General features: G+C 45.7%; 1 protein-coding gene across 1 annotated transcript; it reads right to left on the bottom strand.

Annotated features, from left to right (window-relative positions):
- Positions 1 to 50,956: 50,956 nt before the first annotated feature.
- Positions 50,957 to 113,455, bottom strand: DCTN3 (dynactin subunit 3). The gene is made up of 7 exons (XM_078674697.1): positions 113,299 to 113,455; positions 89,186 to 89,270; positions 83,193 to 83,279; positions 67,571 to 67,654; positions 66,617 to 66,675; positions 66,192 to 66,251; positions 50,957 to 51,570 (listed from the first exon to the last, which is right to left on the bottom strand). Exons 1-7 carry the CDS (start codon positions 113,401 to 113,403, stop codon positions 51,481 to 51,483), a joined length of 570 nt encoding a protein of 189 aa, XP_078530823.1. The 5' UTR covers positions 113,404 to 113,455; the 3' UTR covers positions 50,957 to 51,480.
- Positions 113,456 to 144,179: the final 30,724 nt, after the last annotated feature.

The raw sequence follows: 144,179 nt of genomic DNA, 5'->3' as shown, positions 1-144,179 counted from the left end.
CATAAAATATCTCAAAATCTCGATAGGCTATGGTTGTTGTGATTGACCTACCGGATCTGATCAGTGGGGTTCTGACTTGCCACTTTGTTTCAATATGCTCGTTCTTCTTTTATGTGGAGGTTTGTGTTTCTGAAACAGGAAAGAGAATGAACATCACGCTGTTGCCTCATGTATGAATGTCCGATATAAGCTTTAGTTGTTTGCTTTGTTTTGTTTACGGCTGCTGCTGTGATCTCCCGGTGTGAAGTGAGTACAATTGATTTTTATCTCTCCGAGTGAACCATTAGTCTATGGTGGTGCATTTGGGTTGTACTCATCGTTCCCTGAGGAAGACCTTATACAAAATAAGAGGTCCATAATCACATAGGACTTTATGGTCTTGCAACCTTATGTGGAAAACAATTAGCAAATTAACAGGCTTACGTAGTGGACTTGCAGCTTGTTACAGCAACTTTTTGAGATAAAGTTTGCATTGCAAATAAGCCAAAGGTAACACAATTTGAATTAGTAACGGTAAGATTCGCAATGAACTAGCAACAAGTTGAAAAAGCACCCCAGAATTGTACCAAGGAAACAGAATAATAAGTTGTGGAGGACTCGGATTCTGGTGAAATCAGAATTTTTAAGAGTCAATTTTTCATTAAACCTTTTTTTAAAACAGCTCTTTTGAACACACCAGTGTATACTGCCATGCGAGTGCCTCTGCCCTGTTCCTAAGACACAACCACTGTGAAACAAACCGATTAGAATAACTGTATGCTGCTTAAAACTAAGTGGGGCACGAATGCAGTTTAGTATTATGGTTATTGCTTGAAGGAAGGATAAGAAACCTGGTTACCTTTGTCTGTGCTACTGATATCTATGTGGATCGGAGAAAATGCATGGAGTGATATGGTTTACAGGAGACATGCAGGCTGCTTAAATATTGTAGAGATTGGATTGTCAAGCACTAGGAAACAAGTGTGAATGCTGAATAAAACTAGAAACGCAAACACTTTCACGGCGAACGCGGCCGTGAAAGCGAATCTGAACACAATCGCGTGCAAGTGTAACTGATTGCGATCACGCTACCTGGCTGAGAGGAGGCTGATAGGCAGTGAGTGGGTGGGGGGTGGGGTGTGTGTGTGTGGTTGTGTGTGGTAGGGTGTGTGATTGTGGTTGTGTGTTTGGTTGTGGTTGTGTGTGTGGTTGTGTGTGGTTTTGGGTGTGGTTGTGTGTGGTTGTGGTTTTGTGTGGTTGTGGTTGTGTGTGTGTGGTTGTGTGTGTGGTTGTGTTTGTGGTTGTGTGTGTGGTTGTGTGTGTGGTTGTGTGTGTGGTTGTGGTTGTGTGTGTGTGGCTGTGGGTGTGGTTGTGTGGATGGGTGTGGTTGTGTGTGTGTGCTTGTGTGTATGCTTGTGTGGTTGTGAGTGGTTGTGAGTGGTTGTGTGTGTGGTTGTGGTTGTATGTGTGGCTGTGATTGTGTGTGTGGTTGAGGGTGTGTGTGGTTGGGTGGTTAGGTGTGGTTGTGTGTGTGTTGTGTGTGCGTGGTTGTGTGTGTGCTTGTGTGTGTGTTGGGTTTTTGTGGTTGTGTGTATGTTATTGTTTGTTTGGTTGTGGTTGTGTGTGTGTGTGGTTGTGTGTGGGTGTGTGTGGTTGTGTGTGTGTGGCTGTGTGTGGTTGTATGTGTGGTTGTGTGTGTGGTTGTGTGTGTGGTTGTGTGTGTGGTTGTGTGTGTGTGGTTGTGTGTGTGGTTGTGTGTGTGTGGTTGTGGTTGTGTGTGGCTGTGGGTGTGGTTGTGTGCTTGGGTGTGGCTGTGTGTGTGTTGTGTGTGTGGTTGTTTGCATGGCTGTGTGTGTGGTTGTGTGTGTGGTTGTGTGTATGGTTGTGTGTGTGGTTGTGTGTGTGTGGTTATGTGTGTGTAGTTGTGTGTGGCTGTGTGTGCTTGTGTGTGCTTGTGGTTGTGTGTGTGGTTGTGTGTGGTTGGTGTGTGTGTGGTTGTGTGCATGTGTGTGGTTGTGTGTGTTGTGTGTGTGTTGTGTTTGTGGTTGTGTGTGTAGTTGTGTGGTTGTGTGCTTGGTTGTATATGTGTGTGTGGTTGGGTGGTTGTGTGTGGTTGTGTGTGTGGTTGTGTGTGCGGTTGTGTGTGTATGGTTGTATGTGTGGTTGTATGTGTGGTTGTATGTGTGGTTGTATGTGTGGTTGTATGTGTGGTTGTGTGTGTGGTTGTGGTTGTGTGTGTGGCTGTGGGTGCGGTTGTGTGGTTGGGTGTGGCTGTGTGTGTTGTGTGTGTGGTTGTTTGCATAGTTGTGTGTGTGGTTGTGTGTGTGGTTGTGTATGTGTGGTTGTGTGTGTGGTTGTGAGTGTGTGGTTGTGTGTGGTTGTGTGTGTGTGGTTGTGTGCGTGTGTGTGGTTGTGTGTGTCTTGTGTGTGTGGTTGTGTGTTATATTTGTGGTTGTGTGGTTGTGTGTTTGGTTGTGGTTGTATATGTGTGTGTGGTTGTGTGTGTGTGTGGTTGTGTGTGGTTGTGTGTGTGGTTGTGTGTGTGGTTGTGTGTGTGGTTGTATGTGTGGTTGTGTGGTTGTTTGTGGTTGTGTGTGGTTGTGTGTGTGTGATTGTGTGTGTGGTTGAGGGTGTGTGTGGTTGTTTGTGTGTACGTGGTTGTGTGTGTGTGGTTGTGTGTGGGGCTGTGTGTGTGGTTGTGTGTGTTTTGTTTGTGGTTGTGTGTGTGGTTGTGTATGTGTGGTTGTGTGTTGTTGTGGTTGTGTGTGTGTGGGATTGTGTGTGGTTGTGTGTGTGGTTGTGTATGTGTGTGTGGTTGTGTGTGTGTGGTTGCATGTGTGGTTTTGTGGTTGTGGGTGTGTGGTTGTGTGTGTGTGGTTGTGAGTGTGGTTGTGTGTGGTTGTGTGTGTGTGGTTGGGTGTGGTTGTATGTGTGGTTGTGTGTGTGGTTGTGTGTGTGGTTGTGGTTGTGTGTGTGGCTGTGGGTGCGGTTGTGTGGTTGGGTGTGGCTGTGTGTGTTGTTGTGTGTGTGGTTGTTTGCATGGTTGTGTGTGTGGTTGTGTGTGTGGTTGAGTGTGGTTGTGTGTGTGGTTGTGTGTGGTTGTGTGTGCTTGTGGTTGTGTGTGTGGTTGTGTGTGGTTGTGTGCGTGTGTGTTGTTGTGTGTGTGGTTGTGTGTTGTATTTGTGGTTGTGTGGTTGTGTGTTTGGTTGTGGTTGTATATGTGTGTGTGGTTGTGTGTGTGTGTGGTTGTGTGTGGTTGTGTGTGTGGTTGTGTGTGTGGTTGTGTGTGTGGTTGTATGTGTGGTTGTGTGGTTGGTTGTGGTTGTGTGTGGTTGTGTGTGTGTGATTGTGTGTGTGGTTGAGGGTGTGTGTGGTTGTTTGTGTGTACGTGGTTGTGTGTGTGTGGTTGTGTGTGGGGCTGTGTGTGTGGTTGTGTGTGTTGTGTTTGTGGTTGTGTGTGTGGTTGTGTATGTGTGGTTGTGTGTTGTTGTGGTTGTGTGTGTGTGGGATTGTGTGTGGTTGTGTGTGTGGTTGTGTATGTGTGTGTGGTTGTGTGTGTGTGGTTGCATGTGTGGTTTTGTGGTTGTGGGTGTGTGGTTGTGTGTGTGTGGTTGTGTGTGTGTGGTTGTGAGTGTGGTTGTGTGTGGTTGGGTGTGGTTGTATGTGTGGTTGTGTGTGTGGTTGTGTGTGTGGTTGTGGTTGTGTGTGTGGCTGTGGGTGCGGTTGTGTGGTTGGGTGTGGCTGTGTGTGTTGTTGTGTGTGTGGTTGTTTGCATGGTTGTGTGTGTGGTTGTGTGTGTGGTTGAGTGTGGTTGTGTGTGTGGTTGTGTGTGGTTGTGTGTGCTTGTGGTTGTGTGTGTGGTTGTGTGTGGTTGTGTGCGTGTGTGTTGTTGTGTGTGTGGTTGTGTGTGTTGTATTTGTGGTTGTCTGGTTGTGTGTTTGGTTGTGGTTGTATATGTGTGTGTGGTTGTGTGGTTGTGTGTGGTTGTGTGTGTGTGTGTGTGTGGGATTGTGTGTGGTTGTGTGTGTGGTTGTATATGTGTGTGTGGTTGTGTGTGTGGTTGTGTGTGGTTGTATGTGCGGTTGTGTGGGTGTGTGGTTGTGGGTGTGTGGTTGTGTGTGTGGTTGTGTGGTTCATTGTGGTTGTGTGTGGTTGTGTGTGTGTGGTGTTGTGTGTCTAGTTGTGGTTGTGTGTGTTGTGTGTACGTGGTTGTGTGTGTGGTTGTGTGTGCGGTTGTGTGTGCGGTTGTGTGTGCGGTTGTGTGTGTGGTTGTGTGTGTTGTTGTGTTTGTGGTTGTGTGTGTGGTTGTGTATGTGTGGTTGTGTGTTGTTGTGGTTGTGTGTGTGGGATTGTGTGTGTGGTTGTGTATGTGTGTGTGGTTGTGTGTGTGTGTGGTTGTATGTGTGGGTGTGTGGTTGTGGGTGTGTTGTTGTGTGTGTGCGGTTGTGAGTGTGGTTGTGTGTGGTTGTGTGTGTGTGTGTGTGTGGTTGGGTGTGGTTGTGGTTGTGTGTATGTGTATGTGTGGTTGTGTGTGTGGTTGTGGGTGTGGTTGTGTGTGTGTGGTTTTGTGGGTGTGTGGGGTTGTGTGTGTGTGGTTGTGTGTGTGGTTGTGTATGTTTGTGTGTGGTTTTGTGTGTGGGGTTGTGTGTGTGGTTTTCTGTGGTTGTGTGTGGTTGTGTGGGTGTGGGTGTGGTTGTGTGTGTGGTTGTTTGTGTGTGTGTGGTTGTGTGTGTTTTGTGGTTGGGTGTCGTTGTGTGTGGTTTTGTGTGTGGTTGTGTGTGTGTTGTGTGTGTAGTGTGTGGTTGTGTGTGTGTGGTTGTGTGTGTGTGATTGGGTGTGTGTGGTTGGGTGTGTGTGGTTGGGTTTAGTTGTGGTTGTGTATGTGTTTGTATGTGTATGTGTTTGTATGTGTGCGTGGTTGTGTGTGTGTGTGTGTGGTTGTGTGTGTGGTTGTGTGTGGTTGTGTGTGGTTGTGTGTGTGTGGTTGTGTGTGTGGTTGTGTGTGTGCGTGTGGTTGTGTGCGCGTGTGGTTGTGTGTGTGTGGTTATGTGAGGGCAGTTGTGGGTGTGGTTGTGTGTGTGGGTGTGGGTGTGGTTGTGTGCGGTTTTGTGTGGTTGTCTGTGGTTGTGTGTGTGTCGTTGTGTGTGTGTGTGTAGTTGTGTGTGTGGGTGTACTATAATCCATGCAAGTGTTGGGATCAATTAAATTCGGCCCGTTACCAATATGTATAGTTGGTAGGCATTGACGAGCAGAGTAAATATGTGGTCGTGCACAGAAGAGACTACAAAGTTTGAGACCAATAAGTTTATTCATAAGACTAATAATAATAAGACTATTTTGATGAAACTCGAAAAAGTTTGCAACCATGGTAATTTACATTTGGATTCAAACGAAAGTGAAAGTGATCGGACGGAGACAGAGGGGAAAGCACGGGAAATAAAAACAAGCAAATGACCCGTGCCGAAGGAGGCAGATGGCGGCTGCACGCGTGAACGCAAGCATGTAGCACTCCAGTAGCACTTTGAAAACTCACCTACTAAATGTTTCGGCCAGGGCAGCGCATGCGCTGGATCAGGCGAGACCTAAAAACGGCTTGCCTTCAAAGCCCTTTGTTTTTGCTACAGAACCTTTAGAAAGACAGGTGCGGCTTATTTACGTTCTCTTATTACACCCTACGCCCCTCGGAGACGTCTAAGGTCTTCCGAGGCTTTGTTGGCGCAGGTTCCCAGAGTGAAGAAAGTTTATATTGGCTGGAGCTCTTTTAGCTTTCTTGCATGTAAAGTAAAACTCTCTGCCGCTTCAGTTAAGGCTATCTAGGTCAGAACTTCTGTTTCGAAATTGTTTTTTAAACCAGGTTATTTATATAGGCTGTCTCCTTGAGCATTGTGACTTTTCTCAGTAGTTTCGACCTGTTAGCGCTGGGACACTACTGTGGGAGTAGCTATGCGCTTTACTAGACACTTTCATTCATTCATCAGCATTGCTATCATTTATGGCCATTCAGCTGAATCAAAAGCCTTGGCTGCGTCAAGCACCAAAACTGTCTTCAGCTCGCACACTTGTCACCTGTATTCCATGCACCCATTTCACCGCCAAAATTGTATCTCTTACTCCTATGTTACATGACACTGGATTGATTAGGGTGGACCAGTGCTTCTAACACTCTGAACAGTCAGTTCACTGAGACCATAGCTAGCATTTTAGTTTCAAAGATTGACAAGGAGATGAGCCTCTAGGACTGACAGATCTTGTTTTCCCTACTTGTGGGTAAGTACAGTTGTCTGCAGCGCATAACAAGCAACTCACTCTTTTGGCTTCCTTGACTTTGGGAGGAGAGGTGTAGCTAATTTACTAGGTAACCTCTTACAAAATTCCATCAGGAGATTGCCAGTCTAGGACATTTCTGCCTCTCATCTGTGTGATCACTTTTGTTATTTCCTGTTGATATTGATGTTTCCAAAGTGTCAAATTGTGTCTAGGATGTGGGAGGACCTATAGTTCTCTCATAAAACCAGCTATATCCAAGTCCTTCCTGTCTAAGTGGGTCGCATATGCCCATGCCATAGCTATCTGCAGGACCCCCCAGGTCCTATTCATCTTTGGTCTCTCTTTCTTTTGCTGAGTCATGAAATCAGTGTCACCAGCTTCATTTTTCACCTCATTTGTAAACTTTTAAGTTTCAGTTGCTCAAGCACGTGAGAGTTCCCACCCTAGCAGTAGCGTAGGAGACAGTAAATTTCTTGGGGGTCAAGGACAACCTTGTGGATTTTCCAAAGACCCTATGCAAATCGCCCATTGTGTGAGACCGTCCCACCGTTAAACGTATACAATTGCATAGTTATGAAGAGAAATATTGAGAAAGGTAGGCATGTAGTCACAGTTTGCAAGTATGCTTTATTGCCATTTAGACCAAATTGTAAAAAAATATGTATATGAATCTTGCATCTTCATGCACCAAGCAAACAAAGGTGGGCCGAAAAAAGGAAGAGTAAACTAAATGCTCTTAGCGACATGCCAACATCTCAAAATGCAATTGAACTAATTAGAAATTGTTTTTCTTGCTGCAGGAATCTATAATAAAATGATGAACTTAGTTTTGAAAAGCCAAATCACTTATTTGCACCGTTCAGTGAGGAGGACAAATTCTTTCACTATTGTCTCTAGGTCAACTAAGTCCATCATCTCTTAATGTATGTTGCATTTGGCATCATGATTCAATCTTTTCTGAGACATAGTTGATATTAACCAAGTTTTCAGTCGTCGGAGACCACTGAAACTTCTCAGCCTCACAAGAAGATACTGGTATAGCTAAAAGATTCTGTAGTATCTTCTCAACCTGTGAAAAGAAAGCTCTCTCTCTTGGAAATATTTTTCAGAGTATGTCTGCCAGTTCCCGGACTGAAGAGTACTTGAACATAGTTGATAACATAGTCAATTAAGTAGAGAGCAGCAAAGGGTCAGTTTCTTTGTAGTGTAGTTCCTATATTCCCAATAGGCTCTGCGCATTGCAATAATATAAACAGCAGTGTAGACGTAGGACTGAGGTCGACTAGGTCTCTACTGATTATATTAGACTTAAGGTTTGCCAGCTAGCTCAGAGGTCACTAGAAACTTTCTCGAATAAACAAGGAGGAGTTTAACTTCCCTGGATAGACAAGAAGGGATTAGCTTCTGACAACCATATAACATGACAACTTTGCTCCCTCAGAATAAGAGTGTATCTCTAGAGTCGTGTGAAAACAATAGACAGCTATTTCACTCAGTCAAGTGTGCATACTTAGTTTCACCAGAGTGCAGAGAAAAGAGAGATGGGCGTTTTCAATAAAAGGTGTTATTTATTGAGCAGTCTTCTTTCTCATGCAAGAGAAATGAATTGCCACAATTGAAATACTTAGCATACAGTAAAGTGCGTACAGTAAAAGGAGTATTATGAAATAATACTGTAAAAGCATTCATATGGTTTCTTAGCCATATGATACTTTAAAATAGATAAAATATATACATACAAATATACATTGACTAACGTACTCAACTGGTGCTTCTAACTACGCCTACCCCAGTGTACCTGACCTAAGCCTAATACGTGGGAAGGAATAAGTAAGTAGCAGTTTAAGTTAAGTTGGTTTTGCCAAGAATCTGAGTCAAGAATTCTCTTTAAGGGTTTAGTCAGCTCCGTACCTGGGTATTAGAAAGCAGGAGGTCTGGTATCTCTCTTTCAGGACTCGATATCCCAGTAACCCGCGAGGGTATCTGGAAACACCGGAGCTGGATTTCTCGGCAGGAGAAAAGACAGCGTCTCTCTCAGTGCGTCAAAGGGGAGGGGCGGCGTCCGTGGGCTCTCGCATCAGCTGGGCTCTCGGGCAAGTAGATAGCCGCTCTGCTCCAAAACCACCGTGTGTTTGCTTAAGGCAACGTTGGTATATTTATAACTGAAAGGTGCTGGGTTTGACGTAAGGTTGGACATAAGACGTGAATAAAGATGTCACTAAGAACTGGCCGTTCTTACAGTGCTCACAGGAGTTCTAGGACGAAATCAAAACAAAAGCATTGGGGAATTCCCAGGTTGCTGGAGGTTTGGTTTATTTACAGCACGTTGTACTTTCTAGGAGCCTGTGGAAGTAGCCTTGCTTAATTTGTACAGCATGGGCTATGACTAAATATGGATATGATTCTTATGCCTTTATAAGGATATTATTTATTATAACCACATAAGGGCATGAATCAGGAATATTGAATTAAGGTCCTAGATAGAATTAGAACACCCACTCCACGATCTAATGTCCCTCATTACTTAAAACTAAGCAATAGTAAACATATAATGATGCGTGTGTTTTCCAACCCACCCCAAAATACATAAATTTGCATTTGAAATGGTATATGGTAAATACACGAAAATGAGTATTGGTACTGTACGTTTTTCAAGCAGTGGTATCATTCAGTTAAAAATGCATATATATATCAGCTGAATGAATTGCGAAAATTTACACATGAAATGGCTCTTAATACAGAAAAGAAGGTCGAGACCATTTCATCACATAATAATACAAATTCTGTACATATGCTAGAGGCTGAGGTAAAATATTGTCTCTAGAGTTCCTAAAATAGAAGCTCTGTTCTCTAAGAATAGTTCTACTTTAAGCAGAGTACATGTGCCAGAAAAAGGTAAATATTTTGTATTTGGAAAGAAAAATAATTTCGCTTTCAGGGGGGGAAAAAATAGTTCCAAATGTTTTTAGTAGCTTTTGTTTATCAAAGCTGAAGGCCGAATTCAGAGTTCAGGGAACGCTGTGTGCTTGCTGCTTAAAAAGGTTATTCTTTCTGTTCAGGGGAGAACATCATTTCAGACAGACTCTCAAAAAATTGGTCTACGGCTTCAGGTGAAAGTTCGACCAAGTTTGAAAATGCCGCAACAGTACAGTCGTGAGAATGATTGCTATCATCGATGTCAGGATCAGCAATGCTCACAGAAGGTCGTACCTGGGTGATGCTGCTCTCACCTCGTACTTCACTGCCACCTAATCGTAGTGGTGAAGTCTCAACGAATGCCGTCATCAGAATGGGTAGCCGCTGGGGACAACACGATGCATGAGCCGTTACAGGACTTAGCAAAGTATCTGTATCCAATGGTACTGCTGATGGTAGTGTAAGACAGACGTCCAACACGCATTCTTCTCCGCATAGCATACATCGAAGCACAGGTAAGATGTAATTCTGCCAGATGGGTCTGAATGAAAGAAACCAGGTCATATTCAGATATCTTAGCCGGGCTAATCTAAGGACTTTAGTTATGCGGTCCCGATAGCGTATAGCTAGGATCGTTTCTTCCATCGTTGCTGGAGTCTTGTCTGTGACTTGGCTTGCCATATCGGAGCAGAAGGATCAAAAATAAAATTCCTGCTACGAGTCCCAACAGAAGTGATAGGCCGCCAAAGACAGAATGGACAAAATTAGGTAAAATGCCCAGAACTGTTTCGAACGGTGTTAAGAGTACCGAAAAAATTGTCTTAAATACATGTAGGATACCACTGGTATCTGACATATTTAGGATTTGGCTTAGCATTTCTACGAAATGCACGGGGCAATTTGTTGATAAAAGGGTATGTATCTCTGCCGTTGTCCTAGCGACTTGCAGATCAAACGTTTCTTTTGATGATGTTAAGGGCACAGTTGTCTGTAAAAGAACAGACTTTATTCTGCTTAAAGTATCAATTCGAATAGAAGAGATATTCAAAGGCCAAATTGTTGCCTCCATATCTGGGGTGCTGTTTGGATACAATACTTGCATACAGCAAGTGACCATGGAACTCACACTGACGAGATAGGCTTTTCCTGGCACCATGCCACAACAGCTGTGGTCATTTATTAGAATATAACTCCCGTTAGAAAGTTGTCTAAAGAATGGCTCTATCTGTGTTGCAGGAGTGCCGTGCAGGTGACATGAAAGGTTATTTGAATACCCATCGCAGGCTCCGTGCAAATTAATGCCTTCACAAAGAAGTTTACCGCTCAGTGATCTTTTACATTTGTTACCACTAAGAAATACATTCTTTTTCTTTTCACTGTAACATGTGTATGTATAAGGTAATTTCCATGTTGACTTGATGTACCCTTTACCCAACCTTTCATACTGGCCCGCTGGTATATACTCTTGGCAGTATTTAAATTGGAAAGTTGTTATCGGAATTGTAATTATTCCGTGTATTATCCATTCAATGACAGGTCTTTCTGACATTGTCAATGGTAATCTCTCAAGTTTTTCAATGCTCAGAATCGTATAGTCTGCTCCTTTTTGTGCCAAACTGATTTGTTTATCAGTAAGGTTAAAATAGAGAATAAAGACGTTGTGTTGATGAAACGCCCTGGTACGTAGCCTGAACGCAGATTTTGCAACGTCCAGCCAAGCTGTACAATAGAACGCAATTGGGACTGACCGTGTTGTAACATTAGTAAGTCCTGCTCTATTATATCAATAGCAGATGATACAATACTGTCCAGTGAATATATTCTGGAGGACAGAGTCATTAACCCATTGTCCACAAAAGAAAGTGATTTTTCCAAATTAATACGATCAATTTCTCGTATTTTTTCTGCTGTTTCAATTTGCATTACTTTCCAAGCTTCGTTGTACGCAGCGTATATACCGGCCGCTACGAAACGTTTTGACGCTGTTTGCGTGGTCCCATTATGAAATCACGCAAGTCAGCACCGTCTTTAAGTAAAGTCAAGTGTTGCTTAATTTCAGCCAGTGTGGATTTTTGTAGCCACTCAAGGCATAGTTTGCCTACACTGTATGTTGTAACTATCCCTGGATGTTGTCTCTGGGAGTATCTTGGGTCTGGCCTGGTCATTTTTAACCTCTGTATTTTGTTCAGGAATCTATCTTGACAGTTATTTGTGTCTGTGGGCCAGATCAACCATTTTTTCCAATCAGGATGTGTTCTGTTTTGGTTAAAAATATGGGATACGTCTATCTCAACATCTGTAGTGCTATTACTGTCAGGTGTAGGCTTTGGAATAGACGGTTTGTTTAAATCTTTTATCTTGGCTAGGCCAAGACAAGTAGTCTGTTGAATGGTATAATTCAAGAATATTATTTGTTCTGGGATCATGCAGGCTCTAAATAATGCTTCTAAACCTTGGACCTGTCAATCTTTTGTTTCAATGTTGTTTTTCCAGAAATCAAAACCAAACGTATTCATTTTTTCATAAAATGTTTCCGAATAGATCAATTTAGTATTTGTCAGCATTGTTTTCATTCCTGTCTTATTTAACATTTTAAAATAAAACGTTTCTGCATCACTTGTGTTAAAACCTGAGAAGTATGGGAATTTCTCGTAAAATGTTTTCGAGCTGCTTTTAGGTGGAGTTGCACAATGTTCCCATTGATTATAATTAAAAACATTTCTAGGTTGAGCAGATTTATGCAAATAGTGATGTGCAAAGTGATTATAACAATACATTTCTTCATAATTTGATGAACCCTGTAAGTAATCATGCTCTGTAAATTTTGCTAACATTACTAAATCTGACATCATATCATTAATACTTTCAAAGTCCCAATCATCCGAGAATGTACTCTGTTTTACAAAGTCACTTAATGAAACCTTGAACTGATGTGGATATTTCAAGAGCTCAACCGGGCCATAGATTTCATAATCCGTTTTGTCCCATGCTACCCCACCGGGTATTGGATTGGCTGTGACGTTCACTGATGATAGTTCTCTTTTCTCGATGTGAGATGACCTGTGTGGCTTTAGGACCAAGCTGATGTTCTGACTTGCTCTGTCCATTGTACTGTATTTTCCTTCAATGATTTTTCCCAAACAAAGAATCATGATGAGCCAAAGCAGGAGGAAAAGTACACCTAACACAATCCAAAATTCAATCCATGGAGAAGTCAGGTAGGTTTCTTTGAGTTGATGAAAGAGTTCTGTTACTTTGTCTTTAAAAGTTTTTATTGCTGGCGTTTCTTCAGGTTCGCTTGGATCTTCAGAAAAGTTATCGAAATTGTTGAAGTAGCCAGATGCAGTTCTGTCAATTGTTGGAATTGCTTCCGAATTTTCATTTGCTTTTGGATTTTTCTTTGTTTCACTAGCATAGTCTGAGGCTACATCGTTGTAGACTGGTGTTTCTTGACGAACTGTTGCAATTTGGGTTTCAAGAGGCACAAGTTCCATGGCATTGTTGCATAGTCCTTTTTTATTCACTGCAGGTTTATCGAATGTGATTAGTCTCTCAGTTTGAACTTCTTGTATTGTAGCAAATTTTGGTGTTCTGCTATTTCTCGGGAGTCCACTGGGCCTACTACTTATTATTGGCCACATGATTGTGGTTTTACCAGGTCGATGGATACAACTCGGTTCTCCTTTTTACCAGCAAGGGGCAGTAGTACAACTGATCTTGTTCCGCTGACAGCTAAGACAGGTACTGTTTTTCTGTAAGAAGGCCCAAATTCCTTCTTCACCGCGATCTTCTCTCTGACCAGATCCCAATCTTTGGAATCCAGACAGGTCTTGCTGGAATAGGTGGTTTTTCTTCAGTGGCTGTTGGCTGTTGTTTTAACTTTACGTTGCTCAGGCCTTTTCTTGTTTCATTTAAGTCCTGTAAAATAGCCAAACGATCTTTGATATCAAAGCATTTTTCTTCTACCACTGAAGTCTGACTATCAAAGTCCTAAATATGCATTCTACTCCGAACAATAGTTCGTACGGACTGAAACCTTTCAGAGAATTTCTTGGCAGATTATTAAGACTACGTTGGACACTTGTTAAATGTTGGACCCACCCATCACCCGAACCTAATACCCTCGCCGTTATAGATTGCTTTATGTCCAGTTTTTTTCTTTCCACTGCCGCATTTCCCTCAGGATGGAAGGGACAAGAGTACTGCAATGCAATGCCCATGCTGGTCACGGCCTCCTTATAAGCCCGAGAGCTAAAAGCAGGACCCAGGTCAGAATGTAGCATGCCAATTGCGTATGTGCCGATATGGACTCGCAAATCTTTTATTACCGTTCTGGCGTCAGCCGAGCGCTGGTGTCTACTTTTTAAGTGAATCTAGTCTTCAACATAAATGGGACGCATTTTTGTGTATAGATAGCCTTATGCTTTCTAAAAGAAGGGTCCTGGCAATACTCCGGTCAGTTCACCACTGCGATCTCTGTTGCAGTTTGGACAGCTCATTGCAAATTTGTAGTTATGCAGGCTCATCCCCGGCCACCAGTATTCTGATTGTAATTCTTTCAGAGATTCCTTGATCTCTTGGTGCCTTAGACCCAATCCCATGTGTGCATCTTGAATCAAGAAGACTCTCCATTTCGTGTTTGGAATTACTCTCTCCCCCACTCCAGGGATTCGAGCAAAAGGAACGGAGTTTGCATCAATTATGTATGTATAATTGAGTGGATAGTTCACGGGTAATGCTGCATAGTCGGCTTTTAAAGACGCTTTTACCGCCAGCATGGTTTCCCCGTCTATGTATTTTTCTGAACGCTTTTTTGTGGCTACGGAAGCCGGTTGAGTTGCTTCCGCTGTGGCTCTGTGAGCCAATGAATTCCCTGCAACGTGAACGCCATCACGTTGATGACTCAGTGTATGTATCACGTGAGTCTTTTGTAGTTCTTTCTGTAAAAGAAATACTTGTTCCCAAAGCCTTTTATGCTTTATTGTGGCACCTGTGTCATCTTTGTAATCATTTTGAACCCAGTTCTGCAAGTCGTTGTTGTAAGATTTGACACAGTAATGCGAATCGCACACTATTAGTGTGGGGAATTCGCGATCGGCATTTTCAAGCGCCATCTTTAAAGATCTTATTTTAGCTCGCTGAGTTGAACAGTTTCTGAGTGATTCAGTTTTGGTAATTAACGGTCTGAATTTACCCAAGCGCCAGCGACATTTAACAATCGCGCACGCTGCACTATAAGCTTGTTTACCCCCAACTGCGGGTTGTGCTGATCCGTCTGTATATATTATACAGCCGTAATGTTCCAGAGGCAGGATTTCGGTTGGCAGAGGACATTCATATTCATATTGTAGAAATTCTTGTGTTTTTAAATTAGGATCAAATTTGTATACTACGTCTGTTGCAGCAAGACAATTAACCCATTGTATCCATCTTGGATGTAGTGCTTTGGCATTTGGAATGCTTGCTTTTGTTACTGCTTCTAGGGCTGGTACTGGTGTAACGATTATTATTTGTTTACCGCGTGCTAGGGCTCTTTCTTTTGCTACAGCAGTTTGAACCGCAGTTAGAATTTTTTCAGTAGAACTGAATTTCATTTCAGCTTGTGTGTACAAGTGTGATTTGTAAGCTATTGGTACCGTTTCTCCCTCATTAGAGGTTAGGTACGTGAATCCGCATCTTCCTGGTATGACTCGGATTCTAAGGTTGCGTATATTTTCGCGAGTTTGTAATTTTGTTTTAGCTAACATGTCTGTTTGCAATGATCTTAAAATTTCTGTGTGTTTCTGAGTCCAATTGATTGGTTTGAAATCAGGTTTTATTAATTCATAGAGAGGTTTAACCCTCTCTGCATAATTTAGAATGTACGTTCTTCCGAAATTCAGGAAACCTAGTATTGATTGTAAGTTCTTCAGCGTTTTTGGTGCTTGGAGTACAGCACATTTCTCTAAGAAGTTGTCTGCTAGGCTTTTGCCTTCACTTGATAATTCATATCCTAAAAACAGGACAGTTAGATGGGCAATTCGTGACTTTTTAAAGTTGAATTTGTAACCCTCAGCTGCAAACCCAAGTATTATGGTGTTCACTCTTTTCAAGTGAGTATCCAGGTCATCATCTGTGAGATAGATGTCATCGACATACGATAATGCTTCATCATCATATATTTGTAGTAACTCTGTTACCCTTGCTGAGAATAATCCTGGGCTATTCTTGAATCCCTGTGGGAGTCGACAGAAATTTTCTGTGACCCCATTATTGAGAAAGCGGTCAAATACCTGCTTTCAGGTGCAATGTTTTGACAAAAGAATCCATTAGAGATGTCTAATGTCATTTTGTATTTTTTGCGCACGATGTTATTCATTAGTGCTGCACTGTGTGAGTTTTGTACTGCAAATGTTTTGCAACATGAGTTAAGGTGTCTGTAGTCCAAAACTAGACGATATGAATCGTCTGGCTTGGAGACAGGAAACAAAGGATTGTTCATTTGAGAGGTGCATGTTTCAATCACCCCTTGGTATTCAAGTTGATCTAAGATCTCCCTGACTTGCTTTTTAGCTTCTTGTTTAATTGGGTACTGCCTTTGTGCAGTGGGTTGACATTTTAACTGGATTTTGTGCGGAGGGGAGACCTCATCCCATCCTACATGATTTTTGTATAATGCAGGAGCTTGGGCAACTGCCCATTTTCTTGCATATAAGGATTTTTTATTAATTGAAATATGATTTGAGAAGGCAGGCATAATCATTTCTTCGCCATGAGGGCACTCCCTGACAACTCTGTTGGCCAGTCTTTTTTGGAAATTGTAATTTTTTACTTTGATGAGCAGGTTCCTTGTCTTTGGACTTGATGTGCTCTTCCTTCCTTATGACCGTCCTCTTCTTTCCGATTTCTGCGAGGAAGTCTAAAAAGATCGAGAGGGACGTGTATCAATAGCTTGATATCTATCAGGCTTTTTAAATTTATCCCTATCTCTAAGGTTGTATCTTTTCTCAGAGGGCTCCCTCTGGGGAGACTTGTCACCTCGGTCAGGAGTTCTTTCTATCCGTTGAGGAGACCTTCCTCTGGACTGGAAACGTTTTTCTTTGGGAGTGGATTGTTTGTTTCCATCCCAGCTCTTTTTTGGAGTATTTAGATTATTTTTAATAAATATTTTTTCAGGATTTTCAGTTAGTTGGGGTTTTACTGGTTACCCACCCAAACTATCTCTACCTAGTTCTTCAAAGGATTTTTCTATGATTCTGGCAAGTTCAAATGGTTGTTCTGCTATATCTGTTTCTTTAAATTTTTGGCGGATCGCCACAGATGCTGCTTCTCCTTTTATGTTGGCTAATAATATAGCCGAGACCTGCTTGAAGTCTTTCAGTAATTTCATACCCCGAGTTAAAGAAGGTTCTGGACCGTATTCATTTTGAATCTGTCTTAGCACATCTGGTATAACCGCCATAGACGGAACACCATGTGTTTTTGTGTAGATGGAAGCAAAGACTGTGCCCCAAGTGTCACAGTCCGCCACATGTGGTGCGATCCCCATTGGAAGACAGATAGTCAGAATTCTGTGTTTCTCATGAGGTGTAGTATCAGGAAATTCTGCCTCTATTTGAGTTATTTTTTGTGCTAACCAGAATGGAATTTGTTCCCGTTTTGCGGGTGTTTTACCAAGACATGATTGTATGTTCTGTGGTGTGATTTTGTTTGTGTTCCCCTGATGAGGGGTCAGCTGTGGAATGTTAATTGCTGGTTGGACTGTTGAAGTCCGCATTACATATTGGACTAATTGTCTATGTATTTTAATTAGTATTTTTAGCTGGGCTAAAAGTTACTGGTTTGACATTTTTTCAATGTCTGGATGTGGTGTGTAGCTGGCTAGAACCAGCCACGTTGCTCCTGGTCTACCTAGTGGACCGAGCCTGGTGATGTGATTTTTATGTTTTAGGGCGCCTTTAAACCAGAGCAGGTGCTCTTGGTAATTTAATGGGATTTCAACCTCCTCGAAAGGAGTGTATACATCCGGAGGTTCCTCTATTTTGTAATAGTGGAAGTCGTGTGTCACAGCATTTGCTGCTGGAAAGTGTATCCATGAATAGAATACCTCTGTCTGCCGATATTCATGGGCCTCTACCACGAATATGACTGTACCACCTCGTGATGTCAGTCCATTTTCTATAAGTTTAATAGTTATAGTTTTTCTTACATTTACCGGAATGAGTATAACATCCGGGTCATTTTCTTGGAGACTCGTGTCATCCGCTAGGAGTTGAGCTGCTATTCTAGCTGCCTCCCTTTCGTCATCACTTTCCGTCATTTTTACTAACAGAAAACTTTTAGTTGCAGATCAAGTTTCAAGGAAACAAAGATTAGGTGCACAATATTTTGGAACACTGTATCCTTCAACGTTGACTAAACCAAAAACTATACATAGGATTCTCATCCTACTAAGTTCCGGCGGATTTTAACCTTTTACCCACTCCAGACGTCTTTTGGAGTATTCACGGGAAAAAGTGGTTCTGTGTGAAAAAGCACGACCGAGTTACTCTAACGTGTTGCGTTAGATTTATCGCCTTACCAAACGTTGGGCGCCATGTAGTGTAGTTCCTATATTCCCAATAGGCTCTGCGCATTGGAATAATATAAACAGCAGTGTAGACATAGGACTGAGGTCGACTAGGTCTCTACTGATTATATTAGACTTAAGGTTTGCCAGCTAGCTCAGAGGTCACTAGAAACTTTCTCGAATAAACAAGGAGGAGTTTAACTTCCCTGGATAGACAAGAAGGGATTAGCTTCTGACAACCATATAACATGACAACTTTTCTCCCTCAGAATAAGAGTGTATCTCTAGAGTCGTGTGAAAACAATAGACAGCTATTTCACTCAGTCAAGTGTGCATACTTAGTTTCACCAGAGTGCAGAGAAAAGAGAGACGGGAGTTTTCAATAAAAGGTGTTATTTATTGAGCAGTCTTCTTTCTCATACAAGAGAAATGAATTGCCACAATTGCAATACTTAGCATAAAGTAAAGTGCGTACAGTAAAAGGAGTATTATGAAATAATACTGTAAAAGCATTGATATGGTTTCTTAGCCATATGATACTTTAAAATAGATAAAATATATACATACAAATATACATTGACTAACGTACTCAACTGGTGCTTCTAACTACGCCTACCCCAGTGTACCTGACCTAAGCCTAATACGTGGGAAGGAATAAGTAAGTAGCAGTTTAAGTTAAGTTGGTTTTGCCAAGAATCTGAGACAAGAATTCTCTTTAAGGGTTTAGTCAGCTCCGTACCTGGGTATTAGAAAGCAGGAGGTCTGGTATCTCTCTTTCAGGACTGGATATCCCAGTAACCCGCGAGGGTATCTGGAAACACCGGAGCTGGATTTCTCGGCAGGAGAAAAGACAGCGTATCTCTCAGTGCGTCAAAGGGGAGGGGCGGCGTCCGTGGGCTCTCGCATCAGCTGGGCTCTCGGGCAAGTAGATAGCCGCTCTGCTCCAAAACCACCGTGTGTTTGCTTAAGGCAACATTGGTATATTTATACCTGAAAAGTGCCGGGTTTGACGTAAGGTTGGACATAAGACGTGAATAAAGATGTCACTAAGAACTGGCCGTTCTTACAGTGCTCACAGGAGTTCTAGGACGAAATCAAAACAAAAGCAATGGGGAATTCCCAGGTTGCTGGAGGTTTGGTTTGTTTACAGAACTCGTTGTACTTTCTAGGAGCCTGGGGAAGTAGCCTTGCTTAATTTGTACAGCATGGGCTATGACTAAATATGGATATGATTCTTATGCCTTTATAAGGATATTATTTATTATAACCACATAAGGGCATGAATCAGGAATATTGAATTAGGGTCCTAGATAGAATTACAACATCTTTGTACTGAGCAAGAGAGTCAATGCTATTGCCTGTTAAAAGCACCTGTTCATGTTTTTCAAATGTTTGGATGCCTTCGTGGTCAAAACGCTGAGTGAGATGAAGAGAAACAGTATCTAAAGTGCAAAATACTGAGCGCGATAGTAGTCCCTAATGGTTGCAGAATGAAAAGTGTCTGCTGCTCCATCATCTATTCGTTTAGGGATTCTGCGCAGTCGTGGCACTTCAATGGCATTAAGATGGTGCTTAGCAGTCATGTGGTTATTGGCATTGAGCAGATCGTCAAATGACTCATCACTACGGAGCTTTAGTACTGCACTTTCTGCTACATTCACAGCAGCTGGTAGCCCTGATATAGTTTGCTGGCGTCCTTGCAAGGCAATATTCAAAAATTTCAGAAGCTGCAGTACTTGGAGAATAATCTGAAGACCTAGGATAGTTGTGCCTCTATGAAACTGTGCCAGCATACTATGAGCACAAGCAGACACATCACCACTGGACTTGGATGTTGATAATTGTTCTAGGGTTTCCAGAATAGGTTCATAATTATCCATTACTTTTTTTTACAGCCTTTACACAGACTGTCCAGTGTTTTGGACACGGAGGCTTTATTTTTAACACATTCGCAGGGCCTTCTACACTGTGTTGGATGAGGTCTGAGAATATTGTACGTTATGTCATAGATTGCCCAAACAGATTACAATGTTCTAGGACATAAAGTAGTGCATCTTCCATTATGGAATATTTATGTGCTGCAGCCTGCATCACCAGATTTGTACAATGTGCTCCACAATGGACATAAAGAGCAAGTGGTTGTTCTTGGTATTATAATGCTTGTCCACCATGGGATTTCCCTGCTATATTTGCTGCACCCTCATATGTTTGTGCTCTCAACTTTGACAGAGAAAGACCATGACAGCATAAAACATCTTTCACAATTGTAGCAAATGCAGTACCAGTGGTATTATCTGCCTGATACAGTCCAATAAAATCCTCATGAGGATACAGATCTTGGTCAATGTAACAAGTACAAAATCGTCCTTGTTCTTGACCAGATATGTCCTGTGTGCCATCAACAATTACTGCGTATGGATTGTCACCAATATTTTTATGGATTTGATGCAAAATTGCATGGGATAATAACTGAAGAACTTCATATTTGGATGTCTGGGCTGAGATATTCTGTGCGATTTGCTGGAATCCACTGTTTCAAAGAAAGTACATCCTCTGTTCGTGCACTAAGAAATTGATGGAAATTCTCATTGCTGTCATCATGACCTCGGAGTGGAAGGCCTTGTTTTGCCAGAAGAGCTATGGTATGAATGATTTTGTTAAGACAAAGCCAGGCTTCTTTCTGTTGTTGTTGAACTTGTTGTGATAGCTGTTGATTGATTGGCCTCCTCTATGCTGTACTAGTTGACTCTGTGCATATGAATGACCATAACTGTTCTGCTGCTTTTTTAACATTTTTATTGCCTACTTCCAGATGGTGTAACCATTACTGCAAAACTCTTCCTCTGTGTTCTTGGAAAGCTCAGTTAATTTCAGTGACTTAGCGTTTACTCAGTGAAAGCATAGCACTCCTGCACTCTACTGCTGTAATGCAGCCAGGGGAAATCCTGGAACCATCTTCCTTGAAAATGCAGAATGCGCTTTTACTTAATTTGTAACTGTGTTACAATAATTCGAATGGGCAATGTGCTCTCGTGCAGTTGGTTTGGTGCCACTGTGCTTACATGTGTTTCCTCTGTATCCTGAAGACTAGTTGTTGATGCGTAAGAACTGTGCTTGATTCGCCTGAGGCATTGACAACTCCACAAAATGTTCCTGGGACCAGGGTGCAATCACTTGATATTTCTATATCAGTGGCCCCAACTCCATATTGAATTGCAGACTGCAGTTCCTACATATCATCGCAATGAATCGTGTTAATTTCTGAGTTGTCTGAATGTAGGTTCACTTCACTTGGCTGTTTTTTTGCAAAGAATTTCCGGATGACCATTCTAAGAAAAAAGGAACAAATAAGTTTGTAGCAGTTGCAATTTGGGAACATACAGAATATTTAACTGCAGTTTAAAAGTTGCAAACAGCCTTTTGTGTGCACTCTCCCATGTAATCAGCACAGGGAGCGTTAGAGGCAAAACCTGGATTTTCTTCCAATGTAGTGCGACAGTATAGGGAAGTAAGGCATGTGCAAAGGCTTCCTAGAAGGTCTATCCAGCTGTTTTATAACACCTTTAGTTTTCCACAGCATGAAGAGCATTCTAGTCAGCCACTTACCTGACTAAATTGTTTCAGCAATACATAAGAAACTGCAGTATATATGTTTTTGGTGGCAAAGGAACCTACCTGAAAAATCTCTTTTAGCTGAAGATGACAGGCAATGTGGTCGAGCAGGTTTCCAAATGAATGAATGAATGAATAAAGTCTTATAACGCGCAACTTAGCCCAAGGGCATCAAGGCGCCTAAAGGATGGTACAACTTGTAATATGAACTGGTGCAGGATTACAGGTAGGCCTCTGCAAAAAGCCAGGTTTTTAAGGCTTTACGGAAGGGCAGAATAGATGGTTGCCCTTTTAATTCGGGGGGAAGATTGTTCCACAACCTCGGGGCAAGAAAGGAAAAGGGCCGCCCTCCCCACCTGGCTTTAAAAACCCGGGGAACAGACAGAAGGTTTTTGTTGGAGGAGCGAAGAGCTCTACTAGGAGATTAAGGAGATAGGAGGGACTTTATGCCTTCTGAGCTTGATCCATACAAGGCCTCATGAGTAAGGCATAGGATCTTGAAAGAGATCCTAGACTGGATGGGTAGCCAGTGCAGGTTCCTCCTGGCGAGAGAGGCAGAGGAAAGGCTGGGTGCACCAAGAACAAGCCTGGCCGATGCATTTTGCACTATCTGGAGGCGCTGGATAAAATTTTTGTTGATACCAGAATAGAGCGCATTACAGTAATCCAGTCTCGAAGAGACAAGGGACACAACGACCTGCTTTCGGGCATCTGGAGAAAGGTAGTGTGCAATCTTTCTCAGAATCCTGATGACACCACAGCAGGTGGAAACAGTCCTACTGACCTGACGGTCAAAGGAGAGCGAGGTGTCTATCAGCACCCCCAAATTCCGGGCAGATTGAGAGGGCAGGGGGCACACTACGAGGGACGGAGGCACCAGTCGCTCGATCAGATGTCCTGTTTGCCCTAAAGATCAGAACCTCGGTTTTCTCTCCGTTTAGCTTCAGGGAGTTCAGGATCATCCACTGAGAGACTGCCTCCATACAGTTCCTGAAGTCAAGAGCGGAGATACTCACCGAATGGGAGAGGGAAACTATGATTTGGGTGTTGTAAGCATATGACAACAGCTCCAACCCGAAAGATCTTACTAAACTGGCAAGTGGGGCCACATAGATGTTAAAAGCGTGGGGCTCAGGGACGATCCCTGAGGGACCCCACACTGCACAGGTTTGGCGGGGGAGAGGCACTCACCCAGCTTGACCCTCTGTTCTCTTTGATGAAGAAAAGAGGTCAAGAGACTCAGTGCTGGGCCCCCAACTCCCATCTCCCTAAGGCGTGTTACCAAGACAGAGGGAGACAGGGTATCGAAGGCAGCTGTCAGGTCGAGCAGGACCAGAAGGGTGGTCTGGCCCTTGTCGACCTTCGAGCGGATATTATTGATGACCACAGTAAGGGCAGACTCGGTACTGTGGGCCCTTCGAAAACCATGCTGAGATGGGTCCAGCAAACTAGAGGCGTCCAGAAAGGCGCTCAGATGTTGATTGAGATGCACCTCAAGCATTTTTGCTAGGGCGGGCAGCAGTGATATAGGACGGAAGTTCTTCAAAACCCCAGGATTTAAGGTGGGCTTTTTCAGGAGGGGCTTGATGACCGCTATTTTCCAGGAGGATGGAAAAGTACCTTCAGTGATTGCAAGATTCATCACCTCTAGAAGGGGAGGCAGCACTACGTCCCTGCAATCCTTGAGGATCTTAAGAGGACAGGGATCCAAAGGGGATCCAGATTTTATTTTGTCAAGGAGCAGATTTAGCTGATCTGATGTTCGGTGGAGGGAGAGAGAGGGGGGATAGAGCAGCAAGATCGCGGTGGAAAGCTCCAAGAGCAGTACAAATATCCACTATTATTGTGTGAAAGAAAGTCGAAATCTTATCACAGAGCTCCTGAGAGCTCACTATGGGGTCTGGCATTTGAAGGGTGGAAAGGGAATCTATGATCTTAAACAGTTCCCTGGGGGAATTGAGAGATGCCGTCAAGTTAGAGCAAAGCGGAGTATTTTTGTACTTGTAGCAAAAAGGAATCTGTTGGGGAAAATAATAATACATTTGTTAGAAGCGGGGTCTCTAGTTGGCAGGGGTATGCACCCTAGTCCAAGTAGGGACCACCGCTTCCGACCTGGTAGCTTGGCGCAGAGCAGCAAAGGCGTAACTTCAGAGGCAATGTGTAAAGTATTTGTGCAACACACAACGGCGATGACGCAGTAAAAACACTCACAAAAGGAACACCACACCAGTTTTGTATAAGAATAAGAATTTCTTTATCTAAAAATTATGCGAGAACCAAAAGCAGGTAAATCCAGCTCCAGGCAAGATCAATAATGAAAAGGATTCCAGTTTCCAAGCAAGATCAATAATCAATAAGAATGAATCCGGTTCCCAGGCCTGATCAATAATAAAAAGGATTCCAGTTTCCAAGCAAGATCAATAAGAATGAATCCAGTTCCCAGGCCTGATCAAATCACCAAAAGCTCATGTGTGCCAAGGGCTCCTACTGGTAATGGCTTTCTCACAGTGTCCTTGGATGGCAAAAGTTCACTTAAAGTAGGTTCTTATGGTCAAAATTCACTGGGGGAAGGTTCTTAGGCCACAGTTCCCTTGTAGCGTAATAAGTGCGCCTCTCATAGAAATGATGCTCCCAGCGTAGGAAGTGCGGCTGCCCAGGCGCTGCTGGTAATGCTAAAAAATGCCCAGTGTCAATTACCAAGTGATTATGCCCCCGTAGGCCGGTCAGTGAAGAACGGTTCCCAGCCAAGCACAAAGCTCACACTCCAGGTACCCGGCCAACCCGCACCCCGCCCCCTCGCAGCAGCCTGGTTGCACTGAGGCGTTACCTGGGGTGGTGGTTGCGGGCACGGGTGCGAGGCTCCTCTCCCCTTGGGGCCTCGGGCTCAGCAGGCGCTGCACGGGTGGGGGTCACAGCCACACAGCGCTCCTTTAGCCCAGCGCTTAATAGTGCTTCCAAGTCCGGGGCAATGACGGAGCCTCCTGCCACGCAGCGCTTCGCTTCTCAGCGCTACACAGCGCGCTCCGGTCCCAGTGGCGGTGACCTCAGGGCCAGTTTCAGTCGGCTTGCGCCAGAAGCAGAGGCAATCACAGAGCCCTGGGGAGGATCACGGGGCAAGCAGTGCTGAGGGCAGGCACAGCGTTGCAGGGCAAATCTTGAGAGTGTTGTTGCTGTTCCAAAGGGCAGTCTTTAAAACGCTGTGGTCCAAGGACAGGTAGTTTCCTTTAGCTTAAAAAGGGTGCAGTCCCAAAAAGGCAATCTTTAAAAGGTTGAAGATTCTTTAAAATGTGGTTCAAAGAAAAGTAGTTCCTTTGGGATGTTGTGGAGACACTCTGGTGGTGATGATGCAGTCTCCCATGCAGGGCAGGATCAGCAGACAGTAGGGCAGCTCAGCAGGTTGTGGGGCAGCAGTTCCTTGGAGCAGTCAGCCTCCTTCCCAGTGGCAATCCTCTTGCGCAGCAGTCCTCACTCCAGCAGGGATTCTTCCAGGTCCAGCAGTGTAACAAGAATGTGAGGCCAGGACCCTCCCTTATATATCTTTTTAGTCTAGGGGCTAGAAAGTGGTGGAAGTCTCTGGAAGGGTCTGGGGGCAGGGGCTTCTGGAAGAGTCCAGGGAGTTCTGGTATGTTCCCTGCCTTCCCTGACCTAGCTGTCACAGTGACGAGAGACAGGCCGTTAAGGCTACAGTGGGCAGCCCATCACAGCTCATCCCAGGGAAGAAGGTGTGAATCACCACTCCCACCTCCCAACCCAGGCAGGCTATCAGTATACAGAGGGGAGGGGGGAGTCTGCAGCCTAATCTAAGTGTAGGCAGGAAAAGGTCCCCTTTATAAAAGTGGGATCCCTAGCGTAGTAATGCCCAAACCCTATATATCATTGGAAAGGGTTCCCCGCCCCGAGTCCAACAAGACCAAACATGATAGACTTATTAGGCCCCTGTCAGAAGTTAGTCCATAAGGGGAGGTTCCCAATGTTAGCCTATAGAGGATTAAGCCTTACTGCGTTAGCAGTGGCTTGGGGCAGATATGCCAGCCTCACAAGGTTTTAGGGGAGAGCACCTGCACCTCAGCACTGTTTAGCAGTGGTGAGGCGCCCAGAGTCCTAAGTACAACAAAATATAGGATAAAAATGGGAGGCAAAAAGGGCAAAAATGTAGGGGAGACCACCCTAAGGCTGACAGGTCTAACAACATTGTACAGCTTTTGATTTTGGTCTGGTTAATACAAGTATTGTACTACAGAAATGTTAAGTACATAGCATAGAAAGAGAAAATGCACAAATGATGTGATGCTGAGAAAGGGAGTGCATTAACACAATTTGACAAAAAGTATCCAAACTGATTGGCCAAGAAATATATATATATATATATATATATATATATATATATATATATATATATATATATATATATTTACGCTAGACACAATACAATAGTACACTTACCTATTAGCAGTAGTCGTGGTAGCCATAGCCCTCTTTTGCGATTTTCTTGATCCCCTCACTGGCTGTAAGTTGCTGGTCGGACTGACTACTGAATTCCTATGGCTGGTGGTGCTGTGTTTCCTTCTGCTCAGGGACTCTGGATACTTACCACCAGGTAATGGTTCAGGTGAGCCAGAGCACAGTCTGTGGACTTGGAGTTAGAAGAGGTGCTGGCTACTCAAATGCGCTACTAAGGTGGTCCTGCTCAGTTGCTAAATGGTAACACATGTGCACAAGTGCTCCACTCGGCCAGCCTCGCCCTCGCCACTGTCCCCTGCATACGGATAGTGAACGCCGGCGGCAGATCCTTCTCCCACCACGCCGCCGAGACCTGGAACACCCTCCCCACCAACCTACTGCAGACCCAAGACCTACCGCCTTCAGAAGACTCCTCAAGACCTGGCTCTTCGACCACTAGCAGCACTCCCCCTCCAGCGCCTTGAGACCCTCAAGGGTATGTAGCGCGCTCTACAAATGTCTTGATTGATTGATATGAAACAGAGAGACTTCAGACAAAATCTTTATTAGTAGAACCCTGAACCAAGCTACCATCAGTTTTAAGAGGAATAGGGAATTGTGAAACACAGACCTAGGAGAGTGAGTGTGTGTGTGTGTGAGATGCATGGAGGCTTAAACATGGTGCAGGGAAACTCTATCCTCTATTCAACCATTACTCTGCCAGAGCCTTGCTCCTAAAATATGTAAGGGAGTGAGTACCAAATTGCCAGTTCCCAGACATAAAAATCTAATAAAAAATAGTGCAAATACCATATTCATTTTTTTGTCCGATAGGTGGAACCCCTGCAGGTGAAAACTTTACACATTGAAGAAACACCCCTCTAAAGAACACTACTTCACAAAGCATTAATAGCCCAGAAACCAGCTAACTCTACCACCACTGGTCGACTTTCAGTTGCACTTTGTAAGACTAGATTTCAAAGTTGATGCCTATAGTAGAAAATGCAAAACTACAAGTACCAGAATGCAAAGGGCTGCTGGCTAAAGAGCCAAAACTGGCTGATGACCTCATCTATGGTTCTTGTCCACTTAGAGCTTTAACATTCACTATGCTGAAAATCTAATTTGTACAGTCTTCAAAAGCATTGTTTTTACTTGAAATCCCACTTGCGTGTCCTTAATTCAAGAGGACACACAGCTGTCACATACAAACACAAAGAGGCAGCTCAGATGGCATGTGGTGCCAAAGCACTTGGCACACCTTTTATCAAGAAGGTGCCCTAGCAAGCCTGGGATTTCTAAAGGTGGACAGGACGCCAACTGGTGCATTGGGGTCATAAGGGCTCCTCACATTTCAAATGCTGGTGCAATACAGTGAGTAAATCTCTTGCACTTTTTGTGAATCACAAACACAAGCAGAAGCAGAAGAGGCCTAAGTGGGAAAATCAATGTTTAATTTGGGAACATTGTCAGGCCATTAATGGTACAGACTTGATAATGGGGCAACTCGGTTTACACTCGGCACGATTGCAAAAAGGGCCCTCATATTTCTATCCGGGGCCAGGGTGGTACAGCCTGAATAAATGTGGCTTACCACTAATGTTTATAAATCAATGTGGAAAGGATCACTGGTCCTGCATAACCAAGGTCTGCAGGTGGATCGGTAGGTGTCTCCCAAATAAAAGACCCTCATACACGTGTTTTTTCAGAGTCGTGTAGCGGTATATGATGTGTCCCCGCTTCTTGTAACACGTGTCCGTGCGTAATCCTTGGGTCAGTTTTTGTTTGCACCCTCCGCCAGGAGGTTGTACAATTGGTTAAAACAGTAGTGATGGTGAAAAGGTGAAATAGTGCTATAAAGGTGTTCTAAAATACCCGGACAGCCAGAGGTTCAACTTTAATATTTCTGGATTCGGGTAGAAGATTAAGGCGTGTCGCTATGGAATTATTTAGGAATTCTAGCGCACTAAACTTGTGAGGTTAAAAGTGGTCGACATGTTTCAGCCTTATCTGCCTGTTGGTCAGTCGGCTTTCCTCAGGACCATAAAGTGATTAAGTGAGAAAAAGGTAAATTTGTAACCTGATTCGTTTTCTGGTAGTAGGTCACATTGTACCTATAATAAGAGAAAAGGGAGATAGTGCAACCACATTTGTAGCGAATAAGTGGGAAAAGACACTTCAGCAATGTACAATGACATAGAGACACAGTTGAGAATTATGAAGCATATTATTAAAAAAACATAATTAAAAGCGAGTTGTGCAATACTAGGCTCAGAGTTACATTCATATTAAGCGTCAACTTACTCATTCTCAAAATTCTATGCGGGATTACCACTAATGTTACCAGAGTACTCATTTGTGTTTCCCTAATGGCACTTTTTCGCCCACGGAATGTCAGTTTTTGACATTCCGGTGGCGCAATGTGCCATCGCATATTCATAAGGCCACGTAAAGCACTTTATGTGGCGTTTCATTGCCTTATAAATTTGTGCCACTTTCACACAGAAAACTGCGTGAAAGGGATGTTCCATGGGTGTTGCTGTGGGTGTTCCCATGCAACACCCATGGAACCTGACGCATTCCTAGATGTACGAGGCATTGTAAACCTGGAAATGCGTCAGAACCTAACGCCACCCCAGGGGTGGAGTTAGGGAGGCGCAACGAAGAGAAATGAAAACATTTCTACTCGTGCTTTCATTTTTCTATGTGTGTGGAAAATGACCAAAATTAGGTATATATAAGCAGCGTTCATTTATGTTTACCACAGCCATTGTTGAAAGTAAAGTGAAAATCGTGAAACAGTGGCCACGCCATATTGTCCCTTTTAGGCCCCATCATGCACGTAAGTGGCAGCCATTTTGTGTGTCGTGGCCTCTCTGCCCACTGCCAATAGCCTGCGCGTCTCTCCCCCTCACTCCCCGGCCTCGCAAGCATTCCCCCGCGCCCCGACAGCCCCCGGTCTCTCCTGCTTGGGCCATAAACGCACCTCTAACGCGACCCTGTCTCCGAGCCACATCCCGTGCTGAACCCCCTCGCTCTTTCATCTCATTCAAAGATCAGGCCCTATTGATAACCTCTTCCTCCCTGCCCAATTGTCCGGCCTGACCCCAGGCCATCACCTAGCCCAACAGATGCAGTTTATTGCCCCCTACAGTAGGACCTCGCCTCACATCAAAGGAGCGGGGATTAATCAATGCTTTCGCACCCCGAAGATCCGACTGATCACACGCATCCCCGTTCCCAGCGGAATGTCCAGCTGCGCGATAACCACCACATGCTGAGATCGGGGTGGGAACTCTACTGTAGATGTGTGTGGGAACGGGCCTGGACCGGGGATTCCGAGGATGTCTTTTCTGTCCTTCAAAGAAACATTACGGATGCAGTGTATGTAATAAAGCCATACACCTGTGTATAAGAGGCCAGGCCTCAGAGATGCGGTTAGAGCACCTCGAGAAGATACCCTGTTGTCTGATTTGACGTGTTCTGCTCCGTCGGAATAAACTCCTGTTTCCTGCCTTCCTGTCTCCAGCGCCTGCCTCTTTGTTTGGTAATATCGGATGGTATGAGAGGCGGCTAACGCCGGGCAAACACTGAAGGTTCTTGGTCGACATTGGCTCTACCTTTTCACAATTGGCGTCCCAAACGTGGGGCCCATCAGCGACACGTGGATCCAGTGGGAGAGGTCCCAACGACAGAGTGAACGACTGCAACGATCGGGAAGTGCACCTGCCCGATAGACCCTCGTCTGGCAGCCGATCATCCGAACTTCACTGGTTCCGAGCAGACCTCTCTCGAGTGATCTACGGTCCTGACTGGGAACCATCAGGAGTGCCACAGCAATTACGGAGAATAGAGGACGATCAGGTGCTGGAAGCGGAAGACGAGAAACTGTCCATGCGGTCCGGGTAAGGTCGTGTAACACGACAAATTGCGAATTGATTGTTTGATTGTTTGAAAATACTAGTATTACTCATTTGATTGTTTCTGAGAGATTCTCTGTCTGCAAACAGGGAAGAATAGGAGTATTCTCTCTTTGCAGATAGTGAAGGGTAGGTAACGCAGGCCTTTGCCCCCGTTGTAATCCGTCGTGCCTGCTTCCCTCTCCATTTGATTGATTGTTATCCAAGCATTTACTGTTTTGGAATTGGTTCTCTTTGGATCATTCTCTATTTGCAAACAAGCACAGAGTCGCAATACTCTGTTTAGTCTTTGCAGATAGTGAAGGATAGGTAACGCAGGCTTTTGCCCCCGTTGTAATCCGTCGTGCCTATTTTTATCCCTCATTTGATTGATTGTCCGAACATTGACTGTTTGGAATTAGTTCTCTCTTTGGGTATTCCCTATTTGCGAATACTGTAGAATGGAAATATTCTGCCTAGTCTCCGCAAAGTAGTGAAGGATAGGTAGTGCAGACTTTTGTCCCCATTGTAACCCGTCATGCCTATCTTCTCCCCATTGTTCAGTAGTTGGTTCAGCCCGGACCGTTATTAGAGGTAGATCATCCGGCTCCACCAGAGGACACCCCTAATAAAAATATGAATATAAAAATACGGATTAGCCGCTGTATCGTGCTAGCAAACTATAACATAAAAATCGTTAGGAAAAACAAAAGGAATCGAGCAAAATCAGTAGGCCACTGATGGGATCTTTTTGACCCCGCTAAAATAGAAACATTAGGAACAACCCCTCATGAGAAATATGAAACTAGTGAGAAGAGCCGAGCTCGACGCCATGATGACCGCAAGACAGCTCGGCTCCGCCGCCCACCCCGCCCAAATAACGACAAACCCTATGCAAATAATATAAAAATATACAACACTCCAGCAAAGTAATATGTTAAAACGTTTTATTATACAAATATTTACATGGCAGCCGGCTGCAACATCAATCCCAATGCATTCGCCATCTGCTTGACGCTGTTCCTGTCCCTCCTTCCTTAAAGTAGCAATGTTGGGCTACTTTGGGCTACTTTTTAGTTGGCTTTGGGCTATAGAAAGTCTACAAAAGCCATCAGCCGGCGAGGTAGCGTCGGTGGCGGCCTGGGGTGGAGGACCATTGTGCGAATAGGCCGGAGGCAACACCACGCGCCGAGGCCCGTCCCCAGATCGTCCAGAGGTGGTGTCCAGCAAGTTGTGTGCGGGGGATGCCCTGCTGATGGCTCCCCCCTTTGTTGCCTGGTTCAGCCATTTTGTATATCTACGCCAGGAGATGGCGTGGGGCGCCCGCGGAGAGGCGGCGCGGACGGACCCCTCTCCCCCCCCCAGGTGGAGGTTCCTCTCCCGCACTAAGATTGCCATTAGTGTTCCTCTCAACGAGCCCCCGCTGTTGACTGGCCGGGGGACCCGCTCCGGTGGCTGTGGTGAAGGACAGCTGCGGGAGGGGGGGGGGGACTCTCAAGATGGCGGCTGGCTCCCCGGATTTGGGCCTGGTCCACTAGGATGGCTCTGGGCTACCATGGTACTCGGATGCTTGCCTGCTCGGGCATGAGCCCCACTCTTGAAGACGTCCTCTCAGCTTTAAAGATTCTACGAGAGTCGTTGGCCCTCGACTCCCGCGGGCTTCCGGTGGGGGCAACCGCCACTGTTGCTCGACTATCCCCCATAGATATGGCGCTGCCCCGGGCGACCGCCGCCTTATCCACATCTGGTGCCGTAGGAAAGACTGATTCAACGCATCGGTGGAGGGATACGCCTGCTGTCCCGCTCTCCGGAGTGGCCACAACGTTGTCACAAGATGGTGATGCTCTCATGCTGACACCAGCTTTTGTCCGAATTACTAAGAGACACTGTAGACTGCCAACTCGATCAGTTCCGGTGGGACCCCAGCGTGACCCGGTAGGGAAGATTTTGCCTTCCTCGCCTTTAAGTCGCGGTTCATGCCGCCTGTCTCTTCTGCTGGCGTTAACGGAATTTTTTGAACTGCCGAAAAGGATTCTGGTCCGGCCGCTAGTTATTGGAGGCATTTGAATTATACTCTGGACCGGCCTGGCCTAGACCAAAATGGTGCCAGTATGGGCGGGACTTGCAACTCCTTATGACGATTCTAGTTACTTAGCCTTGATGTTATGGGGGATGTACGCGGTCTTTGTGCACATGGCGGGCGGGGAAGCGCACTGACTGGGCATACGGACAACCCTATTGATGTCGTTTTTTTTTACTATTGATTATTGTATTATTAAAACTCCGAAGTAATGTTACTCATGATACTCGCCCATGGTGTGCGTATGGACGATTTTATTGTAACTGATCCTGTTATACTTTCAATTATAAAATCAACCTTCACTGATCCTGCAACCGTTTGTCACGTTTAGTTTTTTCCAATTAAATGGCTCGCTCGTTACGTACTCCTATACTACAGTGTAATCTCTCCTTACCTCATGCGTTTCCCGTCTGCCCCGTGGCCGGCCTGTATGGTTGGAGGCCCGTATTTGAATGCTGAAATTTTTACAATCAAGGTTTTAAAAGAAAAATATATATGGAACTAGCATCATAACAGTCATTTAGATTGATAGGGTTGTTTTTTTAAATACCATGCTCTGCGACCAGGAACGACCCTATACCACCGTAAACCTTTTCTTTTCCTCGAATGAAAACATGAATCCGTCACCACCCCACCTTATACTGAATACCCCTGGCCTTTGACCCTCTCCTACACGCGGTCTGTACTACTGCCCTCGGGCGATCTATGTAATGAACAGACTACCATTGGTTATCTTTGCCGCACTACCAGTTCCTCTGGGCTTCAATGCCGAGACATAAGGGACTGCATCCCAGAGAGATAAGTCAAGTACGTGGTAGGTAAAAACATTTCGTGTTTATGCGCGCTGATGTGCTTTGAACGCTGCCCCCCCCCCTCTTTTTCTTTTTTGCAGGTTACATCGGAATTTCAGCTGAAGTATGGAGAAGACCTAAAACCGCATCGTGTTCCGCGGGAGGAAAATAGGCTAGCTCTGTGAGACGGTACATTATATGTAGGAGCTATCTCTGGGAGCGTGAAAGATTGTATGGTATGAATGTGCTCATGGGCCCTGATTTGTACGGTATGAATGCGTATGTGTGGCGCACGTCTGGGTCAATAAAAGAATGCTTTTGTATGATTGAGGCGTTGATCGAACGGTTAATGGGATAGGAAAATTAAGCCCGAACATGGTACCTGCATGTGAAAGACGAATAAAAACATAGCACTTTCCTTACTTAGGAACGACTCTCTCTGGAGCTAGCGAATGGGAGAGTGGCCTACACCAGAAACTCGAAGGCTTATTTCAGTACGACGAACCCAACCCCAACCGATATCCCAAATGTACACCCAAAATAATGCGCACCAGTGAGTCAATTTATGTGCTGACTAAATAAGAAAAGTTAAGAGTACCCCGGGTTGGGGTTCATCCAAAATCCCCCTCAGCCCAGATATTAGGGATATTGTTATTTTTTTAGATTTACCCCTTCTTCTTCCACCCTCATAGAAAAGTCAGAATTGTACCACCGCACGTCCGACTGACACCCCTCCTTTACCTCAGCTTGGATCATCATTTGCTAGATGTTGGAAGACCCCACCGTGAGTATAAGCGCGACTGGACTAGTGTCCGACCAATTAAAAAGAAGTAAGTATTTTTGAAGCGAGGTTACCAACAAAAATTGTCTACTATTAGGAAGGAAGGAGAACAAAGAGCTCGACCCCCAGAATGAATTAAAGGGAATACTGAGAATACGCAACATGCATGACAAAGTCCTTTTGCCCAAAATAGCTCTGTGTTCTGTCTTAGGTTTCCGTACTTGATGTATGTACTGTTGCACCCTATCTGGTATTTGTGTGTACGTAAACTATGAATTTATGTTTTCCCTCAGCTTGTGTTTTATATGTGAAACCGACCCGTACTGTTCTATATGTGTGTGCACTGAATAACCTATTATTATACACGTTTCTCTCTCTCTTTATGTTGTACGTGTACTAATAGCCTATTTGGTGCACACGACGCTCTCTCCCTCTGAGGGCTCCCTTGCTCCCTTTTGAATAAATGACGACACTGTACCTCGCCGGCACAGGTATAATTGGCTTTAGACACGACAGTGTTTGAACAAATTGACAGAAACAAAACAATTGTATTTTGCCATATTACTACCTCTCCTTTCTGTAAAATGATGGAACTTGATTGGCTGAGAAAGAAAGGACAGGTAAGACGACTAATGTCCCCTAATCTGACCCTTAAAAGGGAACTATATGTCAGTGGCTTTTTGTTTTAGTGCTTTAGTAACACCACCCTCATCATTTGGGTTACCACCGCCCATTGCACAAAAGTAGAATGTCCGAAACGTCCCCGTTTTTCCAGAATGGTCCCAGTTCTGTAACCAGCCGTCCCAGAAAATCTTAAAGACTGTAGCTGATGACCTTGTTTTTAAAGATAAATCGTCCAAAAACTGATAAAAGTTAGCCGTTGTTGTCAAAAAAAAAAAAAAACAATGCTTAACGTATGTCCTTCTCTGGAAAAAGTAGCTGTAAGCCCATGATAAAATATAGCTCAACAGGATTTGTTTTAGAAAAACACAAGTCTCTACTGGAGGATCCGGTTTGAATTCGATGAACCATGTAATTGTTGGATATCAGACTTCTTGCCACGCTCGCGAATATAACAGGAATAAACACCAGACAGACATGATGTTTGAAAATAGAAAGATACTTGCAGACCTGCACCACAGCAATGATGCATGAGTTAACAGCGTACACCGATGTAAGGATTACTAAGCATCCACCCTATCGTGACCAATAAACGTTTCCCCAACTACTTGGGGTTGGGAGAGAAATTAAAGTGTGTAAACATCTTCCCCTGCCAGTTCTCTAAGACTTGTTTTTTTGTACTCATTTAAAGATAACGTGCGGTCGTCGGAGGAGAGGGACCGGACGTGACGTGCAGCCTGGCTGCAGATCGGGGAATATCTATGACCTCGACCAAGGTGGAGCCACAGAGCAAAGAGTTGTGGGACAAGGCATCATTCTCAACGTGGAAAGTGAAGAAAAGAAGGGCTGTCCAGAAGCACCTACATGTTGATGAGCTCACGCCGAAAGTCCCAGCCCATTGTGCCCGATTGATGGGCCCACTTGCTTGAAATTTCTGCCCTCCTTGGTCCGTTTCAGACCTGATCCCACTCCACCCTCTTTTCCCTCGGCCTCCCAAAGCACGCCCCCATCACCCCTTTTTCCATATAGAGTTTTTTTGAACTTGACTTAAAGAAAAAAAAAAACACAGCACAAAAGATAGAATAGGGTTGTCCCGAAAGAAGAACGGAATACGGGTACCCCGACTAAAGTACCTATGGTAGATTAGTTAGGTAACAGGACAAACAGGACTGTGGTCCGAGAGCAAAGAGTGGCCACACCCTGCAACGCGAAATCTGAATCCGAGCTGGACGCATAGCTCCACCGCCGGTGCTCAACAGTGCCAACGAAAGAAGAAAAACAATGAGAGCCTACCAGTGATGGCTCGCTGTAATAAGACACTGGAAAGACGAACCCCTTTTTTTAACATTGCCACCCCTTGACTGTCCCTTGTATTAAGTTGAATTCCTCTCCCAACCGCTTTGTATTGATTACCACCCAATTGAGCTTTCGAAACCTTACATCGGTCACTTTCAACTGTACATGGATAACTAAGAAGGCGTTAACTCTGTATCTTGATGATTGTAGAATACCAGTCATGCACATGAACATGCTGTCTAGTTTTGACCCCCATGGAGTCCAGACCTCAAGTGATAATAGCCCTTATCCTGCCAGAACATTTTTTGTATGACATCATGTTTGTATTCAGACGAATCTCCTACATCGTCTAAAGTAATGTCCCCGCCTCCAAGGTCTAATGTATGACGCAGCTAATGTAATTTTGTATGCACTGTCTCCCCGCCCATCACATTGACTACATATGGTTATGTACGATTCTGTCTGCATTGATAGCAGAATTATTTCCATCTGCCTGTAATGCATATGGGCTACCAAAGCGAATTGTATAACTAATGTCAGCTTGTACATCCTCACCTGTGACATGAACAGGAATGAACTAACTTATGATAAAAACTGGGGACTGTGGAAAATGACCAAAATTAGGTATATAAAAGCGGCGTTCATTTATGTTCACCACAGCCACTGTTGAAATTAAAGTGAAAATCGTGAAACAGTGGCCACGCCAACTTGTCCCTTTTAGGCCCCATCATGCACGTAAGTGGCAGCCATTTTGTGTGTCGTGGCCTGCGCGTCTCTCCCCCTCACTCCCCGGCCTCGCAAGCATTCCCCCGCGCCCCGACAGTCCCCGGTCTCTACTGCTTGGGCCATAAACGCACCTCTAACGCGACCCTGTCTCCGAGCCACATCCCGTGCTGAACCCCCTCGCTCTTTCATCTCATTCAAAGATCAGGCCCTATTGATAACCTCTTCCTCCCTGCCCGATTGTCCGGCCTGACCCCAGGCCATCACCTAGCCCAACAGATGCAGTTTATTGCCCCCTACAGTAGGACCTCGCCTCACATCAAAGGAGCGGGGATTAATCAATGCTTTCGCACCCCGAAGATCCGACTGATCACACGCATCCCCGTTCCCAGCGGAATGTCCAGCTGCGCGATAACCACCACATGCTGAGATCGGGGTGGGAACTCTACTGTAGATGTGTGTGGGAACGGGCCTGGACCGGGGATTCCGAGGATGTCTTTTCTGTCCTTCAAAGAAACATTACGGATGCAGTGTATGTAATAAAGCCATAAACCTGTGTATAATAGGCCAGGCCTCAGAGATGCGGTTAGAGCACCTCGAGAAGATACCCTGTTGTCTGATTTGACGTGTTCTGCTCCGTCGGAATAAACTCCTGTTTCCTGCCTTCCTGTCTCCAGCGCCTGCCTCTTTGTTTGGTAATATCGGATGGTATGAGAGGCGGCTAACGCCGGGCAAACACTGAAGGTTCTTGGTCGACATTGGCTCTACCTTTTCACATGTGTGCTGCATTTTGCAGCACACATAGAAAAGGAATGCGCCTGAATGGACTGATTTTGTGCAGGAAGGCTCCCTTCCTGCACAAAATCAATCATCTCCGCAACGCCATGGTGCAAAGGTGCCTACGTTGGCACACGGCAGCTCATGGTGTGCTGGCGTAGGGGAAAGCACAGGAATGCGCCGTATCTAATAGATAAAGCGCATTCCTGCCCTTTCCTTTTGCCATCGGGCAGCGCAGCAGGGAGCCCTGCCCTATGACAAAAGCCCATGAATAAGGACCACAGTGGCAAGTCATGGGTCTTCCCTTTTCCTGGCATTGCTCTCAGGTATATTAGTCCACTTGGTTAAGCTGATGTAATGCAAGACTACATATCTCAGGATGCATTATTGTGCTAAAGGAAAGTCAGGGACTACAAAATAGCGTTTTTCCTGATACAGTGTTTTCTGGTACTTTTATTAGGCTTAATTAGTAAAGAGGCAGGACACAGGGAGAGTGCCCTATGCAGCCCGCGATTCCTAATTTCAAGCCCCAGCTCCCACCTCAGCCAACTGTGATCTGCGACTGCCGCGCTTAACCCCAGAGTCAGACTCCAATAATACTCCAGTTTGTGGGGCCTCAACATGCAAAACATAATAAGCTGGAAGCAGTGGTCAGAGTGGGGGAAAAAAAGTAGGGGAAAAAAAAGTAGGAGAACTGTGGGCGGAGAATCAGAGGGCAGGAATAACCCGTGGATTGGATCAGTGGGTGGAGTCAGAGGTGTGGCCAGAAAGAGTAAAACTCCCCTATTTTTAGTATTTGTTTGGCATTTCCCTGACCAGTTACAAACGACTACGCTCTCTTATTCAACTAAAAGACACATATACTTATTTAAGGTTTTATATGAGTTAAAATACATTCACAAAGTGGGATATGTTTTCAATCACAGAATGTGCCAAATACACTTAAAAGTGGAATCACAAGCCATTTGTCTCCGAGCCATGCAGTTTCTGCCATCAGTTCTTTTCCCTTTTTTAGCAGTTCAAATATGAACAGCAAAATATCCTAGTTTGCAAATGTTTTGCACATAATTTTGGCTGTACAATATTTGCCACAAAATTCATCATCTGCTGCATAATCGGACGATTTTAACAAAAAAATGGTTTGTAGCTCACACGGATCAAAAATTAGTAATAAAATGGGACTTATTTTGCTGCAAAGTGGAAGGCCCTTTGCAAAGGTTGACTGGTCACCTTTCTCACTGCCGCATTTGTGTGTTACACAGGTACTAACGAGGCAAAATCTTTGCACAGACTGTAGGTTTGTGTAAACATTTCAAAATATTAAAGTTTCATAAAATGTATCACATTACATTGCAGCCTTTTTTTTGCTACACAATTTAGTCAAGTGGAGAAGCGTGGCTCAGTGGTTAGAGGCGGCAGACCCGGAAGCTGAGATCGGCTGTGGACCAGGGTTCGATTCCCCGCCTCGGCGGGTCCCGGGCTAAAATTCCACGGACTCGACAATTCTCGCTCTGGTGCCTACTCGACTCACGGGGTCACACTCTGCGACTCTGGGCAATAGCTTGCTTAATCTCCACTACGGCCCCTCGCGGCGGGATGCCTGACTTTCACCTTGTGGATACCCTGCCGGGGTATCTCACTGGGGAATACCAGGACGGGTTCCCTAAGCAAGCGCCTTGATACCTTCGGGTGATACGTGCGCTATATAAGTCGCAATACAACACTGCGACGTAATTTTGTCCTCCATTGCTGCATAATTCCAGTGGCCCGAAAACAGGCGGCACATGTTAAAAGTGCTTGTGCGTGAAGCAGAGAGATCATAAAGTTTGCGAACTTAGTTTGGTGTGCATGAAAATCCTGCATTGCCAATCCCTGGTGAGTTGCACTACTACTACTGAAACAAGGCCAATGGAGGTACCAATGGGTGGGGTGGACTGCCGCAACGGTCTTGTGACCTCAGTGACAGAGTCACTGTCACTCTAGGGTGCGCTGCTTCGTAGACTTGCCCGCAAGACTGGAGGTGAACTTCAGTATGGATTGTGGTAGACAGGCCTTCAATCACCCACATTTGCCATTGCTAGGGTCCACCTGATGGTGTTGAGACCCCAGGGGCCACGTTATAGAGGCCGCTCATTTCCCTTCATTGTGCTGGGCGCACCTTTTGAAAGGTGCGCCCAGCGCAATGAAGGGAAATGCACCGTATTTTGATGAATACGGTGCAAATGAGGGAACGCTCTCTGGAGGTACCGCTGGCGCTTTAACTGCTCCAGCGCTATTGGTATTACAGAAGGGGCCGCACAAGTGTCTGCGGCCTCTGCGGCCCCTTCTGTAATACCAAAGTGCCCCGTGGGCAGGCAAATCGGGCGCGAAAGCCCATGGGATCCCCGGTACACTTTCTGTAATACGCCCATTGAGCTTTTGGGGTCTTCTAAGGAGTAGCATGGGAATGTGCTCCCTCAGGAAAGTGGACTGGTCATAAAGGCTGAACCTGGTTCCCCAGTTCTAAATTCGACAGCTCTAGCCAGAGTGCCACATCCTCTCTACACTGAACACCATACTGCCCCATTGAGAGAAACTCGCCCTGCCTTCAACTACAACCCAATTGTGCCCCGCTATAAACACCTGGATGTGACTAGACAAAAGTAATATGCTGCTTGAAAAAACAAGGTAGCAACATCCTGGAAAAAGCAAACTCTCCTAGGGAATGCAAGTTTAAGTAAAGCATGTGAATGTAAGCAGGAACATAGTAACCTTAATGCTTTCACATTCATTATTAAGAAACCAGTTAGTGATTTTTCCTGGAAAGTTAGGGACATGACTACAGAGCCCAGAAGGGACCTGTTTCAATGTGCATTGCTTATATCCTTACAAAACCTAAGCAGTTTGGTTTAAAAAGACCACATTCCTGAACACAGAGATGCAGTACAAATTTTTAAAGCTAAAATAAGGAAAATCCCTTAAAAGGATCACATTAAATGTTTTCCACTCCACACATCAACGAGGTATTGCAGTCCCTCCAGGAATGGTGCGCGTCCCCAACCGGGGCAAATAATGTAGTGCAAAGAAAGAAGATAAAAAGAGAGTAGCGCTTCACTGGTAAGTTTTGTAAAGTGGAGCTAATTTTGTTATTTTTCATATTTTAATCCTTTTTAGGTCTCGCCTAAACAGCGCCCATGCGCTGCATAGGCAAAAAGACCTTTAGCCATTGATGCGCCTTTTCAGGCAAAAAAACGTGCACGCGTTCCATTGCCTTCAATGGCAACGCGGGCACGTGTGGCGATTCACTTGCGGGAGCGAGCGGCACCATATGGTAGCAATTATTGCTCCCGCAAGTGAATCGCGCAGGCCCCCCTCCTTGCCCCTGCTGCTGCGCGAGATGCGCTTGTGCTTGTTTGAAGCGACATTGGGAAGGCCGACGCGCTGCGACATGAGGAGTGAGCAAAGCCGGTCAGGAGACGCTGGTGAGCGATAGCATAGCGCAAAGAAATACAAACGTGCTGCAGTGATTTGGAGAATGCAGTATTTAGCAGGGTTTTTAACCTTAGGTCCTTTTGTAAGCTGTCATGAACGCTTTCGATGAAGTAGATACGCTCTGTTTACAAAGTATCTGTACTTCGATATTTTCACAGCTGGCCTAAACACTAGACCGCACAGGGGCAATTAAATTTGGTGGCACAGATAGGAGTCATGCTGTAACGCAGAGTTCATTTTTCATTCGTTGGTATATTTTCGTTGTTTTATTGTGATATTTTGAGCCCCTAAATGTGATAGTTAAATGCAGTCCTGGAATCAGAAACATTTTACTCCGGGTGGCATCAACAAAAGGGGGGTGGGGTCACGAGGCTTGGAGGCCTGCACTGTGCCATATAGAGCGAGAGGGTGGGGGGGTGCCGGACACTGTCTGTGACTGTTTTTCTTTCCCAGCGGCATTGTCACTGGCCTTTTGTTCTCTTCCTCCCGCTGCCCTACATCGCATTGTTTTCACCACAGTCGGTGTTTTCTTATATTTCTCTTGCTTTTCAATTTTTTACTTTTCATCAAAACACAATTTTCTCTACTGTCAGAGAGCAGAAAAGTAGAAGCAAAGGACTTTATTCAGCTGGGTGTTTCTTTTTTTGCACGCTTACTTTGGACCCTATTCAAGGATTTCATTTTGTGTGGTCTTCTATATAAACGCATTTGACCCTTCAGAATATATATATTTCGCAAAGGACTCAAGGCTGATTTTTCCCGGGCATGCACTGGTTCTAGGCCGGGCCTGGAAGGATGAAGCTGCGGGTGGGCCCCGTGGCCCTCTGGTGCGGTTTGCTACTGCTGCCCTGGCTGGACCAGGCCATCTCTCAGGCCGGTAAGGGACGTCCCTTCCCTCGTAACTCAACTTTTCTGCAGAATTGTGTATTCATGTGTGTGGTGGGGAGGGGTGAGGAGGTAGAGGGGGTATTATATAGCAGAAAGCAGGCATGGGGAATTCCGTAAATGAAATGCCTACTATTCGTATGCACGTGCACAGGTGCTCAGCTGAGCGTGCGTTTGTAGTTCAGATTTCAGAGCACTGCCCCAGGTGCAGGTGGCCACCTGAGAGTGACTCTAATGGGGTTTCAGAAGGGGTGGAATCACTGGGACGCGGCAAACTGCGATTTGCCAAACAAATGAAGCTGCAAATTGAAGATGAGAGAAGTGTGACTGTCAGGTAGCCTGTCAGTCCCGTGTGCCTGTCTGCCTGTCAGCCTGCTTACCTGTCTATCTATGTCTATTCTTCCATCCATCGGTCAGACGTCCCCTATCAGTTTATGTCTGCCTCCCTATTTAGTTGTAACTTAATCAGTAAGTGCAAATCATCATTTCATAACATGGATTCGAGTAGGACCTGCTGGTTTCCACGGCTGCTGCAAACACTACACGTTCTCCGTGTTTTTCAGCTCTGCCAGTGCCTCTGCTGTGCGTTGCTTGTGTAGCATCTCATCCTTGGGACCTGCCTCGAGACGCTTTGTGAGGGGGCCTTGAATGCTGCTGCTCATCTACTAAATGCCTGGGTAAAGGGAGGTGTGGGTGCAAACCTCCCTTCCAGGAGGGTCGTTGTTCACGGTGTCCCTTTGACAGCTGTCAGTCACTGGGGGCGTATGATGAAAGGCCCATCCCGGCCCCGTCCAGCCAGCGCCTCGCGAATCCACTGAAGGAGCCGTGGAACCAGTTTGGAGGTGTTTCCACACTTAAGTGATTGTTTTCACATTTGGTACAGGGTTTAACAGCCGCTGATGTCAGCTCATTGTGTACATGTGTTGTGCAGCTTCGGGAAGGTGTGTCCTGAGAGCTGCAGTTGTTGCTCGGGGCACAGACCGAGCGTTTTGCGTTGACAATGAGACTGTTTTTTAGCCCTATGTTTGTGAGGTTGTGTAGGTCTCATGTGTGCCTGTGTTCAAATGTGTTTGAGGGAGTGCCTGTGTGTTATGTGTGCAATTGCCATGCTCAATATATTGACACACTGCATCCGCTAAGCAAAATACCACTGCACACCTAACAAGCATTGGCATAGCCAATAGGTCTTGCCTTTGGGACCTTATAAGTATTTAGTTATGCAGCATTATATCCTTGGTGCAAAAACATCAAGTGTTGCATGGCTAAACACGTATACGGTCCCAAAGGCGAGACCTATTGGCTATGCCAATGATTGTTCTTTCTTGCTTGAGGGTGCACTTTGGAATAGAAAAAACTCGGAAAATGACATTTCCAGCCGAAGTGTTTCTGTTTTTTGGATCTATTTCACAGTGGAACAAATAAAGGAAAAGTGAGGAAAGAGCATCACGCAAGTGAGGAGGAGCAAGACAGAAAGAGAGGGAAGAAGAAAGAGCGAGAACAGAGAAGAGAGCAGCTGCCAGCATCAGAGAAGGAGAAGAGGGCACTGTCCTTGCCTTCTCTGAGCAGGAAGGGAAGGAAAAGAGACAAGAGTCATTTTCCGTCTCTGCTCACCCCACCTGTCCCAAAACGGCCGAGCCTTGGCTATTTCTGCCGTTCTGAGACTCATAAAAAAAGAGTAGGGCAACAGATGTGACTCAAAACGATGATGGGGAGCAGATAGTTTGTCTTTACTTCCTTAAACCCTGTGCTAGGTGTGTACATGCTTGCCAGCACCATTCAATAGAACCACTTCCCACACAATGAACCTTGCCCGGTGTATCTGATTTCCTGAGCCCGTTAAACATAAAAGATGGCTGTGTTCCTGACCCCTGCGAGAAGACATGGCCTTGACCATGGCCAAACGTCAGTCCGTGGCGAGATGGCCCTGGCTCTACTGCACTTCAGTGGAGTCTCACCCATCTACGATCTACTGCACTACAATGGAGTCTCACCCATTAATAGTCTACTGAGTTTAAATTGAGTGTCGCCCATTCATAATTTTTCCAATTCGCAGGAGTCTCACCCATGCCTCATCGGTACATTACTACATTCCAGTGCAGTCTCATCCATCTCTCATCAGTAAGTTACTAAATTTTGTTGGAGTCTCACCCACCCCTCATCAGAAATCTAGTGAACTTCCCTTGTTTCATTCTTTCAGTGAGATCTCACACACCTCCTATCTCTGCCCTTCACAGTTCTATAGACCTCCTCCTGTTCTATGGCACTGCATTCATACTCTTGTTTCTCACTCCTGGCCATCAGGCCCATGCAGCAGTCATGGACTCACACCAAGGTGCGCCATCAATCCCCACTCACACCCAATGGAGCCCCACTTACTGCCCTAGAGGGCCTCACATAATTCAATAGGGTTCAAACTTACCCCATACTCTCTGCATGCACTATACCGGAGTGTAAGGGAATGACATTACTGGCCTCATGCGTCAGATAAGACTCTACGCTCATGTGTCAGTGGCCCTCATTCATTCCTCATTCACTCATCGTCGCTCATTCTCCTTTCACTCCTCCTAAGTACTTAAGCGAAACTCACTCCCCGCCATCAGCCTTTTACAAGCTAACCGCACATTACTCCAATGGATGGGCACTCATTGCGCATTTGTGGGACCTCACACTTTGCGGAAGTTCATTCTTCCCCCTTTAATGGCCCTCTGTGTTTCCCCTGAGCCGCAGTCATTCCTTGGACCCTGCCACCTATTTCTCACTTTAGAATGGGGCCTCGCTCGCCAACTTCAAATGAGCTGATAACTAACCCAGTGCGTAGTGTGCGCAGCGGGGCTACGTGGATTTCCACGGAGTTGCAGACAAACTTTGTGGAACTTTGCACCACTCCCCGCCTCCACCCCCCTATTAAGAAGTAAGTTAACATTAATTAAAAAGAAACTTAAAACCACTTACCTCTGTACTGCAGCGTCCCCGGGCTGCCCTCCTCCTATTCCTTGTCGTACCGGGAATGCTTGAGAAAACTGAATGCACGCGCTCTCAAGCATATGCATTTCTCATAAGAAATGCAACTTAATCAGATATCACGAAGATTGCTATTCTAGGATAATAAAGTACTGCTGCATGTCAGACTTACCAGAGAAGACAGGCACTAACAATATGGTGGGTAAGCAATTTCGATATATACTAGACTCATATGACTGTTAGTAGAATAATATTTAGTGATGAAGGGAATACCCTATATTGATACAATAGTTAGTGATCGAGGGCAAAAAAACCATGTTCTATTATAGCACTCAAATGTACCAGTTTGATAGAACTTGATTTGTATTATTACATACAATTTTGTCTTCTGATTTCAGGAGAGAAAAGTGTTCTCACAAAAAGCGGACAGAATAAATCTGGCTTATATAGAGATATCAGGGGACATTGTTCCACCTGACCTGGGGTATCCTCAGTAAAGGGATCCCATGCACTATTGGTCCTGAGGAAAGCCAACGACCCAGAGAGGGCGCAGGTGGACTGAAACATGTAGACCATTTTTTAAAGATGTTGAGTTTTCATTACGTGATGTGAGGATCACATCGTACTTCACATATCACATCCACTTCCTATTAAACCTTACCCTTATCTAAATTTTTCATTAAAGCACCGTTTCTAGATAAGAGGTAATCTTAAGTCATGATTCCATATCTGGATCTCAAATAATCACTCGACCAGAGAGATTACACAGGCTGCAATGGCAGTGTGCATGTTTGTGGTGAGAGGTCTCTGAGGGTCGCATAATACATGCTGCAGCCCTCAGAGGTCTCACCTGACTACCATGCCCGTAGTACCTTAGGTACCCCTTACAAGGGGCTTACAGGTAGGCCAGAGTTGTACCAATTGCGGAAACACTGGTACAGGTGAGGGAAAGAACACCAGGCCTGATGGTCTGATTGGCATGGACCCAATGCACACTCAGTCAAATTGCATCAGGTATCTGGCAAAATGTTAGGGGGCAACCATGCAGAAAGGGCACTTTCCTACACTTGTCCTTCAACTCCCTTACGTTTAGCCATCTGCTCAGGGTGTGCCTTAATTCCCTCATGTAAATTCCATCCACAGTGATGTGCTACCCCATGGGCCAAACACTGAACACTCCGGAGCATACCTGGGGTCACTCCCATTGTTAAGAATGAATCAATCCTTGAAAAGGAATTGTGGGCCGCGGGGTAATAAAAATAATAATACTGAAGTTTATATCGCACAACAGCTACCTCCCACTGAGGTGTCCCGGCGCTTAGTGAGCAAGTGGTGCCGGGGACCGTGAATCAGGTGCCACAAAAGAAGTTTAGTGATTAAAAAGCCAGGTTTTTAACTGTTTCCTGAAACACACTTCTGAGCTTGGTAATAACACTACTTGTGTAGTGTGGGGTGTTCCTCTCTTCATACACCTGTCACATTTGGTAACAAACCTCTGTATGGCTGGTTTCTGTTGCCCCCCATTTCTATCTAGCCTTATCGCCCACAACATTTATGTACCTCCTCAGAATCAGTACTGCCTCTCTAGAGCTGCAATATGTTGAAGCTCAGTCTATCGGGGCTATTTGCCTGTAGCCTGAGTGTAATGTACACCAACATCAGTGTGAAATGTCCCCTATTCCATGTACCAGTTGCTGCCATCTTACATTCACTCTCCTCAAGCTGTGTCAATCCTTCTCCAATAAGTGAGTTGCATCTCCCTCTGCTAATAACGCAACTGCTTGTGGATACTAAGTACATTTCTTCTAGAAATACTATGCCCGAACCATGCATATGGAGCATATTGAATGCGGTTCTTTTAATTTCCCAACCCATTGACACTTCAAGAGACACATTTGAGTAGGGGTAACCTGCTTCCATTTACATCCTCTGCCAATGGCAAGTTTGTTGATAGGTGTTAAAATAAGAAATATAGTCATACCAGTCTGCAGTTTCATCCCCATCTCTGGTGTGCGGCAACTTTTCTCACATTCATTAACTCTCTCCACACACATCATCTGAACAGTAAAGCAGAAATCCTGCAAACCCACAACCCATCTACGAATACGTGATGAAATTGAATCTAGACCCTTCTTGTTGAATACTTCAACTAATGGTTTGTGATCAGTCTGAACTTTGAATCTGATACCCAAATTGTTTAAATCTCGTTACAGAACAATACAAAGCTAAAGACTCTCTCAATAACAGTAGTTACCTTCAGCACCTCTGAGAGTTCTTGAAATGCACACAATTAAATTTTCCTTGCCCTCTTTCATTTGAATTAGAAGAGCTCCCAACCCTTTCTCACTGGCATCACAAACAATCTTAGTTTCACACCAAGACCGAAGAGAAGGAGAATTGTTCCTGTTTGACATTTACAAACTCCTGAGAACATTCATGTCCCCCAGAAAAATGCAGATTTTTTTAAAACAGAATTCTCATATTAAATCTTTTATTTGCAAAGTCTTTGATGAAACAACTATCATTTTCAACCATCCCCAGAAAAGAAGAAAGCTCCTCTTTGGTTTTAGGTTCCTGAAGGGTTTTGATTGTCTCAACCAGTTCTTTCTTCGGTCTGATGCCTGTTGAAGTAACTTTGAACCCTAAATAACTGACTTCACCAACTCCAAACTTGCACTTGTCACTTTTCAGTGTTAGACCAGCCATCTGAGTTTGTGTAACACTTCACAAACTTGCTGATCATGCTCCACATTGTTGAATCCGAAAATAATTATGTTGTCCTGAGAGTACTTTACACCAGATTGATTTTTTAGAATGTTTGACATGATCCGTTGAAAAACTGCTGCAGCAGAAATTCAGCCAAATGGCATTCTCTTGAAGCGAAAGATGCCAAAAGGAGTTGTAAAAGCAGTAAGGGCCAGCGCACACATGTAATTCAACCTGGTGATAAGCGGACATTAAGTCTAATGTGCTAAATACTCTTGCACCTGAAAAAGTAGTAATCATTTCCTCAATATTTGGCAAGGGAAATTTGTCAACCACTATCTCTCTGTTTAGTGCCCTCAAATCCACGCAAAGGCAAATATCACCATTTCCTTCACGCACGACAATAGGAGCCAACCATTCTGTTGCCTCCACCTCTTCAATGACCCCACACTCCACCAATTTCTTGAGTTCACTTTCTACAGCCGTCTTTAAATGTAAGGGAATCCTTCTTACCTTAGCCACTACAGGAATTGTGTTGCGTCTTAACTTGAACCTGTGTGTGTAGCCTACTGGCTTTCCCAGTTTGTTGTTTTGAAACAAATCCTTAAATTCCTGCACAAATTAGTTTTGACCACACTCAATTTCATCTATTTGTACTTGTGGAATCTTGCTCAGGTGTAGGCTGACCCCCAAATCTTTCTGATGACCCGAACCCAAGACACCGTCACCATGGCAAGAAACATAAACCTTTCCACACGTACTATTCCTACTCGCATCTATGCATGCTTCAAAATACCCTAGCGTGTCAATCTTTGAACTGTGGGAAAAGATATATATCTATATGTTTGCATCAGCCAAATAAGTGAATCAATCCATATTCTCCTCCACACTATCTCAGACCCACTGAGTTAACTTGGCCTGTTCTGACCAAACTGCTGGCTCTGTGCTCCTGATCACCCCTCCCCTTACAGATTTATTAAAGCTTGACCCCATGCCCTGTATTGCCCTCTTTGACACGTCATGGGTTAACAGCTGTGAAAAGCCTCTGAATCTTGCAGGTTGGCTTAAACTTGCTTTCTGGTCCCTTGTGCCCTTATATTGCTCTATGTCTTGGGCCTGCATGACACTTCTATTTGTATATGTACAACCATATTTGGCCTAGGCCACATCTTATGATTTTACTGATGACTGCACTTTCTGCCCTATTTATTCTCCTCTGACTATCTATGAAGGGCAGAAGAAGCTTGTTCCAAGACATGACCCTGCATCTGCCTTCTGCCTTGGCATGCCAATAAAAGGACAAAGGTGCAAGAACATTTCCTGTGTTTTGTGGCAGCTGGGGTCTATTTGTTTGTGCTCTGAGGAGGGTTGGAGGATTTATTGCCCAATTTAATGGATTTATTACCCAACATGAACCCCCATAACCTCTAGGTTGTATATCAATTTAAGTAAGAGCCTTGTTGTTAGAAAACATTTTCAAAAACGTTTGTTCAAAAATTATTGTGATATGTGAACAAGAGTCAAATTTCATCATAATATCCTTTCCATCAATGCTCACCACTTCAAACGGAAATAACTCCTCAACTTGCAAAACTATTTCCTGACACACTTCTTTGCCTCTACCCTCATTGTACTTCTTATACTGGTTTCTGCAACCTTTACTAAAATGTCCCATGATACCACAAGAATTGCTTACCTGAAATAAAGCAGGACAAAATGTGTCATTTGCTCTATGACCTTCGAACCCACACCTGAAACAATTCCCTTTGAAGTTTTGCTCTAAAATCCTGACACTTTTTGCTTCAGCATTCTGTTTAATCTCTGGAACAATCTGCGTCTTGACCGCATTAATTTCAGTTCTATTTTCTTTCTCTGTGGAATTCATATTTTACTCTGTTTTAGTTCACTAACACATTTCATTATATGCTCCACCCTCTTCGCATCAATAAGTACTTCCTCCAGGGGAAGTTCAACTTTCATCCTTAATTCCTCTCTTATTTTGTCACTATTGCATCGTAAAACAAATTGGTCCCTAATCCTCTCTTCAACTGCACCCCCAAAATTGCATTTCAAAGCAAATTTCATCAATGCAGTCACAAACTCTTCCACAGATACATTCAGACCCTGTCCCCTGAGACCAAAATGATACCTTTCTAAAATTGTACTCACTCGTGGAAAATAATGTCGATCCAACTTAGCTATGGATATTTCAAATTCATTCAAATCATGCGCTTCAGCATGTGGTAGATCAGATACATTTTCTAAGACATCCTGTACTTCTGCTCCCAAACAATGTAACAATAATGCCCGTTTACGTTACGCACTAAGAGTAGTGCCACACACACGTGCATAGTTCCCAAAAGCCTTTCTCCATTTTTCCCTTCCAATCAACAGTTCACCTGGCGATGGCCGGTAAAACGGTGGTGAAGTAACATTCTGCAACATTTATAAATCTGTAACCTAGATTTGAAACCTGCTGTTCACCCAAATAATCCTCTAAAATTAACAATTTCAAAACATCAGTAAGATTCTGAATGTTAAAATGAGTTAACACTGCAGAAATAGGTAAATTAATACATTAACTACAAATAGTTTGTCTCCTTGTGAATCCTTATGATGACAACAAAATCCAATAGTCACTGTGCCATTGAGAAACTAATTGCTGTCAAGATGATGGTCTGAGAGTGACACTTTTAAACAAGAGCAAAGATTTTAAAAAAACCTCAAGGCTCTACTTTCTCAGACGTGCCTTATAATAATTATCTTTACCTTAAAATAACAAAGCTGCCCATAAGACTTGAAGCAAATACTTAGTCCGCTTAAGGTAAGAGCTTCCTTTTATTAAGCACCTTCACTAACGACGACACATCAACTGTCACTGCCCTCACCGAGGTTCTAATCTGTCATCGCTGCCTCTGAGGTCATAACATTCTACTGGAGAGGCAGGATGACATAGGTGGCTAATAAGCCACAGATTCCTCTGTGTGAGATGTATCTTTCCAAGGCCGGAGGTGTAGGCCACATCCATCCTTTTAACCCCTGAGACTCAAAGTGTCGTCTTTGTCAAGTGTGTGGGATCCAGCTATGGTCCTGGTGGTTCAGTTTCTCAGAGTCAGAGTCTCCAGCAGAAGTAGAAAGAAGACTCCGCCCCATTTTGGTTGTCTGAAGTACCGGATGGTACTTCCCTCTTGTAGAACTTTACGTTCTATTTTGCTGCTCAAGGAGAGGACTCAAAGTCCTTGCCCTGCATTTCCGAACAGTGTGCCCTTCTATTGTCCTGTTGGTGCTGATTAGTTTTCTTTGATTGAAAAACAATACACACTGTGCAGGCAGTCTTGTGGTTAAGCAGATGTTACTGACATGGTGTTGTCTAACCACAGTAAACTTGCTATTCCGTGAGCAGAACATTTTAAACTGAGTATTTTTATAGCCTATCTCAAAATAAGCTATTTTCATACAACCTGCACCTGGGCGTTCAATATGACAAATGTAATCACATCGGTGTCATTTATTTCTTCTTCGATGCCATGACCTAGCTAGTGAGTATCTAAATATTTAAATTTTTAGTCACAACAGTGGTAGAAAACCCAAAGCTACTCCAAACCCAATGGTGGAAAAACAAAAACAATCTGATGTGTAGCATGTGCCTTGGAGCATTGCAGGTTTGAAGGGAAGTACCATGTTTCATCTAGAAGCCGAAACTCCTCCTTTAAACAAATTTTTTTTTACCTAGATGGCAGGAATGTGCACAGCATGTCATCTATAGCTTCACATGCTGCAAACATATAGACCTACATAAACATGCTATTCACCGGGAGGGTTCAATAGTGGGAGGCAAGTAGAAAATAATTTTTTTAATATTATTATCAGGGATATTTAGTGATGCCTGCCAAAAATTCAGCCTCATGAAATTAAGTTTGTGAAAAAGAATTAGTAATAAGAACTTCTGAAGCAAGGTACGGTGAATAAAATATGGCTAAGACTACAAATCCAACCACATGTATGTGAGAAAACAGAGTTTTTGTGCAAAGGCCTAGGGAACACTAGAAAATCTTTTTAGCTTAAAAAGGTATTTCTTGGCGGTTTCCATATAAAATACCGAATATATTAACAAATATTTCGAAGAAAATAATTACTAACCACAGATTCTATTCATGTGGATGTCTTAAATGTAATTTACAAAAAATGAAATCTCTAAATGTATAGTTTTAAAATATTTTATTATGCGCCATTTCAATATCATACCATTGGATATTTTTCTGGTATTCAGGGCATATTGAATATTACAGAAATATGAATTAAGTTTGTAAACATAAATAAATATAAAATGCATTTTAATGTGAACAGCAACAAATTCTATTAACAGGAGCACATAGTCAAGTTTGCAAATAATTCATTTGAAATTAAATCTATTTTTGACCCATGGCACAGCGATAGATAGATGGCATTGCTAACCCAAAAACAAACAAAAAAACAAAAAACAATGTTTAAGCAACAATTTTGTGGGTCACAATTCATCACCGAAAAGTATAGACACATCGAACAGATGCCCATACTTTAAATCCAATTTCAGCCAGCCTTAACTACAAATAGTTTCAGGTTTCAAATTACATATAGCTATCAATATATGACCATGTTTGGAAACAACGTACAAGGAGTGAAAGGCTTGTTTCCCTGTGCCGCACCAGCTTCACTTGTTTGGAAAAATTACTTCAGTATGGCCACATTTAATCTAGAACACGTTTCACTTGACTGGCTGCCTCCATCTGAGTTAAAATCTCATCCCACTGGACGAACTGCTTGGAAAGGAGTACAGTCTGAAGAGCAAATTAAGGAAACATATCACATACATACATACAGTGCCTAAACTTCCATATCAATGTTTGCATTTTGCTGATAAATAAAGCCACAGTTAAAATTACCAGGGATGGTTGAATTGTTCTCAATACTCCGCTAGAAAAAAAACAATGCATTGTATTACTCCTAAAATAAACAGATTTTACTGTGCCTTTCCCACTTTAACCTGTGTACACTGTTGGGAAAAAAAGCATGACAATATCAAAGTTTGCTACAGTTAAAGATAACTTTGCAATCACAACAGAACACCAGTATTAGTCACAGTGACACTCACAACCTTATTTACAAAGCACACATACAAACACCCAGCATCTTCCAAATTTTTCCAGGTTCTTGCACCTCCTCTGGGGACACAAGAAGCAAACTACATTTAAAAAACAACTTGTTATATTATTGAAATTAGTTTTTAGCTGTGACTGCTCCAGTAAGGAAAACCAGACGCCTAAGGACACACCCCTGCACCCGTCGCCCCTGGGCCTTGGAGAAGACCCCCCCCACCCTTGAGCACTTGAGCATCACAAGCTGTAACCCCTCCCCCCCTTGCTGGTTCAGCCCGACTGGCCCCCCGGCCAGAGCCTGCAGCGTCTTTCCGCAGCGACCGATCTCCCTTGAAATACATTGGGCACCCGACGCTGTTATGCAATCAATCAATCAGTCATTTGCTAAGCGCACTACATACCCGTGAGGGTCTCTAGGCGCTGGGAGGGGGGGGGTAGGGGCCGCTACTGATCGAACAGCCAGGTCTTTAGGGTCCTCCTGAAGGTCAGCAGGTTTTGGGTCTGTCATAGGCTCAGTGGGAGGGTGTTCCATGTCTTGGCGGCGAGGTGGGAGAAGGATCTCCGGCCGGTGGTTGTTCTTCGGATGTGCGGGACGGTGGCGAGTGAGAGGTGTGCGGAGCGTAGCTGGCGGTTGGGGGTGTAGAAGGAGAGCCGTCTGTTGAGGTAGGCTGGGCCGGTCTTGTGGAGTGCCTTGTGTGAGTGGATGAGGAGCTTGAAGGCTATCCTCTTGTTGATGGGGAGCCAGTGCAGGTTTCTCAGGTGGGGGTGATGTGGCCGTGTCGTGGTACATCGAGGATCAGTCGTGCCGAGACGTTTTGGATGCGTTGTAGTTGATTGATGAGCTTGGTCGGGGCTCCCGCGTAGAGGGCGTTTCCGTAGTCGAGTCCGCTGCTGACGAGGGCCTGGGTGACTGTCTTTCTTGTATCTGTCGGGATCCATCTGTAGATCTTGCGGAGCATGCGGAGGGTGTTGAAGCAGGAGGAGACGGCGTTGACTTGCTTGGTCATTGAGAGCGCTGAGGGAAGGATGATTCCCAGGTTCCGTGCGTGGTCGGTGGGAGTCGGGGCTGCCCCCAGTGCTGTTGGCCACCTGGAGTCGTCCCGGGCTGACGGGTTGGAGACGAGGCTGAGGACCTCCATCTTGTCCGAGTTCAGCTTCAGACGGCTGATCTTCATCCAGTTGGCGACGTCCTTCATTCCCTTCATGGAGGTTGGCTTTGGCGGTGATGGGGTCCTTGGTGAGGGAGAGATCAGTTGAGTGTCGTCGGCGTAGGAGATTCTGTTGAGGTCGTGCTGTAGGGCGCGTGTGCAAGCGGGGCCATGTAAATGTTGAACTGTGTCGGGCTGAGGGAGGATCCTTGGGGTACGCCGCAGATGATCTCGGAAGCTTCGGAACGGAACGGGGGGAGGCGGACGCTCTGGGTTCTGCCGGAGAGGAAGGAGGTGGTCCATTCCAGAGCCTTGTCTCGGATCCCTGCGGTGTGGAGGCGTGCGCGTAATGTGCGGTGGCAGACTGTGTCGAAGGCGGCGGAGAGGTCTAGGAGGATGAGTGCTGCAGTCTCCCCGTTGCCTAGCAGGGTCCTGAGGTCATCGGTGGCGGCGATGAGGGCGGTCTCGATGCTGTGGTTGCTGCGGAACCCTGACTGGGAAGGGTCCAGGATTCTGTTCTCTTCGAGGTATCGGGTTAGCTGTTTGTTAATGATTTTCTCAATGACCTTGGCCGGGAAGGGGAGCAGAGAGATGGGTCGGAAGTTCTTGAGGTCTCTTGGGTCTGCCTTGGGTTTTTTGAGTAGGGCTCTGATCTCAGCGTGTTTCCAGCTCTCTGCGAAGGTCGCGGTCTCAAGGGAGAGATTGATGACGTTGTGTAGGTGGGGTGCGATGGGGCTGCTTGCTTTGTTGAAGACGTGGTGCGGGAATGGGTCTGACGGAGAGCCGGAGTGGATTGTGCTCATGGTCTTGATGGGGTAATCGACGCTCACGCTGGTCCAGGCTAGTAAGGTGATGTGGTCGATGGTGTGCGTCTGTGTTGCTGTCTGTTGGGGCTGTCTGGGTGTTGAAGCTGTCGTGGATGTCTGCTATCTTGCGGTGGAAGAAGGTGGCGAGGGAGTCGCATAGGGCTTGCGATGGCGGGATGTCGTTGGTGTTGGAGCTGGGGTTAGAGAGTTCCTTCACGATGTTGAAGAGCTGCTGGCTGTCGTGTGCGTTGTTGTCGAGGCGGTCTTTGAAGGAGGTCTTCTTGGCAGCCCTGATGAGGTGGTGGTGGTTGCGGACGGCGTCCTTGTGTGCTGCGTGGCTGGCCGGAGTTTGTTCAGTGTGCCATTTCTTCTCTAGTTTCCGGCAGGCTTGCTTGGAATCTAGGAGTTCTGCGATGAACCAGCTGGCCCTCTTGCTGGTGTCTCTGTGGGGGGGTTCTTCAGTGGGGCGAGGGTGTTGGCGCAGCCCTTGATCCAGTGTCTGAGGTTGTGGGCAGCGACGTCGGTGTTGGAGGGTTTGGTGGGTGGGCGAGGTTTGCCGGTGATTTTGCTCCAGAAGCGGCAGGGGATCTGTTGGGTGTGGTGGTGTGTGGTGGGTTTCTGGAAGGTGAAGTGGATGCAGCGGTGGTCGGGCCAGAGGAGTTCGGTGGTGTGGCTGACGGAGACATGGGGGCTTGAGGAGAAGACGGGGTCGAGCGCGTGGCCGGCGGAGTGGGTGGGCGTTGTGACGAGTTGTCTCAGTCCGAGGTTGGCGAGGTTATCGATCAGGGTTGTGGAGTTGTTGTCGTCGTTCTCAAGGTGAAAGTTCAGGTCTCCGAGGAGGATGTAGTCGGTGGAGGTCAGGGCGTGCATGCTGATGAAGTCGGCGATGAAGTCGCTGACCTGGGGGCGGGGTCGGGGGGGGGGGGTAGACGAGGGTGCCTCTGAGGGTGGAGTTGGGTTCTGTGTGGATCTGGAAATGCATGTGTTCGGCGGTGCTGAGCGTGTCGTCGGTGCTAGTCGAGACCCTGATGGCGATTCCTCCTCCGACTCCGTTGGAACGGTCCCTGAGGGTGATCCTGTAGCCGTCTGGGATGGATATGGCGATGTCGGGTGCGGAGGAGTTGTTCAACCAGGTCTCTGTCAGGAAGGCGACGTCCGGGGAGGTTGTGTTGAGCAGGTCCCAGAGCTCGATGGCGTGTTTGCGTGCGGAGCGGGTGTTCAGTAGTATGCATCGGAGGTGGTTGAGGTCTTTCTTGACGGGTGGTTCGTCGGCTCTGTGGCTGGTGTAGCTGCAGTTCCGGCAGGTGATGGGACCGTGTGTGCGTTTAGGGGCAGCCTTGAAGCAGTTGTGGGTCCGTCCGGGGTTGAGAGCGTGCAGAGTGCTGGCGTCATAGTGGCGGCGGTCGTCATGGCGGGTGCGGGGGCCAGGGGTGCTAGTGCTGGGCGCGGTCCAGGTGCGGACGGGCGCAGACGGGTTTGCCGCATACCAGCGGTGCGACCGCACAGCGGCCGGCATGTATGGAAAGGTGGGAGTGATGAGCAGCTGGGAGGCGGGGGCAGCGAATGGGCAGTCAGGGGGGCGGAGCCGCAGCGGCGGGGGCGGTGAGGGGCGACGAAGGAAACAAGGCAAAGGGCACAACAATTGAAGTGTAAACGAGTGGCACAGAAGGAAGAAAGGTCACAAAGGGCAAAAGGTCACAAAAAACGGGAAACGAGTGGCACAAGGCAAAAGATCACAAGAAAAGGGCAGAAAGGTCACAAAAAATGGGGGGAAACGAGTGGCACAGAAGGCAATAAAGTCACAGAAATGTAGGGGCAGCTAAGCAACAGAACGGAACAAGCATTGGAAATGCAATAGGTCTCGCATTTGTTCGAGTTAGAATTATTGGCGTTATAAATAAAGCACAAGGACAAGTTTACTTTTGGGATGCCTTTTAAGGTGTGAATTCAAAGTACTGAAAAACAATACTCCTAATCAGTTTATAAACGTTTTTATGAGGTACAGAGGCAGAAACTCTATGGCCTCTAAGCAGCTGCAAAATGTATGTAGTCACTGGCACTGCTCACTTTTGCATAATTTACCGGCAGTTTTCAATTCATTTAGTCTACTTTTCAAATTTGCAGAAAGGAACCAATGAATATATATGTTCTTGCATTGTGTGAGGCGGAGAAGGGACAGTGGCAGACAACAATCGCAGCTCTGGTGCGGAAACAGATTCCCCAAGACTCAGAGCAGCGCATTATTGAAGGGAGTACTAAAGGAAAAAAATGCAGTTCAGTATGGCTTTCGTTGCATATGGTATATGACTATATCATGATGTTGACATATATAATAAATACAATACAGAACCTCAACAAATAACGAAAAGAGATGATTGCTTGTACTTGCTAACGGCTTCATCATTTCCGGAATTTAAGTTCATTAAAAAACATGCAATACAATGTGAAAACATCCTGTAGGCAATATACATTAATGAAATATTCTTAAACAGAGGGTCGATCAAATATCAAAAAAGCAACTTACATTAAACAGATTGATCGGACTAAAGGATAATTATCACATAATAAATACTTTGCCTATGATAAATTAAGCCAGGATTACAGAGGGGTCCATATCCGAATACCCACACCAAGGGTGACAGGTCTAACAGTAATAATATCTAAAGTTCGGGTAGGCCCAACCACCTTACCCAAGGGGTAAGCTTATGTATTTAAGGGCTGTCCTTGGCCTCTAATATTCCCATAAGAAAGTATTACAAATCAAATCTATTTTACTAAACCATTTCGTGAGGACTACAAAGGGGGTTGCGCTGTGAAAGTACAGTATTTTGAGGAGTGAACCTCAAATGTGTACTCTCATTTAGGGCTTGCTCAGTTCTAGTTCAGGTAGATGTATTCAGGTTTATGAGACAAACTGAGTTTTAGGGTGGAAACGTCAGCACTATCTCAGGGATAGCCTTTAAATATTTTGTTTTATAATTAAGTAACAATACTCATACTGGTCTTATAGTCATGTCTAAACAATGGACACTTTTGCTTCCATATATGTGCATCATACTGTACACTCCATATCACACTTCTGAGAGCACCGTCTGCACTATTGTTGCACTACCTAAGGTGCAAACAAGAATATAATGGATTTGCAATTTGAAACGCCTCTGTTTTTAAATCACTGAATGAAAAGTGTATCATTTGCACGTTCTCACACTTGGAGAAGTCCTGGGAAAAAAAATAGACCAACGGAACACACACACACTGAACATCGCTGTCTCTTCTCTGCACAGCAGTTACCTAAACAACTTAAAAGTACCTTCTAATTAGGAAATCTACCTTACCAAAACCACATCTGTTCCGCAGCACCACAGTGCCTTTCGTTTGCATCAAAAAAAGCCAGATGTGTTATTTCAAAGCTCTAATTTCATGGCAACAATACTTATTTGAGGGGAGACAAAAGAATTTGTATAGAGACAAGATAAAACTACAGTCGAAGCAATGATTCATTTCTGCGCACATTAGTAATGCGTCATTATTTACAGTAATTAGCCTCCCAGATAAGTCCTCCAGTCATGCTAACAGGCTGGTGTCTGCAGAATGTCTTACACCTACAAAATGCTGCTACACTGCCAGTGCCAGCGACAAAACCAGTGAGAGGCAATGCCAAGTCGACCCAATATATTTGAAGTCGACGGGTATGGCCACGAACCCAAACAGACTTGCACATTTTCTCAAGCAGTCAATACAATGTATAATGAACTAGGCACCTACAATTCCTAGTTGAATACATTTGATAAAAAGGTTTGCTGTGAGAGTAATTAACACTAAATAGGATATGCGATCACCACACTGAATAGTCCAGAAGATGACAATGATGGTATCTGCAATACCGAGAGGATGGGAAACTAGCTCACTACGTAGTTTTTTTCTTACAAATACTCTTAAAACTAAAAAAGCTATTTCCGTTTTTCCTGGATCACCCCCGATGCGGATCTGTTTGGTAATGCCATTTTCTAATTGCACACCCTTCAACATTCTGTAACGCCCATGTTCTCAGAAAACAAGCTTGCATCCGAGTCAAAAAGACGTGGTTGTCGTTTCGCTCAACTATTTTAATGTGTAGTCAAATCACCAGTGTTTAAAGTAGAGTGTCACTCACTCATTTATAACACAACAAAAAACATGCAGCTTCCAGACCCAGTAACATTTTGCGACACTTACTTAGTCTCACAGTCAAAAATCTTTACAAGCTCAGTGAGGGCGATTCTCTTCGCTTCCCGCACAGAGCAACTTTACACTGACGCTAGGGAAAGCTCGTCTCTAGTGACTGACCGAAAGCTTGAAAACAAAATATTCGCTCTTGAAGAAATTTAATCGAAAGTTATCTCCTCAGTTGCAGTAAAAAAAAAAAAAAAAAAACAAGCCTTTGTAATGCAAAAAGTCTTGCATTTCCGGGACTTTGAGCTATCGGAATTGCAAATGATAATGCCTTTTATGTAACCCTGGGCGAAGCACTACGCTACGCTCGCGTAGTTTGCGAAGTTTGCGCAACTTCGCACTATGCGAGCTGCACGTAGCACAGTGCAAACACGCGTGCGCAGCGTAGCGTAGTGCAGCGGTCATTTTTTGCTTGTTCGCCTTCCTCAACGTCAAGTTGGCGACCGCGAGCAAGCAAAATGACATCCCGGCGAGACTCTCAACGGGGGGAGGTCAGGTTTCTCTTTGCGAGTGGTCGTGAATGCTCGCAACCGCTCGAGATGATAAACTACTAGTAGCTTCGCGTAGCGCTACTTCGCGAACTACGCCCAGGGTTACTTTTATGTATGTGCTTTGAAAACCTGTAGGTTTTTAAAATACTTAAATGAAAGGCATTGTCATTTGCAATGGCTGAAACTCTTCGAAATGTGAGACCTATTGCCTTGCAACTGCTCGGTATTGTAAGCACTGCTCCACCAGGCACTTACTTTGTGAGGGGCAATTTGGTACGGGCAGCCTTAAAGCAAGGACTCTGATTCTCCCACGGCGGCAAAGCTGCTATTATTGAGGATGAGGGCTTGGCTCAGCTAAGCTGCAGTGTAGTGGAGGACGCGGGTGTGCTCTGGGCTGCTGCAGCTGGGTGAGGAACCACTCCGGCGGCCGGCAGCCAACACACTTAGGGGGTTCAGTGAGCTCAGCTGGTGGGTAACGGGTTGGGGCGGGTCACGACACAGGATAGACAACCACCCGCGGTGTGAGCTACAGCGCGCTGCCATTGACACAGCAGCTGAGCCAAACTGTTATGAATGTGTAACCACCCGCATTGCTCGCTTCACAAATGAAACTACTCGCCGAATGCAGCGGCCCCCATGATGCACATATGAAAGCGGGCTCTGCATTTTATCTGTTAGCACGGCATGTAAAACGTATTCACATCGTGGCCCTTGCCAAAAATCATGACAATGGGAGCCGTGGTAAAACTTCAAGTGCGGCGCCCGTGCGTGCTAAAGTTCTGCGACATGGCAGTCCATCTAGCGGGCACCATGACCAGCAGGAAATTTAAAAAATAATGAACAATCCCGCGAGTAATAAATAAATGTGCACAACGAGTACTGTTTGATGGTTTCATAGGTGGGAGACGTCTACTTTAGAGGCAATGCAACAAAAAATGAAATGGATCCAAAAAAATAAAATAATGAACAATCCCACGAATGGTGTGCGCGCGCCACAGGAGACGTGCTTGCCCGAAACCACGTGACGGCCTATTACGCGCACCAAGTGCGTAATAGACACCATTAGGCCGTGGGCGGAGCAATGCGCCCGCCTTTGGCCAATTGCGTGCAGTCTTTAATAAAAAGACGCACGCAAAGGCCAATGGGGTAGCACAAAAGGAATCGCCTACGCACGAGCGTGTGCAATTCCTAGGTCAGTGCTAAAACCCTGTTTTTAATTACAAAATGCCTCGCGCTGCGAAGCACTGCTTTGCAGTGCAACGCAGGTCGCGAGACCTAAAAACGGGCAGAGAGACTCGGGGGCCGCAAGGGGAGCAGAAGGAAAAACCGGGCAGAGAGACACGGGGGCAGCGAGGGGAGCAGAAGGGAAACCGTGCAGAGAGGCACAGGGGCAGCGAGGGGAACAGAGGTAGAGAACGGGCACAGACCACGTACAGGCAGCGGGTGAGACAGACAACAGCAGTCACAGACAACAATGAAAATGCAGTCACTACAATGGGAGCAATGAAAGAAAATACAGGCAATACATTGGAGGATGAGCAAACCTACTGCCTACCACTGGCCACCAGGGATGAGGCGCAGGTGGTGAAGGAGGGCCTCGAACTTCAGCAGCGTCAGCTGGGGCAGGGACACACAGGCAGTGCTATGTGGAGGGGGAGCGACCTACCTGGAAGGGTCAAGGGTCACTTTCCTCACCGCACTATATGGGGAAGTGGGAGGGAGGAGCAGCTGGGAGGCGGGAGGTAGGGGCAGCGAATGGGCAGTCAGGGGGGTGGGCCGCAGGGGATGCAGCGGCGAGGGGCGACAAAGGAAATAGAAGGCAAAAGGGCACAACAATTAAGGGGGAGACGAGTGGCACAGAAGGCAGAAAGGTCACAAAAAGGGCAAAAGGTCACAAATATACAGGGGGAAACGAGTGGCACAAAGGTCCCAAGAAAGGGCAGAAAGGTCACAACAAATGGGGGGAAACGAGTGGCACAGAGGCACAAACGTCCCAAGAAAGGGCAGAAAGGTCAGAAAAAACGGGGGGAAAAGAGTGGCACAGAGGCACAAATATCACAGGAAAGGGCAGAAAGGTCCGAAAAAAACGGGGGTAAACGAGTGGCACAGAGGGCAGAAAGGTCTCAAGAAAGGGCAGAAAGGTCACAGAAATGCAGGGGCTGCTAAGCAACAGAAGGGAAAAACGGGCAGAGAGACACGGGGGCCGAGAGGGGAGCAGAACGAAAAACCGGGCAGAGAGACACGAGGGCAGCAAAAGGGAAACCGGGCAGAGAGACACGGGGCAGCGAGGGGAGCAGAAGGAGAGAACGGGCACAGACCACGTACAAGCAGCGGGGGGAGACAGACAACAGCAGTCACAGACACAACAACGAAAATGCAGTCACTACAACAGGAGCAATGAAAGAAAATACAGGCAATACAATGGAGGATGAGCAAACCTACGGCCTACCACTGGCCACCAGGGATGAGGCGCAGGTGGTAGCCTGCGGGTGGAGGAGGGCCTCGAACTTCCTTAGCAGCGGCAGCTGGGGCAGGGACACACAGGCGGTGCCGCCCCCATGCCGCTGGAGATGCATTGAGGTGCATTGCTAACGCTGCCTTGGACATTGCCCACCACTCACTTTAGCTCCTGGAGATTGGTCTTGTAACTCGCTGCACTGAACCGGTTTACAGAAAGTATTCTTCCTTCCATAGGATAACGTTGCAGAACTAAACAATTGCCCCTAATAGAGCACTTTGGGATTGCATAGCATGCCCTTATCCACTCAGAGAAACGCCTGGACTCTTTACACGGTATACCAGATTGTTGATATATCACATAAAGAGCCAGCTACCTACAAAGTGTAATAAAACTTGAAGAAATATTGCTGAAAAGAGAGGCAGGGGTATTTTTTGGAAGGTTGGTCAAGCCTTGAACGTCCTACTGACTGATCGGTCACTGGTGAATGTAAACGGTCAGATATTGCCCCACCCAATTTCCAGGGGTGATGAGTATGTAAACATGGTAGAGGGTAAGAAGACTTCTACAGGTAAAGGTCATGTTACTGGAGACCCTGCACACTTGGTTAACAAGGATTCGCCATAGCTGCAGCTCCAGCCATTATATTCTTTGGGATCTTCGCCACAGAAGCCAGAAGCTTTAATACTGAGTGCAAATCACCTAATCCAGCCATTACTGTTCTTGTGATGGTGTAAGTTTGCTTTGTTTCATTTTTTTAATAAATTAGAACATTAAAACACTATGTAATGTTTGTATGTAGTTATAGTATCCAAGGTGACACATTGAGTATAGACATACCCAACCGCCTCTAAGGATGGCCTTCGCAGAATTATTTTGCAGACCGGTAGAATAGGAAACAAGCATTTGCAATGCAATAGGTCTCGCATTTACAAGAGTTTGAGCTATTGGCATTGTAAATGACAATGCCTTTTATTTATGTGTTGATTTTTAAAACCTAAATAAAAAGCATTGTCATTGACCTTAATTCGTGTTGTATTGACCTTATGTCCCGCTCCTGCCCTCTTGGTTAACATCGCGTCCTTAAACAGACTAGCCCTGAAGTGGCAGTACTAGTTGTAGGCAGGGATGGCAAGCCAATTTGTCTGCTCGCCCTTTGATTGCACGCTGCCTGTATTGAGCACTTTGTCCCAAGAGTCAAATAGCACTTGTCTAAAAGGACAGCTTTGCTCAAGTCTCTAATTGCCTTTTTATCATGTCAAGCGTCCGACACTCTGTGCCAGTTCTGGTGACACAGACAGGTTGACACAGGGAGAATGTGAAAGCATTTCTTCGCGGCTCTGGCAGTTCACATGCTAAAGTCTACGCACTCAAATATTTATTTATCAGTAGTGACTGAGCATTTACAAACTGCAAATGCCTACACACGCTATTCTTTTGAAAATACAAATGCTGCAGCTGCGAAGCCCGTACCTTGTAGGCGCCCATGGGACCTGTGCATGGGGGTTTTGGGAGCAAGGGAGGCGGTCTAGCAGAGCAGGTAATGGCTGAGGATGGAAATGCCTACACATGCTACATTTTTAAAAATAGAAATGCTGCTGTGAAGCCTGTACTTGTATGCGCTTGCGGGACCTATGCATAGGGGTGTTGGGAGAGAAGGAGGAGGTTGGGCAGAGCAGGGAATGGCTGCGGGAGGAGGAATGAGGAAGCATTGCTGTTTGATTGAGAAAGGCTCCGTTTGTGCCCAGAGGATGGGGGAGGGCTCATAATGCGAAGCGGGGGGGGGAGGGGCGCAAAAACAGCTTCAATGAACCTGCTGCACCACGCAAAACAAAAGAAAGACAGCGCGGCTCAAAAAGTTTTTTTTACCTACGCTTCAGTTGAAAATGTGTGCCTGTGTTATAAATAAAGCACGGTATGAGTTCTGGGTAAAATAAAATGTTTAAAAAAAAGCATTCGCAGTGTTAAAGAAAAGCACGGTGTGCGGTTTGTAAAAACAAATAAAATGTTTTAGCTTCAAGATGGCCCCTCGCGTCATGTCGCATCTTTTGCATGTTGGAAGCTGTAAAAAATAAGGCGTGCCCACTGATATTAAAAAACAAGTTAAAAAAAAACCTGTAGTTTTATCTTTATTCCTTCTGTTTAAGCGTTCACGGATGTTGCCAAATATGCACCTTGACACACACCTCATGTGCCTGTAGTGAACTCCTGGGGGCAGGGCGCACACAATCAGGCAGGCACACGTGCACACTAGAGTCACTGATTAGGCCACTGCCTGCACTGGACACACACGTTTTGTGACTGTGAACTGCTGGGGCCGGGGCACACTGGAATCACTGATTAGTGCACAGTCACCAGACCAGACCCAAAGCCGCACCTTCTACCAACCCTGCTATCTTTGACAAGGACAGGGACCTCTTCCTATATCCAGATGACTGCGAGGCACATCAGAGCACGTGTGTCCGTGCAGTGCCACTAACAAGCCATCCCCAGAAGTAACTTTTACCTGCACCATTGAAGCTTCCTTTTTTAGAGGCGCGTGCTGAACGCGGAGCATCGTTTTTGCAGAAAATGTTTTCCTAAACGTTTCTATTTGCCTACTTGGCTGTAAGAAAAACTCTTCTATTTGCTGTTCTGCCAAGGTCACCGATCACCTGACCAAAGCCATTAGCAGCTAGAAAACACACACTGCTGCCAGCTCGTGTATGTTGACTCTCCGCGAGGGAAGGGAGCGCGGGGCCCGGGATGGACTGCGCAGCTATACGACGGCGTTTACATCCTGCAGGTAGGGGAGCGGGACTCGTACATGGGGGCTGTGTTTTCACACTGACACTGTTTTCTCCGGGTTTTTTTTTGTAACGAGGTGTTAATCCCAATTGCTGCAATGCAGAAGAAAACGACACACCAGGCGCAGAACTGTGTTGTGCTGGAGTTAATGAGGTTTTGCAGAAGTGCAGTCACCCAGAGACAAATCGTGTTTTGCTGCCCTTGCAAGCCACTGATATCTATAACTATATTTAAAAGATGATTTTTGAGCGCAAAATTCAAAATGCTGTAGAATCCCTGGGGTTGTGCTTAGTTGAGGACGTTTCCAGTTGTTACCTATCATTTTTGTGGGGGCTTTTTCTGGGACGTCATAAGCCGTATGCATTGATAATTTGCGACCACGGTGTGGAAGATGGGGGTTTTATTGGGCAGAGTATGTAAAAAGAGCGTAGACAATTTATGTGCAAAGCGCTTCCTGAACGCTGGAAAATCTTCTGTCTGTGGTTGCTGTAATGGGCATTTGTGCTTTTTTTCAGACATTTGCTGCTCACATTTGGGGTACGCATGTGTCTGTATTCAATATGAGAGAGATGGCTAGGGTGTGTGTGCATGCGCCGGGGGTTAAAGGGTGTGGGGGGTGCCTCTGGAGGGAGCAGAACCCTTTTCCACGTAGACAAATTAATGGGTAGACGGCGAGTTCAAAGGCTTGACCCAGAGTTTATTTTAGAAGGGACGGGAGTCTGTCCAGGTGAAAGAGCCCTGTCAATCCGTGGGAAACCCCTGTGCGGCGGGGAAGGGGGCGTGGGGGTGCTTGGCGGGGACGAGGGAGTCTGCTTATGTCTCCCGAACACTTATCAGAATGTAATTTATAGAAGCGCGTCTTGTTTTAATTAAATCAAAGAGGTAGGGTACATGGCGTTATAACACTATTCAATTTAATCTCCAGTTTCTTAAAGGATGACGCTGTTCTGTCGGATGAGCGTGTCCATGACACACATAGAGAAAGGTGTAGATGGCACAAACATAGGAACTAAACATATTTTCTACAAATACAGTATAAGGAAGGAACCACGGGCTTAACTCCAGCTGACCAGAGTAAACAGCTGATTGCATGTAAACCCTCCGGGTAAATAACCTTTAACACCCGGTGCCCTATGTATCGCCAGGCTGAATTAGCTGGTTAAGACCCCGCCTTGTGTTGCCTCATTATTTCCAGCCACTGCAGCATCTCTCTTCCAGCCTTGTACAACTGTGAAGTCCCCCCTTCGCCTTATGAGCTCAAGCGTTTCCACTTCAAATAGACGGCGCTGACCTTTCTATCAACTCCTCGGGCACAATACTGGATCGGCTCCTTCCACGCCATGCCTCTTTCTACTACCATTAAAAACCTTTATTGATTCCCACCGCATGCCTTCCTAATTGCGTATCTTCAAAGCACCAGTATCACAGAATAAACATCCATCTAAAGAGCATGAACTAAAAACAGACTGAACTAAAAACAGGCTCAGATGTGACGAGATAAGAAAATGATTTTAGCACGGTTTACAGCGCTCGTCTCAAATGCTCCAAACCACATTAAGAAGACCGTGCTGCAGCCGATCTCTTGTCTTTAAGGGGCCATGTGTTTCAAACACATGGCCTCATAAAGATAAGAAATCTTTAGCAACCAACATAAATCAGGCGAGCCCGTCCAAGTAGGCCGTCTGAAAAAGAGAAAGTCATTGTCACAAAAAGCTCTTTTCCAATAGCTGGCCACAGTTTAGCATAAACTATGACGCTGACCAATGGGAAAGAGGGGCGGGACTTAAAGCCCGTTACTGAAAGCACCTCTAAATCTTAAAATCTCGCCAGCGAGACTGCGCATGTGCGCAGCCCACGCAGGCGAGACCTAAAATGATAAAACTAAGAAGGGATCTGAACAATATCTATATGTAAGATAAACAACTGTACAACTGTTTTGATACATGTAAGTTTTATACTGACAATATCATATGCGGATATGCTTTAGAAAAGTGTTTTCAAATTAAACACGAAGTGTAACAGAATCAAATTACAATGATCATGCTTTTTGTTATGTCCAACGACAAGTCATGGGCACTAAATTCGATTCTGACATACATGACATCAGTTGATCCTTGGCACTTTACTAAATGATGCAAGAAATATGTACAGACTACGATGTTTCATGCAGCCCACTGGTTTGAAGACTAAACCAAGCATTGTTTAGACACCATGATTTCAAACCTAACTATTCCAAAAGAAAACTAAATTTTTCATAGTAATCAAAAAGTACAACCAAATAGAACGACATGCTTACACAAAATCTCAGCACACAGTTAAACTGAACAATTATTTATTACACCTTGGAACAAAATAACAAAAGGGGAATTGGGAACCTGAACAGTTTTGTATGAAAGGATACCATTTTGTTGTAGTCTTCAAGGAGTTTTTTGGTCTCTTCTGTTATTTCATCAGATTGGTCCTGTCACAACACAACAAAATATGAAAATAATTGAAAGCATTGAATCAGGTGTCGCATAAGACTGTGTGAAAAAGAGAGCACAGTGCTACCAGAAAATCAACAGTAAACCCGTGGTGGTCAGATCATTTGCTTGAGAAAAACGAAGTTTTTTGGAAACTTTCAAGCCGGCCAAAATAATTCTGGCCTAATATTGCAATCCTGCCAATCCGTAAATCTTTTAAAGCAAACAACCTAATCCTTTTAAAATGGTCATGCCTGGATTTGTACTATAATTTCGAAAGCTAGAAGATGAGTATCTCCTAAAACAATGCATCAGTTTATTAAGTGAGGGACTGGACACCAGGAAAAAAAATTTAATGCTCTACCTGTTGTTGTATGTGAATCTGAGAAAGAGCTTGCAGTTTTGAAGCATGCCCAGGAACAGCTGGAAATGAATAAGTAAAGAAAATTATATCACTTTCACCTTTATATTGAGACAAGAAGCTATGATTTATGGGTGCAATCGAGTACGATTCATGTTATGTGGGATTTAGAATGCATCAGCATGTCACTTGTATGTCTTCTATCAGAAAAAGGCTGCAGCAAACGACCTTCTTTAATAAATTTGATTCGGATATTACAGCTTTAAAGAATTATTTGACTGAGCCTCTTAAGCTTTCATTTGGTCTGGTAAAGAACAGATCACCTTGCCCTGCCGAGGAAAACCGTTATTTGCACATGGACAGAATGCCCCCAAAGAGGTGAACACCTAACACGCATATACTGCAAGAGGTAACGTGTATTTTTTGCATGTAAACCTCACTGGAAGCACATGCTCACAGTAGAGGAGCAGACAGTTGACACCAATAGGAAGAAGGCATTTTGAAATTTGTATATTTTAGGGCCGGCTGCCTGGTGAGAGTTCACGGTCTGTCCAGAGCTACAAATATTTACACCTTACTAGTTTGAGTACGGTGTTGAGTACATCCAATATGTCAGTTAAAGTAAGCAGAAGGGTAAGCGGCCTTGTTTACAATAAATATCACTGGTTTGCCGCTTTTAGGAGATCTTCAATTTCAAAACAGTAGCATTTGAGAAATCTTATATTTATTTTCATGACATTTTAGTAGGCAAGTTTACTGTATATATTTCAATGTAGCTTTTACTTTCTTTAACTTTTTTTTTCCATTAGTTTCATGGTCTTTTTTATTGTGCATTGCAATGTACGCATTCATAACAATCCAGAATGTCTGCAGAGAGCCGTTTTAAAGGATGACAAAAGCAGTAACCCCAAAAATACACCACCTCCAGTTTTACTCATCTGGAATGTTTTAGTTTACCTTTAATATGCTCACTGTCGAGGAATGGCTGGAGGATACTCAACTGCTCCAAAAGAGCTGCTTGCTCAAGAATATACTGTTCCTCTAAAAAGAGACACAAAAGAAGGAATCGCTCAAGTAACATGAAATGTTCTTTACAAACTTACAAAACTCGCTATACAAATCCTTACCACAAAATGTATATTATGGTGAATTTAATTTATCTATGTGAGAAATAGGGTTACTAATTGGATGAGTGGCTGCAAACTCTAACTCACTATGGGTAGGACAAAACACAGTTGTTTGAGAATCTCTGCTCAAACCCTGATAACTATGGCAGAAAAAGCAGGCTATCCCTACAGACGTGTGTGGTAAGTTCGAGCAGTGACAATTTTTATGTTAAGTATACAACACAATAAACATCTCTAGCAAAGGTAGAAAACGGTGCATAATTTAACGAGCCAAAAGAAACCGATTTCATTACAACACGTTCATGGGAACGGACTAGACGGATTTTAAAAATTTAAAGGCCAACAACAACTAACATGTTAAGGCAAATAGCAACTAGAAAGAAGCCAAGCACTATGGAAAAACAGAAGTTTGCAGTGGATTAGGACCTAGGCACAATTTCAGGCTGACTGTGATAGACTGGAGGTCTAACATAAGTGGGTTGTTCTGGTCAAATGTTAACTTTCAGACTTAGATCCTCATTTAAATGGCGGTCGGTCGGACAGCCGAGAAACATCATAGTGGGCCCAACAATTATGTTGAGCCCGCTGTGGTGTCAGTCAAAAAATACTTTTTTCCACCATGTGGTGCCTGAAACACGGTGTATGGACTTTGTAGTGGCTCAATGGGGGATGGGGGCACTGTTTGGGGCCTCCCAAAGTCACTTTCAGGCTGTCTAATCATGGTGGTTGGACCGCCACGAAAAGACAGTCAGGAAGGGACATGCCTGCGCAGGCATCGCCCCCACCTGGCAGGGATACGATTCAAACCGCTGCCCCGACGGGATTTTGGTGGTGCCCCCGAATACCCTCGACCTTTGTAGTCTGACCGTCAGCATTGAAATGCAGCGGCCAGACCAATAGCCTGTCTGGCGGCTGGACCGTCACTGACGGCCGGTCGGTTGTGGTCAGTATGACATTGTAACCAGGCCCTAAGTCTACCGCTGCTGCGAAAGCTTCTCTGGTCAGTCCTGCAGGCCTTAGCTTTTTCGGGCAGGATTCTGGGACTTCAGGATCTAAATAGACAGTCATTTGGGCGCTCTTGGAGTCAATGGTCTTTCTGTTGTTTATGTCCCTACAGCATGTACACAGGGGCCAAACACTTGACCCTTGAAAAACACTTCCAGTCCCTAGGTGCCAACAGGATTCAGGGGTCCTTTGTGTGAGTGATGAGCTTCCAGCAGGAGTCGGAATTCTTCTTCCAGCAGGGCCTACTTCTTCACATGAACCAGGAATATTCTGAGGAGGTGCTGGTGAAGGTACCAAATTTATCCTGAGCACTAGCCAGTGACTGGTGGAATTCTACCATCCAATCCTAACAATGAATTTTCTCACATAACCCCACATCCTTTTGCAGCACTACCTCTTTGCCTTACTGTAAAATTACTCAGGAGCCCCTGTTTCAAGATTGCGCGAGCCTGCTACCATCAGGTTACTCTCCCTAACTGACAGAACCATAGCAAGTTTGCACTCCTAATATGGCTGAAGACCAACTGTCTAGGAGGGTCCTGGGGATGACCAGGATAAGCCAGGCTTCTCCAACGAGTAGCTCTCCAGCTACTTGGAACTAGCTTTACTGGGTACAGCCAAGCCTACTAATCAAGAAGCTTTTGCTAGACTGTATTATCATCTGTGTAATACAGATAAAAAGTGCATATTCTAGATGAAAATGTATGTATTTTCAGAACTCATAAAGCTGATGTTTGGAGAAAAATAGTTGCATTTCTAAAAATATATTTAACACTCCTATTTGAGTGATAAATCATGCAGTGTTGGGAAGACTAACGTTATCACCTCAGTACCAGGGACACTGCAACAATAGCTGTTTATTAAACATATAGAGACATTCCACATTGACAAAGCCTTTGTAACATTGCTGCTGGCAACAGTGCATAATGCACAGAGGTGACCACTGCTGGTAATTTTGCTTTGGGGATCACTAATGTAATCTTGTCTGATGTGATCAGTATTACATCACTAATAATACTAGTAGCTCCGAATACTTTTTATTGACTTAAGTAGCTAATATTACATAAAAGGTTGGAGACCCTTGGAGTAAGGCCTCATTGGCATCTCCAAGTCAAGAGTCAGTTCTAAAACTACCTTTTGTTCTACCAGCTGTTCCTGTCCACACACAGATAGCGAATGTCTGCGAAGTGGGCAGCAGTTTACATTCATTGACCTTTCCTGTGCCCAGAGGAAAACAATTATCCTCAGTCATGATTGTTACCTCTTCAAGCTCTGGAAGTGTGAATGGTGGCAAAACTGGGTTTCCTACTATGACTAGATATGAGGTATCTAGGAGGGTCCTGGAAATGAAAAGCAGCAGCCCTCCATAGCATCTGCATGTCAAAACAGGTATTGCTCAAGCTACTCCTTGTTCTTCCAACTGTTCCCGTCCATTCCCAGATAGCTAATCCTGGCTAGGTGGTAAACCGTTAAGATCCATTAGCCTTTCCTGGGCCTAGATGCAAGCCATTGCCCCCTGAGCTAGGGATGTTAAGTCTTCCAGGCAAGCATGTGTATTTTAGCACTTGGAATGCGATGAGAGGACAAAACTGGTTTTAAGCCAGTTTTAACTCAGACATACTAAACTACATTTTTACAAAATTACATATCTGCTTACGTTATCAAAAATCTGAATCTGAAGTTCGGATTTTAAAACAAAGCAGGAAATAACTGAAGCATTTTTCTAACCAGAGACTGAAAATAAAAAATGTCATATAATGTAAGCCTATTAGAGAAACGTCAATCCAGGCCTACAGGGTGAAATAGTTTTTGGCTTCTATTTCACTGTGAGGGCACACTAACCCTAATATGCAGTGTATACTAGATCTCTCTCCATGGGCTTACAAGGCACACTTCTACATGGCAATGGCAGTTTCCCTGAAATGTATAGCTGCAGTGCATTTAACTTGCAGCCTAGCCAGAGCACAGTTGTGCCCCTGGCAGAAAAAGATTTGTCACATATGTAGGTGGTGCGAATATATACTGCAGTCCATATATGACAGTTAACTGTGGGCAGAAGAAAAATACAATACAATTGAAAACAATTGCTGAGGAGACTTTAATGACAGTTACTGCTAGGTATATCCTTGTGGTGAGAGACAGTAAAAATAGAAACATGACCCCACGCCAGGAGATAAAACTACCAAGATGTGGGCTGAGCGATGATTCATAGTTTTTTTCTTCAAAAACAAACTTACAATTTGGGCATTTGCTTTTGAGAAAAATACATCTTTGGAAATGTTTGACACCTAGCCTTCATGTTTGAAAGTGCTGGCTATCAAACGTTTCCTACATTGACAGGACCCACAATGTCGGCGGTTCCTGCCAATGTATAGATATGTCCACCGGGCTGACGGACATCTCTAAATTTGGCGTGTGAAAGCTCCTTACCACCCTGTATACCTTTACTCCATCTGCTAAATCCTCTGTTTAGAGTGGCACAGTGGTTGAAAAACAAAGGTTTGGAAAGCTAACCTGAGGAACTGCCAGTGGTTAGACTATTTGCAAGCATTTGTCCCATGATCTTTTGGGTGTCTGGTTGCAGTAGAATGCCTGCAAACCTAAGAAAGGTGTAGCTTTCCAAGCCTACTACAGCCTATGTTCGTAAATTCTAAAAAGTATTACATTTGGACCCATTCATGAAGTACTTCTCTGGGTACAGATTTGCTACTTTTTGTAAACCGGGCTCAAAGATATTTAAGTTCCTGATTCAAAAACTGCACAAGTTAAAACATCTTGGGGAAATCAGGTTGGCAATTAAAACAAAGAGGAGACATAGCAGAGCACACGCAGGGCCCCTAGACCCAACTACCAAGCAAAGAATGTATTTATTTGGGGAGGTGTCACATCCCAAACATCCCCCACCCCGAAGCTATGCACCTGCCTTTATCACTGAGAGAAAGGAATTATTTTCAGCTATCCAATAGAGCAGTTAGTGTTTCATCGCAAGAGAGGAATCCAGGCTGAAAATCACTAAGCGGATTGAAATGTGTAAGAGTGGGCAATATGGTGCACAGGATAGTTTCCAGTACTTAAGCCACACCGGGGAGGCCTGGGTTGGGTCTGTAGTTGACATGGTATGAGGATCAGCTTTTGGATCTTCCAAATGACGAACAATTAGGATATACTAGAATTTCTGGGGCTCTTCCCCAGTACAGGATGAGGAATTTATGAGGCTAGTTATGGTGGTCCCACTATAAAGTTGAAGACCTTAGCACTGCATATCTCTGGCGGGTTGGCATGATCAAATGAGGGGTTTAGAACTGAAAATATGCCTTTTTTGCATCATAAACTCATAAGGACGGGAATGGATATGACAAGCTGTGAAGTCCAATCATCCAGATATGCTGTTCTGTTGGCACATCACCCAGATCTGTAAACTGCTGTTCTGTTACTGTGCCTTTGAGGTCTGGCAGGCCTTGGGATGGCCACCTGATGAAGATATTGGTTCCCAGGTAAGCTACGGCATCCCAGTGGGATGATGGTGAGCCCTCAATGGTTCAGTCGAGATCTTCATCAATGCTTTTAGGAGAGATCCTATACTTTGTCTTGAGGTAAAATGCTTTGTATGTGGCACCGTCTCATCTACAACAAATAAATGTATAATAGTATGATCAGACCATGTGTTGGGCTTGAAGTTTGTAATCTGGAGGTCTGAATCAAAAATAAGCAGAGAACACTAAGAAGATGAGATGTTATGTTATGTTATAAGTTTATTTATATAGCGCACGGCTACTCAGGAAGAGTGTCCCGGCGCTTTATGTTGGCAGCTCAGCAATTAAAAAAACATAACAGTGATAAAAACAAAAAACAGAAGGAGAAAACAAAACATCCTACAGATTAAAAAGCCAGGTCTTAAGGTTTTTTCTGAACAGCAGCAGACTGGGAGTGCTGCGTAGGGCAAGGGGCAAGGAATTCCACAACTGGGGTGCCCTGAGGCTAAAAGAGCGACCTCCGGTGCGAGCCTTCCTCACTCGTGGGACCACGGCCATGAACAAAGTTTCCGAGCGCAATGAGCGTGCCGGGCGATAGAAAGCCAGCCTGCGCTGCAGATACCTTGCTCCCTGGCCACAAAGTGCTTTATGCACCAGAGTCAGCGCTTTAAACATAATCCGCTTTCGGATGGGCAGCCAATGAAGTGACTGCAATAACCCGGATGTTCTAGCCCGCCTATGAAGGCCAAAAATGGCGCGGGCCACGGAGTTCTGCACCACTTGCAACCACTGGATCAGGTAGTCCGGAAGCCCTAGATAGAGGGCATTAGCATAGTCCAATCTAGATCCTATTAGAGCTTGGACAGTGATCTTTCTATGCTCCTCCGTAAGTAGTGGTAAGAACTTCCGGAGCATCTTTAGGATGCCGAAGCAGGTACCTGTCAGGCTGAGAATGTGCGATTTGAACGAAAGGTTATTATCAAACCGGACTCCCAAATTTTTGGCAACCATAGATGACTGAGCGGGAGGACACATGTCCGCTGGCCACCACTCACGCCATTCCGGATCCGAGGCGCAACCGAAGAGCAGAACCTCCGATTTACTGGAGTTGGCCTTAAGGCCGTTCCGCTGGAACCAGTCAAAGACCCTCTCCAGGCACCCCCGGATACTCTCCCCATCGAATGGCTGATCTTTCCTGCAGGTGAACAGAAGTTGCGTGTCATCTGCATAGGACACGATCTGGGCCCCAAAAGCCTCCACCAGTGCCGCCAGAGGGGTCATAAAGATGTTAAAGAGAGTCGGGCTCAACACAGAGCCCTGTGGAACTCCGACTCCCAATGGCGGCATCTCAGCGGAGCTAGGGGAGGCCCAGACCGTTTGTCGACGGTCCTCCAGAAACGATGTAAACCAATTAAACACCGTCCCCCTCAGCCCGATGTCATAGAGTCTGGCGAGTAGCGCCTCATGGGGGACGGTGTCGAAGGCCGCCGACAGGTCCAGCATGACAAGCATGGCCTTCCCTCCTGCGTCCAATGTCTCCCGGATAACCTCTGACACCTCAAGAAGAGCCGTCTCCGTGCTCAGATTGGGCCGGAATCCGGATTGTGAGGGGTGCAGTAGGTTATTTGATTCTAGGAAGCCCACGAGAATGCCGTGCACATGCTTCTCCGTAAGCTTCGCCAGGGCCGGGAGAAGAGAGATAGGTCTATAGTTGGCCAAAACTTCGGTGTCCAATCCAGGCTTTTTGAGGAGAGGGACCACCATCGCTCTTTTCCAGGGCCGCGGGAGCCTTCCCTCCCTCAAGGATAAATTCAGAAGGGGGTTGACCAGGGGATTCAACGACGGCACCATCCTGGCCAAGAATTTGGCCGGACAGGGATCTAATGGCGAGCCAGATTTAAGACTGGCCAGAAGAATGATAGAGGCCTCGGGGGTACCAGGAGGGAACTCCGCCAAAACAACGGCTGGCGTAACTGATGGAACACGACCCACCCCGAAACTAGGAGACCCTTCAACGGACCCTTCTGGGAAGGAAGCCTGGATAGATCTAATTTTATCTGTAAAAAACCTGGCGAGGTCACTGGTCCACGACTCAGATGGCACTACATGATGGAGGTGAGATCTAGGAGCCGTGAATTCCCTCACCACCGTGAAGATCTCCTTAGATGAATTTGAAGCCGCCTCAATCCTTCTAGCAAGATAATCTTTTTTTGCCCCAAGAATGTTATTATGGTATGCTTTGACCGCCATCCTATAGGCGAGTCTAGCCTGCCCCTCATACCGAGAGCGCCATGCCCTCTCAGCCACCTTACACTGGCTGCGCTCAATCCGCAACGCCTCAGTGAACCATGGCGCAGACTGACGCTTGACCGGAGATCGAGAGGCCCTTATAGGGGCCAGATCATCAAGCCTCTCTGTCAGCCACGCCTGTAAGGCCGCAGTATCCAACTCCAGGTCACCCACAATAGGGCATGGGTGGTCGGCAAACGCCTGATCTAACAGTTCTGGCGTCACTCTATGAAGAGCCCTAGAAGCTGCTCCCGACCGGGTAGGAGCACTGCTGAGCAAATGCTCAGTCCCCCGTATGGAGAATCTGGCCAATCTATGATCGGACCAGATCACTGGGAGAAGTTCGATGTTCACAAGAGGGACCGATGAAAACACCTGATCCAGGGTGTGTCCCTTATCATGTGTGGGGCCTAACAACGAGGGAACGAGACCTAGAGGGGTCGTGATGTCAAGCAATTTGTTAGAATTCACGTCTTCCGCCATATCCAAATGGAAATTGAAATCACCTGCCAACAAGCAGTGCTGAGCAGATAACGCCAGGCCAGATATGGCCGCCTGGAGGTCCTCAAAAAAGGAACCCACCGATCCGGGGGGTCTATAAACCAGCAGCCCCTTCAGGGCTTGATGCGGGGACAGCCTAATAGTAAAGGCGAGAGACTCAGAACCCGCGATGTTATCCAAGGGGAGAATCGAGCAAGAGGCACACTTCTTAACAACCACCGCCACCCCACCCCCCCTACCCTTGGCTCTATCCTGGCGGAAGATGTTATAATCCGGAGGGATGGCTGCTAGAATATCCGGGTTAGACGTCTCACCCAGCCAGGTTTCGGTCAGCAGAAGGCATAGAGGTTTTTCCCTGACCAAAAGATCGAAAATGTCAAGGGCATGCCTACCTACTGATCGAGTGTTGAGCATTAAGCACGAATGATTCACGCAGTCCTCACCAATCTGATGCTCGGGGAAAGGGACATAAGTGGGGGACCAGCCGCAGCCAGGACAATAGCGCTTACCCCTGTACCTACCCGGGAACACGGAATGGCACTCACAGGAGGTAGATTGCAAGGACCGCAGAGTCATGGAAGAATAATGAATCATTCTCCCAACCTTGTCAGAGTCCTGCGCCGCTCCGCCGCTTCCGGGACGCTGACGGGCGCAGATCAAGACTGTGACCCCTGCAGTGATTTAGCTGCGTCGCTAGTCATATTGTTAAATATTGGACGGATTTGTTAGCATGAGCTGAAAGCCAATTTGTATTTCGGGCAGCCATTTTAGTTAGCCATGTGCTGCCACGTGCTCGCCATGTGCTCTGTCCTCCCTCAGTGTTGACTGCTCTTGTAATATGCCTAGAAACAAACTATATTTAGCATCTTCCACCTTCGCACATGCCCAGAAGGGCCTAGCTAGTAGTATGCACCTGCTTCTCTAGTATAACTGTCAGGCTACTTTGGCTGCTGTATGGAGAAGTAATTCTCCTCCCACTTTGTTGAGCAAGCAGATCTTGTATGCCCATCTTAGTAATTTTTGCATGCTTACATGTGCCAGGACTGCCCCTTGGTCTTATGATGACTATGTAACCCAAAGCATATATAAGGCCTCTGTTTTCTGCACTTCTCAGACTGCCTCATTCAGTTGCCAAGGCTTCTGTGTGACGTAGTCTCACTCATTTGAGGTTTAATAAATATGTATTTTATATTTCAGCTTCTGTGCTAATTTCTTCTTTCTTTGTTTAAAAGGACCAAGTATCAGTGGGACCCCTAAGAAGGTTTGTTGTTTTCATCAATATGATTCACAGAATTTCCATTTCCTTAATATCGCTTTGGGTGGCAAGTCATGAGGCCAGATGTTTAAGTCTCCTAGGACAAATATTATCTGTTTGAGAATGTGTTGAGTGAGGTTGAGAGGGTTTCCGAAAAAGGAAGCAGGGGTCTGACCGGATGGATAGTAGCTCAAGATGCACACAAATGAGGTGGGCATGTATGTGGTAACTTCCGCTCGCACATATTTCAAGGCGTCTCAAATCTGCCTGAAAGTTTCCTTACAGGAGAAAGTCATTAACGATCAAAGCAGCTCCTCTGCCTTGACCACTAACCTCATTTCTATTAAAGAGAATGAAATCAGGCACAAGCAGGATGGCAATGTCTAGCTTGAAGTTGCCATGAGCGAGGTTTGCTTTTCATGGACCGCTAATTCTCAATGATGAATAAGACTATCCAGACCCCCATTGTTAGCTCCCATGTTCCTGCATTCTCTCCTCTTGAGTTCACACTCCAATCTCCACTCTAACCCTACATACTGACAAACTGTAGCCGAAACTGCAGTTTTGCTTTTGCATGGACACTCCACAAGCTTTGCTGCCAAAACGTGCCCAGCAGATGAAGTTGCATTGCAGATATTATAGTTAACTAATTACGTTAGTAAAACTTCACAGGTGAAATAAAATACAACATATACCAGTATTCAAAATGAGCATGGCAAATCTTTAACAAAGTATTGAAACTTTTTTTTTCTGGAAGGGAAAGTGGTGATACTATGAAATTCATAGAGTACAAGCATTAATGTTATGCAAGGAACCCCTGAGCGAACTAAAACCCTCACTGTAGTATTAAAACCATAGCAGTCCTTGTCAGATCATCTTCTCAACATTTTGTCCTTAAATGGTGAAAAGAAGTCCCCAATAACATGCACGCTATTTTTCTCTCTCCCGTTTGGCTGCAGATCAAAAACAAACATTAAAAGTATCTCTTTCATTCATAAGACCACAAACAGTTTTGTGAACATTATATTTGAGATAAAGTACCCACTGCCTTACACGATAAGGATACGGCAAGGTATTGAGGAGTTCCACGACCTTACTGAGGAACAAGGTCAAACTCAAAGATGACTTGCCATACCATTATCACGTAACACAGGGCGTGCTTTATCCCTTATAATACATGGTCACGCCATTTCCTTGTCTATAAATCATTTACATTCATAGCACATAGCTCCTTCATATAAAAGAGAGTGCATGTTTGCAATCATTAAGAATAAAAATGGAATCTCCAGTGCTAATGTGAACATCAAAAAGTAGTGAAATATTTGTTGAAAGAAAATATTAGAATCAGTTTAATACAAGTCAGTTTAAAAAAGAAAAAGTGGGTCAAAATGCGTGGAAACACGCAGAAAGACTAACTTATATATAATTACTCAAGAACAGCAAAAAATAAACAAGTCGCCATAAAATCTGCTTTTCGATGTTGGGCTACAAAATAGAGCAAAAGAAAGAAAAGCCACGTTTTGTTTTTCTTTAAACAGCTACTTTAATTATGCTCCATGACCTGACCTGCCTTCCCCCTGGCTGTTGGCTCTGGCAGCAGGCACTGTGACATCAGAATTCAACTGTAATATGGTATTACAGTTGAGTTCTGACATTTCTGTAAGAGATCTGTATCCCACTTTTGCTACATCACAGCAATGAATTATTAGATTTAGAACTAAACTTTCACGCTAATGGATCTCCGTGACAGCCATATCTATAACAAAGAAGTTAGAGACAGGTTTTTATACAGAAATTGTAGAATTCCATGTATTATAATTAAATCACGTATGAGAGGTCGACAGTAGAATATGCCCTGGAAGTGCATCCACGAGAATGCAGAACCAAAGGCAAAATGAGCGCAGATACATTTAGTATCAAAAACAAGACTCTGAATTGTCAATTAAGGGTTCCATCCTACGGGTAGGTGATTTAAGTTGAGAAATAAATAGTGCCAGAGTGGATCACATAAAACGGGTTAACAATTTCCAAAAGTACAGCTCTTCAAAATATAAGCCCAGCACTGTTCACAACGAGAGGCAAATATTAAACCAGAAAACTGGCATGCACGCTAGAGTTAAGGAAAATAACACTAATGTACACTAGTCACGACAGAGGTTTACTTCACACATTGATAATAAAATGGACAACCTCATAAAGGGCGAAAGAATATGCTGTACCTTTACATAGATTCTAAGTAAGTGATGACGGGGAGGTGATGTTTCTAGGGCCTCTGTAGAGACCATTCACAAATCACTTGTGGGCTACAGGCTTAGCCTCAGCTCCTTTATTTGCAAAATAAAATGCAAGGAGGTATGCAGAGGAGGAGCTATGCTAGCAACCAAAATGGCCGCATAAGCTCCCGGCTCCGCCGACCTCCGCCGACCTCCGCCAGAAGCTCATTAATCCGGATATCTATATTGAATTCGAACCAGACTCCCGTGTGGCTGATGGGTTGCTGAGATTAAAGATGCAATCCCGAGATTTCCATCATCTCGATTGACAAAGTTATGCCGTGTTTTTGTTCTCGGCCTACTCCAGTGTGGAAGCCAGGGCCTCGCTTTCTAACCCATCCGGGTTGGAGTTGAACAACATCGGCTGCGAGACCAGGACGGCGTCCGGTCGCCCGGAGTGGAAGAATATCCTGACCGGATTGGATGGGCGTGCGGTGGCCGGGTTGACTGCACATACACGGCGGCAGGACGCACCGGTGGCTGTGGGCGGGGGTCCGTTGCCCGGTGGCCCTGTTGGGGCCCCCGGGGCTGGTGGGCACGGATCCTCGCTGGAGGCGATGGTGTTGAGACCACGACATTGACGAGTGCCCACTGTTAGCGTCGGCCCTGCTTGTGCCTGTTGCACTGGAGTAGTCGACCTCCGAGGTGAAAAGAGCTGCTTTGTCGCTTCGTGAGAGGAAATGGAGCGGGAGAAGGGTACGCCGTTGCTGCAGACCGTAATGGCCGCCATTGGGGCACTTCACTTGCAAGTCACCGCCGCCATCCATAAAATGGTCGTAACAGTTGACACTATGTGTTTGAGACCGGACGCCGATCCCTCGATGGCCTTGAAAAGTGTTGTTTTAACCGCGATGCAGGACATGCCTGATATAAAGGGCCCCGTGCGGAGACCGGACCTGGTGTGTTTTGTCGGCCCCCGAACAACAGACAGCGAGCCCGGAACTACCGAAAACTCACTATACTCCACCCCAATGCCGCCCAAGATGGACACAGCCAACCTCATACTCCAGGATAATTTCCATGGCGATTTCCGGAGTGATTTCTTATTCCTTTTTCCCCAGTTGGTTCGAATACATTTTTGTAACTTATCCTTGGTAGACGGACATTTCCGTTTGATTCATGGTCTTCGAAAATTATTACTTTGGACTCTATCCTACTATACTGACTTTGACTCTTTTGACCGCTTTGACTTGAGATGGCGGCTCGAGCGGTGAGAATTCGCACAAAAAATCGTAGTGGCCAAGGTTGAGTTGCATCGTCTGGGTCTGAAACAAAGGCTTTATGTGACACGGGACCTGTAGCCAAATAATGCGGGAGTCGGATGGGTCTTTGTAACGCCCCCATTTGGTTTTTAATTGCAGCTTCACATTGTCTGACTATATTCGGGGGGGGGTCTGCTTCTGGCGGGGAATAAAGGGGACCGGGAGCCTGTATGACATCTCCTCCTCCACTCTTTTCCTTCTTTTAGGATTTAGTTGTTGGGCGACAGGCACGCTGCTAGTGGGGTTAGGCCGTAGCCATTGCAGGGGTGCAGGGTGGGGGGAATGGGGAGGGGGGTATTTTTCCTTATTTAGTTCTATGGCCTTTTTTTCTTTCCCTCCCCTTTTACGAGAGGCGATTTGTCCATTCTGAGTCCATTTTCACATGTCTGGGTGTCTACTCCGGTCCTATTTATCCTGTATGTGTGGGTGGACGGGCCTCGCTAGTACAATTTCAACTGGGTTGTTGATTATATTGATTTCTGTTTTAAGTCTACCTATTCATGTTGACGCCTCACGCTCCTTGTATTCTCAATGTCACATTGGCCTATTCTCCTGCGCGCCGTTGCAATGTATCGTATTGTATGGCAACCGATATATGTACTATTTCCTCTTGTTTTTCTTCTTTAAATAAAAAGATACATAAAAAAAAAAAAAAAGAAGAGGTATGCAGGCAACTGGGCGCTATGAACAAATCCACACTTGCCCTTCTTTAAGTCCAGAAACCATCTCGCCAACAACATATAGTCGCATAAATACTTCTTTTCCCCTTTCATATCAACACGTTATGTGGGAAGAACAACTTTGCGGTGCGTCATGGGTGTAGAATTGTTTAAAAAAAGGGAAAAATGCTTTCAAAATCTACTTGTCCCACAGACTCCCTCCATCAGCAATCCCTGCCTCTGTGGACCATCAGAGTAAGCTGACCAACACAGTGGCCAGTTCTGGTTTGAACTGGGAGTAAATGTGCTATTGGTGCAGAGATAACACCTGAAGTATCAGCCCGGCTTACCACCTGCACTGAAGCTCTAACTAGTACTTTCCGCATGTTTTTTAGGAGTTCTGAAACAGACTCGGAAATAAGGAAAATATAAAAGCGCAACATTTATACTATTACAGAATTCAGCAGGTCTGAAACATAAGCCGCTAAATGCCAATGTGAACGACCCCGCTTTTTGTAAATTTTTTGATGCATGTTCTCATTTTTCTACACTCTACTTGTTTATTCAATCAATCATTATACCCATAAAGCGCACTACTTACCCGTGAGGGTCTCAAGGCGCTGAGGGGAGGGCAGCTGCTACTGCTCGAAGAGCCAGGTCTTGAGGAGTCTTCTGAAGGAGTAAAAGGTCTTGAGTCTGAGGGTGTTCCAGGTCTTGGCAGCGAGGAAGGAGAAGGATCGCCCGCGGAGGTCGCTCCTTGGATGCGGGAGACTGCGGCGAGGCTGGCAGAGCGGAGTTGGCGGGTGGGGGTGTAGAAGCTCAGTAGGTCATTGAGGTAGGCTGGACCAGTGTTGTGGAGGGCTTTGTGTGCGTGGGTGAGAAGTTTGAAGGTGATCCTCTTTTCGACGGGGAGTCAGAGTAGGTCTCTCAGGTGGGGGGTGATGTGGTTACGGCGAGGGAAGTAGGTTATCAGTCGGGCGGAGGCATTTTGAATGCGTTGCAGTCGTCGCAGTTGTTTGGCCGGGATGCCTGCGTAGAGTGCTTTGCCGTAGTCTAGCCTGCTGCTGACCAGGGCCTGGGTCACAGTTCTTCTTGTTTCGGTGGGGATCCACTTGTAGATCCTGCAGAACATGCGGAGGGTGTTGTAGCAGGAGGAGGAGACGGCGCTGACCTGCTACGACATGGTGAGGGAGGAGTCGAGGATGATTCCCAGGTTGGGTGCGTGGTCTGTGGGTGTTGGTGCTGTTCCCAGCGTGGACGGCCACCAGGAGTCGTCCCAGGCTGAGGGAGTGGATCCGAGGATGAGGACCTCCGTCTTGTCCGAGTTCAGCTTCAGTCGGCTGTTCCTCATCCATTCGGCGATAACTTTCAATCCCTCGTGGAGATTGGTTTTGGCGGTGTTCGGGTCTTTGGTGAAGGAGAGGATCAGCTGGGTGTCATCGGCGTAGGAGATGATGTTGAGGTCGTGTTTGCGGACGAGGTACGCCGCAGATGTTGGTGGCTTCGGAGCAGGAGGGGGGGGCTGACAGTTCCAGGAGGATGAGGCTGCTGTTTCGCCATTGTCTAGTTGGCTCCTGATGTCGTCTGTGGCTGCCATGAGGGCTGTCTTGGTGCTGTGGTTTCTTCTGAATCCGGACTGGGACAGGTCTAAGATGTTGTTATCCTCGAGGTAGCGGGTCAGTTGCATGTTGATGACTTTCTCGATGACCTGTGCTGGGAACGGGAGCAGGGAGATGGGCCGGAAATTCTTGAGGTCCTTGGGGTCTGCCTTGGGCTTCTTGAGAAGGGCGTTTATTTCGGCGTGCTTCTAGCTTTCCGGAAAAGTGGCTGTCTCAAGGGAGATGTTGATGACCTTCCATAGTTCCATAGTTGGGGGGCGATGGCGGCGTCTGCTTTGTTGAAGATTCATCTTCAAAAGCCACCATTGTTCTCCCTTTCATTTTCCCTTTTGGGTGCTGTGAAGTACAATAAGCAGCAGAAATTATTCTTCGTGGAGCAGCTGATTTTATTTTCTCATCAATCAATTTGTAAGGTGTAAACAGACCCCAGCAGTGCAAAATAGGCCCAATGGAGGAACAAAAGGCTTTGTGCAGGGCCAAGAGAGAGAAATGTGAGAAGTCCACGAAAATCAAAAGCTCTAAAGGGAGGGCAAGATGGGCAGTAGACGATTCCAACTTAATATTACCATTCCAGAGTCTTATTGAGTTCTTGCTCCTGTTTCCACCACAGATTTAATTTGTACTCCATTTCATGAGTTAGAACCATATCCTATTTTCTGTCCTCCTGCAAGTGCCTACCTAACCATTTTGCGCTGCAGTAGTTTAGGTCTTTTTCTGTCTAACGGTTGATCATTTTCCAGCTCAACCATGTCTATTCATCATCACTAATCCTACATGCACTTGGGGGAGATGCAGCCAAAGCCATTTCTTCGTGCTGTAGAACACACACCCCCACCACTCTTCCCCCCTACACCCCTCTCCCCTGTCACTCAGGGCTTCAGCATGCATTTTACACAATAGTGAGCTCTACTTCTGCCTTCATGATTGGCTGCGAGTGCCAGGGTGCCATAGCTGTATCCATTCCTATCATATTTTAATATCCAGTTATCAATCAGACAAAAAACTCTTAACATGTCTCAGACATCGGGGGTACAAATTCTGCATCCCTAGTGCATGCACTCTTAGTAACAAATCATTAAAAAAAATTACGAAATGTAGAGTACTTCTGAACTATACCTGCAAGGATAAACTCAAGCTTCATGGCATCCGGGACAATAATCCTGTCGATGTACTGAGGATCCAGATACTTTTTTAAATCTTCAACTAAAATAAGAAAGAAAAATGTCATACTTTGCTAGTGTATTGCTTTTCACTCGGTAATTTTATTTACATTCTTTATTTACAGCCAGCATTTACATAGCGTAGAACTACTCACAGAGCAGCGGAGTGCTTTACACAGACCATAACTCAAGTACAATAGGAATAATGAGACAAAGGTATATTTCATTAGCAACAATAAAGTAGTATTGGAAGATGACAAAGAAGTCAGTATGAGGATGTACAATTATAAGATGGACAACTTAATCGCCAAGAGATGAAGTTTGGACGAGTGAGTCTTGTGTTTTTATCCCGAAGGACTGGAAATAAGCGCCTAACAGATTCACGTATACTGTTCCAGTGTGGGCGCTAAACGAAGGAAGGCCTGAGTCAGACGTGCTCGTCTTTGTTCTCAGAATATCCAGAATAAGCTAGAATACATTTTGCTAGGTTGATTAGAAAGTGTAGATGAGTCTGCTGTGCTGTGGTATTTTCACTTTCTTTGCTGTACCAAGTACAACAAATCTGTTACACTCGCGGTCACAGTAGTGCCACTTTCTTTCTGGCACGGTTAATCCGTGGAATTGGAACCATGCCTTGTACTTCTGTGGTATTAAGGGACAAACAGTGTTCAATCCCTGCACTGCTGTCGCTTTCATTTTGAGGCAGGGTAGAAAGACCGAGAGTCCTGCACCGTCACAGTAATTTCGCTTTCTTGGAGAAGCTTCTGATACAGTTTAATGGCTGCACCTCCTCAGTGCTGTCGTTCTCTTGGTGACATTGAGAAGCAAGTGTCTGAGGCCTGCAACATTTGTAATTGTGAGCAGAAAAGTGCCTGTGGCCTGTATTGCCACAATATTGTAGGTGGCATTAAGGAGCAGACGCTGCCCTAGTTTTCTTTTTAACATGGAGTACAAAATGTCTAATGACTGTCACTTTCTTTGTGATATTAAGGTGTGAAATGTGTCTCACGCATGCCATGTTGTGTTATTGATAATACTTCTTTTGACATTGAGTGGAAAGTGTGAGGTCTGCACTGGTGGTGACTGTGCCTTTTGGGGTATCCTTGAGAAGACAAATGGCCTGATTTATAGTTGGGCTGAGAAGGTACTGCGTCGCTGCCAGGTAAAATGTGGCAGAGAGGGACAATTAAATCAAATAATAATGTTGACCCCTTCGCCATCAGAAACAACTTCTATGGTGTGGAAGTGGGGTGTGAGGGATAATTACATTCTGCTCTTTGAAAACTAAAATCCTGCTTTGGAATTTTGTTTTAAAGCCAAAAACGTGTTAACTATTTGCCAGAGCCATCCGTTAAACTTTTAACACACTGACGGGATCCGCCGTGACATCGCTTCCTGCCCATGACTAGAGATGTTCGCAGAGCTGGTGGGCATCTCTAAACGCAGAACAGATGTACTCCATCAGGGCGGCAGAGCATTTTACTCTGTGGCTTTGATGTACTCTGCACTCTGGATCAGACCCTACGTGCAAGGTCTACACTGCTGCAGTACAGTCATCTTCTGTGCCTCATTGAGGTGAAAGTGGCTGCGGCCATGGGAGGCAGCACCGTCACCTGCTGTACCTCATTGAGTTGAAAGCGGCTGCGGCCATGGGAGGCAGCACTGTCACCTGCTGTACCTCATTGAGTTGAAAGCGGCTGCGGCCATGGGAGGCAGCACTGTCACCTGCTGTACCTCATTGAGTTGAAAGCGGCTGCGGCCATGGGAGGCAGCACTGTCACCTGCTGTACCTCATTGAGTTGAAAGCGGCTGCGGCCATGGGAGGCAGCACTGTCACCTGCTGTACCTCATTGAGTTGAAAGCGGCTGCGGCCATGGGAGGCAGCACTGTCACCTGCTGTACCTCATTGAGTTGAAAGCGGCTGTGGCCATGGGAGGCAGCACGGTCACCTTCTGTACCTCATTGAGGTGAAAGCGCCTGCGGCCATGAGAGGCAGCACGGGCACTGTTTTTATCCGGTTTCATATTTCTTACAGAAATAAAAAATAGCATATTAGCAGCTCTCAACCAGTAAAATCTGACGGTGTCTGTGCTAAAAATCAATGCTAGGAGCCAGGGTTCACACGAGGACATCAGCTTTTAACACTAGAACACAGGGCGCAATGACCCCTTATGCGTAACACACTTCTTCATGGGCTTTTGCCAATAAAGTATACCAAAACTAATTTATTAAAATCTCACATTAAATAATTCATTCATTTGCTTTCAAACTGACCCAGGGCAAATTATAGAATTATTATTCAAGCTGTTAGTCTGTGCTTAACGAGAGGTGAACTTGCTTGAATATGCGCTTGGTATGATAAATAAAATATAACAGACCAGTCGCCTTATTTTATTGATCATTACATTTGGAATTCCCATATACAAATTTTACCATAGGTTGACATGACATATAAATTTTATATTTTAAAATATTTGGCATAATACTGCACTATACCGACCTTGCAATTATGAAGTGAGTTAAACCTGCTGGGACTCAAAGCGTGACATCAAATCACTACCAATGTCAGCATTGATGGCTTAAGAAAGGAGCCATCTTGAGGTCCCTGCCATCCTCATAAATATTCTACTAGTCCAAAACAATTGCATCTTTTCAGTTTGGTTCTAAATTCCTCCTACCACAAAGCTTTTTTCAGGTGGCATAATGTCAGAACCTCGGTATTATACTTTTTAAGGTACCGTTTAGTTCCTAGACCATGGACATATACTTAATATAGCACCAACACAAATACTAAGCATTTCTCGAGGAGACCTGGAGATTTGTGTTGATTTAGATGCAGCGCCATCACCACCAAATCTTCACTCTCCTGCATCTGCAGTTGATTTTATCGGTTGTTCAATTTATGTCAACCTTGCAATGTGGTTATTACCAAGTCACCACACTGGCAATGGCCTGTGCTGTAGTGTTGGTGGTGGGCAGAGGATAAATAGGGTGGCTGTCCCTTCCCTAAATTCAATGTCTGCACTGGGGTGGCAGAGTGGGCTAAAGAACGGTGATGGATCAAACCCAGATCTTTTGACAGGGTGTGAGTGTTTGATTGGTTCAGATGCTCCGTCCATCACCACCCCCTTTTGTACCCCTTCCCTAAATTCAAAGACATGAGTTTGGGGCAGCATGGTGTAGTGTCAATGTAGTGGTGTGTGAAATCTATGCAATTTGCTTTCAAGCAATTCCATGAAATTTAAGCAAAATCTTTGAAATTAGGCAAATGCAAATCAGTCATTGTGCTCTGTATTTTAGCTGGAAATGCATCCTCAAGTAAAGTGGCGCACAGATTTATTTTGCACTAAAAAAGTACTAGGAAAGGTACCATGAACAGCTGTCGCTCGCATTCTATTGCTTCTGTGGTAAAATGTTATCATGAATAGTGCATCTTTTTACCATAATCGATGTGAAAGTGGCGTCATTTCAATATCGCTGAGGATAGCGCCCAGGCCACCTATTGGGAGAGCGTCCAGGCCACCTATTGGGAGAAGAGTTTGCGTGCAGATGGGAAACAGCGACAGATGTTATGTTATTAGTATTTTTAAAGCGCAAACTGCTACCCGAAGGTGTCCTGGCACTATCTACAAACTCCCCTAGAGAGACCTGACATATGAGCCCCAGCTTAAATGCCAAAAAGCCACGTTTTTAAGGCTTTCCTGAATGGCAATAGATCAGAGCAATTTCTAAGATGGAGTGGGAGGGCATTCCATGCTTTGGCTGCACCTGCTAAAAAACTCCTACCTCCCCAGCTGACTATTTTAGAGATGGGGACTGATCACACAGTGGCCGCACTACCATTTTAAAGTGCAGTCCCTGTGACGAGACACGGCTGACTGAAGCATGCAGGGTTGATGGGATGGCATCGCACCTGGCAGGCTCCTCTTACACTGGCGGCTTGGCTGGCTATCTTGGGTCACAACAAGAAATTCTGCCAGCACCCAGGCAGGTGTGCATATATGAATGCAGTGGGTTTAAATCAATCGCTGTGTTTATTGCACACAGCAGGATATTAACTTCTGGGCTCACCCAGAAGCTTTTGCAAGCCATCAGCAGCAATGGAGAGAACTGTCTCCACATTGTTATCATGATCAGGAAAATACTTTGGTTTGCTATAATCCACACTTGGGTCGAACCAGATGGTAGATGTTTTTTTAATCAGAATTAAGATGGCAGGTCAGATCCTAATACTGCGCTTGATATATATATCTAATATGTTTAAGACAAATTTGTTGGCTAAATTGTCCAGGGTCTGTGCGGAGTTCGACAGAAGTACTGATTTAGAGAGACTGGAACAAGGCACTGGACCCCATTCTGGGCAGGACTGGCATGATCAATATGAACAATAAACAGGAGAGTCCTATGCTGAAAGATATTATAGCAAATCATAATCTCCTCGATGTCTGGCACCTCACAAACCCTACTAACCGGGATTTTTTGTCCCTCTCAGCAGTTCATGGCACTACGTTACAGACTTACTGCTGCAGGGACATCTACTTTGCCAGACGGTATAGACAGAAATACTTCCTGGAATTATCACAGACCATTCTCAGATTCTCCTGGACCACTCACTTGGATATGTCCCACCCGTTGACAGAACTGTAATAACAGTAATATACCTATGTCCAGGTACAGTACACCAGATGACACTGAATGCTCCAAATAGAGTACAGAAAGAGGAAATGGGGGATTCTGTCTCCTTGGTACAACTCCTGTCGGCAGTGCGGAAAGCAACATAGAGGAGACTGATAATGAGGGTCTACACCTTTACAAAAAGAAAGCAAGTAGAGGAGCAATGGAAACTAGAACTGCATACAAAGTCTCTAACGCAGTAATACAATGCAAAACTCACACCACTTCTTAGAAGAAAGTTTGAGGCAGAAAAACGAGCCTCTAATCCGCCACTTATCTCAGCAGCTGAAAAGGGTTTGCTAAAATTTAAACAGCACGGTGAGAAGGCTGGGAGTTTACTCAATTTGTAGTTCTAGGTAACACTGTGCCACTGGATTCAAGCTACCCTGGCTGAAGAGGGGTTATACCCCGAAACCGGTCCTAGGATGCTTGTTTCAGGTCCAGGGAGGACCTGGCTTAGCAGTTCGGGCTGGACTGTTCCCATGAGGTACAGGGTCAAGACAGATTTGCATATGGCCAGGTCTAAACTGGGGTGGCATGGTGAGCAAAAGAATGATGGATTTAACCCTGATCTATTGACTAGGGGTGAATATTTTGATTTGTTCTTCATTCCGTCCATCAATTGTGTGTCTTTTGCTCCTCGCCCCAAGTTCGCCGGGTATGACCAGACGTGGGACCTCGGCTCACTGTGCCACTGGGTTCAAGCTATCCAGGCTGAAGAGGGGTGAAACCCCGAAACCGTTCCTAGGATGCTTGTTTCCGGTCCAGGGAGGACCTAGCTTAGCAGTTTGGGCTGGACTGTTCCCATGAGGCACAGGGTCAAGACTAATTTGCATATGGCCAGGTCTAAATGGGGGGGGGGGGGCCGTCATGGTGAGCAAAAAAATGATGAATTTAACCCAGATCTCTTGACTGGGGGTGAATGTTTTGATTTGTTCTGCATTCCCTCCATCTATTGTGTGTCTTTAACAGTATCATAACACCATCCTGGTAAATCATGTCAGGAAGAGGAATTTGCTAACTTAGATAGAAGGCATCATAGACGCCCTTATGCCTTTTTAAGAGACATTCAACCTTGTAACAGTTACTCCAAGTTTTTTGGGAGGATTTTAATGAATGGTACCATTTGGCAAAGGTTGCGCAAAATGTTTACGCATACCTACAAACATATGAGCCTGTGGGCATTAAATGCATTTAGCAAGCAAACCCTCACCCAACCCTTCAGTCTATACCAAACACAACTCTAAATATACGTAAATGAAGATGGCCACTTACTTTTCTTATATAAAATCTTAATCCTCTCCCTTTTGCCAGCAATGTTTGCAAGTGTGTTCTGTATCCTCATCAAGCCATCTGCAATCTAGAAAAAGAACAGATTAAAAAAAAAAAATCACTGCAGGAACAAATAAGAACTTGAAGAAGAGAAACTACAAGAGTCAACTATCCAAAATTGTTATTGAACATGGTGAGATTGTATTTGTCTTAAAAGTAAACATCTTTTTAAATACACCTGGACTACGGACACTAACATTTAAAAGTTTTTATATAAAAATGTCTAGCTTTTTTCTTATTAAAGCTATCCATTTACATTGCCTCTTGTTTTAAACTGATTTGAAAGGCTGAGAGCCAAAGTGGTTTAATAATATAAAATAATTGTCACTGCACCCTATATTTCAAGAAAGGTGCTAATTGCTCTGAACGAGTACAACGAAACAGTACAAAGGCAGGATGTTGTTTTTATTTGGCATTAAAATTGCGCACAATTGGAATGGCACCCATCATGCATTTGGTAGCCCATGGATGATTTTCATACAGCTCCTTATTTTCAATCGCAGACGAGAGTATAAGTAAGCTTATTCAGGTGTGCTGTCAGCTGGGTAAGGATTTTGCCTTTGTTTGGTGAATCTGCCAGACTCAGTGGTTGCTGCTTTGCAGGGTAAGACCACAGGGCTGTACTAAGGTGGGGAGCTAGTGGGGGCCTTGGACGCCAGCTGGCTGCAAGTTCAGGCAGTGTAAGATGTGTGTTCATTAGAAATAACCAAAGACTTATATTAGCTACAGTGCAGAGTTGGCTAAATGAACTCGCTTTGATGGCTGCAGTCTGCCTTTGTGCGGACACCTCTATGAGTTATAGGAAATGGCACCTTAAGCTGCTGAATTCAGCTAAAATTGGCTGGAACAAACATATTAGGAGTGAGAAGAAATTGGAGACTGGGTCTACAGAAGGGTCAGAGGATCTAAAGTGAGGTCAGTGGTTGCTGTAGAGGTAACTGCCAGAGAAGGAAGTTATGAACTAAAATTATACAAACACTTTCGTGTAAAGTTCAATCTTACAAAGAAGGTCCGGTCTGTGATTAAAAGAAAAAAACACTTTTCTACCAAATAGATCATGCTGGTTTACAAACCAAACCGATAAAAGCAGGCGAGTCTAATTTGCCAAACTACTTTCTATCTAATTGCTTGTTTGTGTTTTATGCCCAGAAATGACATTCCCAACTAGAAGTAAGCACAAGCAACACCAATAGATCTCGTGTTTGAAACCAATTGTCTTGGCAAATGATTCTAGCCAAGCTGTACAACAACCCTGATGCTGTGCAGCATGGCTTTTAAAAAGGCAAAATAAGGTCTATGACATAAAACAACCAACAGTATAATTTTGTAGGCATGAGCACCAACCATGCGCATGCCTACAAAATGAAGGAAACATTTTTTTGTTTTCGACGATCCGGGTTGGATTAGTAAAAAATAAAAAAAATGCTAGTGTGCGGAAGCAACAAAGAGGCAAGGGGGTGGGCGGAGAACTGTAGGCTGGGGAAGCAAGAGGAGGGCGGGGCAAAGCAACATGGAAGACACTGATTGGAGGAACTACAATTGATATCAAGTTCAATGTTGAACCATGGCCGCAGCTACCTTATTTGGCTTATTTACTTTGGCTGCTGCTAGGGACAACTATTAGCTTCTTGACATTTTTTGTGTATACCATACATCCAAATAAGAATCTGAGGTTGCGTTTTGTACTCTTGGGTTGCATGAAGCCTGACTGATCTAGATGTATCAGTGGGTCTACAACAATATTCACCCTTGTTGCCAAGACTTGTGCCAGGATCTTCGTCTTTATGTTTAAAATTGAGTTGGGCCTAAAGAGTTTTGGCCACCACAAGTGTGGAAGGGTATGCTCAGATGTGAGTCCCTTGCTCACTGCACCATCAGGATTCAAGCAAGCCGGGCCGAAGACGGCTGTAATGCCAGAAACCGGTCCCCGGAAGCTGGTTTCCTTTCCAGTAAAGAATTGGCTTGGTAGTTTGGTCTGCCCTGTTCCCATGATGCACTGGGCCAGGGTCAGACTAATTTGCATGTAGCCAGGTTCTGAACTGGGATGGTGCAGTGAGCTAAAAAACGGTGATGGATCAAGTCCTGATCTTTTGACTGGGTAGGAGTGTTCTGCTTAATTCAGATACTCTGTCCATCACCACCCCCCTTTTTGAATCGTTTTGGGCCTAAAGAGTGGCAGCCCTCCTGTGTTTTGCCCACCTTCTCGATCCCAATACCAAAGCTATACAGAGATAGTCTGGCAGCTTTCCAGTCTTCCCCGCATCCCTGAACAATAGAAGTGTACAGTCTGATCATCTACTTAACAGTCACTTAAAGAATTCCTGAGAGAGACCGTTAGGGCCTGGCATTTAACCATTTTGTACCTGAGATATTACATCAGTGACCTCTCAGTGGTGAATTCCGTAGAGAGAGTTCCCAGCCTTCTGTGCAGAGCTATGAGCCTTGCAGGTCTTGGAAAAATTCTTGTAATTCCGTGACATCCCATCCAAATGGGTGGGGTAGAGGACACTCGATATGGCGTAATACAGACACGTTTTCTTTTCGCAATGTGACGTGTCACCAAAAAGTCCCTAGAACAAAAGAAGCCTCTTTCCAAGTTTATACGTTTGACTTCCATCTTCATAGTTTCCAGCAGTGTTCGCTTTTTTGCACTCACTGAGCAGGATTCTGCTTACCCACTGTCTTCCAGGTCTTCCTAAGGGCAGCCTCTGTTTGGATATATCCTGTGTTCTTAGAAAAATTGTTTTCAATGCTCTTCCTCAGTGTATCCACTATCGTCTTGCAGGAGCTATGTATCTAGTCACCACCCTGTGGGACAGTAGCCACATGAGAAATTGAACTCTGTCCATAGGAGAGAGTGGTGCGAAATTGCCCATGCAAGGAATCGTGTTGCTGAATCTCTCTCTTTATATATGTGGGTATAGAGTGAAGAAAGTTAATCTGGGAGGGGGTCCATAAAGTAGTACCAGTACTGCCTCACTCCATGGTTCTGCACCCTTGGTACATCATTCAGACCTAATGTGGATGTAAATGTCATCAATTTCAGTTGTTAGACCTTCATGTACCGATCCATTAAGTACGCCATTCAGTACCAGGTTCTTATCACTTACTATTGTGGGAATCCCATCTGCAGTCTAGAGCATATTGGGTATTATCTTGTATAAAGTGTCATTCTGCAAGCTCTGTAGGAGTTTTTTTTAATGATAGCATCTGTATAGAGCACATTCATACCTGAAAGGAACCAAGTGCTAGAAAGCAATACAGCTTGACTTCATACGTCTCGAATACACAATCAGGGGGGGGGAAAGCCGTGTCTTCAGTTTGCTACGGAAAGTCAAGAGATCGGAAGTTGAGTGTAGATAGCAAGGAGGGCGTTCCAGTGCAAAATCACCATATAATTAAAAGAGCGGCCTCTTATTTCTAGAGCTCTTAATTCGCCTACAGTGTACCAAAGCCTGACTAGCAGATTGCAGGGCACGCACTTGCTTATGAAAGGCAACTCTTATCATGTAAGGCCACTAGTCCATTCTCAAAGTGCTTGGTGCGCATAAAAAAGTAGCTTAGAAACAGCTCTCTTAAGGACTGGTAACTAATGGATGGAATTTGAACAGGTCAAAACTGAGCTCCTAGTGGGAAGATTGAAAAAAAATCTTCCCGCAGAGTTTTGAATCAATTGAAGGTAGATGAACAAATACTAAGCAATTCCAACACACAATGATTTACCATAATCTAATCTACTCACAAAAAGGGCTTTTATAATACTCTTATGCCACGCCACACAAATCCACCGATATATCCTGTGGAGGGTCCGTAAGAGACCAAAGGAACTCCCACAGACAGCATTCACCTGATCCTGTACAAAAAGAGAATCGATCAGGAATCCCAAATTGCTAACTACCCTTTTGGGCAAGGAGTGGAGACTAGCAGTGTGGGCCACCACGGATGATTCCAGATGGTAAGCATCTTTCCAAAGACCAGAATCTCACATCCACATTGCCACTTCCGAAAGACAATTAACTAAGTTTCCTTTTGATCCCTGTTTTCCTTTCATCAATGAAAATGATGTGTTGAGCATCATTAACATAGGTAGTGATCTGAAACCCCTCAGGCTTTAACAATACCCACCAGATGGAAAACAAACAATGAGGAAGGTGGGGCTGAGAGACGAAGACTGAGGAGCACCGCAGTTTGCCACCCTTGGCTAGGATTTAATAGGAGGCAGCTGTCCAGACTGAGATCTGTTGCTCATCAAACTAAAAGGTTGTAGAAAGCATGTCAATTTTTTGCAGCTTTGTAGCAGTAAATGATGGAAATCGGTGTTGAACGCAGCAGATGGGTTCAGGAAAAAGCGGGCAACCGATCTGCCATCATCAACCAGATGCGGTCTAATCACGCTATCAACGCAGATTCTGTACTATTTTGGAGCACTCGTATGCTGCTATACAGCAGCATTGAGTCACCAGAGTACCCTTTACCTCAATGGCACTAATCTTCTTAGCAGTATGACCGCTCATTTAGAACCCATTGTTAAAACAGCAAGTGCTACAGTTATGTAGATTCCACTTCCCAAAAGGTTGCAATGTGTCTCCATCAGAGGAGTCTCTTGGAGTTACCACATTATTGTCTGTGCCTCAGCAGCATACTCCTGATTACCATTCTCTTAATTCTATTACCCTCCTCCGAATATCCTCCCTCACAAGTTTCTGTTGCCATGTTTTAATTCTGCCAACTCTCTGCTGAACCTCTTATTAATTTCTATGGTCCTTTGCTTGAACTTGTGGTTTCACAGGAGCTAGGATATCCATGAAGGTAGAGTTGATCTAGCATGGAATCACGGTCTGATGAATCATAGTGAATGCTCTTCATAACAGTGAAAGTTGATTTGATGATTCCTTTGCAGATGTTTGATTCTCTATGGATGGACACAAGAGAGAGTGTTGTGTTGTGGGAGGTTGGTTTATAAATCAGGTTGGTTAGCTTAATGGAGGAAGAGTCATGAGCTAACCAAATTTACATTGTGCAACTACGTTTCTAGATTATCAGTGATCAAGGGTCCACTTTGTGCTGTGCAAGGTGGGTGTAAGTCACTAACCATTCGTGAGAAATCTAAAGCCTGCATATTTTTGATAAAGTCTGCAGCAGGTTTTAAACCTGGCCAGTCAACCCACAGCTTGATGTCACCCAAAATATGGAAGTACCTGCTTTAGTCCACTGCTGTGAAGAAACACACCATGGGGTTGTATTCAAGCACTCAAATGACGTATAACATATGTCAGGGATGTTGTTGTAGTTCTTCAAGCATGTTTGTTCTAGCGCTGTATAGCTATGCAGCCTATTGTAACCTTTCCTCAAACTATAGATGAGACACATTTCTGCTATTTTGAGATGATTCACTGCAGTAAACCAATGCTAATTTCTTCACGGAAGACTACAATTTTAAGTATTCTTGGAATTAATGGTTATGATAAGGGTGTGGTATCGCAAAAATTAGCATTAAAATCAATTTCAACATAAGGGTAATGAATGCATGAGTGGTATATCTATCTATCCAAATTTAATTTGCAAAGCACCTAAGAATAGATATGATTCCAGATTTGGCTATAAAGTTCTACATTGTTGTGGGAGTGGCTTTAAACATGTAAATTAAAAATGTGTGCCTTAAACAGCATGCCACATGACTAGTATTTGAGTGTATCTCTGTGAAAGCCGGTTGTATCCAGACTTGCACAAAACAACCAACACATACATAACAACCAGAATAATTGGTTTTGTCTAATAAGGTTTTCTTAATGTACTGTAGTGCATTTCCCACTGAGTAACAACTTTTTTAGATGTATTTATCATTCATTGAAGCTGCCCGTTATTTTATATGTAGCTACCCGACGGTGAAAGAACTAAAAACGGTATGTATGTTTTAATTATGATGAATGATGTTCAGCTACCTCCAGTTACATGCAGCTGTAAATGCCAAGCCATCGGCATTCGATGAAATATAGTATGGTTTTCCTCTAATGCTGTGCAATAAAGTTGAAGCATGCATTACATCTATTACACCAAGGGCCACTGGAATTATGTGATTGTGCGGCTGCAGCGGTTTTAGCATAATTATAGATTTGAAGCATTTACCACATAATCCATCATCAGCCGCATATTCTGCCAATTTTAACACAAAAAAATGTATTTACTTAAAAGGTTCAAAAGTTACTAAAAAGCAGCAACAGGTGTTGCCGCTCACAAGAAGACCCTTTGTAAAGCTGTACTGGTCACCTTTTTGTTGCTTATTGCTGTATTTAGGTGTTAAACTGGTAGTAATGAGGTGCAACCACAGATTGACCATTTCTCTGGAGAACATTTATGGTTGCCAATGATAAGGAGTACTAGGTTCTAGAAATGTTTGTCTGGGGGGTCCTTATGCCTAAAAAATGTTGATGGGAGGGTCTCGGCATTAAAATGTTTGAAGACCAATGGTCTAAGCAGATATGTTCCTGCACAAGGAGGACAATAATATGATACACAAGGGTAACTGCGCTCAACCACCAGCCCATGTCACTCAAATCTTGTTTAAGAGGGGTAGTGTCCCCCAGATCCGATTAAAAAATCCTTGATAACAGTTGACCTAATGACAATTTGGTCTGGTCAAACTCTATAGTCAGAAACAGGCTCCATGGTGAGGGCCCAGATTACTCTCCTGACTTAGAAATGACTTTACCACATACCAATTCATAGAGATCTGTTTCCCCGGTTCAGAAGGCTGTCAGGTTTACAATCAAAAATCTACCTGTGAAACAACATCAGGATTTAAAACTTCTTTCCTGGAATTTAGCAGGAATTAGTTTGAAATTCAACATTAAAAACGTTAACCTCATTTGCTGTCATGAGACTCGAGCATGAAACAGTTTTGTACTTGATGGGTTTTTTTTCCTTTAGTTCCCCTGCTATTCCATCTAAGGCAGGGAGGGGAAAGTGAGGCATATTGTCCTGGTTGCCACTTCGTTAAAGTACCTCAATGTTAAGATGCTGATGTTTAGTCCTCGTTACCAGATTTTGGAGTCAACCATATCCAGGGCATGCAATATTATTATCTTAATTAAATTTTATTATAATTTTTTTTACTCAACCTGTGGGGATTATCAAGGACTTGGAACACACCCTCATATACTAACTAGGGAACCTTCAAATGTTTCTATTATCTGGGTGGGGATTTTAATATTGTAAAATGCCTATAAAGTGGGTCACGGGTCTGTGGAATTACAAATGAGAAGGGAGAGCACATTGGCCACTTGCAGCATTCAGCTTATGGCGAAGCCTTGATAAGCTTAATTCTAACAAACAAGTTGTTTTTGCGTCCAGCCTGGGGAGCGCATGCTGCGAGGCATTGTGTACTGGAGTATGGACTTGAAGCCCCGCCCATATTTTTATTTGCCTTGTGTCATTGTCCTTTGTAAACGCTGGCTTCCGATTGGTTATTAGGTTTGTTAGTCCCTCCTTGGCACCTCCTAGTCTGCATTTGTTACCTCCCATAATGACTGGACCTATGATTTATCCTGTTACACGGTCTGCTTTATCTTGGCTGTGAGCACTACTTTGTCTAATAATTTGCTGATATTCCACCCACTACGGCGCAGCACGCTGCCCGCTTTTATTTTTATTTACTAGTGGCGCTCTGCTTTAACTATTGAACCCATGTTTCTTTCTTTCTTAATTCTAGCAGCACGGTCCGCTTTAAGTATAGGGGTCACGCTTACTTATTTGTTTGTTTACTACCACCCATGCGTGCTTTCACATTCAGGACGCGGCTCTTTCTTTAGACAAGCCACGTCTAAAGAAAGAGGCGTGGCTGACATTAAAGTGAACGCGGGGTATGGGCACTTTTAAACACACAAAAAATCTGTTTGTCAACTTGTCCCCAAACATAATCTTGATTTCTGGGCACCGTGGTAACAAACTTTTTTAGAGCCGTGGTCAATGAGGGACTTGGAGACCTGGAGGGAATCTATACCTGTCCTAATTTTTAATGATTGAAACACCCCTGAAATTACAGGCCCATTTCATTGGTAGGGTACTTTTAGCAAAACTAGAAGAGTAAGCGAAAGAGAAATATCCAGCAGGGAGAGTATACCCCCTCTATCCAAGTTAAACTTGGAGTAAGACATGGCTGTATTCTGCCTCCTTTTTTAGGTCTCGCCTACGCAGCACACATGCGCTGCATAAGCAAAAAGACCTTTAGCTATCGGTACGGCTTTTCAGCCAAAAACGTGCACGCGGTTCATTGCCTTCATTAGTAACGCGTGCACGTGTGGCGCTTCACTTGCGGGAGCGAGCGGCTGGCGCCATATGTTATCAATGATCGTGGCACCAGCCGCTGGCTCCCGCAAGTGAAACGCGCAGGCCCCCTCTCCCCCACTGCAGGGCAGAGACATCAGCCTCTCTCCAGGTGGTGGGGCCAGCATTGTGGAAGGCAGGCACTACCCTATTCAAAAATCAGGTGCAACTCCTCCCTCCCATCTAGATGCAGATCTCTATTCACCACTGGGTGACTCAGCCTGTCTCCTGGAATCCCCCAGCCCTGTCACTCTCAAAACCAGACATAGGAATACACAACCTAGCAGAGGCAGGTTTGAATGGTTAGACAAGCAAATGCCTACTTTCTAAAAGTGGTATTTGCAAACACAGAATATTAAAATAAACTTTACTAAAAGATGTATTTTATTATTCTGAGTTCAGGCATACTAAACTCGAATTTCTACCATGTTCTCTGAGACAGTTAGGATGATAAGATGTAACAATTCTAACAGCCCATTCTGGCCTATGGAGAACAGGTAGCCTTGCAATCGTGAAAAACCGAAAATGGCTGTAATTCACTATTAGGACATGTCACACACACCAGGGCTTGCCCTACCTTATACATACAACGCACCCTGCCCTTGGGCCTACCATAGGGGTGACTGATATGAAGAAACTGGAAGGTTTAGGGACTGGCAAGTGGGTGCCCAGCATGACAGTACCAGACTGCACGCAGGCTCTGCAATGGCAGACCTTAGACACATTTTACAAGGCTGCTTCTGCGGGTGGCACAACCAGTGCTGCAGGCCCACCAGCAGCATTTGGATTACACGCCCAGGCACACTCAGTGCACTAGACTAGGGTCCGACAAGTAAACCAAAATAGCCAAACATGGAATCACTAATCCATACATCAATTTACAATATGGAGCACTTGCACTGTGGCACTGGATAGCAGTGGCACAGTGCCCAAAGCATACAACACCAGCAAAAATACACGAGGCAACAGAAAAAATGGAAGGGAGTCCCACGCCAATGGTGCCAGGTCTAACAGCTATGCCAATGCTTGTTATTTCTAGCCTATATAAATGCCTTAGAGGCTTTTTTAATACCATGAACTCACGACCCCCCTAAAATAGGTTCCTGTTTAGTCCCTGTACTATTGTAAGCGGACGATGCAGTTTTAATCCTGCACACAGCAAACGGGTTGTAATTACTTTTTAATGGTTTCAATTATCTCTGGCCCAGATAATACCCGGTGAAAAAAAAATGCTTTATTGTGGGGATCGAAGTTTTAAAATCAAAAGATTTTAATGATTTAGGCCTTAAGTTTAATGAGAACATGAATTGGGAAAGACTTAATTCAGAGAAAACGGAATGGAGGCTTCTTCTGAATTCAATTTTAGATACTAGGCTAAGAAGTTTGGACACAAACCTCTAGCAGAAATGATCAAGCTCTATAAAAGTAAAGCCCGTAGCGTGGGCACATAAGGAGCAGTAGTAGGGGGATATATTACTCATATGGCCTTATAGGGAGCAGAGGATACATTTTAAATAGGTTAGTAGGGACCCCAAAAACCAGACCAAGTTGTATTACTCATAACGATCTTGAGGTAGGGTTTTTGGAACACATGGCAGGTTCGTCCCTATTCAATTAGGGTGCAAAGTTTGGACCACACAAGAATTGGGCTACACTCGAAGAATAGTCAAAGAGTGTCTTGCGAAGAGTAACATGATAGCCATTCTATGGCGTATGTATATTGTGCTTTTATAGTCATTTGACTGAATAAAGTTGACGAACACAGCAGAGTCGACGTCTCCATGTGAAGCTGCAGGGTGACAGAAAAACGATACCCCCCCCTCTATTTTGCAAGTCTCCCAACTCCAGGGCTTTAAGGGGGCCGGATCTCACGAGTGCTGAGCACCTGCAGTTTTTTAAAGGGGGCCTCGTAACGGGTCTCTATCGGGCTCTGTTTTGTGCCCTGGCACAGGCGGTCAGTTTTTTCCAGACTGCAGTGGCAGCAGGCACATCTTGTGCGCGTGCTCACACTGCTCACTTCTCACTTGTGGAGGTTAAGTCATGCCGTCATGCCAGGTGAGCGTTGTAGGGGATGGGAATCCTTTAAAGAGAGTCATTTTCTCTCTGGATTTCCCTTCTCCTTTTGAGAACTCAGGAGCAGCAAATATTGTTGTGGTGTCATCAGGGCTTTAAGTGGAAGCGTTTTCAATATTATATACAAACCATAGTTGCTGCTTATTTATCTTATGCAACTAACAACCAATGACAAATCCAATAGTCCTGACTTGTCGTAGGTATGTTGTTACGTGTACCATATATCCAGGGCTTTAAGTGGGCTGGGGCTCCCCGGTGCTGAGCACTGGCAGTTTTTAGGTTTCGCCTGGGGCACGGAGCTTTAGCTCCGCTCCCCAAGAGAAATCTGTAGTCTTCAGTAAGGGACACTTGAATCCGCCCTCTGTTCCATTGGCTAGCTCCATAAATGGAGGCTAGCCATTGGAACAGAGATCTGTCCGTCCTTTTTAAATCACTCACCCTCTGCTCTTCAAACCTGCTGCTCGCAGACCTCAGTTTCGCCCAGACCACCCGTGCAGCGGATTTAGCGTTCACGGCTGTTGGTACCGGGACACTCTTGGCGCCATTTCCGGCGCTTGCCGCGGCCACGTCCCTTTTCGAGGCCACGCCCCCTTCCTAGCCCTCAAAAGGCGCTGGATACAAACGCCAGCCAGATCGACAGACTACCCCTGAGGCGGAAAGCCGGGAGCACGCACTTTTGTATACATTGCTTATTTTAAAAATCGAGTGTCACTTTATTCCTGTGCTTTTTAAATCACTCACCCTCTGCTCTTCAAACCTGCTGCTCGCAGACCTCAGTTTCGCCCAGACCACCCGTGCAGCGGATCTAGCGTTCACGGCTGTTGGTACCGGGACACTCTTGGCGCCATTTCTGGCGCTTGCCGCGGCCACGCCCCTTTTCGAGTCCACGCCCTCCCCCCCCGCCCCTCCCACGGACCCATAAATCATGTGTAGATTCCGGACGCGCAGCGGACGAGCGCAGCGGGCGCGTCGATTGCGCGCCTAAGGCGCGCCTAAGGCAAGCCCGTCTGCGCCCGTCCGCGGCCGACCGGGGCTAGGGGCACGCCACTCTGCTCAATTAACCTCTTACTCCGCTACACAACTCCGCAGTCTTCAGGGCCCCTGGCCTCTCCCTGCCTCTACTCGTTCTCATATATCTACACTGGACCTTTCACCCGCCCCTTCATCTCCCAACCCCTCTGCTCCCCCCACTTCCTCCCACCCTCCCAGAGAGGTCGATAGCCCAGCTTCACCTAAAACTCTTTCAGCCTATTACCTTAACACCCGCTCAGCAGTAGCCCACTCACACGAACTGTCGGTGCTGCTAGACCTCCACGCACCCGATCTCCTCTTTCTAACAGAGACTTGGTTTTGCGTGGATTCTCTCCCCACCCTACTGGCCACCCTTACTCTCCCTTACTATGCTCTCCGAGCAGACCGTTGCAATGGCAGAAATGGAGGCGGCGTAGCAGTGATTGCTCGGTCCGACCTCCCCTTCCAATGTCTATCCCTACCAGGCATTGCCACAACAGAGTACCTAGCTATCCGCACTACTTCTATCACTCCTCCTCTCACTTGCATGCTCATTTACCGGCCCCCGCAGTCACCCTTATCCTTCCTCCCCGATTTTCAAGAGGTACTATCCACACTGACGGTTAACAACTCCTCCATCCTACTACTGGGAGATTTTAACTTCTGGCCTTCAGACCCAGCTGAATGCCCTTCCTCTAGGGAATTCTCAGATACACTCTTATCCCTCAATTTTGTATCACATGCTCATTCCCCCACTCACGTCAAAGGACACATTTTAGACCAGATCTGGTCCTTGAACTGCCCAATAGACTCTCTGACCATCTTGCCTTGCACTTGGTCCGACCATCACTTGATCTCGTTTATCCTTCCCATCAATCCCTCCACTAGGCCCCCGCTTCCAAAGAATGTCCGGAGAACCTAACTGCAGCATTAGCTTCTTCCTATCCTACCCTACAAGGCCTTTCCACCCTTTCTCAGGCCGCTGCCATTGAACATTGACTCTCTTCTAGTTGCAACTCAATCGCCCCATTGAAGCGGGTATCCTCTAAACGGGAGAAAGATGCCAACTTATGGTTTAATGAGGACCTCAAAACCACAAAACTGGCAGTACGCCGCGCCGAGCGTGCCTGGAGGAGGAATTACTCCCCCCCACTTAGAATTGAGCTCCTCGCTCAATATAAGAACGCCATCCTGGCTGCAAAAACGGCCTACTTTTCTGCAAAGATCCATGCAGCTGAGAATAAACCGAGGGAAATCTTCTCGATTGTCCACAACCTGGCTTTTTCCGACAGGACATCCCTTAAGCCCTCCCCGTCCCAGGACCTTTGCCATTCCTTGAATAACTTCTTTTTCGAAAAGGTTGCTACTATTAAAACCAATATTCCCTCACCCTCCCCGACCTTTGTTGACCCTCAGTACCCCCCACCTAAAGGACAACTTGATGTTTTTCCCCCCTTGACTAAAGACTCCTTGGCCTCAATAATTCCTCTTGTCAAATCCGGATCCCCATTGGATACTTGCCCTGCACACATCCTCCGCCACATCTATACCACCTGTCCAGACCCCCCCCTCCATTTCCTTAACAGTTCACTTTCCCAGGGGGTTGTTCCCAACCCTCTGAAAACCGCTGTTATCGTCCCCATTTTAAAAAAACCTGGCGCTGATCCTTCGATCCCCGCTAACTACCGCCCTATTTCCCTCCTACCATTCCTGGCGAAGGTGCTCGAACGCCATGTCACCAGGTCCCTGAGCACCTTTGTGGAGGAGTATGGGATCCTCGCCCCCCACCAGGCCGGTTTCCGCCCCGCACACTCTACGGAGTCCGTAGTCCTCTCGGTCCTTGACAACCTCAGGGAGGGAATGGATACCAACCAGACCCAGGCCTTGGTTCTCCTCGATCTATCAGCCGCCTTTGACACGGTTGATCATACCATCTTACTTTCCCGTGTCGGGGCGGCGGGGATCGGAGGCTCCGCTCTGGTATGGCTATCCTCCTTCCTGAGGGACCGCACCCAGGCTGTCCGCCTGGGTGAGTTTTCTGCGGACTTCCAGAAAGTTCAGTGCGGGGTCCCCCAGGGTTCCTCCCTCTCACCCCTTTTGTTCAACTTGTATGTTGCCCCTCTCATTTTCTCACTACAACAAATGGACGTCAGCATATATAATTATGCTGACGACCTCCAACTTGTCTTCAACCTGTCTTCTTCCCCTACCTCCATCTCAAATTTCCAGTCTATTATGATTTTTATCCAGGACTGGATGAATTACAACCACCTGAAACTTAACCCGGATAAGACCGAGCTGGTGTTAACAGGTGGTTGCTCCAGTCCCTGGTCCTCACTCTTCTGGCCCCCTTCCCTAGGTTCCCCCCCGGTACCCTCTTCCTCAGTTAAAACTCTAGGTATCAAACTCAATTCTCAGCTCACTCTTCACTCCCAGGTCAGCTCCGTGGTATCCTCCTCCTTCCTGTCACTCCGCACCATCCGCAAGGTATCTCGTTTCTTCACCTTCGAGGCCTTGAAACTGATAATTTTGGCAATGGTCATCTCCCGCCTGGATTATGGCAACGCCCTATATGCAGGGATTCCTGCATATAGTTTACGGCGGTTGCAATTAATCCAGAACCAGGCGGCAAGATTAGTGTTCAATCTCCCGAAGTCTCATCATGTAACTCCCCTTCTAAGATCTCTACATTGGCTTCCTGTCCGTGAACGCGTCCAGTTTAAACTTGCCTCCATCACCTTTCTAGCTCGACTGGGCGCGACTCCGGCCTTCATAACATCTGCAATTGTGCCCTATGTTCCAACCAGAGAATTGCGCTCCTCTTCGCAATACCTGTTATCAGCCCCCCGCTTCCAGAGAAAGAAATGGGGAGGATCAAAGTTTGCCACTCTTGCCCCACTTCTGTGGAACTCCCTTCCTCTTGAGCTCAGATCCACATCTCTGTACCCTCAATTTCGGAAGAAACTTAAAGCCCACCTATTTGCCAAATGCTTCTACTAAAACCACTTGATGTTCCCCCTTCCTCTTCTGTTCCCCTACTCCTACCTTGGAGATCTGTCTATTGCAGCGCCATGAAACCGCTGGTGAAAGTGCGCTATATAAATATTTTAAACTCAAACTCAAACTCATTCACGGACCAGATTCGTGGGCGTTCCTGCATTCTTTTCGCTCTCCATCCTTTTCGCATCGTCATCGGGCGGTAGGCGGAGTTTCGTTTTTTTTTTTGGGTGTTTGTTCTCGTCATTATGCCGACCACGGCCGCCGGAAGAAGTCCAGGTGAGTGCCCGTTCCCGCCCCCCTCCCGCTGTCCGTTCCTTTCCCGCCCCCCCTCCCGCTTCCGTGTCTTTCCCGCCCCCACCCCCACCCTCCCGCGTCTTTCCCGCCCCCCTCCCGCTGTCCGGGGTGTCCTGGGCGACTTTCACTTTCATTTATATCAGAGCACTTTTTGTCACATCTGGAAGGGCTGTGGGGGTGGGCAGGGGTTTTCTGTGTCTACATTTTGACTTGGGATGGCTGCCCCCGGCAGGTTGCGCTGGATGCTGGGGGCCCGCGAGGCATGGATGCTTTTGCAAAATGGAGCGGGGGCGCGAGAGCTGCCCTCCCTCCCGACACCCTTGCAACTCTTGGCACATTTTTCACTTGCAGAATTTCAGACAAAGAGGCAGAGGCGAGAGCTTCGACTTCACAGAGAGGATTAGAGAGCGGGGAGGGGTGAGACGGGCCAGTGAGGGGGCGGCGGGGGGACAGCCGAGGAGAAGGGCACGGGGAGAAAGTGACAGGAGAGACGGCAGGACTGGGTGGGGGTGCAGAGTATAGAGGGGGTGGGGGTGCTAGACAACAGGTGATAAAGTAACAGGACAAAATCTAAGCCGGGGAAAAGAAAGTAAGACTCCGGAGTTTCGGACATAAAGATGATCCAGAGAGAAATACTGGAGACGGCAGTGTGTGCCACAAGTGCGTGGAGGGGGCAGACCCCCAAAGAGAGCGCGCCGGGGTGACCGCCGTCTAAGAGGTGGCAGCTAAAGACGGACTGGCGAGAAGCAGGGGAGAGTGAATGGGTAGGGTGAAACAATGAGGGTGCAGGGCAGAGACACTCGAGGAGAGGCCCGAGGTCAGCCGGAGCAAGGGTCGGGAGGGTCAGCGAGGAATCCGGAGCATCAGACACAGCTCGAGCCCCTCCTCCTTGTTTGTGTGGGGGAGGGGAGAGCCAGGCTCAGAGTGAACTCTTGTGAATAGAGTTTTGGAAAGTGCTTGACTCCTGGTGAAAGTGCTTTGGCCATGGGTGCCCCTACAGTCAGCGCACAGGGCAGGGGAGTCTCAGACGCTAAAGGGGGCAGTGTGACCCCCACCCCTTCGAAAATAGCAGAGATCTGTCTGAGCGCTCAACGGAGACTGCACCCGGTCGTGCCTGCCAGACAGTATCCGATCAGATACTGTATCTCGGTCTACCAGAAAGTGCCCCCCCCCACACACACAAAAGTTCCCACAACCACGCTTTCTAGTAGCAGAATGTTCATGGAGGGGGCAAGAGCGACCAGTGCGAGCATCTGCAAAAAACTGACTGTAAGAGGTCGCAAAGTTGGAAGGGAACTTCAGCAACATGCATAACAATAACTTATTCCCAACAAGGGTGTAACATTTCAGAAACTGCTCTAAACCTCACCCTCCTTGTATGTGGATTGACCCTTCAACCCCTGCCCGCCCAGGAACTAACCCCATCTACCCCAAACAAACATTTCACTCTCCAGAAGCTACTCGCCAACAAACCCTTTACTCCCAGGGACTAACATCCTTTCACTTTCCATGAACTACTCACTAACAAACCCTTTACTCTCAGGGACCAACACACCTTTCACTCTCCTCACACTGAACGCCATAAGCACCGAGCTCACCTATCAGGAATCACTCCCTCACAAACCCTTCACATTAACCACAGGCCAACAAAACCTTCACACTCCAAGAACTTCTAACCGAGGAGCGCACAATCACGCTTTCCTTTCTGAACAAATATGTGGTTGGCAGGTGACATTCCACACACCCCTCCCACCCCGATATGGCGGGGGGGAGGGTTGTAATACAGGGTAGGACAGGCGACACCCGCCTATATTCCCACTGCCATTGTTCACCGAGTCGTGGAATTAGGTGTATTTGTAATTCTTTGTACTGGATTGGAGAGCCATGTCTGTCCCTCAAATCCCCTCTACCTTGGTAAGTTTTTCCACTGTCTTAATACATTCTGGTGCCTGGAGATATTTTTTCTACATCTTCGCATTCTGCGCAGGCCTCGTCTTCCTTTCTGAAAGTGTCGTGTGCAGGAAGAATACAACGAATACATTACATTTCAGTGTGTGGAGATTGCTTCCAGCCTACCACAGGAAAGAAAGCGTCTTCTTCGTTCTATTTCACAATTTGAAAAATGTGCCTTTTGGAAAAGTTCACCTCTCCTCTTCCAATCGCCTGGCGACGATGAACTTTGTAAAGCAGTGGGCTGTGTGTGTCAAAATAGATCCAATTCTTTTTAAACGAGCACGTGCTGCTCTCGGGGGTCATGGAGCCGAAGGAAGCGCCCAAGATCCTCTCCTCTCCCGTGCTTTCAACGGATTGGGTCCGGCCCGTTCAGGGTTGGATTTGGGGGTGTCAGAGGCAGGTTCGTGGGTCGGTAATTGCCTAGAAGTGTGCTTTGTCCACTGGCACGTGGAGAGTTCTGCATCGCAACTGTGTCATATCCTGTGTCCTCCCTGCAGGCCTGTCCTGGTCCTCGGAAGAGGCCTCTCTGCTGATGCTGGTGAGTTTAACGAGATCTACTACTGGAGCCAGCAGGTCCTTCCGCCCTGTGGCCTGCTCCATGGCAGAGATATGTGTTGATTGTGTCGTAGTTACTGCGTTCGTTGTTGTGTGGACTCACACATTTGTGGTAAACTATATTTAGTCATGTCTGAGCTTTCGGCACACACCACATCCTTCGAGGGATACTTGTTTTTTTTTTTTTTTTTTTAAACCTTTATTGTGCATGAAAAGAACAAATACGGGCCCACAACCGTCGGGTCGGACACGATACTTCAAGGCACCAATGCAAGTAAAAACAGTCCCCCAGCGGCATCAGGTAAGTGAGCAACAATCAATGGACATTACAGTGAAGAGACGCATGGCGCCGGGGAGAAGGAGCAATGAAGGTTAAATTTTAAAGTTTTCTGGTCGAAATAATTTCAATAAAGAATAAGAACAAAAAATTCTGAGCCCGTACAATAGCTTCACTACATGAGCAGGTGGCTTCGATACTAAAAATCAATGGAGGTGAATACATCGAACAAAATGGCGGTACAAAGAAAACGACAAGAGCAGCAACCAGGATGCACGTACCCCCAACTGTGCCACCCCCCCCCTTAACCCCTATCGCGGACCCAGAAAGAAACAGGTAAAGAAAGCGCAGAAAAATAGAAAATGAGGCCCATAGAAACTAAATGACAAAAACTAAATCCCTCCCCCCACCCTACAGCAATGCGGAGGCTACGGCCTGCCCCCCCCCCGGCAGAGTGTCTGTCGCCCACTAAAGAACCCGAAATATAGACGAGAAAGGAAAGAAAGAAAAAGGGGAAAAATGGAAAGAAAAAGGAAGAAAAGCCCTAACAGCAGAGAGAAAGGGAGCGAGAAAAGAATAAACTAATCCACTACTCCCAGAAAAGGAAAGGTGAGGAGGAGCCCACCCAATATCAGGATCTCCCGGACATCCCAGCCACATACACCATCTACGCCACATGCAACAGTAAATTCGGAAGACATGAATCAAAGAGAGGGTCAGAATCTGTTACACCCAGAACCCCGGGCCAGCAAACAACCCCCCGCCAATACATCAGGAAGAATAAAGAACCGGACATTTACAAATAAATCGTAGGCAGGGAAAATCAGCACCTGAAACGCAAGCAACACAGAAAAATGCAATTCAGTCCGGATCTCCGCCAGCCGATCAAACAAAACCAATGAGGGAAAAATCGTCAGCCCTGTCCTGAACGTCCAAATTTCTCCAGGCATGGCCACCACTGCAAGCACTCCCCAGGCAGAACAAAGGAGCAAGATGGCCGCCCCTGACCAGGAAGAAGCAGAGGAGGAGGAAAGAAGCGCCCCCAGGCAACCACAAGTTCAGCGTCCAAACCGATGAACACCCCTTCTAACGCAGAATAAGAGTCACTCCACCACAGTAGAAACGAGGCTCCAGAGGCAAAAACGACGAGAGAGGCCAACAATTGGAGGGTCAATAAGCCGAGCCTCGGTAGCGATTGCGCAGGCTTAATCACAGTGTTCAAAGTGAAGGGAGACCTTGTAATCAGAGTTCCATCAATAACGAAACACACAACAATGTTGCCAGGGACACATCGCACCTCCGTCCCCTCATTCTGTAACATTGCATCCGCATCAGAAGTAGTTGGAGGCAGCAGGGTGTCAGCCAGCCCCTGTCTCGGCACGCCAGGTATAGCACCCTCCATCTTCAATATCAGCGCTCGGATGTTTCGACGCCATGTCGCCCCTAAGTCAGCAAGGGCAACCAGGATATCACCATTAGTCAGGCCGCATTGCGACCGTAGCCGGTCCGCACTATTCAGCGGTAGCCCCGGATCAGCTGCAATCACGGGGACCGGCGGGCCAACACAAAGCCGGGACAAGGAAGCAGCCATCTCCCCGTCACAGAAGGCAAGCACAGTCGTCACCCCGTCAGAGAGCCCAAAATAGGGGGAGGGGGGGCCCTGCCGGTACCGTAGGAAACCAGACGTCCGAACCATCAGTGAAAACGCGGCCCACAGCAGGGGGGGGGGCCGCGCAGGACGAGAGTCACCTCGCTTCGTGCAAATACGGGCAGTCCACAGTAGAGAAGGCGCCCCAAGATGGAGTCCGTGCCGTTTGCGAATAGCGCAGCGGAGGGAAGCGCCGAGTGAAGGGCTCCAGACGCGTCAAGAAACACTCCATACGCAGAGGAATGCCCACAACACTAAAAGGATTCACTCCCTCCGCCGCCGTAGCCGGACACGCTCCCGCAGCAAACGGCACCGTCCAGCGGTGGCGAGCAGTAGAGGTCTCCCAGGCAGCCTCGGATGTCGACAAACGTTGCGAGGGTTGCTTCAAATCAGCTGGCGAAGACCGTAAAAGAACGCATTCGGCAGCAGCGCGTTCATGTCTCCGTTGCAGCACGGTGCAAGTAAGGATAAAGTCAGGATATCAAAGCGAAGTCAGATGGCTCGCGGAGCCGGGAGCCTACACGTCCGTCCCGTCCGCCATCTTGGCTCCTCCTCCGGATACTTGTTTATATTACACTTGGGAAATCTCATAACTGTGTTAAAAAAACATTTTATATATGCTGGTACATGATTTTGGGGTCGTCATACGTGTCCTACTCCATGTAAGCGTCCTCCGTTATTGCGTTTGTCAAATACTATATATATCATACACACACAAGGTGTTGAAGGGAACCAGAGACCCCGGGTCTCAGTTAGAGGGTCTGTGTTATCGTTTTGTGAAAAGCACTGTACAGTAACAGTGCAGTCTTTTGTAGTGCTCCGATATCTTCTAGAGATGTGCCCTGCCTATGACATGAATCCACTGAGATACGTTGTATCGCTATATTAAACTGTACCCTGAAGGTGTTGTACACAACCTCTCAGGACACACTAGTGCCTTTGGCGTGCGCTGTCCTAAGAAAGATCTGTGTGTTAATTTGTCTGTGTCAAACACACACAGTTAGGGCAGACAGGTCCCTTTGGAAAGATCCTATCCATGTCCAAAACGCGTTCTCCTTGCTGCAGTGTGTCAAACTTTTGAACTGGTTCTTTAAACGCAATATCGAAAGGACATGGCACAAAAGCCATTTGATATCTGCCAAAAGCCTCCTATAACTATGTCCTGTGGCACAGGCCCTGTGTCCACCTGTCGTCGTATGACCCTCTACTACCTCAGACGCCCCGGTGGGCCCTGGGTTCCCGCCTCGTCTCCTCCAGATTCCAGATTTCTCCCCAAGCTTACAACTCTCTGCATATGGACACAACTTTTTTTCTCTTCGGTGTCGACACGACTTCTTTTACCCCCCACCCCTGCCTAATACTGATTGTGTCTACCCAGCTTCATGCCACTATCCCTTGCTTCTGCCATGTCGGATGCACTGATGTGTTGCAAAGCTGCTGCTCTTTCTTTAACCGTTTGTGGCACTGCTGGTTCGCGCTCTCCTCAGCCGCTCTGGCTGCCAGAAAACTGCAAAAATTAAAATAAATGCCACCTCCGCATATCTAGGCACCTACGCGGGGCATATGGCGCTACCTATGTCTGTGCTATTCCAACGCCAAGCCAGGCTGAGATCCGCGGATCTTCAGCCCCAGCCTGCTGGTTCGTGTAGTCTGACGGTCCAGGCCTTGGCGCGGTCACTGCTGGAGTCTGGGGGTGCAGTCCGCCCTGGATATCTCATCCACCCTTGGCGTGCCCTAACCCTCACCGCTGCCCGGATTCCAACCCCCAGACTTCGGAAACTGTAAAACTACAAGCGAGTTCTCTACGACCTTGACAAACTCGCCTGGGGTGGATAGGTTTTTCATCTTTTTGTAATTTCTGTATCTTTCTTGCTGTTACTTGGTGTTTATAATTTGTTTAACAAGTATTGTTGCATTTGTTTTGCTTTGTACGTTTCTTCTAGTCCAACCCAACTAGTTTTATCACTGAGGGCATTTCCAGAACTTTAAAGAAGGAACACTCGCTGCTTCGATCCCGTGCCCCGCAGCGTCTGCTCGGACTTTGGGTCCCACTCCAAACCTCTTCGACGTCCTGACATCTGCCCTTTGCCCACCGTCTCTTCCAGCCTTTCACCCTTTGTATTTGCCCCTTCCAACCACTTACACTCCAGTGTGACACTCGCTGCCATCTCGTGCCTCAGGTCGTTCATTCTCCGGCTCCCCTTTTAAAATCTGCCCCTTCCGTCTCGTGCTCTTTGCTACCTGCCCGTTTGTCACATACCCTTTCGTGTCTGCCCCTCCACGAACCCCGTCTGTTACCTGTGGCCCCCGCTCTTTCTTGACTCACACCTCTAGGGTACCGCTCGGCCTCATTTCTCTCTTGCCCCTGATATAAATACACCCGCCCCGCAGCCTTCGGGAATGTCGCGACGCCCTTAGCACACTTTAGCAAATCCTTTCTCGCTCTCGTTTCTGTTGAAGGAACGGAGATGTTTTCGAGTTAAAAGGGTTGTTCCACGTGGAACAGTTTCTTGTGGGAATGTGGTCAGTTCTGCAGTCAATTATTTCCCTGTCGTGTCTGATCGAATAGGGCGCAGTAAGGTGATGTGTGTTTTTTATGGAATTGTTAGTTTATTTAGCGCACACCGGGTATGCGCATTGCTTCTTGGCTCTTTGATTGAGGTGTTATAGTTAGCTGGCACAATGAATGGATGAATGGGAGGCTCCAGTCATGACCCGCAGTGTAAACAATAGTAGATGCATAAAAGTCTCGAGCTCTATGACTGGGATACGAATCTGTGATCTGCCAGAGTTTGGCGGAAGTGCGTTGGTCTGGTGACATACCTTAGGTTCAGATGTGTGACCTGCAGGTTACAGTGGCAAACTCAGCTCGCGGGGGCAAGGCACCTGCTACTGTCGTATTGGAATTTGTAGCTGCAATGTTCACAAAGATAGAAGTATGGAGCAGGTGGTTTAACCCACTGAGCTCCAGCTCTCCGGTTAAAGAAGTGATCAGGCATTGCCTTGCCTGGCATCCCCCACCCATGGCTACCCTGCCCGGTCGAATCTGTGCAATATCACGGGACCTCATTACCTGCACACGTTTGATGCGTTGGATATCTGGTCAATGTTTATAGCGCTTTCTAGTTTGCGTCTTCTAGGAGTTATGGGGTGTGATTTACCCCTAGTGGTATTCTGAGGTCCGGTATCTCTCCGGCCACATGTTGCGAACTGTTTAAAGGGCCATCTTGCAGGTTAAGGGAAATCCTTTAAGAGAGTCATTTTCTCTATGCATTTCCCTTCTCTCTTTGAATCTTCGGAGCAGCAACATTGTCGTGGTGTGACCAGGACTTTAAGTGAAAGCTTTTTCAATATTATATAACACAACTAACAACCAATGATAAAGCCAATAGTACTGACTTGTTGTAGGTATGATAGTGCCTGATGTCAGGGCTTTAAGTGGGCTGGGTCTCAAGGGGTCTGAGCACCTGCAGTTTTTTAAAGGGGGCCTCAAACCGGGTCTCTATCGGGCCCTGTTTTGAGCCCTGGCACAGGCGGTCCGTTTTTTCCCCGGACTGCAGTGACAGCAGTGACAGCAGTCCGGAAAAAAGTGCCAGGGCGCAAAACAGCCCGATAGAGACCCGTTTCGAGACAGCAGGCACATGGATATACGCTGCCCACACTGCTCACTTCTCACTAGTGGAGAAGTTACAGCATGACGTCATGCCAGGTGAGCGTTGTGGGGGAAGGGAAATCCTTTAAAGAGTCTCATTTTCTTTCTGGATTTCCCTTCTCTTTCTGAAACGCAAGAGCAGCAACATTGTGGTAGGGTCACCAGGGCTTTAATTGGAAGTGTTTTCAATATTATATGTAACAAGCCATAGTTGCAGCTTATTTATCTTTTGCAACTAATAACCATTGACAAAGCCAATAATCGTTACTTGTTGTAGGTATGATGTTACTTGTTGTATCACACATCTGGATGCAATGACAGAAACAGCAAAATACAAGTCGAGCGGCACACTATGGTAAACAGATTTTTAGCCTAAGTGTTTAAAGCCACGCCCCTAATTACACTGGCCACACCCCTTTGAGAGACCCCCCAGTTTTTTCATCCCACTTAAAGCCCTGCTTGTTGTATAATATATCTGAATGCAGAAACATAAAAATACAAGTCTGGAGGCACACTGTGCTAGGCACAAATTTTTAGCTTACGTGTTTTCATGCCACGCCCCCCTAAGAAACCCCCGCCCCCAGTTTTTTCATCCCACTTAGAGCTCTGCATATATCTGCAATGACGGAAACAGCAAAACACAAGTCGGGCGGCACACTATGCTAAGCACAGATTTTAAGCCTACGTGTTTCAAGCCACGCCCTTAATTACATTGGTCATGCCCCTTTGAGAGAACACCCCCCACACACACACACACAGTTTTTTCATTCTACTTAAAGCCCTGCCCTACTCTGACTTGACATTTTTTTCTTGCCATGTAACGTTCCCCTAGCCTGGTATCTGTTTACTCAATACAAGTCAATGTTCAAATTAAACCAATCCTATTCCAACTAAATGTACATTTTTCCCCAAAGTTTCCGTTATATGCATTCACACATTTTGGCATGGTGCGTTTTAACTGTTTGGTTGCTCACCTCGTAATCCCGCTGTTGCAGACTTAATTCCCTCCACATTAGAGGGTGACATTACTGTAGTAGGCAGGATATATCAAGCAGCACCCCCAGCAAGACAGAGACCAGCTGACAGAACCCCGCGCAAAGAAACGCTGAATCTATAAACCCGTCTCCTATCGCTCCCCGACAGCGATCACACAATGCAAATGGGATTTACCAGCCCAGATCCCTCACTTTGTGAGTATAGTCTCTGGCAGGGACAAAAGCTATTCCTATGATAAAGACTGTCCATATTGCACTGCGCAGCCGCCAACTTACCTTACCACCTCCCCGGCTTTCCCCGGGTCTCCGCTCTCCGTAGAGTCGGCTTTCCACATCGGCCAGCCGGGCCTGGAGCTTCGTTACATCCACACAGACGTCCATGATGTCAACACACGCCCTGAACAGCCGATAACATCCGAAACTCACGACACTTCCGGTGTGGCACTACATCAATTACGCTTGGTTTCCGGAAGAGATGGAAATGTCGCGGCCATCTTGGAATGGCACTATATCCAGAAACCATGATGAATTCATAAACTCCATATTATATTTTTGTAAACAAGTACTTGCTTTTAATACAAATATGCGCCAACAGAAGCCACTTTAACAAAATTATCGACAGGTCCTATGTCTTAGGACTCATTTTTGAATAAACATAGGAAAGAACTGCAGAAAGGACAGACAATTGCATCTCATAGTCTAAGCCAGTGGTCTTCAAACTTTGTTCTGTTAAGCCCCCCCTGAGCAAAATGTTTGGGGGTCGGGCCCCCCTCAAACATACGAAAGGGTAGATCGAAACAGGAGTAAGAAGACTAACTAAATCAGCAGTATATTGGGAATTCCACTGGGCAAAAGCCCCATCCAGGTCCTCTTATCAAAGCCCCATTCAGATCTTCTCTGCAAAGCACCACTCTGAACTGTACTTACAACGTCCTATTCTGAAAGCCCAACAAATTTGCACCCAGACCATAGTTGCCAAGGTGCAGATTTACAACTTCTGACGCATCCCTGTAAATCAGCAGGGATGCGCCAAGAGAGATGCGTCATGCAAAACTACCCGTGCGCCACTATGGATGCGCCGCATTTACAATGTGGTGCGCCGTGGTGCACGGATAGGCAGATGCATGACGCATCTGATAGCGTAAAGATGACGCAGTGCTGGAGTTGTGTCGCAAGCGCGACGCAACTCCAGCACTGCTCAGGGGTGCCCTATACTTGCTGTGCTGCGTCACTCCTTAGACCTGCTACAAGCAAGAGTACGTTTTTGATGCAACAGGGACGTAAAAGTGACACAGTGACATCTTGTAGATCTCACTGCGTCACTTTTAAGGGGCTTCCATGCGACGGAACGCCCACCCTGCATACATTATACCTGATGCAGGTATAATGTAGCGCTGGGCTTTACACTGTGACGCATCTCACTAGATGCGTCACGTTGGAAATATGTCGCATAGTGGCGCATTGTTTACGCCGCCCCTGCATCACAAAAGTGACGCAACAGCAGTGTAAAAGTGACGTAAGGGTCTTGTAAATCTGCCCCAAAGTTTTTAGACTGCTTATGTGTCACATTCTCATGGTTTCAGTGAGCATAGGAGTAACATTCAATGACCAAATGTACGACACTTGGAGTAAGACTTGCCCGTGACCAAAAACAAGCAATGAAGGGCATGGAAAGTGCTAGATATCAGAAATTGCACACTTTTAAGCAATTAGAAGCATTAAAAAGTTCTAGAAACTGTTAAAAAACATTTGCAATGGAAGGTCAATAACCTACTACCCCCTAATGACCCGGCCAATACAAAAATTAGGAGAACTGCAAGACTCCAGAAAGTACTTCTTCCCCTTATGTGTTACTTTAAACAGTAATTATAAGAAAAATGCACTTTAAATTGCGTTCTGGAGCTCTCTTAATAATACCTGACTGATAATAAAAGTAAACACAGACTAAAAAGCCATGGTAAAAATGTATACAGATAAGTGTATGTAAAGTTCTATTTAGATGATATTTCTAACCCAGCTGCGGCCTCCGTCAGTGAGATGTATATCTTCCTGGGGCCTGAAAAGACTCTCCAAAACATGGTCCTCAGTGTCATTTATAGCGACGTCCTCCGATGGTGGCAAATGGTCGTACAAAAAAATGTCACCTACCACATGCTGGCTTATGAAACTGAAATACTAAACATGCATGTATTCCTAATATACAACAGAAACCCTTGCTGGAATTGTAAAACATCCACAGGCAATGTGCCACCTTTATATCAAAGTGAGGGACAGGTGCTCTGCAACCCCAGCTCTTCACTACCGTATGAATTTCCGAGGCTGTTCCTGCTCTTCCTTACACGATTCCAATCCATTTTCAGGAAAAGCCCACCTGCCTTTAAAAATAAGGCCGAAAATGCACAATAACAAAAACATGTTAAAACTTCTAGTGAGTGCATTCTGGGGCTTCTGCTTGCCACTGGGGTGATGTGGACTGGCGCCCTATTTGAGATGACTCTACGCCCACAGTTTGAAGACCACTGGTCTAAGTTTACACACATGTCCATTTACAACCCTGGGCTCCTGCCCAGCTCACACCGCTCCTAATACCTGTCACATCTGGATATATACTCCAATCTTTGCCGCCCACCCCCAGACAGACCTCTCTGTGCACACATTGCTGACTGATCTGTCTGCTCACACAATATTTGCCTTCCGTCCCTGCCCTTTCTGATCATATACTGTTCTGCTTAGACACTACCCTGTTCTGCTTCATTGGCCCTCTTAGGGCCCTCTCTGCTCCCTGACATTTCTTCTTCACACCTTCCCTTTTGCTCCCTGCTGTCTCTGCTTACATACTTTGTAACGTGTGGAATATATATTTTCTCGTGTTTGCATTAGGGTTGCCACATTTCCAAGAGAAAAATACCAGCCATTTGTTGTAGCTTTAACTCCTTCCCTGCTAGACTCATCCCCCCCCCGCCCCACCCCAAGTCTTTTTTTGGGCTGTTTGGGGTAGTTGGCTCTGAGTCCCGTGTGTCCACGCCAAATTTGTATCCTTTTCTTCCAACAGCCTGATTATTATAAAGGTCATCAAGGGTTTGTGGATTTCCCTGCAGGGGACTGAGAAATTAGCCAAAATATAGCAACATTTTTGTTTTGTTGAAAAATTGGAAAAAAGTACTGCAGAAGAAGGCATCTGTATTTTCTCTTGCCAATAGTATCAATAAAGGATTTGTGGTACTAAAATCAGCATCTTCCCAAGGTTTAGGAACAGGCATACGTTTGTCTGAAAATGAACATTTTCTACACAGTTTTAGCAGTGAGACTTGGTCTCACAGACTAGAGAATCAAATATTTGGGAGAGGAAATCACTACTCCAAGAGAGCTAATATCTCAGGAGAAGAAAAAAAGGCACTCATAGATTTGGGAAGAGATCAAAATATAGTGATAAGGGAAGCTAAAAAGGAGGGAACATTGTTGTGATGCGGAGAACTGGACTATTTTTTATTTTATTTTATTTTAGCGATTTGTATAGCGCCTGGTGACCCAAGGGCATCCCCGCGCTGTAAGGAGATTGTTTATCCTGTAAGGAGAGGGAGGGAGGAGGAACAGTTATTTCGGGAATAGGTGCGTTTTCAGTTTTTTGCGAAAGGTCAGGTAGCTGGCTTCCAGTCTGAGGGTGCGTGGGAGGGAATTCCATCTCACGGCCGCTTGCACCGAGAATCGTCGGCCTCCGGTGCGGGTCCTTTTGAATTTGGGGACGTTGGCCAGGTGCTCACTGTCTGAACGGAGGGATATGGATGCTTTGTAGGGGGTGACCAGGCTGCTGAGGATAGTAGGGCCAGATCCGTTGATAAGTTTGTGTGTTGTACACATGGCTTTGAATTCCACCCTTTGGCGAACAGGGAGCCAGTGCAAGGCCTTGAGGGCTGGTTTTGCTGACACTCTCGAAGGAAGGTTCGTGAGCAGATGGGCCGCAGCGTTCTGTGTCCGCTGTAGTCTAGTCAGGGTGGCCTCTGGAGCGCCCAGGTAGACCATATTGCTGTAGTCAAGACGTGACAATACTAGCCCCTGGATAAGAAGTTTCCTAGAGGGAGGTGGTAGTAATGGGAGGATCTTACGGGTGGTGCGCATGAGCCCAAAACAGGTGCCAGCAGTTTTGGCCGCTTGCGTCTTCATGGTGAGCTCCGGTTCGAGCCATACTCCAAGGGTTTTGATTTCACGCTTCGGGGAGGGGATTTCTCCGAATACGTCGGGCCAGACTGTTGGGGGGATGGTTGCCCATTGTTTTCCCAGGAGCATCACTTCGGTCTTAGACCCATTTAATTTTAGTGATGAATCACTCATCCAGCTGTGTATTTGGGTAAGGCAGTTCGCCAGTTTCTCTGGGTGGTCGGCTAGTTGGGATAGAGAGACGACCAGTTGAGTGTCATCAGCGTAGCTTACCATTTTTATGTTAAATGGTGTCACCACGTCTTCCAGGGGAGCCATATATGCGTTAAAAAGCGCAAGTTGACTATAGTCATGGGATGAAGAGACAAGTAAGTGAAAATACTTGTTATAGAAAATTGATGAGCAATCCTACAAGAGAAGCAGAGGAATTAATTTCCGACAGACTCTTCACTTGAAAATAAATGGGATTGCTAGATGAAAGGGAATTTAAATCTATACACAATACGTGCCCAGGATGCCGTTAATCTACACACTTCCCAAAATCCATAAATCATTAGCGAATCCCCCGGGCAGGCCGATTGGGTCCAGCATAGGAAGATTAACTGAACATCTTTCAGAATTTGTAGATTTATTTTGGAAATCTTTGGTAGTGAATTTACTGTTTTACCTCAGTGACACCATAGATAAGATGTGGTGTGGGATCAGAAAATAAGCTTTGTCACACTAGATGTGGTAGGATTGTATACCTGCCTTGAACATGGCCAAGGCAAGTGAGCATTGAAACACTTCTTAAGTAGTAAGAGTGCCAGTTTACATGAGCTCTCAAGTATGTTGTTGGAAATGAGTGATTTGATATTAAAAAACAACTTTTTCCTCTTTGAGGGGGGAATGGTATCATCAGATCAGAGGTAGAGCAATGGGATCAAGGTTTGCTCCCTCTTACGCAAATATCTTTATGGGGCTGTTTGAGAGGGAGCATGCCTGCTGGTCCATAATGCAGGCAAATGGATGGATCTTATCCTTTTTTGGGGACGTTTTATAGATGACATTCTGGTTATTTGGAGCCAAACCAAAATGGAGCTGTTGGAATATGTTGATTATCTGAATACCAACAGCCATAATGTAAGTTTCACGATGTTCTATGACTCAAATAAGATAGATTTCTTGGATTTGCAGCTATATATGGCCAATAATGAAATACAGAGCAGACTCTTTCGAAAAGCTACAGCTACTAACAAAATTCCCAGAGCAGACAGCGCACATCCGGCTGCGGTTAACAGGTGTATATTTGGGGAGATGATACAAACCAGAGAAACTGCAGCAGTGAGGAAGATTTCAGAACCAGCCTGAGGGACTTGAAAATGAGACTATCTGCACAGGACTGTGTGAATGCTGTGCTCTATCCTGGTAAGGCTGCTGCCTGAAACTAACCGTGAAGTTACTCGCTACTCAAAAAACGATCCAGCCATTTGTTATTTGCACATTGCGCGTTTTACCCTACATTTGGTACCTTAGAGCGACTAGGCTCTGTTTTATACAATCTTGTTTTTAGGAAAAAGAAACGATTAGGCTTTCTTTTAAAAATAAACGTATCTGTCACTTCATTCTGCCTTTCCTTTGTGTCTGCCGACTTCCTAGCCCCGGTCCACCACGGCAGTGTGCCGATTGAGTGGAGGGCAATCAGGAAGCAGGCTGATCAATCGCTAGACACTTCCGGTGGGCGGGAGGGCGGAGCCAGGCACCCGTGCTTCACACTACATTAGGCGAAGGAGTCAGCGAACGCGCAGCACTATCCTGGTAAGGCTGCTGCCTGAAACTAACCTTGAAGTTACTCGCTACTCAAAAAACGATCCAGCCATTTGTTATTTGCACATTGCGCGTTTTACCCTGCATTTGGTACCTTAGAGCGACTAGGCTCTGTTTTATACAAACTTGTTTTTAGGAAAAAGAAACGATCAGGCTTTCTTTTCAAAAATACGTACCTGTCACTTCATTCTGCCTTTCCTTCGTGTCTGCCGACTTCCTAGCCCTGGTCCACCACGGCAGTGTGCCGATTGAGTGGAGGGCAATCAGGAAGCAGGCTGACCAATGGCTAGACACTTCCGGTGGGCGGGAGGGCGGAGCCAGGCACCCGGGCTTCGCACTACATCAGACCAATGTTCCAGTGACCGCGCAGCGGACGCGCCGCTGGCGCGCCAAAGGAAAGCCCGTCTGCGCCAGCAGGGCCAGGGGCTACTACCCTTACCCCTGTCCCAACTACTCAACAATTTATCACCAAATAAACACACGAGGCGCTTTTAACCAATGCACATAATAGAGGCAATAACCTCTCTCAATGTGACAGAATACACCCCAAATCCACGTTTGGACCGTTTTCCTGCTACGCTTGTAAATGGTCCAGCATGGGGCACTTGGGGCACAGTCAAATAAACACTCAGACCGCCCCCAACTTCTCCAAATTATCTTGCATCTACCTTAACGCTAGATCATTTCCTAAACATTCTTCTAACATATGGGACCTCCTAAATGAAAGGAAGTCTGACCTTGCTTTTATCACAGAAACATGGTTGGACGACAATAACTCCCCAGATATTGCGAGTGCATTACCAGCTAACTACAAAATTGTTAAGCAAGATAGGCCTGGCCGCAGGGGAGGAGGGGTTGCAATCATATTTAAAAAACACCTGACCTGCCAACCTATGCAAGTGACACCACAGAGGGAACATGAAATACTCTCCTTCCAATTACTCAATGAAGGTCTGATTATTCTAGCGGGAGCAGTGGTCTACAATCCCCCTGGGCATCAAACTGACGTAGGCACCAGGCTACTTACCCAACTTCTCCCAGTCTGCTTGAAGCACAAGAATTACATGATAATAGGGGATTTTAGTGTACACTATGAAAACAAAGAAAGCCCAGCCGTCTCCCAACTGGAGGGCGACATGCAAATACTCAAACTTAAACAGTTGACTAAGGGACCCACCCACATAGCCGGCCACACACTTGATCTTCTCTTTTCCAACATCGAAGCCACTTGAATCCATGAGATCCAACCTCTACTCTGGACAGACCACTTGCTTATAGCCTTTACATTGGGTCTTCCTACTAAATCAAGTAAGTCCCGCAACCCCCGTCAGAAACCGAACCGAGCATGGAGGCTTGTCACCGAATCATCATTTCAAGCCCACTTCGTATGCGCTAACGTAGACACCCTAAAAGACCTCCCAGTTTGTACAGGTATCACCAATCTCGAGTCAGAGATCTGTACGACACTGGATAAATTAGCCACAACACAGAAACATAAGCAACGACAAAGACCACACACCGAAAAATGGTACACTCCTCAACTCAAAATACTTAAGAGAAAATGTCAAAACCTCGAACACCTATGGAGATTCTCAAAAAATGACTCGGACAAAATAAGGTACAAATCAGAAGTCAAAACTTACAATCTTGCCAAAAAACGCTAAGAAATCCCACTATGCCGATAGAATGAATGAGAACTGCAATTCAGCTAAAGAATTATACAAAATAGTCAGAGAACTTAGCAAGCCAGCTAGCATGTCTCAAATCCTACCTCCCTCAGTCGAAGCATGCGAAAGGATAAGGGACTTCTTCTCAGACAAAATAAAGAAAATGTATTCCTCTTTCAACACCCCTACCCAAACTGATATGAGGTTCAGGATTCCCTTGACTCCCCATCCTGATGCCACATCAAATATATGCAACTTCACCCCTTTTCAGGAAAATTAGGTCTTAAAAGCCAAGAGTGAAACAAAATCGGGATCCCCGCTTGATCCATGCCCCCACTTTATCTTTGCCCAGATTGCCCCTGTACTATGCTCATACATCACCCAACTCTTTAATAACTCCCTCAAAACTGGCACCTTTCCCGATAAATGGAAACATGCTTCAGTAATCCCTCTATTAAAGTAAGCTGGAACCGATGTCCTCAACCCCGAAAACTACCACCCGATATCCCAACTCCCCTATCTTTCCAAAGTCCTTGAAAAACCGGTGAACAAACAACTATCAGAATACCTTGAAAGTAACAGCCTGCTAGACCCATCACAGACTGGATTCAGGACAAAAACAGCACTGAAGCCACACTGCTGGCAGTATCAGACAACATTAGATCTTGCACTGACCAAGGAGGGACAGTCGCACTGATACTGTTGGACCTGTCGGCAGCGTTCAACATGGTTTCGCACAAAAGCCTGCTAGAAACCCTTTATGAAAAAGGAATTCACTCAAATGCACTGAGCTGGATCAGCTCATTTCTAAGCAATCAGACGCAATCAGTGCACCTTGGCCAATACCAATCCAAATCGAATTGAATCTCCTGTGGCATCCCGCAGGGAGCATCTCTTAGCCCCACCTTGTTTAAAGCCTATGTCTCCTCGCTGGCCAAAATCAGCAGGAAGTCGGGCATTGGCATTTGCTCCTATGCTGACGACACACAGCTGATGGTGACCCTGGATGAAAAACCTGAGGTCACCAAATCAAAGCTACACAATTGCCTGACGGAGATGGCTCAATGGATGCATGAGCACTATCTAAAGCTAAATGCAGGGAAATCCGAGATGCTACTCTTTGGAGGTGCTAAATTAGTCTGGGACCTACATGGTGGCCACTCTCTCTAGGCATCGCTCCAACCCCAAAACACTGCGCCAAAAATGTGGGCATCATTATCGATGACACACTGTCCATGAAGGACCACGTACCAGCCCTGTGTGGAAAAGGCTTTGAAACCCTGAAACTCCTGGGCAGGCTCTTCCCCTGGATACCTCTCGACTGCAGAAGGTCTGTCACACAGGCGTTGCTGGTCAGTCAAATGGATTATGGGAACGCACTATTCATGGGCATGAACGAGACCCTGTTCTCGCGACTTCAAGTTCTTCAGAACGCTGCGGCAAAACTTGTCTGCAATAAAGGTAGGCTAAGCTCGGCTACCTCATGCCTGAGGGCCCTGCATTGGCTACCCATGAGGCAAAGAGCAGCTTTTAAGCTGCTGAGCCATGCCCACAAGGCTCTGTACCACACAGGCCCTTTAATACTCCGGGAGAAAATCGAGTTTTACGTCCCATCCAGGAGCCTTCGTTCACTACACTCAGCTCTGGCCAGAACTAAGCGCATCAGGAAAGTGAGAGCCGGCGGGCGGTCTTTCTCCCACCTGGCAGCTAGAAAATGGAATGAACTCCCTCTGGACTTACGACTTACCTCAAACTACATACTCTTCTGAAAAAAACTAAAAACCTACCTGTTCCCCAAACACTAGTTCCTAAAACCCGCCACCTTACCACGACAGTTGCTACCAGCGCCTTGATATCCCTCGGGATGAATGCAGCGCTTTACAAATAAATAAAATAAATAAATAAATGTAGTTTGGAAAAAGCAGAGACCAGGGTGCACAGAATGAATAAAGACAAAACATTGGTTCAGAAACCTAAAAAGCAATTAGAAGAGAGACTAGCCTTTATTTCCACCTACAGCACTGAACATAAGATTTTCAAGGTGCTGAATAAGAATTGGAATCTCTTAAAGGGAGTACCAGGTTTAACGAACAGTATCACCGATAGACCATTGGCAACATAAAGAAAATATCACACAATAGGCAAAATGGTTACCAGAAATTATTTGAAACCTAGGAAGGAATCCAGCCCCAATTGGTTACCAGGCCAACCAGAGGGCTTTTACTTATGTGGGTCCTATACAATATGTGAGTTAAGATTACATCGCTTAAAGGACTTCAAATACAATACAGATAGATACTATTGTATTAAGGAATTCATCAATTGCAACAGTTGTGGTGTCATATATGTTATCAAATGTGAATGTGGGAAAATTTACGTGGAGAGCACCAAGAGGGCATTGAGAATTTGGATCCAGGAGCATTGACGATCCATAGTAAATAATGATAGAAGGTCCCCTATGTTTCAACACATTAAGGAAAATCGCCCGTACATGAACAGTTTTAAATTTCACGGGTTACAAAAAGTAATCCCAAATAAAAGAAGAATTGAGGTTGAAGGTAATTGAGAATGAGGCAAGAGGAGGCAAAATGGATCAGTAGACTAACAAGCACTGGCGTTGCCAATAGGTCTCGCAGTAGGAAAGTTATAGCTATTGGTTTTGTAAATGACAAAGCCCTTTATGTTTTTAAAATGAAAAAATAAATAAAAGGCATTGTTATTTGCAATTGTAATAGCTACAACTTTCCTACTGCGAGACCTATTGGCAACGCTAAAATAATGTAAAAAATGTGAATGAAACATAAATAAAGCAAGGCGTGTAGGGGGTTGATTAATGTTTTGGAGCAAAAGACCAGTAGGAAGGCCCTGTCGGGAATGCGCAGCTGTCGGGTATTCACAAAAATAAATAAATAAAAAATAACAGTGGGAGGAGTGAAGAAAGTAATGCCCTGCCATGGAGTGCTGAAACCTAAATTAAACCAGTGCTTACTGCATTAACCGGCAAATCCTAGTGGGACCAGCGCCACTTTTCTTTCAGCAGGATAGGAAGGTATGCCTATAATATCCACCAGCCGGGCAACTAGGTGAATAGACCAAGCCGCGTTCTCATAAGGGATACGTGGGGACAGCTTGCTAGGTGAAGTTGGTGGCTCAGGCCCGACCCAAAATGACAAAAAAATGGAGATATGAAGAAAATTGCCTTGGCTTCACAACTCCCCACGTGTAAAACCATTTACGAGCATGGAGAGACCCTATTTCAGCCTGACCATGGTGATTCTCTGACGAGGCCAGAGGAGTTCAACACTTGCAACGCTATAGTCACAGAGGCGACAGATGGTTAATAGGAAAAGGGCTTGGATCAGGCAGAGAGGAATGCCCGCAATCAGGTTAATGTTAGATGGCGGCCTGGGGGCAGGGGCGCCGTTTCCTGTGATAGTAATCGCTGCGGTATCCTCTTACTGCATAATAAATCTACCTGACTAATGAACTCCGCCCGAGCGCGGCTGGGTGCAAGGAGGAGCGAGGCGGCAGCAAACATGGCGTGAGTGAGCACGCGCTGCGAGGGGCTCTTCAGTGCACGAGCTCCGATGAGGGGAAGACGGACAAAGAGTGGGGAAATAAGTAACAGCACACAGGGTCTGTCTGAGTGTCGCAGGAAGCGAGAGATGAAAGGGACATAGGAATCAGACAACGCAAGGTTATTGCCCGGAGGTTATTCAATAGGTTATTTGCAGGCTGATCCGGGAGTGGTTTAATCCAATCTCCGGGACATAAGAGTGTCCTCGGGAGAGACATATCTTCATGTATAGAACTCCCCGAGATTAGGGGACGGCATGACTGAGTTGCGGGCAGCAACTTTAAAAACCCGAAAGCAATATCAGGCATTTCGTGTAAAAAGGGTAATACTATTTTTCAAGCGTGTTATATATCTTTGCAAAGAAGGATTTCGCTCTAAAAGAGAGGGGGTTGGGGAGCACAAACGTTGCTAACAAGCATTCACGTACTATTCATTGCGTGATTGCCGTGCTCGTGAGATAAGATTTTAACCCGAAAGCAATATCAGGCATTTCGTGTAAAAAGGGTAATGCAAAATACCAAAGATTGCGGCGGCATAAACAAACAAGGCGGGCAGGGGAGGGGGCGGAGATTTTAACCCGAAAGCAATATCAGGCATTTCGTGTAAAAAGGGTAATGCAAAATACCAAAGATTGCGGCGGCATAAACAAACAAGGCGGGCAGGGGAGGGGGCGGAGCGGGGAGAGCGGCATGTGGGTGTTAAGAAGCCGGGCCTTTGAAGTGAAGCTAAGCTTCACTTCAAAAGGTGTCGGAGGAATGCGGGAGAGAGGAACAGATGGCGATTGCGGCTGTGCACGCGCTTTTAAGCTCAATGCACATGCGCATTGAGCTTAAAAGTCACGGGCAGTGCAGGGAATCGCCACGATTCCTTGCTTCTTAGTTAAAAGTTGTTTAAGCCGCAATAGGCTCGCAAGCTCGATGCGCATGCGCATCGACAGGCGAGACCTAAAAACGGTACAAGCAGGCCTCAACATAGAAAATTAGTTTAATTATTTTTCATGAGAAGACTATAGTTACAGCAAGTGCCAGGGTGACCATGTGGAACTGGGGTACCCTCTGGGACACACGGGATACCGTTCCTGGACTCCCAGGATTTCAATGGAATGTTCTGAATTATTTGTTGGCTGAGGGGCATTGGGGAGTGAAGGATAGGGGAAGTGAGGTTTGACTTATTAATATTATGTCATTATTCCCTGACACGCTTGGTTACTATGAGGTGTGGTGACAGGTGAAAATGTTAGCCCAATGGGAAGGCATGGTTCCGAATCTGGCCTGAACCGTAGGTGATTGGTTGAATGATCTGGATTGTTGAATGCAGAGCGTTTACGGGACCCTGCATGTAGTTCCCGTTTGAGAGTGCTAGAAATGAGTTGTGGTTTTTTGGACATTGAAATTGACAGGCAATGGGAAAAGCATGGAAAGTGTGGAAGTAGCACTTTCTAATGGAACACATTGGACGTTGCTCCCTGAAGGGGGGAGGTCGAGGAAAGCTGTGTGATTGGAGGAGACATGAGCCGAATGTATTTCACCTGGTTTCCATTCTGGGTTGGTCGGTGTGTGATAGGCTGGGAAAAGAAAGACCCATGTGCAGACTAAAAGACAAGTCTGGATAAACAGGATTAATGAAGGAGGATGCACGGGACGTTGTTTGCGGTCCACGCCAGCACTGAACTTTGTTCCCTGATGTACAAAGGTCGAGGGATGAGGTGTGATTGGTGGATTCAGGAGCCGGATGGAGTTTACATGGTTTCTACTCTGGTTATGCTAGAATGTGATTGACCGGAACAAACAGGCCCTTATGCTGACTTTATTCTACACAGGACTATCTTCTCGGTCCGTGTTGGAAATCAATAGATGGTTCCTCTCTCCGATATAGGATAGTGGGAGTAGTCCGTTTGACGGTATTCTAATTGTCAGGGCGAACGAAGGGGTACACAGAACCGAATAGGGATTATTCTTTGAAAGTAAACAAGGATTTATTGCTAGAGTGAGACTGGCTAGAGACATGTTGTGAGAGATTACATTTAGGAAAGTTTTTGATTTGGCCTGGCACAAGAGGACCAGAGAGGGAACACACACCAAGAAACATATTCTACTGATTGGTTGACTGTCTGGCAGAAACAGAGGAGTATGGAACGGGGTTAGTAAATGTCGACCAGATGAACACTAGATGAGCAGGAGTCATGGAGGAGCAAGGTTATTACGGACAAGGTGAGTGGTTGGAACATGAAGCATGATTTGCAAACTCTGATTATGGTAGTTGAATGTGGTGGATTGATTGGAACAGTGGTCAATAAGGACATCTGTTGACAGGATTTTTTGATTTAGTCCTTTTGGGAGCAAACAATGTAATATTGTGCATAAACATGTTCTTACTTTAACATATTCCTGTACTGCATCCTGTGTATGTTTGAAGGTGCACCAGGGTGATAGAACCTGGTGTACTGATCTCACTGTTAATCTCTGTCAGTTACATCTGACACAGGCTGCTGGATGGGGGGATCTTTTTTACCGCATTTAATTTATTCTGCACTTCAACAACTTGGAACCTCTTTATCTTAATTTAATCTTGAATTTTACACTGGTGACAAGGAGCGGTCTCTATCCATGCAACAAAAAACTGGGTCTCACCATTCAACAACAACATTTTCTACTTTATCGCAATGTGGAATAGTGAATTGGACAAATCTCTCCTAACATATTTTAGAGCATCCGCCGTACGTCTCACCCTCAAGACTGTTTTTTAGGTTTTGCCTGGCGAAAAGATGCGCTCTGCGCATCTTTTTCGCGCAGGCGAAAACCTGATGAGAACTGTAGTGTGGCTTTGGGTCGGCCCTCGTCATTCATTGGCTGGCTCCATAAATGGAGCCTAGCCATTGGACGAGGGGCCTGTCCGTCAATGCCGGACCAGATTCGGGGGCGTTCCCGAGATTCTTTGGCTTTTGCCGACGTCACGCGACGTCAGCCGAAAGCCGGGAACGCCCCCGAATCTGGTCCGGCATTGCCGGCACTTCTGCGTCTCTCCTCCCCCTTTCCCGCCCCCTCCCGCTTGTTCGAATTTTTATGGGTCTTCGTGTAGGTTGGTTAATTATTCTCGCTTGGAGCTGTCCCCTAGTGGGGCTACAGCCAAGATCTCGGTCCCCTTAAACCATCGAGTCTAAAACGAGCCGAGCCTCGTCTGCCTTCTCCGCCCCTGACGTGCGCTTTGACCTCTTTCCCCTGTGAGTAGCAGAGGAAGCAGGCGCTTTCCGGCCTCAGGCCTAGTAAGTATAAACCGACATTGAAACGGGTCCCGCCATCGGGCACTATTTCATGACCTGAACTTTACTGGCAGATAACACTGACAGATTTCTGAACAATTAGTGTAAAAACGTTCAGTGGATGCATGTCAGTGATTTAGGTACAGTTAATAGTTCACATATTTGAGTTGATATTGTACAAAATACCGGTCGAGTTGAACTATATAAATACAATACTGTTGGGATCACAAAATGAGCACAGACATACCCCCCTCCCCCCACCTTTAGACCCCCAGTGGCAGTCTTGCATTCCACCTAAGCGCAGAAAGGAGGGAGTGGCCGGCGCGAGGAGCTGCTTTCTAGTTTCTACACTTACACGCACCACAAACATTCAAACCCCTCGGCGCTGCCCCGTCCTCTGCTGAAATGATGTGAGAGTGGCCGAGGTCGGAGGAGAGCAGGGTCGGCCAATAGTGTCACCAGACAGGGCCCGATCGGCAGGTCTAACAGGTCAGTGCGTCGGATGTTTTTTTTTAGGGGGGGTTGGGGGGGCTGCCTGTTGGCCGGGTTTATAGTCTGCTGGGCCGGTTTCTACTATTGATTTTTATAATATTACCACAAACTTTGGCTGCAGCTAGCACAAATCAATGCAGCCTTCAATGCCTCGCAAAACAATTATACTGCGTGTCTTTAAAAGTTCATAACAGCCCCGATTAGCACACATAGGCAACTTTTTAGCTATCCTATCCGCTTACGGGGGTACTTTTATTTTGGTGCCTGGGCTTGCTTTCTGTCCCAGACGGACCCAGAAGGTGGGGAGGGGGGAAGGAAAGATGACCCCCCCCCCCCGCCCCCATTCCCCTTTCTGAACTGGGAGGAAGGGGGGGAGGGAAAAGGAAAGGAAACTGGGATTCGTCACCGGCATCTGCACCACCGAATGAACTGTGGCCAAGAAACGAATGCGAGTTGAGATGCTGGGCATCCTTCCCAAGTCTTCCTTTTTCGGAATCTCCTTTTTTTTCTCCTTAAAAACATTACTCGTTCAAATATCTTCGTTCATTCTATCCTTGCTAAAGTACTCCATACCTTCATGTTCACTGCTGGTTCTATCCCCCATTGCCACTCCTGCTCTCAGCGCCCATGCGTATACTATTCCCTCTGTGCCCCCATAGCACTTTGAAGTGGCCTTCTTGGGCACTATAGATTAGGATGTGTGTGTGATTCAATATCCTTTCCTCCCTCGTCACTGCACCTTCTATCCCTTCTTTTCTCTGTTACTCTGTTACCCCTCCCCAGCCCCTCGCTCCCTCTTTAACTCATTGTTCCCTGAAAGCGGATTACTCGACACCGTGACAGGGCGCAGGGCGGCAGCGACATGAAAGGCGAGCTCTGGGAACGGTCCGGGCCTGGAGGCCTCGGCCCTCCCGCCAGCCGTGGTCACTGGCCTGTGGTCGTATGCAGCCTTTGGGAGCCAGGGGAGCGTGAAGCCCTTCAGAGAGTAATTAATGGGGCCAGAGAGAGGTTCTGGGGCAGGAGTCCGCGATATTCTGCTGCCATTGGAATTTCGTGTCTTTAAGGGATGCCTTCGTGGTGTTGTGCTTTTTTGCTTCCGAGGCGAGCACTGTTGGATGTAACTGAAATCGTGTCTGAGTCCAACCCCTCCTTGGCGTGCCTCGATGCTCTGTACTATTAAGTGGCACATGCAGGCCCACGCTCTGTCTGAGCAATGTGCAAGCTGAGAATTATTTCTCTGTATTTTAATCTGAATTTTAGAGTATTATATTTGCGTGTGGTCGATGTTGGCAGCAGTTTCTATGTTCTCTCTTCAGGTTTTACTTTATTTCACTTCAGGGTGACGCTGGGACGTATAGTAAAACAGATGCATCTTTAGGAAGTCAGCCATACAGTGAAAACATGTACGCACGCCTGATTATCGTTGAGCAGTTGGCTTCTGTAACAGTCTCCTTGTTATCAGTTGTCGTTAAACATTTACAGAACACGATACTTCAATGATAACCCCCCTCCCATAAAATTTGAAAACATTCTTGTATGTGAGCATGCGCTGTACACAATGTTTTTCCAGGGGTGGGAGGGTGATGGACCACGACAGTTCCAGATCAGGCACGGCGATAAGCATTCCTTGTCCGGGATTGTGCAGCACTACGTGAGCCAGCTGAGAGGGCCTGGGGCGGGGGTGCAGGAGGGAGGGGGAGTGAAGTTTGACAAGCTGCGGCTCCAGCTGAGATGCCTACACTTCAGGGAGGGGGGCAGCAGGCGGGGAGGGGCCCCACAGACGCCCACCACCAGCACCACTGCAATCCGCGATCCCTCACACTGGGGAGCAGCCCTGCTCTGGGTAATGTGAGCCACAGGGAAACCAATCATGAGGCGAGGGACCGCGTGTGATCTTCGGCAGCCCGTCACTCACTCTTCCCTTTCACCACACTCTCCTTCTCTCACTGACTCTCTTCTGCTCATACTCTCATCCCGTCACTCACTCTTCCCTTTCACCACACTCTCCTTCTCTCACTGACTCTCTCTCTTCTGCTCATACTCTCATCCCGTCACTCACTCTTCCCTTTCACCACACTCTCCTTCTCTCACTGACTCTCTTCTGCTCATACTCTCATCCCGTCACTCACTCTTCCCTTTCACCACACTCTCCTTCTCTCACTGACTCTCTCTCTTCTGCTCATACTCTCATCCCGTCACTCACTCTTCCCTTTCACCACACTCTCCTTCTCTCACCGCCTCTCTCTTCTGCTCATACTCTCATCCCGTCACTCACTCTTCCCTTTCACCACACTCTCCTTCTCTCACTGACTCTCTCTCCTCTGCTCATACTCTCATCCCGTCACTCACTCTTCCCTTTCAGCACACTCTCCTTCTCTCACCGCCTCTCTCTCTTCTGCTCATACTCTCATCCCGTCACTCACTCTTCCCTTTCACCACACTCTCCTTCTCTCACCGCCTCTCTCTCTTCTGCTCATACTCTCATCCCGTCACTCACTCTTCCCTTTCACCACACTCTCCTTCTCTCACTGCCTCTCTCTCTTCTGCTCATACTCTCATCCCGTCACTCACTCTTCCCTTTCACTACACTCTCCTTCTCTCACTGCCTCTCTCTCTTCTGCTCATACTCTCATCCCGTCACTCACTCTTCCCTTTCACCACACTCTCCTTCTCTCACTGACTCTCTCTTCTGCTCATACTCTCATCCCGTCACTCACTCTTCCCTTTCACCACACTCTCCTTCTCTCACTGACTCTCTCTCCTCTGCTCATACTCTCATCCCGTCACTCACTCTTCCCTTTCACCACACTCTCCTTCTCTCACCGCCTCTCTCTCTTCTGCTCATACTCTCATCCCGTCACTCACTCTTCCCTTTCACCACACTCTCCTTCTCTCACCGCCTCTCTCTCTTCTGCTCATACTCTCATCCCGTCACTCACTCTTCCCTTTCACCACACTCTCCTTCTCTCACTGCCTCTCTCTCTTCTGCTCATACTCTCATCCCGTCACTCACTCTTCCCTTTCACCACACTCTCCTTCTCTCACTGCCTCTCTCTCTTCTGCTCATACTCTCATCCCATCACTCACTCTCCCTTTCACCACACTCTCCTTCTCTCACTGCCTTTCTTCTGCTCATACTCTCATCCCGTCACTCACTCTTCCCTTTCACCACACTCTCCTTCTCTCACTGCCTCTCTTTCTTCTGCTCATACTCTCATCCCGTCACTCACTCTTCCCTTTCACCACACTCTCCTTCTCTCACTGCCTCTCTCTCTTCTGCTCATACTCTCATCCCGTCACTCACTCTTCCCTTTCACCACACTCTCCTTCTCTCACCGCCTCTCTCTCTTCTGCTCATACTCTCATCCCGTCACTCACTCTTCCCTTTCACCACACTCTCCTTCTCTCACTGACTCTCTCTCCTCTGTTCATACTCTCATCCCGTCACTCACTCTTCCCTTTCAGCACACTCTCCTTCTCTCACCGCCTCTCTCTCTTCTGCTCATACTCTCATCCCGTCACTCACTCTTCCCTTTCACCACACTCTCCTTCTCTCACCGCCTCTCTCTCTTCTGCTCATACTCTCATCCCATCACTCACTCTCCCTTTCACCACACTCTCCTTCTCTCACTGCCTTTCTTCTGCTCATACTCTCATCCCGTCACTCACTCTTCCCTTTCACCACACTCTCCTTCTCTCACTGCCTCTCTTTCTTCTGCTCATACTCTCATCCCGTCACTCACTCTTCCCTTTCACCACACTCTCCTTCTCTCACTGCCTCTCTCTCTTCTGCTCATACTCTCATCCCGTCACTCACTCTTCCCTTTCACCACACTCTCCTTCTCTCACCGCCTCTCTCTCTTCTGCTCATACTCTCATCCAGTCACTCACTCTCCCTTTCACCACACTCTCCTTCTCTCACTGCCTTTCTTCTGCTCATACTCTCATCCCGTCACTCACTCTTCCCTTTCACCACACTCTCCTTCTCTCACTGCCTCTCTTTCTTCTGCTCATACTCTCATCCGTCACTCACTCTTCCCTTTCACCACACTCTCCTTCTCTCACTGCCTCTCTTTCTTCTGCTCATACTCTCATCCCGTCACTCACTCTTCCTTTTCACCACACTCTCCTTCTCTCACTGACTCTCTCTCCTCTGCTCATACTCTCATCCCGTCACTCACTCTCCCTTCAACACACTGCTAACTCTATCAAATGCACCACTCTCTCTCACCCTAATTTGTTTTTTTCCTTCTTGGCTCTATCACTATTCATTATCCCTCCCTGACTCCTCCTGATTCTATAGAGCACTTTTCAAAATTTTTTGTAACCATCGTCCATTTGCGTGAGATTACGCTATTGGCATTGTAAATGACAATGCCATTAATTTATCTGTTTTTAAAACCAACACATAAATAAAAGATTTGTCATTGACAATGCCAATAGCTCTAACTTTGTGTGGCTGTGTGTGTGGGGGGCTGTGTGTGTGGGGGGCTCGTGGGGGGGGGGGCTCTGTGTGTGTTTGTCTGTGTCATTTGCGAGAGATAAAGCTAGTGGCATTGTAAATGACAATGCCATTTATTTATGTTAAAAAAACATAAATAAAAAATAATGTCAAGAGCAATGCCAATAGCTCTAACTTTAACAAAGGCAAAACCATTGCATTGTAAATGCTTGTTTATTTTTGTGTGGTTGGGAGACTTCGGTGCGGGCTATTTCTCTTTCTTGATAAAATTCTTCTGCTAAGTGAAATTACGACATTGATGATATCTCATGGACTTTTTAATAAATTAATGATGTATCATCTTTCGTTTTTTTTAAGCGCAAACCTGAATTCCTCTAACTCTTGAAACTGAAACACCGGTGTGAGGTTCACTAAGGTTATGAGAGTATGTGTTAACGGTGATATGTCTTGGACATTGTTTATCAATAACCATGTTTCACCTTGCCTTCTTTATCCATACTAAGTAATCACCTAGTGCCTCTAACCACCGAGTGCCTACTGTGTTTGCGCTTTCGGCAGCGTTTACTGTTTGAATCGTTAAGCTGCTCCTGTTGGTTTGTAAACCCATTCACCAAGGCATTGGGAAAGGAAAAGGAATGGTTTGGACGCGTTTGTGAATTTGAATTGCATTTATCAAGTCAGAGGCAGACTGAGGGTGACCAGTGGCGTCACTAGGTGGGTGTGGGGAGGTGCGGACCGCACCGGGTGACACCATTACATGGAGTGACACCGTCGTGCTACCAAAATGCAAAACAGAACACCATTGTTGCCTGCGTGGCCTACAGCTCATGGGCCACGAGCTCGTGAAGATTGCAGCCCTGCGTGTGCACCTGAACGACGGAGCCGTCTGAGTAGAACGGAGTTTTGTTCAGCACAGAGAGAGAGATAAGATGGGTGAGCACCACATAGTTCCCTCTAAACTGCGTGCCTGAGAGGGGCGAGGGTACACCTAGGTTTCCCTCTGCACTGAGACCTACAATCAGCGCGCACATTCATTACATGCTTCATTGGAGCCTCTGACGGGCCTCTGATAGTATTGAAGCTGCACCTGTAAAAATGGGTGTTTGTCTTCAGAAATGCTAATAGAGGGCTGTCCTGAAGAGGCAGTGACCAAACCTTTCCCTGCAGCCTGAGTCCTGTCTTCCTGGTCCCTCTGCGCCCCCCATACGAAACAACAAGGCGAAATGTGGTTGTTTCCTCACTCACTCAATCTTTTTTTTGTAGTGAATGCCTGGGCCTCCTTTATGCTTTCCTTTTGGAGTGGTGGAAAGGAGTGTGTGTAAGGTGTGAGCTCAGTGTGCACTGTGCACCAAGTTTGGGGCCATACATTGTTATCAAAACATTTATCACTTCCTAAAAGATTGCATACTTTTACACTTGTGTGAAAATAATATGTGACTAGCCCCAAACATTGTGGCTTGAGTGCATGAAGGCACTTGGTTTTTGGCATCTTGTTAATCATGGAAGTATCCATGCCCAGTTTCCTATTGCATGTTTCTTGCCAGCGGTGTGTCTGCATGTGACGGCTTCTTGCTAACTGTGCCGGAATCCTCGGTCATTAAAAGAGGGGGTGGTTAGTTGTTTAACAGGGTGTGGTGAATTTGTTTAAAAACAGGTTTTTCGTTTAAAACAAGAAAAATGTCTTCTTCATTCTGTAGTACTCCTGCCACTGCATTGGTGGCATGCAATTCATGCTCTATGCGGCCCTTCTTGACCCTATGTGGCGGTGAGGAGGAGGCCTGACTATTGAATCGTTGTGAAATAACGGGCCCATTTTGCGCGTAAAACATGTAGCGTCCTTAAGAACTAGTACCCTATTTCTGTGGTACTGATATATCGCAATTAACCCCGGTATGTACATTACGTTGGGACTTATAGTTTACTTTGAAACCGGTTGTGCAGTTAATGTATGTACTTGTATTTTAATACAAATGTTAAAGGATGACATTTATATCGGGTGTGCTGTGAAAAGATTATATTAGAGTTGACCGCGGGGCGCTCCACACAGAGATCGGCAGCGGAGGGAACAGAGCAGCTGCCTGAGAGGGAGCGGTAGGAAGAGACCTAGAGATTCGCACAGGACCTAGGCACGCGGAGGATGAGGCGGAGCAGGGCGCAGAAGCGGCACGAAATACAGCAATGCTAGGCCATTGGCCAGAAAAGCGCATGGTGCCCGGGACCCCATACCGAGCCATATCACTCCCGTTGATGAAGCTGCCACATGCAGACATCATGCGCGGCTAAACCGGCCCAGAAAAGGTAAAAACCCCAGCATGGTGACGTGGCTGAGGCGAAGCTGAGCAGACGGGAGGTGCGCTGAACCGCGCCTCAGTGGCATTGGCCAGTAAGTCGACTGGCGCCGAAGGTCTCATGCAGAGCGGATCCACTTGGTCCATGGGGTAAGTCGTGAGGGGGTGACACCATGAGTTACCACACTGGGTGACACCAACCCTAGTTACGCCTCTGAGGGTGACATTGGCGTGTTGCTGGAGGTGATGGATGTTTGAACAATTGATTGCATCTATCAAGCTACAACCGTATACATCAACGAATCTATTTGTTGTCAGGTTGCATCTATCAAAATACAACCGCATACATCAACAAATCCATTTGTTCTTGTGTGCCTTCATCTACCTGGTATCCTGGACACGCAAACGTTCCATGTTTCCCGAGCGGTTTGTTTTGTCAAGAGGGCCTCTCTTCTGATGATCTCATTGCGACAGCCCTTTTGATTTTCAACAAGTGTTTACTTGTACGCTCAAGTCGCGAAAGGGGTTGTAAGCTTTCTTCTTTCTTTGTGTGTTTGCCACAGTGTTCTTGTTTGGCGGCGCTCTCCACAACGAAGAGTCTCAACACGTTCAAGTAGGTGTTCGTTCTTCACTATATTGACAGCTGACTTTCGGAAGGCTGTCATATTTTCAGAACTTGAACTTAAATTCCCATACAACTCTATGACAACCGTACCATCTTGTGGTTGTGAAGCGGTGACACTCAGTTTCATTAACTTTTATTCTTCAAAACAACAATTTTTTTATTTTATTTTAATTTTGGACTCCCGTTTTCGTTTTCCAATGAACGTTCTTTGTTTATTTAAGGCAAAACTTTTACTTGTTGTGGTATTACTGAATATTGTGCTACACATTTAAGTAGTTTAATATTTCAGTGCATATTTCAAGTTTTAGACACACTTTCATGACAAATTAAGTTCCACATTGTCATTACCATCATGCAGAATAAGGCAACTCCTCCATTTTTTCTTTCTTCACCAGTTGACCCACCAATTAAATGGCAGAAGTGGAAGAAAGTGTTTGAGAGGTATTTCAAAGTGTGTGGCACCAATCTTAGTGCTGAAAGGAGAACTGCTCTTCTACTTAATTTTCTCGGTTCTGAGGGACAGGATGTGTTTGATCATTTACCTGAGGTTGATGATCAAACATTGAATGAATATGAACAGTGCATTTTAAAACTTGACAAACACTATTTGCCTGAAGTCAGTACCATACTCGAACAATATCACTTTGGTAGGAGGACTTAAAATGATGGGGAGTCTGTTGAGAACTATGTCACTGCACTAAGGAAGTTGGCATCCTCATGGAAATTTGGTGCCATGGTTTAAGAAAGAATAAGGGACCAATTTATGTAGGGGTGTAATGTAGAGAAGGTAAGAAGTGATTTGTGGCAGAAGGATGAACCTTCTCTTGAGGAGGTATTAACTATTGCCAAACAAATTGAACATTCCTTGAAGTGTGTAGATATACAGCCAGATTCATGAAGCAAAATTGCGATCGCAATAGCTGCGAATTAGCTATTGCGATCGCAATTAACAGAAAAGCAATTCATGATGTGAAAAACACAGAAATTTCGATTTCACAAAAATAAAATAGCAAAATCGCAAAATAAATCGCAGAATCTTGGAGGAACCCCTATAGCGATTCGGAAATAGCGAGAATCCATGGATTCTGCGATTTGTTTTGCGATCTCGCTAAATAATCGCTAACGCAATTCATGAAAACTCGCAATTAGCGAAAAAGCAGAAAATCGCTATTTGCGACGTGCAATTTAAGGAGAACCAAAAGCAGGTGGTAACCATTAAGGAAAATAATAAAAAAAAAAACATTTCTAACGAGCCACAGGTGCAGTCCTGAACAAACACACTTAAGGAAACACAGTAGGAGCATGAGGACTCTCACAATGCCAGGACTCTACATGGTGGTCAGGCGGCGAAGGCTCCAGGCTGCAGCACGGAACAGACGCAGGATCCAGGAGCGAATATTCCGCCAGCGGGTCACCCTTCTGGGCCAAACTGCAGAGCAAATTTACTCTAAGTACCGCCTGAATGTGGCAATGATCATCAAGCTGATCCGGGACCTAGACCCCCGAATGCAGCACCCAACAAGGAGGACCAATGCCATGCCCACCCATGTCCAGGTCTTGTGCAGCCTGCACCTACTGGCCTCCGGAAGCGTCCAGGGGATAGTCGCTGTTGCAGGGGGGATATCCCAGAGCACCATGTCCCGCTGCCTAAGGAGTTTCCTGAAGGCAATGCTGACCCGGCTACACCACTAGATCTCATTCCCGACCACCCAACAGGACTTGAATGAGACCAAGCTACATTTCTACAACGTTGCGCAATTCCCACATGTAATAGGATGCATTGACTGTACCCACATCCACATCTGCCCTCCAGCACAAACGGAATACATGTACCGCAACCGCAAGTCCTACCACTCCCTCAATATCCAGATGGTGTGCAACGCTAAGACTTACATCACGGACATAGTGGCACAATACCCGGGGAGCACACATGACTCCTTCATATTACGGCACAGCGGCATTCACACACGACTGGCCAGGGGAGACTTTGGCGAAGGACACCTACTAGGTAAGTACACATGTCCCCAAATAGTACAATGTGATCATGTAGCTGCGCAGAACAGGCACTCACCCTGTGCTCCTTTCATTCAGGTGACAGCGCCTACGGTCTCCGTGAGTACCTCCTCACCCCTTACCTCAACCCTGCAACACCACGTTACAATGCTGTACACAACCGCACTAGGAATTGCATTGAGAGGACATTTGGGCTGTTGAAGAGCCGCTTTCGCATACTGCACAAGACTGGTGGGGCCCTCAAATACGAGCCTGAGGTCTGCTGCCGCATCGTGGCCGTGTGTGCAATACTCCGCAACATTGCTACCAAGCGCAGGATACCTGTTGTGATATCTGGCAGTGAGTCGGAAGGGAACAACCGCCCACCTGCACATGCGCGTCATGCACGCAGAGAAAATCCAGCTGAAGGACACAGACGCCGCAACCAAATCACAAATAACTGTTTCTAGTTCACCCACTCCCCTCATCCAACACTTCACTCATGCATGACAATTGAAATAATGACATGAGTCTGATGTACTGGTACTGAATAAATATTATTGTTGTATTCACAATAATATTGCATTATTTACAACAGAATGATTAGAGGTGTATTGAGTCACACATCTCCTTTTTATTTTTTTAGGGCATGCTTGTCTCATCAGCATGGCCCTGCATAGTGAGCGCAAATTGTCAATGGCGCCTCCGGCCCGACGCTCCGAGTTGCCTCACAACCTCATCCTCCGCATTCGCCCGTAAGGCAGCAGTGGGCCTGGTGCTGCGGCGGGGAACTGTCACCAGTGGCAACGAAAGGCTGCTGTGGCTAGAGTTTCCCTCACTAGCGTCATCCCCCCCACCTGCCTGGCCATGACCAGTTGCCTGCAGACCCTGCACTGCAGTGGTGACCTGCTCCAGTGCCCTTGCGACATCCTGGCAGCATTGGACCATTTGGATCTGCATGGCCAAAGATCTTCGGGACAGTTCTGATGTGGCATTGCCGATGATATGGTTAGAGCGCTTGTACGCCGAGAGGCGTGTCAGCAGCTGGCGGTGGCAGTGCCGGTTGACGTCCCGCTGTGTCAACAAGATAGGATATTTTACTTCGGTCTGCAAAGTCAAGCAGAACAAGGGAAACGTTCTTGCTGTTGCAGATAACAGCAGTACTGATAGTGATGATGATTCAGAATTTTATTATGGTCCAATTGTATCTCAAGTCTCTGACAATCACAAGAAGGGTTCGTTGGATGATATAAGTGTGGAAGGTGAGGCTACTGGAGTGCTGTTTGATTCAGGAGCGATAATTACCATAATATCAAAACAATTTTTTATGAATAAATTAGCTAAGGACTTAAAACTGCTCAAAGCTGACATCAGGCCTTACGCCTATGGGGGTGAACCCATAAAATTGTTGGGTTATTTTTCAGGTTTGATAGAGTATAAAAGCAGATATGTTTCGGGGAAAATATATGTCTCACATAAAGGTGACAGCATTCTTATTTGTTTTTACCAGAGAGACCTTGGTGTGATGTTAGACCCGAACAGTGATCCCCCAATTATTTTGAAAGAGAATTTTCATGTTAATGATGTGTTGGCTCAAAATATTGACTGTGACTTTACTACACTTCTTAAGAGTGAATTTCCCAATGTGTTTAAAGATGAGCTAGGCTGTTTACGTGGCTATACTCATAAAATAAAGTTAATCCCGGAAGCCACACCAGTAGCTGGTAAGGTGCGAAGCGTGCCTTTATCGGTGAGAGAGGAGATGAAAGGGGAATTGGAGAAACTAAAAAATTATGGCATAATTGAGGAGGTAGAAGAAACTAAGTGGTTGGCGCCAGTTGTGGACGCACGCAAATCCAATGGAAGCCTTCACTTATGCATTGACTTGAGAGAGTTAAACAAACAAGTCATCACAGATAAGTATCTGCTTCCAAAAATCTCAGATATGTTGATGCTTTTACAAGGGGCAAATGTTTTTTCAACTGTAGACTTGAAGTCTGCTTATTATCAGATAAAAATAGATGATGCTTCTAAAGACTTGACTGCGTTGATCACGCCTTTTGGCACTTACAGATTCATCAGGTAGCCTTTTGGATTGGTGTCAGCAGCATCTGTGTTTCGGAGAGAGTTAGAAAGTGTGCTAAAAGGTGTTGCGGGGGTGAAAATATATCAAGATGATGTGTTAGTTTTTGGGAAGAATGATGTGGAACATGATGCTTTGCTCAGAAAGGTTTTCAAGAGATTTCAGGAATATAACTTAACGGTGAGAATTGACAAATGTAAATTCAAAAGTCATCAATAGATTATTTAGGACACACCATCTCTGGTCAAGGTGTTCAACCCAAGGCGGAACTAGTTGATACCATTCCAAATTTTGCGTCTGCTTCCAACAAAAAAGAACTCATAAAATTCCTTGGGATGTCGGAATACTATAACAAATTCATGAAGAATTTTGCTGGAATGTGTGTCAATATGCGCAAGTTATTGTGTAAGGGGGTAGATTTCATTTGGTTGGATATTTGTGAGAAGGAATTTAATATGATTAAGGCTATGCTTAAGAAAACCCCTAAGTTAAAGAGTTTGGATTCCACCAAAAGTGCAGTTCTCATCACTGAAGCCAGCATGAAAGGTCTGGGGGCTGTGTTGCAACAGAGAGATGGGGCAACAAAGAATGTAATCTTGTTTCTCTCGAGTAGTCTTAGAGGTGCAGAACTGCGCTACTCCATCATCGAAAGAGAGGCCCTGGCTGTCCACTGGGCCATTAAGAAATTAAAGAATCTTCTGTGGGGATTGAAATTCGAAGTACGAACTGACCACAAGCCTTTATGTCAGGCGTTCAATAAAAAAGGAATTGATGCAATTTCTGGGAGAATTTCCAAGTGAGTTGTAGCACTTCAGGGATACAATTTTAAAGTTGAATACTTATCAGGTGCTAAGAACAATGTTGCAGATACACTATCAAGGTTGATGGTCCTAAGTGATAATACAACCAATTCCGAAGAAGATGAACTGAATGAATGGGTCTGTGCCATTGAGAGTGGGGGTAGAAGGAAAGCAGATGGGGCAAAGAGTGTGCCGCTGATAAAGAATTTCCAAGGGCTTATCTGATTGCTTGAGAAAGGATGGAATCATAAGGTGAGGGGTGAGTGTGAGAAGTATCACTATCGGTGTGTGATGGCCTTATCTTTAGAGGGACTAGATTAATTCCTCCTAGTGCTCTTCGTAAAGAACTACTTGATATCTACCATGAAGGACATCAAGGGATGTCTTAGATGAAGAAAAGGCTTAGACTTACCTATTGGTGGTTGGGCATGGATTTGTGAGTTGAACTCCTTGTAGGGGACTGCATACCGTGTTGCATGAGTAAGAAATGTCAGAAGCCTAGAGTTCAGCCCATGGTCATAAGGGATCGTCCCAAGAGACCATGAGAAGAGTTAGCCTTTGATATATTGGGACCCATTAGGGGGAATGGTTGTGAAAATTATGTCTTTGTATTGATCGATTTGCATTGCAGATGGCCAGAAGTGAAAATCACAAAAAGTCTCGATACTAAGCATGTTATAGGGTTTCTGAGGGAAGTCTTTGGTAGCGAAGGCTTACCTGGGACCTTACTTACTGATAATGGGACTCAGTTAGTTTCCAATGAAATGGAGGAATACTTGTTGAGGTGTTCTATCAAACATAAGAGGTGTGCCCTATATCACCCAAAGATTAATGGTATGGTGGAACACTTCAACCCTGTTTTGAAGGAAACCATTGATTTGGCCAAACAGAATTGCCTTAATTGGAAAGAGGAGATTATAAGAAAGGTGGAAGTTTACAGGGTGTCCCCTAATGCCATTACTGGTCTTACCTCATTTGAGCTACTCAAAGGTAGGTGTGCTAATACCTTGGCTGCTCCTTTCTGGATCAATGACACTGAATCCAGAAGAGATGTGAAAGCCTCCTGTATTAATTGGAGTGAAAGACTTAAGGCAAGCAAGGTGCATTTTGATCAAAGAAAAGCTGTGAAGGTTACTCCTGTCAAGGTAGGTGATTTGGTTATGATCAGAGCTCCTTTTGGAAGGAAAACTCCACTTTGTTTCAAAAACCTTGTAGGGTAATAAATGTGTTAACCAACGCTATTAAAACTGAAGACTCACGTATTTGGAATTTAAACAGAGTGGTCATCATTAAAAATAGCAAGTTAAAGTCCGGTGAGGGAAATCCTTCCTCACTTACGTCTCCCACAAGTTCCACAGAGGAGAATAACAATAACATTATTCCCAGAGACAAAATGAATACCAGAATACCGTTGAAGTTTGATGATTATCTAATGTGATAAGTTGTCATGTGCTTTTTGTATATAGGAGGTAGGTGTGTAATATTGTGCATAAACATGTTCTTACTTTAACATGTTCCTGTACTGCATCCTGTGCATGTTTGAAGGTGCACCATGGTGATAGAACCTGGTGTACTGATCTCACTGTTAATCTTTGTCAGTTGCATCTGACACTGGCTGCTGGATGGATGGGATCCTTTTTACCACATTAAACTTATTCTGCACTTTAACAACTTGGAACCTCTTTATCTTCATTTAATCTTAAATTTTACAGAACAGTGGTCAATAAGGACATCTGTTGACAGGATTTTTTGATTTAGTCCTTTTTTGGAGCAATGTTATTTATGAAAGACAGAGGGGAATATGTTTTCCCACAAACTGAACGGCTATTGGTGGGATATCAGCCGTGAGATTTGTTGAAGAGAACACAGTCCAGGAAAACAGTGTGAATTGGCAGGATCATTTGAGGGAAGTGATTCATCATGCTTGTCCATATAAGTGCGCAGGTTTAAGGATGGATGAAGGTTTTCAGGACAAACCGAGAATGAATTTGTTTATTTTAGAAGAAAACGGTAACAGGGGATGTACTTGGGTCAATGTACCAAGATTAATACAACATATTGAAGAATAGAGTCTGTGCGCAAATTATGATCTTGAGGTAATGGTCATTTTATTTGCTTGCACTTTGTAACTTTGGCATCTTCTCCCGGAAGGGGGAAGGAAATACAGGGTTCTATATGCATGCAGGACGATTGGTCCAATTCACTTAGAGATGCGATTATGAGACTGGGATACTCATCCAAGAGAAGGACCATCATTATGCACAGATTCTATGGAAATGGATCTGGGGTCATTAATATAAAATGTTCATCACTGTTTGGAAATTTAGAGATTGACCTAGATGCTAATCACTAGGATTATTGATCTAACGAGGGAACATGTTAAGGATGCATGGTTTTGACACAATGTATATAGGCAGGGGGTCTTGGAGGTTGATCTTGGTTAGCATGAATTTGTATTAACAAGTAAAATAATGCACTAATTGTGTATATGAACTAATTGGAGCTATCATTATAAATGATATGCTAGTTTTAAATTCACATCCCTGATGATGTGCACATGGGACGAAACACATTGGCTGGATTGAGTTGACTGCTTCTGTTGATATATATAGTATGGACGGAATATAATTTGGAATAAAAAAGAAATAACTAAACCTAAAACCCCCAAGAGCTTATTTGTGATCAGATCTAAATGAGCAAATTGATCAACATTACGATTCTTTGAACTTTTTAAAAGATGAACTATGGATTGATATGCACACGCTCCTTTTCTTCTAAGGATTGAACGGTACCTCACTTTTGTGGGTTGGCCTAGTTCCCGCTACAGGAAATGGCCCAAAACGCAACGTGGACATATCAGATTGTTCCAGTGAAAACTAACCTGTTTTTTTGCAATGTGCCTAGCTGTGGACTTTAGACCCCCGCTCACCCAGCACCTAGGGAATCCTAAAAAACCTATACATTTTTGAAAACTAAACACCTAGGGGAATCCAGGATGGGGTGACTCGTGTGCCTCTCACCAGGTTCTGCTACCCAGAATCCCTTGCAAACCTCAAACTTTCTAAAACAAAAAACACATTTTCCTCCAAACAAAGAAAGATTATTTTGCCAATCAGATTTCGTTGGCAAAACACTCTACTAAAGAACTTATTAAAACAGTATCTAGATTAGCTTCTCCCGCTCCGCCAAAAATAGAAAGTATCCAAGCACTCTGCGAAGAAATCGTATCCTTCTTCCCACATAAAGTAGAACAGATTTTTTCCATGTTCAATCAACCTTCATAGGTAGAAACAGTGACCCCAGTGATTCGGGGCGTCTGCGATTTACAGACCATCTCAGGGGTAGCAAAATTCCTAATAGTCTTAACAGAATTGAATCCTCTCTCTGACAAACAAATCTTGGATTTATTCTTAACTGTCAGATCGGGCTCCCCTTGTGATCCTTGTCCGGTCTCAGTGATTAAATGGCTCCTCAATCGGTAGCAGAGATTCTTTCTTCATTTTTCAAAGTCATGTTTACCTCTTGGCCATTCCCTAAAGCATGGAAGAAGGCTTCCATTCTACCACTGTTGAAAAAACAAAACCTTGACCCAAAAGACCCTAATCATTTTCTGCCTATTTCTCGGTTCCCCTTCCTGGCAAAATTGGTAGAAAGGGCCATGAATTCACAACTTACAAGTTTCATTCATAAAAATGATATTTTAGATTCAACACAATACGGCTTGGGGGAGGCCATAGCACAGAATCAGCGCTTATTATGTCCACTGAAGAAGTCAGGGAGGCACTGGATAAAAGAGGATACACAGTCTTGATAATGCTCGATCTCTCAGCAGCCTTCAACACGATCCACCATGACTTCTTAATGGACCGGTTGTCAGCTTGCAGCATTCAGGGATTGGCCTGGAAGTTACTGCTCTCCTTCCTGACTGACAGAAAGCAAACTGTGGCCTTG

Source organism: Lissotriton helveticus, chromosome 2_1 (assembly GCF_964261635.1).
Source record: "Lissotriton helveticus chromosome 2_1, aLisHel1.1, whole genome shotgun sequence".
Lineage (NCBI taxonomy): Eukaryota > Metazoa > Chordata > Amphibia > Caudata > Salamandridae > Lissotriton > Lissotriton helveticus.
This window is presented reverse-complemented; position numbering and strand designations above follow the sequence as displayed.

Bases quoted from the DNA above. Each gene is read 5' to 3' on its own strand.
- DCTN3 (XM_078674697.1), bottom strand. From the start codon at position 113,403: ATGGACGTCTGTGTGGATGTAACGAAGCTCCAGGCCCGGCTGGCCGAT. The intron at 83,280-89,185 runs GTAAGTGGCCAT...TTCTTATTTTAG, and splicing joins TAAGATTTTATATAAGAAAA to TTGAAGATTTAAAAAAGTAT. The intron at 66,676-67,570 runs GTAAACTAAAAC...ATTCATTTCCAG, and splicing joins CGACAGTGAGCATATTAAAG to CTGTTCCTGGGCATGCTTCA.